The sequence below is a fragment of the Watersipora subatra genome, chromosome 1 (genome assembly GCF_963576615.1).
Source record: "Watersipora subatra chromosome 1, tzWatSuba1.1, whole genome shotgun sequence".
NCBI lineage: Eukaryota > Metazoa > Bryozoa > Gymnolaemata > Cheilostomatida > Watersiporidae > Watersipora > Watersipora subatra.
Window position 1 is genome coordinate 7,958,948 of NC_088708.1, and position 113,747 is coordinate 8,072,694.

At 38.1% G+C, this 113,747-nt stretch overlaps 4 protein-coding genes and 1 long non-coding RNA gene across 5 annotated transcripts in view; 1 reads left to right on the forward strand and 4 right to left on the reverse strand.

Annotated features, from left to right (window-relative positions):
* Positions 1–7,240: 7,240 nt before the first annotated feature.
* On the reverse strand, positions 7,241–17,650 carry LOC137394940 (putative inactive carboxylesterase 4). Its single transcript, XM_068081750.1, has 8 exons — positions 17,509–17,650; positions 17,177–17,305; positions 14,434–14,646; positions 13,917–14,101; positions 12,639–12,895; positions 10,067–10,144; positions 7,512–7,699; positions 7,241–7,299 (listed from the first exon to the last, which is right to left on the reverse strand). The coding sequence occupies exons 1-8, from the start codon at positions 17,648–17,650 to the stop codon at positions 7,241–7,243; spliced, it is 1,251 nt and encodes a 416-aa protein (XP_067937851.1).
* A 2,544-nt stretch (positions 17,651–20,194) lies between these two features.
* LOC137410074 (uncharacterized) lies at positions 20,195–22,268 on the forward strand. Its single transcript, XR_010980981.1, has 2 exons — positions 20,195–20,293; positions 21,293–22,268. It is a non-coding gene; the product is annotated as an uncharacterized lncRNA (long non-coding RNA).
* Positions 22,269–30,576: 8,308 nt separating this feature from the next.
* On the reverse strand, positions 30,577–57,745 carry LOC137395035 (uncharacterized). The gene is made up of 15 exons (XM_068081849.1): positions 57,720–57,745; positions 49,396–49,623; positions 49,072–49,256; positions 47,854–48,110; positions 43,232–43,309; positions 42,213–42,400; positions 41,268–41,316; positions 36,416–36,563; positions 36,226–36,348; positions 34,241–34,411; positions 33,219–33,321; positions 32,948–33,040; positions 31,408–31,635; positions 31,084–31,268; positions 30,577–30,834 (listed from the first exon to the last, which is right to left on the reverse strand). The coding sequence occupies exons 2-15, from the start codon at positions 49,586–49,588 to the stop codon at positions 30,577–30,579; spliced, it is 2,259 nt and encodes a 752-aa protein (XP_067937950.1). The 5' UTR covers positions 49,589–49,623; positions 57,720–57,745.
* Positions 57,746–59,290: 1,545 nt separating this feature from the next.
* LOC137404194 (acetylcholinesterase-like) lies at positions 59,291–89,099 on the reverse strand. Its single transcript, XM_068090360.1, has 17 exons — positions 88,954–89,099; positions 88,501–88,629; positions 87,837–88,064; positions 87,513–87,697; positions 86,324–86,580; positions 83,398–83,475; positions 75,776–75,963; positions 70,296–70,428; positions 68,226–68,238; positions 66,269–66,488; positions 65,942–66,126; positions 64,455–64,708; positions 61,883–62,133; positions 61,525–61,731; positions 60,827–60,953; positions 59,903–60,090; positions 59,291–59,523 (listed from the first exon to the last, which is right to left on the reverse strand). Exons 1-17 carry the CDS (start codon positions 89,093–89,095, stop codon positions 59,465–59,467), a joined length of 2,844 nt encoding a protein of 947 aa, XP_067946461.1. The 5' UTR covers positions 89,096–89,099; the 3' UTR covers positions 59,291–59,464.
* An 18,536-nt stretch (positions 89,100–107,635) lies between these two features.
* LOC137407600 (complement component 1 Q subcomponent-binding protein, mitochondrial-like) overlaps positions 107,636–113,747 on the reverse strand; it is a 24,260-nt gene continuing 18,148 nt past the window's right edge. The window contains exons 5-6 of the mRNA XM_068094082.1: positions 109,190–109,284; positions 107,636–108,337 (exon numbers count right to left, since the gene is read on the reverse strand). Coding sequence (XP_067950183.1) covers positions 108,185–108,337; positions 109,190–109,284 — 248 coding nt within the window. The 3' untranslated portion in view covers positions 107,636–108,184. The remainder of the gene's footprint in view (positions 108,338–109,189; positions 109,285–113,747) is intronic.

A 113,747-nucleotide genomic window follows, 5' to 3' on the forward strand; every position in this document is an offset into this window, starting at 1 on the left:
CAAAGACCGCAGTGGTCAATTTAGTGCAAAGGCAACTGAGACAACAATATTATGTAATATAATATATATATTATGTAATAATATACTATATGAATACAATAGACTCACACAAAGCAGCATAATAAGTTGGTTTAGCTAGCTGGCATAAACATGCTATTTACAACTTTACTATATCATGCAATATACAATTATTTAGCCATACCTACCAACCACTCTTCTACTCATTTAAAACACTTAATTTAAGCTAGCTAGTCATTTACCAAGTTGACCGTCTCTGTCTGTGATCACCTGCACCTGTTTGCTGACGAGGTGGTAATTGACCAGTGAGTGTTCTTACCTTTGTGGAGAAAGTGTTACGCCTTCAGCAAATCACAGTGAATAAAAACCAAACCAGCCAGCACAATTTATAGCCCATTTAACCGAAAAGGACAAAATACAATGTCGCTTTTAAATCGAAAGTTGTGAATGTAGCTTAGGAAACCATTAACCGAAATACTGCTGCAGTTTTTGACATCAACGAAAAGCAACATGACGGATGGAATCAAGTACCAATAAAAGGCTCAATATAAAACATTTCGTAGCACTGGTTTATGACAAACGCTTCGGGGTTTTACCGGAAAGCCCGTATCAAATATAAATGCTCGCAAATTTACAGTTTTGTTTCTGCTTGGACTAATCGTCTAGTCGTAATCTGATCACGTGGCCCATACTTCTTGCCAAACCGCACGAATAACTTCTGCAGCATTTTTCGACTATCACAGATGACCAACAAGCTCTTCATGTTTATCAGAGGATTATATGCAATCCTTCGAGCTAAGGTTAAAAAATTAAACAAATTTTTATGGTAGTTTTTGAGATATCAGTGCTCAGAGTGACAGCATTACAATGACGATGAGCTAGGCGCGTTAGGAGAATAGACATGATTGTTTTGAATGCGTGAAGTATACTTGGGAAAAAATTTCGACAAATGAGGTTGCATGAAAGTGTAAACAGAAACCATCGTGTTCATCGACGTCCCATTTGAGCCGTTTTAGAAAGAGATTCCGATCTATGGCGCTTTTGTGATGGCTGCGATGAACTGTTCGTTTTTGAGCTTTTAAGAGCTTGTAATCACATTTCCACATATTTTGCACCTACAACACTGCAGGGTGAGACTGAATCTTTTCTGAATTCTAAAACGGATCTTTTCGTACTAAATAACTGTAGGGGAGAGTGGGGTAGGTTGAGCCGGAGGACAGGTTGAGCCATAGTGATTTTTTTGAAAACCATTACACATTAAAAGTTGTGTTCTTTTCCAGAAGGTCAACACTCAATGTCAGCCATTTCAAAACCATTGGCAATTGCATCAGATGCATGGTAAATGAAATATTTCTAAAATAGTGGAAAACACCCTAAAAAGTAATTCTCGTCTACCATAATCAACCGACTGTATTTTTTTCCCATTTTTGTTTACAATCTTCTCATTAACATATATTTAGAAGCAGCATGTTTATGTTAATTGCTTCTTAAATTACCAACGACTTCCAAAGATATTTATTTATTTTGGCATTTGAATTCAACATGAGCATAAGGGGCAGGTTGAGCCAATTGGCTTGGGGGCAGGTTGAGCCAGGCTCAACCTGCCCCCAAACCAATTGGGAGATATACAATCTAGATGAAGTGGGCATTGCAACTGTCCAGGTGCTTGCTGAAGTGATTAGCTCTAAGGGTAAAAAACAGGTTGGAGCCGTTGCATCCCATGAGCGTGGCGAACTTTCTACTTTGTGCTGAGCAATAAGTGCAGGTGGAAATTACATACCACCTTTTTTCATATTTCCGAGTGTCTTCATGAGACTCTGCTACTGTTACTAATAATGATACGCTACAAACTACTTCCGCTCAAGAGTACACTCCTATTCAGGCTTCAGCTTCTAAGAGAAAAGTCATACACCAACAAATTATGCCTCTGCCTACCGCAGGACTCGGAAATCGATCTAGATGTAAAAGAAAAAAAGACAAGTTCTGCAATACTGACTGACACCTCAGAAAAAAATCAGACTAGAGGAGGGGTTCTGATAAACAGAAAATTAGGAAGAAACAAAATTCTATCAAAGGCGAGATCACAGAACAAAGGCATGAATCCACATCAGAAGAACTAGCAAAAAAGATGTTAGATACAGACAGTGACAGCATGGATGACGAGCTAGTTCATGATATAGCTACTCAACTGACAAAGGAAACACGAACTATAAACAGTCATGTACTAGTGAAATATGCCACCCAGAGAAAAACTCAAACCTACTATGTCGAGCTATTATCAGTGTAGAAAACAACCTGTACAAAATAAACTTTATGCGTAAAGCTAGTGGTAGTGCGGCCTTTTTTATCTACCCTGAAAAACAGGACATGGATGAGAACATTGTAAAAGAGAATATTGTTATGGACTTGGGTAATCCTATTAGAGTTGGTAGAACCAGTTGACTAGTGAGCAAGGTTATGTTTTCAGTAGATATTAGTTGCTTCAATGTTCAATAAATGACTGATTGCAAAGTTCCGAACAAACATTTGTCAAGTGATTACATAGCAATATTTTAGTCTAGTTCTAACACAAATTATATTTTAATCCTGTAACAATAGTTTTTATCAATATTTTAAAAATATTTACCAAAATAATATGTTAGTAATAAGCAACCTTGTTGTATTGACAGCATAAGGTTCTTCTCCAGGATCATTTAAAGTTTGCAGCTGTTTGGTTACATTTATATGAGTGGCTCGACCTGCCCCATAACAAATTATTGAATGGCTCTACCTGCCCCAAGTGTGGGGCAGGTAGAGCCAGGGGAAGACCTTTACTAAAATCATTGTAAAAACCAAAAGCATTATTTTACAGGTTTTTTCTTTGACGCACTGCTGCTAAACATTGTGGGGTACATTAATCTCAAATTTTTGTGAGAATAGTTTCAATAGTTTAAAAATTAACTTAAAAAATAGAAAATGTGGCTCAACCTCCCCCACCTTCCCCTAATGTGAATTTTGTTGCAAGTCAAACTTTAGTGAAATAATACGAAGAAAACTAAACATGCTTATGTCCTAAAATATTTCTGAACAGGAGCATCGTAACTCATGGACGCAAGGCTAAAATAGTGAACATGCGCATTGTGTATCCTGTATATGAAAACGTATCTGATCACTCTGCCGAATGAGCTCAGTAGTAGAGTGATTGAATAGGAAACTTGTCAATCCGAATTTGTTGAATTAGTTGAGAGTTCAAACCCATCAGAATGTGGAATTTCAATATCAAGATTTTAATAGCTATTTTTGTGTGAATGTGTGTTTGTTTTCATGAGAATGTGCGTTTGTGGGAATGCGTGTTCGTGGGAATTTGTGAACGCGGAAACTCGTTTGATTGTGTGAATGTGTGAAAGAGTGAATGCGTACCTGCCTAGGCTCTATGAATTTCCACAATTTTTTGCCGATTTCATCTCAAGTTCACACGCTTATTCTTTGTGCTTTTCAGAAGGTTACCACATATATTTGGTTTCAAAACTCTGTCTGGCTCCTAAGAATCACCATCTTAAACACCCTCCTGCAGGCTAAACATCCACCTGCAGGCTAAACACCCACCTTTATGCTAAACACCCACCTGCAGACTAAACACCCACATTCAGGCTAAACACCCACCTTCAAGCTAAACACCCGGCTTCAGGCTAAACACCTACCTTCAGGCTGAACAACCACCTTCAGGCTAAACACTCACCTTCAGGCTAAACAACCACCTTCAGGCTAAACAACCACCTTTAGGCTAAACACCCACCTTCAGGCTAAACAACTACCTTCAGGCAAAAGAACCACCTTCAGGCTAAACACCCACCTTCAGGCTAAACAACTACCTTCAGGCCAAACAACTACCTTCAGGCTAAACAACCACTTTTAGGCTAAACACCCACCTGCTGGCTAAACACCCACCTGCAGGCTAAACATCCACCTGCTGGCTAAACACCCATCTTCAAGCGAAACACCCACCTGCAGACTAAACACCCACATTCAGGCTAAACACCCATCTTCAAGCTAAACACCCACCTGCAGGCTAAACATCCAAATTCAGACTAAACACCCACCTGCAGACTAAACACCCACCTGCAGACTAAACACCCACCTGCAGGCTAAACACCCACCTGCAGACTAAACACCCACCTACAGGCTAAACATCCAACTTTAGACTAAGCACCCACCTTCAGGCTAAACACCCACCTGCAGACTAAACACCCACTTGCAGACTAAACATCCAACTTCAGGCTAAACACCCACCAGCAGACTAAACATCCAACTTCAGGCTAAACACCCACCTTCAGGCTAAACAACTACCTTCAGGCAAAACAACCACCTTCAGGCTAAACACCCACCTTCAGACTAAACAACTACCTTCAGGCTAAACAACTACCTTCAGGCTAAACAACCACTTTTAGGCTAAACACCCACCTGCTGGCTAAACACCCACCTACTGACTAAACATCTACCTACAGACTAAACACCTACCTGCTGACTAAACACCCACCTGCAGACTAAACACCCACCTGCAGACTAAACACCCACCTGCAGGCTAAACATCCACCTGCAGACTAAACACCCACCTACAGGCTAAACATCCAACTTCAGGCTAAACACCCACCTTCAGGCTAAACCCCCACCTGCAGACTAAACACCCACCTACAGGCTAAACATCCAACTTTAGACTAAGCACCCACCTTCAGGCTAAACACCCACCTGCAGACTAAACACCCACTTGCAGACTAAACATCCAACTTCAGGCTAAACACCCACCAGCAGACTAAACATCCAACTTCAGGCTAAACACCCACCTTCAGGCTAAACAACTACCTTCAGGCAAAACAACCACCTTCAGGCTAAACACCCACCTTCAGACTAAACAACTACCTTCAGGCTAAACAACTACCTTCAGGCTAAACAACCACTTTTAGGCTAAACACCCACCTGCTGGCTAAACACCCACCTACTGACTAAACATCTACCTACAGACTAAACACCTACCTGCTGACTAAACACCCACCTGCAGACTAAACACCCACCTGCAGACTAAACACCCACCTGCAGGCTAAACATCCACCTGCAGACTAAACACCCACCTACAGGCTAAACATCCAACTTCAGGCTAAACACCCACCTTCAGGCTAAACCCCCACCTGCAGACTAAACACCCACCTGCAGACTAAACATCCAACTTTAGACTAAACACCCACCTGCAGACTAAACATCCAACTTCAGGCTAAACACCCACCTTCAAGCTGAACAACTACCTTCAGGCTAAACAACCACTTTTAGGCTAAACACCCACCTGCTGGCTAAACACCCACCTACTGACTAAACATCTACCTACAGACTAAACACCCACTTGCTGACTAAACACCCACCTGCAGACTAAACACCCACCTGCAGACTAAACACCCACCTGCAGGCTAAACATCCACCTGCAGACTAAACACCCACCTACAGGCTAAACATCCAACTTCAGGCTAAACACCCACCTTCAGGCTAAACACCCACCTGCAGACTAAACACCCACCTGCAGGCTAAACACCCACCTACAGACTAAACACCCACCTGCAGACTAAACATCCAACTTCAGGCTAAACACCTACCTGCAGACTAAACATCCAACTTCAGGCTAAACACCCACCTTCAAGCTGAACAACTATCTTCAGGCTAAACAACCACTTTTAGGCTAAACATCCACCTGCTGGCTAAACACCCACCTACCGACTAAACATCTACCTACAGACTAAACACCCACCTGCTGACTAAACACCCACCTGCAGACTAAACACCCACCTTCAGGTTAAACACCCACCTACAGACTAAACACACACCTGCTGGCTAAGCACCCACCTGCAGACTAAACACCCACCTACAGACTAAACACTCACCTTCAGGCTAAACACCCACCTACAGACTAAACACTCACTTTCAGGTTAAACAACTACCTTCAGGCTAAACACCCACCTGCAGGCTAAACACCCACCTGCAGGCTAAACACCCACCTGCAGGCTAAACACCCTCATTCAGGCTAAACACCCACCTGCAGGCTAAACACCCATCTTCAGGCTAAACACCCACCTGCAGGCTAAACACCCATCTGCAGGCTAAACACCCACCTGCAGACTAAACACCCACCTGCTGGCTAAACACCCACCTGCAGGCTAAACACCCACCTGCAGACTAAACACCCACCTACTGGCTAAACACCCACCTACAGACTAAACACCCACCTGCAGACTAAACACCCACCTGCAGACTAAACACCCACCTGCAGGCTAAACACCCACCTGCAGGCTAAACATCCACCTGCAGGCTAAACACCCACCTACAGACTAAACACCCACCTGCAGGCTAAACACCCTCCTTCAGGCTAAACACCCACCTGCAGGCTAAACACCCATCTTCAGGCTAAACACCCACCTGCAGGCTAAACACCCACCTGCAGGCTAAACACCCACCTGCAGGCTAAACACCCTCCTTCAGGCTAAACACCCACCTGCAGGCTAAACACCCATCTTCAGGCTAAACACCCACCTGCAGGCTAAACACCCACCTGCAGGCTAAACACCCACCTGCAGACTAAACACCCACCTGCTGGCTAAGCACCCACCTGCAGGCTAAACACCCACCTGCAGACTAAACACCCACCTACTGGCTAAACACCCACCTACAGACTAAACACCCACCTGCAGACTAAACACCCACCTGCAGACTAAACACCCACCTGCAGGCTAAGCACCCGCCTGCAGACTAAACACCCACCTTCAGACTAAACACCCACCTACAGACTAATTTGTTACATTGTGATTAACATGACATTATGTTACATTATATAATATTGATCCTATTTCATTAGATTATGTTATAATATATTTTACTGTACTATGTTATACCATATTATATTAAAACATATTATGTTGTGCTATACTGTATTGCATCATATTCAGTTATCATGTATTATATTATAGTTGAAAAGCAAAGATGTGAACTTGCATGAAGTATGCTGGAAAAAACTGACCACCCGTTCTTACAGTGTTCTAGGTAAAAGATGAGATAGAAAGTTTCTAAAGTTGATTTTTATTGGAGAGTAATTTGAAGAGAAACTGTAATAATTTTAAACTAAAAAGCAGAATACAGTGTTAATAATTATATAGTCTATACTACACAACAAACTGTATCGTGAGTATAATAGTGTAATCCACTATGGTTAGCCCACCACAGCATTGGCAGGTCTGATGCTTGCTTGTGTGTCATCGCATTCGGTACCTATAACATAGAGTAGGAACTGTTAGGTGTATCGGTACCTATAACATAGAGTAGGAACTGTTAAGTATATCGCTACCTATAACATAGAGTAGGAACTGGTAGGTGTATCGGTACCTATAACATAGAGTAGGAACTGTTCAGTATATCGGTACCTATAACATAGAGTAGGAACTGCTAGGTTTATCAGTACCTATAACTGGAATAGTTCTCACCTTTATCTTCAGCCACCTGAGCCTGTCTAGCCTTGAAAACAGTGTTTATGAGACGTTCGAGTCTCTCTTTGTTAGGAGTTGTCATAACTTTGCTTTTTCTGCCTAATTCCATGAACTGGTTAGACTTGCTGTCAAACTCAGGCCACTCAGGGATGTTTGCTGGCAGACTCCCAGGTTTGTTTGGGTTCCTTTAATAGAAACACATCAAAGACTTAGTCAACATAATATTAGTTTAAATCTGTCAACCGATTTACACTCTATAACTCTATGTGATATATGTATTGACCATGATAATAAACTGCTCTTCTGTTCACAAGCAGCTCTGTTTAGTAATATTTTTGCTGTCTTTGAATTTAAGTGCTAACTACTCCTTCTGATTGCCAGTAGCAAACCAGTGCAAATGGCCTTAAGATGAGTTTATTAAATAGTGTGTAGCTTTGTATGAAATATCGGCATCTACATGTATATTCTAGTCTATTTAATTACCACATACAGAAGTGTGATAAACGGCATGTTTTGGATATGGCAGTTGTTTTCTCTATGTATTTTACAGGCTAGACAACTACTAAAATATATAAGCAATATCTGAGTTTACCCTAAAAATCTCCCTGGTATCAGTCAGTGTTGCTACAGGAGATGATGGCTAATGATGCATAACATTTGCTATCATCCATTTATTGTATACTTTTGTATACAAAGTTTGATTTCAGTCAGTAAGGTGATCTTAGCAGTTTATTTACTGCTACTAAATGTTGCATTTCTGTAATTGTCAATAATATTTGATTGTCATACTAGCGGAACACTCGGCGTGGCGTGTTTATTAAAAATCAGCTTACAAGCAGTGATAGCAGTTTCACACTTATAAACTTGGTTTATAAGCAATGCCACTTGCCATTAGTCTGGCACATTGCCAAGCTCTTACTAATACATAGAATGACGTTGCGCCGTACCAGAGAGCAGTAGCATATTTTCACCCACATAGCGACATGCATCGGCTAAAGAATCCATCAAGCTAGTGTGGCTTATTTGGTAAGAGATTGGACTGGTGAACGGGAGGCTCCGAGATCAAATGTTTTGCGATAAGGATTTTTCTTTCCAAGATTTAAATGGCTATAGCCGGACATATCGAAGGAATACAAACTTTGAGATTTATATATATACACTAGCTGTAATACCCGACGTTGCCTGGGTGCTAAAAAGTTATTGGACAAAAAATTGATTTGTATTTAACATATAACAACAATGCCATTCTAACTTTCAAACCACATATCATGAGACAAGTGTTTTGTAGTTGAGATAAATTAGAAAGGAAATAAAAACAACTGCAAAGGTTTACAAAGCTAGTCAAACAACTGTAACTTTTAAACCTCATATCATGAAAAAAAATGTTTTGCGAATGTCAAATAAATTAAAAAAAATAAAACTGCTATGAAAGGGTTTAAATGTAAACGTGAAATAATTAGCAAGTAATAGCTAAATAAAGTCTGTTTTGCTACGATTACAATAAAAGATGATTTGGTAATGATGCAATTAATATGAACTGAGAAAACAAAATAAAAATCCTAAATATGTTGAATTAATAATAACATTTCGAGCATAGAAGTGTGTGTGTAAAAAAGGTTACTGTTCCACCAGAAGCTATCCATCAAAACTTTGAATACGACGATACTAGCACCTCTTGATACTGGTACAAATGTAAAAATGGTTGTCGGACTCTTTTTGTCTAACCGAATAGTGAGAAAATGTAGAGGCCATTCCTAATCGAGATAATACAATTGTCCGCGTAAAAAGTTGTGAAAGGAAGAACCTTATGAAGAAGGAAGAGCCTTATGAAAGGCCGGAAATAAACTCATGAAAACGCATCGTATTTCATAGAGTTAATAGAACTCATAGAGTTTAAAATAATACGTCATTTAGCGTGTGCATACGCTATATGGTATATGATAATGTCATTGATCAATCGGCCTTTCGTAGCTCAGTGGTAGAGCTCGTGGTTAAAAAACTTGCAGACGCAATATCTGTGAGATCAAATCCATCGAAGTGCATGTCTCTTCCTATACCGGAAATATTTTATAATATCGGAAGAGTTATGCACACTTTCGAGAGTATTATTTGAGGTAGATAGTAAAGGTTACTTGTTTCACATACATTTACAAACAATTCATCATACGGCTACCTCAATTAGATAGAAATTATATTCTCAACGAACATACCTGAATTTCTTTTACGTATATCAATTGACATATTCTAAATCAGAACACCTACAGAAAGAATAATTTGATTGACTAGATTTGATTTGCTGCCGGAGTAACAAGTTTGATAGATAAAAAAGATGACTGCCATTTAAACTACAGTATTAAGTTGTTTTGGCGGATAATTAACTACCTATCAAAATTGGTCAGCATTTTTTGGTTTTGAAAGAAATGTATTCTGAATTGGCTTATAGTTGTTCCAACAAACTAAAGCAAGCATTTCTTACTCCTCAAACATAAAAATATTAGCAAATAGTGCCAAATACAGTATATGCAGTGAAAAACAGTTTTTATTCCACTTACCCAGTCTTGGCAAAGTTGGTCCACATCGTCATCATAGCATCAGTTAAAGGTTTGTCTTCTGCTGTCGTTCTATTCAAAGCTGAACTTGGACTCAATTCAGATCCAAAGTATTCTACAAATGGCTAAATGAATAAACTTTTTGATATCATGCCAACAATATAAAGTTACGACCAGCTGTAAAGATAAGAAAGAGTAGACAACTGAGCAAACTAACAAGTTAAACAGTGTGGCATGTTGTACTTGACGGTTGATACACGCTGACTTACAGTTTCAGTACTCTCTAATAGCTAATAGAAGAAAGGCTAATAAGGCATCTGGCAATATCATAAGAACCCTTACAGACTCTGTCTTAGAGATTCTTCAAAGTATATCGTTTCATGTTCTTATACTTTCCCAAAGTATACTGTTTCATGTTCCTATACCTTCCCACAGTATACCATTTTATGCTTCTATACCTTCCCAAAGTATATCGTTTCATGTTCCTATACCTTCCCAAAGTATATCGTTTCATGTTTCCATACCTTCCCAAAGTATATCGTTTCATGTTCCTATACCTTCCCAAAGTATATTGTTACATGTTCCTATCCTTCCCAAAGTATACCGTTTCATGTTCCTATACCTTCCCAAACTATACCGTTTTATGTTTCCATACCTTCCCAAAATATATCGTTTCATGTTCCTATACCTTCCCAAAGTATACCATTTTATGCTTCTATACCTTCCCAAAGCACATAATTTTATGTTTCTATATCTTTCTAAAGTATATCATTTTATGTTTTTATACCTTCTCAGAGTACAACATTTTATATCCCTGTACCTTCCCAAAGAAAATAGTTTTATATTCCTGTACCTTCCCAAATGCCATATTCTTGAGAATAGAAAAATCCAAAAACAAATGCGAGTTCCTCAGCATGGCGAGCTGAGACTTGAAGCCAAGATGGTAAGGTGAACGCCAATGAACTTTTTAGTGGTTGCACAAAGTAGTAGGCATACGTAGTCTTAGATCCAGAACTGTGGGCTCTAAGCTGTCGAAGAAAATCTCCGTTAAAATACAGTTCACCTGAAACAAAAGAAGAAAATCAGTGCAGACACACTAGCAGTGGCCTATACCATGGACTTTTTTTAATGCCACTGTAATGATGTACCTATTGCATAAGAATATCTAATCCCCCTCTCTGTATCATTAGGAGCAGTATCCAGTTCATACGTTCTGATGAAGAAGTCCTTGCAGAGATTTACTGCCAGCCTGTTATTAGTTGAGCAGATGAATTCCAATCCGATGTCAACATATTCCTCAGACATCCCATTTGCGATAGACTCCTGGGTGAGGTTGAGTGCTGTGGGTATGAGTGCGCTGTCCGCTCCTTCTTGTTTATTGAAACCACCCAACAGGTCAAACCTGGAAATAGAACTATATAAATAAAAATGTAGGCTATAGTTTTGTATAAAATAATAACAAAAGCTACTTTTTACTGCAAACTATAGAATGTTTCATTTTTTGTTTGAAATACAACATGGCTGTTAAAGGTTGGACCAGATGATCGGCAACAAAAACAGCTTTTACTGAGTTGCTGTGTTACAACCCATCAACAGGTTTACTATGTATCAATTTAAAAAATGCATTTAGAAAATGGTAAAAGGTTTGGATATACATAGACTGAAACGTTAAGTTGTCATCTAAAATAAGTAATGTATAAAGCAAAAATCAGAGATGTAGCGGCAGACACAAGATGTCAGTCTATGAATCTTTTTCTTAATAACTATAATGTTGCTTGCATGATGGTATATGGCAAGTAATGACAAATTTTAACAAATCTTAAAATAGCAAGCATTGAATACAAGATGGTCGTACATGACATTGACTTGGTACACAATCAGTTCTATTTTTTCTCTACACTTCACTGCAAGCGAATTCAAGCCAATCCTTGTTGGTGTATAAAAACTTTATTAAGGTTTAAACTTCTCTTAGATCTTCACACAAACCATGTAGAAGAACAAACTCGTAAAATTATACATAAACCTGCCAAAGGTGTCAACTAGGCGGTTAGAATGTCACGCAGTGATGGAGGTAGGAAAGTATCTATGATATAAAAACAAATATGAAAGTTAAGAGAATTAAGAATACTTGAATTGGGTGAACAACATTACACCATGTCTGCCTCCCTCTCCAACCGCAACAACATACTGCCGTTCTTTTCTAGGGAAGAAAATTCAATTATCATTTATGCGGCTTATGACCTGGCTAAGGAGCCACCTGCTAAGCATGTCAGTTAAGAAGTTGGAGTGTCATGTGGTCGTCTGGTCGCGCTATTTCACAACATACTATTATTAAGTTCTGAATTGTAAGCGAAAAAAATATGAGGCTTCAATCAAAGACTGGTGCATCAGAAGCACCAAAATATGTCTGGCGGTGCAACAGCAATCACTCAAAGAACAGACCTTTTAATAAATATAATTTTGTATTATAATAAAAGTTGGGGCACTACACAAATTGTCATATCTGTAGTTTACTAGGTGGCTTTTTAGCGTTAATAAATCTTTATAGAATTGCTTCAATGTGTCTCTGTTACATTACCTTCTAGATAGATTATAACCATCATTCATGACTTCTAGTGAGAAAAAGTCATTGTCAGGCATGGGATGCCAGAGATTGCTGTAAGCATTGTTAGCGGGAAGTACAGCGTAGACCTCCTTAACTGATAAACCAGAGAGGCAATCATAAACTGACTCAGAAGACTGGCAGTTTGTCTTTCTCTTTATACCCTCAACCACTTCCTTCCACTGTCTTTCTGATGTGTACCAGCCCCAGTCAGTGTAGAGAGACCCTGACTGAAGTATAGAATAAAAGGTACCAATTATGGTTATAACAGGCACCGCCCATAGTAATAACAGACACCGCCCTATTGGTAACTGGCACCGCTCATAATGATAACAAGCACCGCCCCTAGTAATAACAAGTACTTCCCATATTTATCATAAGCACCGCCCATAGCGCAAAACAAGCACCACCCATAGTGATAACACGCACTGCCAATAATGATAACAAGTACTACCTATAGTGTAAAACATGGTTGATAAGACAAACCTCATCAATTTTACATGTGACACCTGTAGTTGTTACAAATTACCAACTTTTCCATAAAGCTACATACATGTACATATAATTTCTAAGGTCTAATGAAGTGCTATTGGTTGAAAGTTTCCCTGTTAGGTGGAGGTATTGAGTTGATCATTTCAGCTGATTAACCACTCAGACAATTATAGGCCAATTTAAAAAAAAGGCAGTTATTTTTCCTTTTTACACTTATACCCACAATCAGTACCTTCCACCATTTTTCTGTGTACCGAATCAGCTCGAATCAGAGTATAGATGAACATGTGCAAGCAAAGAAGGATTCGCAAAAACAAACTAGAAGTATAGCCAGAACTGAATAGTTGTGCAGTGATAGTTGGTATCACTTGGCAGCATTAATCAGACACGGAATAAATCAGCGTTATTCCATAAAAAGAAAAATAAAATGGTGGAGTTGTTTCACCACTCTTTGAATTGATATTTGATTAAGTTGGTTGCTAAGCAGAATATATTCAGCGACCAGTATGACATCTAAGGTTATCTTACGCTTTGTGGAGATCAAGTAGAAGTGAACGTCAATTAGTCTTAAGAGCTCAGACTAATCAGCTATTATACAGTTATGTATATATTTAGAAGGAATATAGGGCTAAGGTCTGCACATCTATGGAATCTACAAATCTCTATAAAATCATTGAAATATCGGAGTAAAATCTTATATCTAGAAGGTAATATTTAAATCACTGGGTCACAGACTCTCAGATGACTTCACTCTTATACCTCCTGTATGCCTCTCTTGAAGAGACCATCATTGTGCTGCCCCATCAGCTGGGCAGAGACGCTGCCACTTCCAGCTGACTCTCCAAAGATGGTAACAAGATCTGGATCTCCTCCAAATCTTTGGATATTATTTTGAATCCAGACAAGAGCAGCTCTTTGATCCCACAATCCAAAGTTTCCTGTGCCTGAAATTTGACAAAAAGTTCCATTGGAACAGAAATTTCAAATATTTGTGTTTTTAGTCAATCTTTACTATACGAAAAGCGGTATCCATCTGCCTGAAGCTCACTGAAAGCCTTAGAAAAAAGTTACTTTACGCGGGACTTGAACTCATATATTTCATTTTGCAGACATGCATCCTAACCACTGCGCTTTCCAGCTCCACAGCCACCTTGCCCATTACAGAATAATTATGCACATACTTATTACAAAGGATGATCGCACACAGGGCTGCCAGCATACTAGTAACAATAATTAGTGAAATATCTAACATATTTTAGCTCTTGACTAGAATTACCTGGTCCTTCATATAAGAAACCAAAAGCATCAAGTCTGTAGTTTATAACCACTACTATGACATCTCCATGTTTGGCGAGACTGGCACCAAGGTAAAAGTCCTTGGATCCAAATAGATATCCTCCTCCATGGATAAACATCATAACCGGTTTCTTATTGGCTGGATCAACACCCCCAGGAACTGTTATATCCATGAAAAGACAATCCTCATCACCTTTTATCACCTCAGCTACAAAAGGAGGTTGTAGGAGTCGACGAGTTTGTACCATGTTGACTAGTCTGCTAGGATTACATCCTATAACGTTTGTGTTCCTTTTTTTTTCAAGTTGTCCTATCCTGATGGTATTAAGTTGTGCATAGGATTGTTGATACTTGCAAGTAGTAAGTGCTAAAGAATTCAAAAACAATGACTATCAACTTAACTATGCAATTGGGCTGAATTCAACTGCATGAACCGACAATAAATTTGAAGTTTCATAACTTCATAAAAAATTTGTATATCTAAGGTTTACAACTTGTAAGATGAAATTTATTCAAAAGCAATAAAAAGCCATTAGTAGTTACTACACGTGGTTGGCTAATCAATAATATTACCAAAAAAGCTCAGAGAGAGAAATTCTCTCAGCAGTTGATAAACAGAGCTCATAAATAGCTTTGTTATTTAGAACGAAAAAACTGATTGATGAGTGTAAAATCTATTAACTCTTAAACCTCTATGATTATCACTATTCTTCTGGGTTTACTTTTAATTTTAGTACTATGTGTGATAATAGTGAGAAACTCACCTATATATTCAAAGAATGATAAATAATAAATGTCTTTGGCAGACAATTTCTACAAAATTATAGCAACCGTTAAACTGAAATAATTGAAGCTATATTGCTCACTGACTCCTTTAAACTGCTAGTTTATAGCTAAAAGTTTGCCTAAAATTGTTTTAAGCTGTCCAATGCCTATTTGTAGGCTAGGAAACAGTTTCGTAAATTCATCAAAGAAGTAATCATTCAATATGGCAGTGAATAATATGTATAGACCTATAAGTAAATTTTATTAAAAACTGTAAAATTTATCTATTTTTAAACTGCTGTGAAAATATAGCTAAATTACCAACATAGCTTGTTAACTTGTCAACATAGCAACATGTTTCCTTTTGAAATAAAGTGCAGGAATCAAAGATAAAGTTTTGTGTAAAGATTAAACATAAATAACACAGAAACTTTTGTTTCATGTTGGTGATATTACATAAAAATATGACCTTAAATTAACATACAGCAACCATAACCAATTTGCTATTCCGCAATTGATTTATCAATTGCGAAATAGCAACTAGAACAAATTTGCTGTTTCGCAATTGATTTATCAATTGCAAAATAGCACACTCTTATGGTGTCATAATATCTTAGGCAATTATTAGTGCCTAAGATAAGCCACCATCTGCTACTTCCTCTGCATACAATCAACAAAGCACCACAATAGTGATGCTTTGTTGACTAGTGATGCCAAGTGATGACATAGTTTTTTTTTTGTTAAATAGTTACCTAGATAGATATAACAGAGAGAGAGAGACCAATGACTGTTCATCATTCTCACTGAACTCTAATTTTTTACAGCTGTTGATAATGTGAAGTGATAGTTTTATTGCGAATAAATGTCATGCTAGTCGTTGATTATAGAAATGGTCGAGTGGAAGAAGCATCACAGTAAGATGTGGGAGATGCCATTGTGCTAAGGCTTAGTACTACAGCAACTCTGTGCTAAGGCTCAGTACTACAGCAACTCTGTGCTAAGGCTTAGTACTACAGTAACTCTGTGCTAAGGCTTAGTACTACGGCAACTCTGTGCTAAGGCTCAGTACTACAGCAACTCTGTGCTAAGGCTCAGTACTACAGCAACTCTGTGCTAAGGCTTAGTACTACAGTAACTCTGTGCTAAGGCTTAGTACTACGGCAACTCTGTGCCAAGGCTTAGTACTACAGCAACTCTGTGTTAAGGCTTAGTACTACGGCAACTCTGTGCTAAGGCTTAGTACTACAGCAACTCTGTGCTAAGGCTTAGTACTACAGCAACTCTGTGCTAAGGCTCAGTACTACAGCAACTCTGTGCTAAGGCTTAGTACTACAGTAACTCTGTGCTAAGGCTTAGTACTACGGCAACTCTGTGCCAAGGCTTAGTACTACAGCAACTCTGTGTTAAGGCTTAGTACTACAACAACTCTGTGCTAAGGCTTAGTACTACAGCAACTCTGTGCTAAGGCTTAGTACTACAACAACTCTGTGCTAAGGCTTCTTCTAGTCGAGAGCCTAGCTTAATGACACGATACATGTACTATACTGTAGCATAGATAACATGGATGGAATTAACACACAAGTGTGAAATTCATCAGGTGATATTTTGTATGGCGCAAATGTGATCAACAGATAGTGAAAATGTCATTAATAACATTTTTTTGAATTCTGATTTGACCTATAGAACCCGGCCTTTTTTCCTGCAATCAGTGTCTGTAGCAGACAAAGCGTTAAACTTAATTCGTCCAACGACAAAATGTTTTGCAACATTAACGGAAAAACATTCAGTGCACAATCAAACACTACGGAAAACTTCGTAGGTGTAAACTTTCTACTATTAGTACTTTTATACTATTTTGTACTCATGTTTATATGAGCCTTTACAGAATATTCAGCAGCAGACTGAAGTCACTGACAGAGTTAGGAAACAAAACTTCGACAGAAAATCAAACCACTTACGGTTGGAATAGTCAAGTTGGATGCAGGAATTATTCACTGAGACGGCATCAATAGTTCCACTCCAAGGTTCTGGAGGGCTGGGTTTCCGAAACCTTCTTGGGCCAGAAGGTGGAGCAGCATATCTCACGCCTGTGAAATCAGCTGATGACTTCATTTGTCTTCTCATCAGTATTTAAACACTAAACATTCTTCTGTGCATTAATTGTTAGTTATAATAGTTAACATGGTGTAAAATATTGTTAAACAAAAGTGGTTAGAGAAAGTTGTAACAACCCATTATAAAACGAGCATATGTAGTAGTTACTAGTTAGTTACTACTATCTAGCACTCACCAAGAAACAAGTCTATTGTCTGACCATCATAGTCAAAACTTTTCCCTCGGAGTTTTCCCCCATGTTGAAGTGTAACCAGTGGGTCAGCAGTGATAAAACTGGAGAGAACCAGTGAGAAGAGAGCAAAGTAGGTGACCTCCATCTTATGGCTGATCATCTTCAGCAATGATTCAGCTCTTCTCTAACTTATCATTGAGCAAATCTTCTATATTTTCTTTCCTAAAATCAGTCGATGATAACAGTTGACCCTACACCTGGTAAGATATCACTTTATAGCGCTATGTTTTCATGAAACTGTGATAAGCTACTATGTTCAACAAGATATGGTTTAACTTTGTGTATGGCTGATCTGTGACGTATCTAGGAGAATTCAGTGTTTTGTTATATCTCTGAGTAGAATACCTAGTTCACACTAGCCTGTCTTGACAAGCTGTTGTTTTTGCGTAGTTGACAAAAAGTTGACCCCCCCAACCCCCCCCCCCCCTAGAATACCTAGTTCACACTAGCCTGTCTTGACAAGCTGTTGTTTTTGCGTAGTTGACAAAAAGTTGACCCCCCCCACCCCCCCCCCCCCCACGCTGAGATTAATCTGTCTTTGATCGCCCAACTATTCTTCTGTTCATCCTTTTCTACAAATTTAACTTTAGAGTCTGTCAACACGCTCAGAAGTCATTTAGCCAGTCACTATTTTCTTTTTTACTTCCTTCCTTGAATGCTTGGAAAAACTGGCAAGATGCTTATCAGTGTGGCAAGAGTCTGAGATTCCTTACCGCCTAATTTATGACATCATAGAGGTACCAACCTTTTCAACCCCTTTGAAGCGATGCATTCTTGAGTCACTAGCATACCGCTGTTGATGAGTCATTATACTACCTTTGGCTCATGTATCATGTATTAGGACCCTCAGTAGTAGATCTCAAACTAATGTATATTCTTGTTCTGATTGCAGTATGAAAATAAATACATACATATGAGTTTAGCTTTATACATTTTAATAAATTTGCTTTTTGGTATATTTATACAAATAGTAAAGCTGATTTTTATCATATATAACTTTCAAAAATACGTATATCAATAGTTTGCAGCATTAATTTTTTTACAATGACTTTATTCTGATTGATAGTATGTAGATAAACCCATCTAGCGATAGAACTTCTCTTTCCTATCTAGAATGACGAGATCAGGTTCACGGTTATAAATTGGCAACTGAATATTACTTTCTACTAATTCTAAAACTTACATGAAAAGATAATTTGAATTACAGGAGTATAATTGTACACAGTGACTCGCAGGTGCTCGAATGCACTTGCACTTCCAATCATACACAAAAATAATTGCAGGAAATTCCCTACACCACTATTTAATAAAGTTGTTATTAAAGTTCAAGCCAATGGCTGTCTATGTAATATCTTCCCATCTTTTCTGAAGTCCGTCTTTTGTTAAAATAGTCGCATATAAAAAAAATTCATAGTGCGTGTTAAAATGCAAAATATAGTATATGATGTGGTACATGGCAGCATTAACCTGCAACTGAGTATATATCACAAAGGTCTTTGAGATGTTGATCACTCCTCATTGTCTCAAACTACAGGTTGTGTGTGCCATCGGGATCTGTGACAAGGGTAATTCGGTCAAATATCTCAAGTGACTCTAGGGTAACATGGCATCAGGACCAGTTGATTTCTATGCTGTGGAGTGGATCATTTCTCCATAAGCTTTCTGTGATGCTGTTTAGTCTTCTTGCAACAAGCTGCAGAAGTTAGTAAAATATGGATATATCTTAGACACCTATGTCAGAAAAAGCCTTCACTCTTCATACTCAAATAAAATCTCAACAAAAATAGATCCGTGTGAACCGCAATTTAGCCTATTGAGTCGGCATTATAATGACATTGAATTATTAACATAATTGTAAAGAAACAAGGATAAGGAAATAATTATTTCCACAAGTAAATGAGAAATTACAATAATAGGGAATTGTCTTTTCATCTCACACAAAGAGCAAACTCTTCTCCCAGCTACGGTGAATTTTGACGATCGAAACCATAAAACTATTTCTTTTCGAGGTAAGATAACTCTAAAGTTTCAACAATCAGAGAAGGGATAACTCTAAAGTTTCAATAATCAGAGACAAGATTGTCGACAATTCAGCCGAGAACGTGACTTTTCGAACAATTTTGAACAAACATGCTGATACAAAAACAAGTTTTGGTGTTTTAATTGAATAAGCTAGATGCATTTTTAGAAAAAAACCTTAATATTTTGTTAATTGTCTGGGCTAGCATAATTAGAGAAATCCCAATCCCACCAATGGCGTTTAAAAATACATGTTGCAATTTCGATTTATAAAAAAGTCTGTAAAAAACAATAACACTTTCAAGGCTACGTTTCAAAAATATACGTAAGCATAGCACACAACGACAGCATCTCATAGTTTGTCAGTACATTACCTTGCCTTCAACCAAACAGCAAACCAATTTGTCGCCTTTTAGTCTAGAATTGTCGCCGGTTTGTCTGCCGTGTCGCCTTTCCGTCTGAAGTTGTCGCCTTTCGAACCGAAAGTGTCGCCTAAGTGTCTGTCGCCCTAATGACTGTCGCCTAAAAGTCCAGTTACCTTAATTTTTAGATTTCCAAACAAAGCAACTGAGAACTCTCGTTATTTACAATGGTATCGCAACCGCAGAAGAGTGAATAAGCCTGATCCTTGAGCACTTATCTGCAACAAACATTTCAATGATCTATGTTTTGACAGCAGGTTAAAACGTTCGACTGAAGCCATTTAAAGGTAATATTTTTCAATGTTGAATGATACTTTTCAATGATTGAATTTAAAACCATATTGTCAAGCACAGTGCTGCAAGGTTGCTCAACTTAAAGTAGCCATACATATTTGAAAGAAATTTAGAAACCTCAAACAGCACCCAAAACAGTGACAGCTGCCACAGCAATTGCCTATGAATATGTCTGCAGCTTAGCAGTTGTGTGATCTGTTCTCTGTGATTCTTCATCTTCGTTTCTGGGATTTAATGTCCAACGCATAAATTATGCTGTCCTTTTTATCAAATGTTAACTGTGTAAATGTTTTTTCATTTCCTAGTTGTTGTAATAAAACTACATAATACTCCTGCAAATCATAAATTCCAAATTGATAGCAATAACTTTCAATTTAGAACACAAAACATCTTTTTGGAACAAAAAAAATCAAAAAAATCGATTTAAATAAAAAAAATCAAATAAAACAATACAAATCGATCTTTTTGATTTAAAAAAAATCATCGATTTTTAACAACCCTGCCTACAACACAACAGGGTAAGACATGGTGAATCTTTTCATATCAAATAACGGTAATGTGAATTTTAGTTGCAAGTCAACCATTAAGCTTTATGCCTAAGATGGGTGTGAATGACTTCTAGTGAAAATTGCTACATTTTCATTTTACATAGCAATATGGTAGCATTTTGAGCTGTTTTATTTTCATTTATTTTATTAGTTGTATTGTTGTTTATTAAGGGTACTATGTTTATGTGAATAAGACATTCATTTTTGTTGATTTTATGTAATTGTTATAATTGATGCTTTTGTTTAGGCGGTTGGAATAATAATCCTACTGTTACTCAGTTTAAGGCTACCTTCACAAACTTATCATCAAATGTGGTGCAGAATCAGATGCTAGTAAGACAGGTAATGTTACTGCTCAAAACGAGATTCTCATCATACAGGCTACTCCAGAAGTTGATCAGTTTGTGGAACTCAATGATTTCAGATGTCAAATTTCTGTTATAGGTAACAGTATAGTCTATATAGCTGGCTACATTGTGCAAAAGCTAACTAAAGTGCTGTCGTGACATTGGCCGTCAGTCGCTGGTTACGGACTAAGTCAAATATCCAGTACCGACATCTCTATACTCTACTCAAGCTACAAAACAATGGAGGATTGGTGCTTCCATCAGACGATGTCATCAGGATCCTGCTAGTTGCAGATCAATACTTTCGTATTCATACAAAGCCAGATCCACTCCATTGTGTGGTGTATTTTATCAATAGTGTAAGGTCTAGTGATGTGTTATGCTTTGGGAAACACCTTACGTATATGGCAGATGGCATATCCAACCACTGCGTCATTGTCAAAAACCTTATTGAGTCGTTTTATGATCCCCGACAGCATCATTATGCTAAAATCCTACACTCAAACTGCAAGGTGCATCTTTGTGGCATACAATACTAAAGTAGTACTTTTTAAAGGCCAGTAACAATATAATCACTGTAATATTCATCTGCAGCTGTTGTTGTGCTGTTATTCCTAATCTAATTTAGTTCTAAGAAACTGATGCACCTTGGCTCAATATCCACTTTTATACAAATCTCCTTTTACACAGTTTCTGTAACGTGTATGTATAAGTTTAATCATCTGATTACACTAATTCCTGCATTTCCTTGTTTGCATTATTTTGATTATTCTCTATTACAACGGTTTTTAATTTCCGTTTAGTTGTTGCAGTAGTTCATTTCATCTTTTACAGATACTGTATTATACATATCATGCATTCATAAGCTATTATCACTTAAATCTTGAAAACAGTTTCTGTTTTGGCAGCATACCTCTGTGTTGTTTTTATCGAAATACTTCATGTGCTAAGTTTTTCCATATGCATTTATGCATATGTAATATAAATTTTAATATAATGGAACAGTTGTTATTTGCCTGAATATATCATTTGCTGGGTTTATGCATTTGTAATACAACAGTTTGTATGAGTAACATGGTCCACGGAAATCTATTATACATCTACTTATCATTTGATATATCCTACTCCATATGTTATAAATAGGTTTTCTTCTGTCAGGGCACTCTAAACGTTGTGTTGGAGTAGCTTTCTTTAACACCCAGCTGGAAAATAACTATTCAACATGTATATTTCTGTCATTTTTCACCCTTTGTTTACAAACGGAAACAGCATTCGATTAGCTCTTCAATATGGCGCACACGTTACGTTTTATTATCAACGTAAAAGTCACGTGATTGCCATTCCAGGGGTTTTAAGTTCAATGATTATAACGTTTAACCAGCGACCAGTCTCTGCGGTAAACTTTAGTAGAACTTGAGAACTTAGGTAACAACAGCGACTAAACATGTCGTTATTTGTGCGCTCAGTCAGTTTTATTTATATTTTTGTATCAGTCAGTTTTATTTGTTCTAATGGATTTTATTTTAAGTTTATTTTATTCTTAAGTTCTACTAAAGTTTATCACAAAAACTGGTCTTTGGTTAAACGTTGTAATCTTGTTTTTTTTCTACATAAATTTTTGCGTGAAATTCGTTATGATTACCAATGGAGCGACCGACATAACATCGCGGCCAAGCCGCGTAGACGGAAGAGAACAACTCCCTATAAGTGCAGCTGATGCATCGGGTGCAGTACGTCTTGTGACAAGCTGTTGTTGCTCGCCGCTCGACGGGGGACAACTACGCAAAAACAACAGCTTGTCAAGACAGGCTAAGTTCACACCAAACAAGTATTTGGACACGCGTGATCATTCAGTTTCAACTCCCTGAAATAATATATATTTGTTTAATTTAATTTACTTTGATAAATTTCAATGGTTTTTGTTTTCCTTCTGTAACTGGAAAAGAAGGTTTCATTAGTTTACTTTTTAAGTTAGCACAAACTAATGTTCGGAGGTGGAATGAAGAATGTATAGGCATGTTTCGCGTTTATTTTCATTACAGAGTATTTCATTAAGAAGTTGTATTGGTGAAGCAAATACAGTAAGAATATACAAAAACTATATATGTATATATATATACATTTAGCAAGTGTATATTGAACAAGGTTGATATTTTGTATAAAGCTCAGTGTTGATATGTAAGTTGCTAGCACAACTTACATCTGGTTAATTTCAGTAATAAATCAGGCTTGGGTGGTTTTGCACATTCTTGCAAACTGTCTAAACAATGAGCTCTTTAGGCTTGTAGGTATCCAGATACATCATGGGTTGCAGTAGGCATGACTTACCATAGATAAGAAATGGCTGTACAATGAGGATGCAGAAAAAACTAAACTAACAACTCCCAGATGCTTGGCAGCCATAAAATTAAAGCTGGAGTTGTTTTCCTATTGCGAGGCATACTACTGAAATTCTTGTTAAAGGTTGACTTACAACAAAATTCACATTACAGTTATTTGGTATCAAAAAATTTACCATGTCTTACTCTATTGTGTGGTAGGTGCAAAATATGTGGAAATGTGATTACAAGCTCTTAAAAGCTCAAAAACGAACAGAAAATCGCAGCCACACGAGACCGCCGTAGTTTGGATTCTCTTTCCAAAACGGCTCAAATGGGACGTAGTTGTTACAAGATGGTTTCTGTTTACACTTTCATGCAACCTCATTTGTTGAAAAATAATCACAAATATACTTGACGCACTCAATAAAACCATGTCTATTGCTCTTACCTGTCTATTTTATCGTCATTGTAATGCTGTCACTTTTAGCATTGATATCTTGTAACTTACCGTAAAAGTTCATTTAATTTTTTAACCTTAGCTCGAAGGCGTACATATCATTGTCTGATAATCATGATGAGCTTGTTGGTCACCTGTGATAATCAAAAAGTGCTGCAGAAATTATTTGCGAAATATTGGGTCACATGATCAGATTACGACTTGACGATTAGTTCAAGCCGCAACAAAGCTGTAAAGTAGCGAGCATCTATATTTGATACGGGGTCGTCGGTAAAACCCGAAGTGTTTGTCATAAACTAGTGCTACAATAAGTTTTATATTGAGCTTTGTATTGGCCTTTCAATTCACGTGAGAACATCGCGTGACAAAACAATAACCAAATGTAATGACTACGTCAGAGAAATAAACAGATTCCAATCTACGGCGGCTTTTTGTTTTTGAGCTGTTAAGAGCTTGTAATCACATTTCCAAACATTTGGCACCTACTACACAACAGAGTAAGACATGGTGAATCTTTTGATACCAAATAACTGTAATGTGAATTTTGTTGCAATTCAACCTTTAAGTTAATATGTCCCTAAAGAAAAAATATACTGTCCTAATAAATTTTAGTAAATAACTCTAATGATGCTATACTTGATTGGTAAACAAGAAATTTGTTTACAGGTTTCCTATAGCTCTCCAACGTTCTACCTACTAGATCTCATTGTTTGTAGCTCTCGATGCATTGACAGCTAGATCTCATCGTTCTAACTACCGATTAGTTTGTTCAGTATTGTTTGTTGCTAAAGAAGCATCGCTGACAATTTCGTGTCAATGTTTAGAATTTTGAGATCTTAATCATTTTCACTAAATATGTAAAGTTCATAAATTATTGAAAATTTTATTTCTTTATTCAACATTACATTATAGCGGTTGTTCAACTCAAACAAAAATAATATAGTATATATTATAACCACCAATCTAAACTTCATACATAACAACCAACAAGATGCTACAGAAAAATACAATGAATTGTTATCCTAACACAGCATCAGCAGGTCTCGTTAGTTCTTTCTTGTCGTTGCACTCTGGTCCTAAAAGAGAGTGATAAAATTATTTGCTCATACATATTACCAGTAGTTTTAGCAATTGCTAATTGGTGTGTTGCTCATACATATTAGCAGTTGTTTTAGCAATTGCTAATTGGTGTGTTGCTCATATATATTAGCAGTTGTTTAGCAATTGCTAATTGGTGTGTTGCTCATACATATTACCAGTTGTTTAGCAATTGCTAATTGGTGTGTTGCTCATACATATTACCAGTTGTTTAGCAATTGCTAATTGGTGTGTTACTTATATATATTAGCAGTTGTTTTAGCAATTGCTAATTGGTGTGTTACTCATACATATTAGCAGTTGTTTAGCAATTGTTAATTGGTGTGTTGCTCATACATATTACCAGTTGTTTAGCAATTGCTAATTGGTGTGTTACTTATATATATTAGCAGTTGTTTTAGCAATTGCTAATTGGTGTGTTACTCATACATATTAGCAGTTGTTTAGCAATTGTTAATTGGTGTGTTGCTCATACATATTACCAGTTGTTTAGCAGTTGCTAATTGGTGTGTTGCTCATACATATTAGCAGTTGTTTTAGCAATTGCTAATTGATGTGTTACTCATACATATTACCAGTTGTTTTAGCAAATGCTAATTGATGTGTTGCTCATACATATTAGCAGTTATTTTAACAATTGCTAATTGGTGTGTTACTCATACATCTTAGCAGTTGTTTTAATAATTGCTAGTTGATGTGTTGCTCATACATATTAGCAGTTGTTTTAGCAATTGCTAATTGATGTGTTACTCAAACCTCTATGCTACATATTACCAGTATTTTTATCTTGGACCAATTCAAGTGTTACCTGCTTTGAATAATTTCGCATGTAAAATGGCTAACCTTGGACTAGAAGGAATAGCTCTCACCTGTATCTTCAGCCACCTGAGCCTGTCTAGCTTTGAAAACAGTGTTTATGAGACGTTCGAGTCTCTCTTTGTTAGGAGTTGTCACAATTTTGTAATTGCGACTTAATTTCATGAACTGGTTAGACACGCTGTCAAACTCAGGCCACTCAGGGATGTTTTCTGGCAGACTCACAGGTTTGTTTGGGTTCCTTTGAAAAGGTAAATTCAATGGAACTAGATTTAATGTGTTGTCAAGCTGACCAATTTTGTGCATATATTTTATGATTGTAGTACAATACTCCAGTGTTAGCAATGAGTATCAGCAGCAAACTACATTCACAGTAAGATGCTAACGGTTGTTCGATTCATTTGCATACATATACTACCATATAATAATACTCTCAAACTTGCTTTCAACCCCAAAATACACTCTTGGTAGAAGCAACATTTTTAACAGCAAATGAAGACTTATTTTTATCACAGTAGTGCCATCAGCAGCAGTTTGCATTTGAAGGAATATTTTAACTCACTATTATATGATCAATGACTATTTGCGAGTTGCAAAAATCAGTTAATTCTTTTTAATGTAAATATAACCCAAAATGGTTGTTAGCAAATATAGGAAGTAAATAACGGTTTGTATTCAACTTACCCAGTTCTGGCAAAGTTGGTCCACATTGTCATCATTGCATTAGAGAGAGGTTGGTCTTCTGCTGTCGTTGAATTGAAAAAAGGAAAGAACGCTGCTGCTTCTTCTGTCAACTCTGGTCCAAAGTATTCTACAAGCAGCTGATACAATTTTACTTTGAGTTAGTTTATTGCACAGAGATGAACACTGAAAATGAGAAAAGTGAGAAAGAAGAGAGAGAAATAAAGAGGAAGGAAAGGTTAGGGAATGAGGGTTTGAGAAAGAGAGGAAGAGAGAGGACGAGAGAGAGAAAGAGGCAAAGAGATAAGTTGAAAGAGAGAGAACGATGGAAGAAAAGACAGGAGAGAAGAAAAATGATGGAAAGGGAGGATGAAGTGGAAGAGGAGAGGGAGACAGTGTTGAACTTTCACAACAAGGCGTCATCAACAAGTTAGTGTTGAGAAGTGACACAAACACGACACAAACAAGTCGCTGCTGCTGCCGCTGCTGCTGCCGCTGCTGTGGAATTGATGAGAAATATAAAAACTAACTGAGGCAAAATCCTTATAAAAGAGTTTTTGAAAATTCCTTTTGAATAAATAACTTTACAGTGTCGAACTTACAAAAACATTAAAAGATCTTGCCAAAATAATTATAACACATCATTTTTAAAAACACATTATGTTTCTGCACCTTCCCAGATGTTGTTGCGCAGAACCTCCATAAAACCAAAAACAGAGGGAAGTTCTTCTCCATGGTTGGCAGAGACTCTTAATGATGAATTCCTCAAAATTGAGAAAGAGTTCTGAAGCAGCTGATCAAAATAATAAGCATATGTAGCCTTTGGACCAATACTGTGAACTTGAAGTTGTCGAACTAAGTCTCCATTGAAGTAAAGCTCTCCTGAAGCAAATGACAACAGCTGTCAAATAACATGTAACAAATATATGCCACAAATTGTTTTGCCATCATTTTATTGAACATAAAAGCAAATCTATTGATAAAGGGTCAATAATCTAGAAAATTCATGTACAGAACTGATGGTGAGCTGGAGTACCTATTGCGTAAGTATATCTAATCCCCCTCTCTGTATCATTAGAAGCAGTATCCAGTTCATATGTTCTGATGAAGAAGTCCTTGCAGAGGTTAACTGACAGCCTGTTAATAGTTGAGCAGGTGAATTCTAATCCGATGTCAACATATTTCTCTGACATCCCATTTGCGATAGACTCCTGAGTAAGGTTGAGTGCTGTGGGTACAAGAAAACTTCCTCCCTCTTGTCCATTGAAGCCACCCAGCAGGTCAAACCTGGACACAGAGCTGTTATCATAGTTTATACAGAATATTCTCTTCTTTTGAAAAAATGATGATCAGCAAGTGTTGACAAATTTTACCAAAGAAAAGAAGACAACTGTATTTCAGCTGTGTCATAGACACATCATCATATTTTAATATGGAGCCTTGACACACCGAGACAACAACATATTAAAATAATTAAACTCGTGAGATGTTACATTTGCACTAGTAAATTACTTATTAGAGAATTAGTAATGAGGTAGAGGCAGCAAGTTTTATATGTTTGTTCAAGCTTACTCTTATCTTTATGTATTACTAGGTGAATACCTGGCACTGACTGGGTATGAAAAAGTTTTTTTACAGAAAATTCATTTTTGTTTAACACCAGCTGTACTACCCGCCGTTGCCCGGGTAATAAAAATTCTTTAAACAGAAAATTTTTTTATTTAACATGTATGTTAAATAAAATAGAAAATTAGTTATTTTAGTCCGAAAGTTGTGATGGTAAATACTGTATATATACAACATTTACCATCATAACTTTTAAACTTCATATCACAAGAAAAACGTTTTTTTTTGCAGTTTTTTTCTTTGTCAGTGAAGCGAAGGGAAGGGTGGAAGGGTGAAAGGGTGGAAAGTCAGTGAAGGGTACTTTGTCTGACCTAACCAAGAGAGAATGTAGAGGCAATTCCTACTTGAGTCCATGTAAACATTTTTTAGTTTTACAAGATCTAGCCATTGCCCTTTGCAATAACCGGAAATTAAGGTTGAGATTGTTCTGCTACAGTTGCATTGTAATGGAGCATTTGAAATTGAAAAGTTGGACAATTAAAAGTTATAAATAAACCAAAAATAATAATGAACTTTGAAATGGCTTTTAAAAAACTTCCAAAGAAGACCAAAAGCAAAAGGTAATATTAATTCACATTAAAACATACATATATAACATTTATCGCGATAAGAATATTGTAGTTTAGCTAACTAAGATAAGAACGGGTTAGCCTTGTGGTTAGCCTTGTGGTTAGCCTTGTGGTTAGCCTTGTGGTTAGGCTTGTGGTTAGTCTTGCGTTTAGCCTTGCGGTTAGCCTTGCGGTTAGCCTTGCGGTTAGCCTTGCGGTTAACCTTGCGGTTAGCCTTGCGGTTAGCCTTGCGGTTAGCCTTGCGGTTAGCCTTGCGGTTAGTCTTGCGGTTAGTCTTGCGGTTAGCCTTGCGGTTAGCCTTGTGGTTAGCCTTGTGGTTAGGTGCGGGTGTTTGCATACTTGCAATCATCGCGGGTTCAATATCAGTATGGTGAGAATTTTCATTGCAAGATATCAATGACTATAGCTAGACACAATGTGTCACATTGTCGAAAAACAAAAGACCAACAAAACACAAACATAGAAATTTATATATATACTAGCTGTACTACCCAACGTTGCCCAAGTAATAAAAAAGTCTTTGGTCAGAAAATTAATTTGTATTTAAAATATAACAACATTTGCCATTATAACTTTCAAACTACATGTCATGAGAGAAGTGTTTTTTGTAGTTGAAATAAATTAAGAGAGAAAATAAAAACAACTGTAAAGGTTTTCTAACTGAGTCAAACAACTTTTAAACTTCAACCTTCATATTATGAGGAAAATTTTTTCGTCCAGGTCAAATAAATTAAAAAAATAAAATGGCTATAAAAATGTCTGGATGTAAATATGAAATAATTAGCCAGTAATAGCTAAATTAAGTCGGTTTTGCCAAGATTACAATAAAAGATGATTCTGTAATGATACAATTAATACGAAATGAGAAAACAAAATAAAAATCTTAAATATGTAGAATTAATAATAATAATTCTTGCATAGAAGTGTGTGTATAAAAAGGTTACTGTTCCATCAAAAGCTATCCATCGAAACTTTGAATACGACGATGATGCGGAGACAGTATAAGTATCTGCGCGAGAAGAATTGGCCTTGACCCCAGATATAGTAATTGAACCTTACGAAAAATATTTCTTAACATTGGCATCGTAACGCCCGATCGCATCGGTAAGATAATCAGCTTACGCTATAGCTATAGCCGGAATGACAGATCCTCATATACACATACTTTGAGAAATATATATATAGATTTAAGATTTATTTATGCTAAGGTTTGCTGTACATACTTAAAGTTTTAATATATATTTTACTGTATTACTTCTTATGAATATTAAATGTCTAGAGTTAAAAGTACACTAACCCTGCAGAGTAGAATACAGTCTTCATCAATAGCCTCTCATGTACTAGTTAGATGCCATTAATGAATTTATTGTTGGAATTTTAAATGAGCATTTACTTCTAGTTACAACTTTTAAAATGAAATTTGATGAGCAAAAATCTGTCAATTACCATTTTTCAGCATTTTAAGAGATTGATGTTTCTTTTAAAGACAGTTATGTAAAAATAAATTGGTCAAAGACAGACCAGGATGAGAAACCAACGAGTTCCTTAACAACTGAGATAGAAGAGAATATCTTTTGTTCCCAAATCTTGAGTCAAGCGCTGAATCATTCAAATTTTGTTTAAAAATTGCTTGGATGAAGATTAGACGTGTTGCCATTCTAAAGACGATATTCAGTAAGCACTGCACGTCATTTGCTGCTAATCTGGTTTCATAACTGTCAGGTGTGGGTCCATCAGATCAGTTGATGTTTTCTGTACAGCAGTTACAAAATCATAAAATGTTTTCAGTGACCTCATATTGCAAAGTTTTTCATTACCTTCTGGATAGATTATAATCATCATTCATGACTTCAGATGAAAAGAAATCATCGTCAGGCATGGGATGCCAAAGATTGGTGTAAATGTTATTTGGGGGAAGTACAGCGTAGATGTCTTCAACTGATAAACCAGAGAGGCAATCATAGACTGACTCAGAAGAAAGACAGTTCCTCTTTCTCTTTATACCCTCAACCACTTCCTTCCACTGTCTCTCTGATGTGTACCAACCCCAATCATCATAGAGAGACCCTGACTGAAGTATACAATAAAAGGCACATTTTATAGGAATAACAGGCACCCATCCCTCATAAGGATAGCAAGCAATGCCCATAAAAATAACAGGCACACCCACCCCCTCTCCTCTTAGGGATAACAAGCAGTGCTGGCAGAAATAACAGTCATTGTAAGTAGTGTAGGCTTTACTTTAAAACATTTCAGAATGTAAAAAAGTTTGTTAAATTTTAGCAAAGCTAGAACTAAATGGTCTCATTAGGTCCGTCACCTCTTGTATGCCTCTCTTGAAGAGACCATCATTGTGCTGCCCCATCAGCTGGGCAGAGACGCTGCCACTTCCAGCTGACTGCCCAAAGATGGTAACAAGATCTGGGTCACCTCCAAATCTTTGGATATTGTCTTGAATCCAGACTAGAGCAGCCCTTTGATCCCACAATCCAAAGTTTCCTGTGCCTGAAAGTGTTAAGATGTTACCATCAATATTACTAGCTACTAGCACCCAAGCACCTATAGGTTCTAAAGCTGCTTGCTATATTTCACCTCAAGTATGTTCACTTAAGATGGTACGGGTTTAACTAAGAACTTTTATTACCTGGTCCTTCATATAAGAAACCAAGAGCATCAAGTCTGTAGTTAATGGTAACTACTATGACATCTCCATGTTTGGCGAGACTGGCACCAAGGTAAATGTTTTTGGATCCAGTTATGTAACCTCCTCCGTGAATAAAAATCATAACTGGTTTTTTATTGGTTGGATCAACACCCCCAGGGATTGTTATATCCATGAAAAGACAATCCTCATCACCAATCAACTCATCAGCTACAAATAGACAGATTGCTTTTCAAGAAACAAACAAGTGAAAATACTTTATGATTGAATATTATGAGGTTCATTGTAAAATGTGGCCCAAGGATACTAAGGAAGACGAAAGTGCTCAAATCAATGACAACCAGATATTGAAGAGATACAGGATGAGGTCAAATGCTGGGAGACAAAATTATGTCTGGTTTATTAGCGCTTTACCTCCTGCATGTAGAATGTTGTGTAAAAACTTTTTGGTGGCACCTGTGAGTCTTTTAATATTCTGTCAAGTCTCAAGTTTTTCCCCATTGTTTATCCACTGTCAGTGATTTCAGATTTCATACTGGAGTTGTTTGATAAGCTAGCACAAGTCTGAGAGTAGGAGTGATGAGAGAATGATACTATGTTGGTATTTAGAGACACTCGTGTTCAGTAGGAAAGTTGAACAAGGAAAGAAAAAAAAGGAATATAGCAATTCATACGCACGCTGTTAAAATCAGAAGCATTCATATCATCAACAAAATTCTATTTATGACAAATAAGCAGTTACGCACAATTTTGGTTTACATTTCTACAGAAATAATCGAAGGAAAGATTTAGAGTTTTTTTTCTTATATAAGTGCTTCAGTTAAATAGCTCCTTATGCATGTCTGTGTGAGATGGAGCCATTACTTATGCATGTCTGTGTGAGATAGAGCCATTACTTATGCATGTCTGTGTGAGATAGAGCCATTACTTATAATTTGCGCATGCTTTCTTCAAACCACGCAATGGTAACTATAATGAATTTGTACAGCAACATTTAAAATTTGAATTTTAAACAACACACTGAATTCATAAAATTATCCGATATAGTTTACTACACTTGATTTACAAAATTTTTTATGAGCTACCAGGACTGTTGGTATTAGCCTAATAACTATTATAAAAGGAGTTGTCTTTTCTATAAGATTGATTGTATAGCCTTCATCTAACTGTAAAGAATTACATTGAATTTCAATCATACTCCTCCAGCCAAATTTTCACTAGTCTATGCACAGCTATTAACAGCATAATATTATATATATTTTAAGATGGAGTATTGTGGCTAGTATGGCTGCTAGTAGTCCAGGTTAGCCTCCTATAATTCCTTAGTGGTACGCAGCCTATGAGTCCACTTCACTGCTGGATATACAATTTGTGGTGGCGAACGACAGCCAGGCTCAGGGTCAAGAAAGGCTATTACAAACGGCTGACCGTGCCAAGGCCAAGAAGACGGTTTAGGCCTTTCTAGCAGCTGCAGATTCAGATAGGTTCCTGACAGACCCAAGTAAAAAGAGACCAAGCCCACCCTCAAACTGGCCGGAAGTACAGCCAACTGGCTGGCTGGCCTTGCCCGCTAGTCTTGACAGCTGGCCTTGCCGGCTGGCCTTGCCTGCCGGCCCTGTAGCAGATTGGTAACAACCATATGCAGGCCAGCCTTTTGCTGGCTTGGTAACAGTTTGGTCTTTTGTATGTCTCGGTTCGGTTGCTGGTCAGTCTTCATCTCTGTCGACTCGGTAGCCGGCAGGTAGCTGGTAAGGCCAGCTGGCCTTACCGTCTACCTGGCCAGCTGGCCTTACCAACTGGCTTTACTGGTTGACCAGCAAGGACAGCCATGCTGATCACTGAGATGGCAGAGATGAAGACTGACCTGCTACTGAACCGGCTCCTTGGAGATTTGATCTACCATTGAGTCGGCCTTTTAAGCAAAGGGGAGGAGCCTACTAGCAGCAGTCTAAATAAGAGAGGCAAGACAGCGCACAGAGAAGACTTACTCCATGCAGCTGATTGCATGCAAATTCCGGACTGTATATATTATATATCTGCGAAAACATATATGGCCTTATATACTCAAAGTGGTGGGGTTTCTTGTTGAGTAGTGAAGGGTTGCAAAAGATCCTTTACACTAGTGGCAGCAGTGAAATCTCTTAAAGCCCAATTTCACAAGAACCAACGAACCTCTGAATAAACTATCCGAGACTGCTCTCGAGAATGATATCACTCGAGAGTGATATCAAGAAGAGAAACCTACAGAGTTTGAGTATCTTGAGATGAGATACCCTCCAGGTTAGGAAAGGTTAAGCTACCTTAAAAGTGGCAGCTCAAATCTATAGCTTTGAATGGTCTTTTTGTCTCTATCGTTCCATCTCAGGGTCCTTTTGAAGAAGTCGCAAAAATAAACACCAGGCGAGCTCGAAGCACAGTTAGGAATATGGATCGTCTAGCCGATGTACTGGAAAGGTTGAGATGATATCTCGAGACCCTAGCCCTTGCTCACCAGTTCAAGTCACCTCAGGACAGAGATGACAGGCTCGGGAGATGTAGATTATTTCATAAATCGTTTCTAAGGGTCATATGGCTGAAGGCATATAGCTGAACTGAGGCAACCAAGCCAATGCTTTTTCAAGAAGCTCTGAAGAAGAAGGTGGACAAGGCGAAATAAAACCTCAGTTTGGCCACACAAACTACCCTCCAAGATCATGCGGTTCGGGTAGAGCAGGTGGTTCGAGTGCTCTGCAGTAACCTATCAGACTCTTACCAGTCTAACATAGCAAAGGATGTGTTTTCCGGTATGCTAAACAACTTCAGCTAAACAACTTACTAGCCATGTCAACTCCCATGTTGACCAAGATGGGCTGCTGGTATTGAGTTCTGCCAGATCCGGTCTAGAAAACATCAATAGACTGCAGTTTAGTCTGTGAAAGAGGGGCCAGCCAAGACCGTCAGCCAGCTTAAACTTCTGGTGCAGCATGTGACAAAGCAGGTTCAGCAGCTGCAGGAGAAACAACACGTGCCTAAGAAAGCCAGCCAAACTCCTTTGGTGATAGGGCGGTGGGAGCCAGGGGCACATTCGGAAGGACTGCCCACATAAAAAATAACATCCGAACCGGAGAAATGTCCAAGGGCTGCAACAGCGGTGCCGACTACTGTTTGCGCTAAGGCCCATAACAATTCAAGCTATGGCACAAGGTGTTTCAATCAGCTGACCGGACACGCACAACTAGGCTCGACTCCAGTGAAAAAGGCTTCAATAAATAATGGGGAATATATACTCAGGATCTACTGCCATATTTACTCAGAATGCGGCAATCTTCTACTATATCCACGTATAATGGGAAAAGGATGCAAAGGTTTCTGCCATATCTACCCTTAGACTCCCATAGACCCAAAAAAGTCTAGGAGGTCTAGGGGCTGGCCTAAGATTGGCCAAGACCACCCTGAGATTTTGTGACAAAGTTTGAGTGAAGACTCGAGGTGACACTGGCAAGACGCTGACATAAATATAGGCCATGGGCTGGAGACCCGTGGCTACCAAGTACTGAGTATTTTTACAAGCAAAGAAGCTGACCAGAAAACACCTAGAGCAGAGAGGTCAGGAACTCCAGCAACTGCAAAATATCTGGCTATTTTCTCTAACCTTGCCGGATGGAGTGCTAAAAGCTAAAAATTCGCCACACCATTTGCTCAGATCGCATGCAGTCTGTCTACTAGCTGGACGATAGACCACCCTGTAGCAAACACATACCTTGGCCTACTCTAAGGTGGGCAAGACAACCAGTCACCTCCTCTGACCTGGTATTGGCCAGAATTAACAGTGACAGTAAAGATACTGGTCAAGAGTTGCGAGGTGTGCAAAACTGCGAAGCACGGTGACGAAGACAGCCGGAAGGAGGCAGTACACCGGACACACCTGGCAAAAGGTAGCAGTAGACTTGATAGGGTTACTGCCAATGACCTTAAAGGGTAATAAATGAATATAGGTGTTAACCCATCACTTCACCCGATGGAAGGAGGCTTGGACCCTCTCAGAAACCACGGCACCAGTTACTACTGGTGCCAAGGTAACTCCTTTCATACAATGTAACTTCTTGGATGAAAGAGTATTGTGTTACATACATGTAGGTCTGCCAGAACAAATCCACACGAATCAAGGCGCTCAGTTCAGGAGTCAACTAATGACTGAGTTGTACAAGTTCTGGCGTGTGGAAAAGTCGTCCACCATTCCATACCACCCTCAGGCTAATTTTGTAGTAGAGCGCAGTAATCGGCCACTGGGTGACTCACTCTGACTGTTGCTGCTCAACAGAAGCCAAGAGGAATAAGACGCGTTGCGATATCAGCTGATGAATACATACCAGGTTACACCACATCCAGCCACAGTGAAGGTGGCAAACATATTAATGCTCAAATGAGAGATGCACTTGCCAAACCAGCCGGAGTATCATCCTTCACCCATAGAATCTCAGAAACATATGAGTATGTGGTAAAGTTATTAAAAGGCTAGAAAAAGTACATACTACCCTCCGACAGCGCAAATGAAAATCAGACAGAAAGACAGAGAGGAGCTACTACTTCACATTCTTACAAACTGGGTATGGGTGGCCCATAAGCAAGATAGAGCCTTGGCCATTCAAGATTTACGAGGCTTGTGACTGGTTAGAAGAAGTGGAAAAGGCTGAACACTCTAAAACAGTGCGGATCTTTCAAATAAATATCAAGACTGAGTCGGCAGAGCAGCCAACTCCTAACACAAGTTACAGCAAAAAAGACTATTGTGAAAACCGAGCGCTTCATCATTCAGGATACCTGAAACCGGTCAAGGAAGCACTGAAGGGCTGGCCAAATACTTGTCGCTTCTGTGGCTTCATCATGAGCGTTCGGAGGAGCCGGCAACATGTGCTTTAACATTTCGCATGTCTTTGTGTGTTCCTGCAGGTGGCAACGTGTGTCAAGAGATTTGGTAATGTGACACTGGAGGCAAGCAGAAATGACAAACTTTCATGTGGTGTCGGTACGCATCCAGGTAGACCGAGCGACCGTTGTCAGATGGTAAAAGTGGCGCCAAAATAGAGCAGATTGATTGGTGGATGGAGATGATGTTTTGTCGCAGGGGGCCATCCTTTGCAGGAAGAAGAGTCGTCATGCTAGAATGGACAGCGAGAGTATCGTAAAAGGTAAATGCTTTCATTGTTTCTTATTGTACTCGATGTTAGGCCGTGAGTGGTCACACTTTAGATTTGTGTCTGGACTTGGTGCATTAGTTGGTATGGCTGGGAGGCATTTGATTTTTTATTCTAATCTCTATGTCTAAATCTATCGTATGCATGGGTGGGAGATCATCATTTTTTAATTTCTTTTAGTTTTTGATTCAATAAAGATTGATGCTAATCAGATGGACAGCCTTGAACATTGACTTGACAGTTATTGCAGTTTTAGTGTTCGTACTATTTTTTTTATAAACCCAAATGGAAAGGAAATACTAGCTAGGCAGCAGAATTAATGAGAATATTATTTATTCGAGACTCGAACTTAAAATTTTCATGTTTGTTTTGACTGTCAATGATAATTTCCAAGCCATATACTTTGTCAGTTGCATTATCTTTTTAATTGTAATAATTAATTCCTTATCACTAGGAGTTTTGTTTCCAGTCTGCACTTAACTAACCGCCTGAACTTAAATAAAATCTATCATTTTAACAATGTGCATTATTTCTTTGAAGCGCTCAAAAACAAAATTTTATAATATAGACATTGTTCAAAGCTTTTAGAATGACAATTACCGTACTGATATAGACATTGTTGCTTGAAAATTATACTCTTCGCTGTTCACTCTCCTCATGTTTGCAGACTGCTCTATATTTTATGTTTCTGTTTAGTTTATAGTTCGTACTCTAATTGATTTTTGTCATCATTGGTAGGTGAAGACACCAAGGATGCTGGTTTGGGTTTTTATCACCGATATCATCATCATTGAAATCAAATGAAGATGCAGATTTGGAAATTTTAACACCGACATCATTGAAATCTGATGTTCGGCAATGCTTTGATACACCACATTAGAAGTAGAAACCACGCTGCTTACTTCTTCCATGTTAGTTATTAATGAGCACGCAATTTACTTGTAGATAGATGTAGGATTGCAGTCGACGCTGTCGAGTTGAATGTTGTGTTATACACGGTATTGTAATTACATATATAAATAAAATGAATTGTGGTTCATTGCTGAAGACCCGGGTTTATTCTCAACAAACATAGTATGTGATTTTATGTGTGTCTGTGATTTTGTATTCTATGCTCGCTTTCTACACACTCGTCTAAAATAAAGAATACACAATATCCAACTTTAAAGTTTAGAGTTAGGTAGAATGAACCAACAGGTGGATTGTGCAATCCAAATGCCATCCCTTGTGCAAGGGGTGTGCTTAGCACACGGGACCCTGTACTCCAATAAAGTAGAGCTGGAGTTGCCTTCCTCCAACTAAGCTGGAGAGTGCTGCACAGCAATGGTAGGTGGAACAAAAATTCATGTGGTTTCTGTCTCATTTTGCGGTATTTGTTGGTGTGTAAACCAAGCCACATGTTTTTGGGAGTTGTTCTCTCAATGTTAGTATGCGGACAGTATAGGTTTAAACAGGTGCGGTCTCGGTGTACTGTTGGTGCCCAAAATTGCTCAGCCTTAGGTATATCCTATTGATTGACAAAGCCAAGTGGTTTCCATTCTTAAAAGCGCAAAAGTGGCTGTTGGAACTCTTTAGAAAACCTACTACGACTACCTCGTAATACGACTTTCTGAAACTGCAAGGAACTGGTAGTGAGGCCAGTCAGAAAGGACAGGCGCAAGTCACAAGAGGAGCGAAAGAAAAGGCTAGCCAATTCACCGAGTGGCAAGGAACCAACTCGACTCGGTAGCCAACAGAGGAGCCAGCGATGGTCGGATTGGCCACCTTAGTCAGCCTACCACCAATGCCGGGCCCCTATCAGGATCGGCTCGCCCGGATTCTGGGGTGTAAAACACCCGGCCAATTTTTATATGACTGGAAAGAAAAGAAAGCCTGGCAGTAGCTGGGAGGTTGCTGGCACTGGAGCAAACTGGTCAAGGTGACAGCTGACCTAGTCTGGACTAGGAGGGCTGGATGACAGGGATTATGTGGAACAAGAGGTTTTCCAACTAGAGCGCTGCCAGGTAGTACCAGCTTTGAGCTTAGCTAATCGCCATTTCAGGGCGATTAGCTAGGCTCTTGTGAGTTAAAAAACCTTACAACCCTAATGGGAGAGTGTGGCGGCGAACAATAGCCAAACGTAGGGCCAAGGAGACTAGCCAAGCTTGGCCTAGCAGCCAAGCTGCTAGAGACTCAAATCGGTCCTGCCTGACCGAGGTAAGAAGGGACCAAGCTGGCCCTCGACCCGGCCGGAAGAACAGCCGGTAAGGACGGCCGGGCCGACAACTGAGTCAGCAGAGGTGAAGACCGACCTGCCACCAAAATGGCAGACAAAACTACTCAGCTGGCAAATGCAATACCAACCAGCTACAGAGCCAGCAGATAAAAGGCCGAACTGCTACCAAGCCGATCCCTGGATGGACCAACTTACACCGTATCAAACTTTTCTGGAAAAGGGAGAGCCTGCCAGCAGCAATCCTATATAAAAAGCATAGACGAGCCAAGCGAGACAAAGGACAAGGAAAACTCATTCTATGCAGTAGATTGTATGCACCCTCTTGACTGTGTTTATTATATATTTGTGAAAATAAATACGTATTACTTTATATACCCAAAGTGGTGTGGTTTCTTGTGGAGTAGTAAAGGGTCACAGTGGATCTTTTACAACTTTAGATATGGCCTATCTGATTTTAATAAAAAATAGTCATTACCTACTATTAGAATAAAATATGGGCTTTGAGATGTGCCTGATAATAATGATATTATAAAACCTGAATTTTTACAAACTACAGTATCTAACACAAAATGATAAGGTTTCTATAGTAACAGACAACAAACAACAATTATTAATTTTAGGTTTATAAGGACTTAAAGCTAAAAACATAATAAATTTATTGCATAATAACTGACACTAATAAAAATTCAACAAAGACTGGCATCAGTGCACACCACTCACGTTTGAAAAAGTTCAATTGGATACAAGAATTTCTCCTTGAAACAACATCAATAGTTCCACTCCATGGCTCTGGTGGACTGGGTTTCTGAAACCTTCTTGAACCAGTTGGGGAAGCAGCATATCTCACACCTGTAAGTTTAGCATAGACATAAGTTGTCTTTCAACAACAGCAGGTTAAACTACTCAGCATGACCATGTTTTTCACCCCTTCCTTGTTCATTCATAACCTTAGTAAAATATAAGAAGATAGCAACTAGCATTATCAAACAAGTAAAAAGAAACTGTAATGGTTTTTACTTACCAAGAAACAAGTCAATAGTCTGACCATCATAGTCAAAACTTTTACCTCGGAGTTGTCTCCCATGTTGAAGTGTAACCAGTGGATCAGCAGTAATAAAACTAGAGAAAAGCAGAGAAAAGAGAGCAAGGTAAATGGCCTCCATCTGAAGGCTGATAATTCTCAGCAGTGATTCAGCTTTTCTCTAGCTTATCATTGAGTAAAGCTTCTATATTTTCCTTCCTAAAATCAGTCGATGATAACGGTTGACACTAGACTAGGTAAGATAACACTCCATAGCGCTATGTTTTCATGAAACTGTGATAAGCCACGATGTTCAACAAGATCTGGTTTAACTTTGTGTATGGCTGATCTGTGACGTATCTAGGAGAATTCAGTGTTTTGTTATATCTCTGAGTAGCATACCTAGTTCACATTCAAAAGAGTATCTAGATTCTAGACACATTTGATCTTTCATTTTCAACTCAGTTAAATAATATATTGTCCTTAATTACTAATCTATCTTTTGCTAATTTAGCTGGAACAAAAGTTTCCATCAGTTTGTTTTCTAAAGTAGCACAGACTAATGATATGTTTTTGTGTTCATCTTTATAGAGTATTTCGTCAGAAAGTTGTATTGGTGAAGCATACATGGTCAGAGTAGAGCAAAACTATATATCTTCAGTGAGTGTATTTTGAGGGAGCTTGAAACTTTATATAAAGCTCAGTGTTGATATGCTAGCACAACTTGCATTTAGTTAAATTCAGTAATACATGTAGATCAGGTTGAAGTGGTTTTGCAGACTCTTGCAAGCTGTCTAAACATAGAGCTCTTTAAGCCTGTAAGTAGCTAAATACATCAGGAATTGTAGTAGGGTAGGAGTGAAAGAAGAGATCGCTGCACAATGGGGCAGCAGTAAAAACTAAACTAACCGCTCAAAGGTTGCCACAAAAATAAAGTTGGTGTTATCTTCCTCCTGCGAAGGACTGATAACTACTGACATTTTGAAGCAAAATACTTTGGGAGTTTAAACGTCCTAATAAACTTTATTGGATAACTTTATTGATGCCATCTTGATTGGTAAACCAGCAATTGATTCATAGCATTTTTGAAAGCTCTCAAATATTCTACTTACTAGATATTATTGTCTCCTCTTACATGTAGGTCTCTAATGCTCTACCTGCTAAATCTCGTTGTTCTAACTACCGATTAGTTTGTTGTTCAAAGAGTATTGCTGACAATTTTGTGTCAATGTAATGATTTTTATACTTGTTACCAAATATGTGAAATTCACAGATTAATCAAATTTTTGTTTCTTTTTTCAACATTATATTATAGCGGTTGTTCATCTCAAAAAAGAATAATATTGTATATATATTATAACCACCAATCTTAACTTCATACATAACAAACAGTGAGATGCTCAAGAAAAACACAATGAATTTTTATCCTAACACAGCATCAGCAGGTCTCTTTAGTTCTTTCTTGTCATTGCACTCTGCTCCTAAAAGAGAGTAATATAATTATTTGCTCATACATATTAGCAGTTGTTGTAGCAATTGCTAATTGGTGTGTTACTCATACATATTAGCAGTTGTTTTAACAATTGCTAATTGGTGTGTTGCTCATACATATTAGCAGTTGTTTTAGCAATTGCTGATTGGTGTGTTATTCATACATATTAGCAGTTGTTTTAGCAATTGCTAGTTGGTGTGTTACTCATACATATTAGCAGTTGTTTTAGCAATTGCTAATTGGTGTGTTGCTCATACATATTAGCAGTTGTTGTAGCAATTGCTAATTGATGTGTTACTCATACATATTAGCAGTTGTTTTAGCAATTGCTAATTGGTGTGTTGCTCATACATATTAGCAGTTGTTTTAGCAATTGCTGATTGGTGTGTTATTCATACATATTAGCAGTTGTTTTAGTAATTGCTAATTGGTGTGTTGCTCATACATATTAGCAGTTGTTGTAGCAATTGCTAATTGATGTGTTACTCATACATATTAGCAGTTGTTTTAGCAATTGTTAATTGGTGTGTTGCTCATACATATTAGCAGTTGTTTAGCAATTGCTAATTTGTGTGTTGCTCATACATATTAGCAGTTGTTTTAGCAATTGCTAATTGATGTGTTACTCATACATATTAGCAGTTATTTTAGCAATTGCTAGTTGGTGTGTTACTCATACATATTAGCAGTTGTTTTAGCAATTGCTAATTGGTGTATTACTCATACATGTTAGCAGTTGTTTAACAAGTGCTAATTGGTATGTTGCTCAAACTTCTATGCTACATATTACCAGTATTTTTATCTTGGACCAATTCAAGTGTTACCTGCTTTAAGTAATTGCGCATGTAAAATGGCTAACTTTGGACTAGAAGGAATAGTTCTCACCTTTATCTTCAGCCACCTGAGCCTGTCTAGCTTTGAAAACAGTGTTTATGAGACGTTCGAGTCTCTCTTTGTTAGGAGTTGTCACAACTCTACTTTCCTTACTTAATTTCATGAACTTGTTAGACATGTTGTCAAACTCAGGCCACTCGGAGATGTTTGCTGGCAGACTCATAGGGTTGTTAGGGTTTCTTTAATAAAAACACATCAAAGAATTGGTCAACATAATATTGGTTTAAATCTGTCTACCGATTTACACTCTATAATGCTATGTGATACATGTATTGACCATGATAATAAACTGCTCTTCTGTTCACAGGCAGCTCTTTCTAGCAATATTGTTGCTGTCTTTGAATTTAAGTGCTAACTACTCCTTCTGATTGCCAGCAGCAAACCAGTTCAAATGGCTTCAAGATGAGTTTATTAAACAGTTTCTTTAAAAAAGCAATTACAATGGAACTAGATTTAATGAGTTGTCTGTGTATAATACTTCTGGTCAAACTGACTAATTACACACTTGTGTGCATATATTTTATTATTTTACTACAAACTTCCAGGGGTGCTAGCATAGTGAATCGGCAGCAAGCTATATTCAAAGCGAATGGCGCCAGTGACACAAACGAAGCTGTTTGCTTTGTTTGCGCCACTCGCATATTCTACCATGTAATAATAGACTTAAAATCACTTTCAACTACAAAATACAGTCTTGTTGGAAGCTACATTGTTAACAGCAAATTACAACTTATTTTTATCGCAATAGTGCCATTGGCATCAATGTACATTTGACGGAATATTCTAATTCATCATTATATGATTAATAATTCTTTGCGATCTGCAAACTCAGTAATTTATTTTAAATGTAAATATAACCCAAATGATTGTTACAAAAATATAACCCAAATGATTGTTACAATAATGTAAATATAACCCAAATGATTGTTACAATAATGTAAATATAACCCAAATGATTGTTACAATGGTAGCAAATATAGGAAGTGAATAACAGTTTGTATTCAACTTACCCAGTCTTGGCAAAGTTGGTCCACATTGTCATCATTGCATTAGAGAGCGGTTTATCTTCTGCTGTCGTTGAATTGAAAAAAGGAAAGTATACTGCTGCCTCTTCTGTCAGCCCTGGTCCGAAGTATTCTACAGGCAGCTGATACAATTTAACTTCGGGTTTGTGTATTGCACAGGATTGAATACTGAACAGAAAGTTGTGAATTTGGGTGCAAGGGTAGTGTGTGGGTGAAAGGGAAACGGGAGTGGGAAGGCAAAGGAGGAAAAACGGGAAAAAAGAGAGAATGAATGGGGGAGAGTAGGTTGGAGAAAGAGAAGGAGAAGAAAGAAGGAAGTAGAGAGGTAGAAAGGAAGAAAGAGGGACAAAGAGTAAATAAAATATATTGATGGAGAAAGGATGGTGGGAGAGATGGAAGGAGAGGAGAATGAGGAAGGAGAGAAAGGAAAGAGGACACAAAGGGAGAGAGCAGTGAACTTTCACAGAAGTGTAGAGAAGTGATTTATAGAACACAGACAAGGTGTTGCTGCAGAGTAAATGGAAAATACAGAATTGCCGTAACTGAAACAAACTCCTGACAGTTTCTGAAAATGTTTTTGACTCACTCTGTCAATTTAAAACCCACAAGAACATGAAAATATCTGAGCAAATGGTAAAAACACTTTATCATTTCTCCAAAAGCATCATGTTATGTTTCTTCACCTTCCCAAATGACTTTTAGAGAATCCATGGATCCAAAGACGAAGGGAAGTTCTTCTCCGTGACTGGCAGAGACTCTAAATGGTGAGCTTGTCAAAAATGTGAAAGAATTCTGAAGTGGCTGATCAAAGTAATAAGCATATGTAGCCTTTGGACCGATACTGTGAACTTGAAGTTGTCGAAGTAAGTCTCCATTGAAGTAAAGCTCTCCTGAAGCAAATGACAACAACTGTCAAGTAACATGTAACAAATATATGCCACAGATTGTTTTGACATCATTTTATAGGACATAAAAGCGACTTATTGATAAAGGGCCAATAATCTACCAAATTCGTGTACAGAATTGATGGTGAGCTGAAGTATCTATTGCGTAAGTATATCTAATCCCCCTCTCTGTATCATTAGGAGCAGTATCTAAAAGCGACTTATTGATAAAGGGCCAATAATCTACAAAATTCGTGTACAGAATTGTTGGTGAGCTGAAGTACCTATTGCGTAAGTATATCTAATCCCTCTCTCTGTATCATTAGAAGCAGTATCCAGTCCATATGTTCTGATGAAGAAGTCCTTGCAGAGATCAACTGACAGCCTGTTAATAGTTGAGCAGGTGAATTCTAATCCGATGTCAGCATATTTCTCTGACATCCCATACGCAGGATACTCCTGAGTGAGGTTGAGTGCTGTGGGTACGAGAAAACTTGCTCCCTCTTGTCCATTGAAGCCACCCAGCAGGTCAAACCTGCGCACAGAGTTGTTATCATAGTTTATACAGAACATTCTCTCCTTTTTAAAAAATGATGATCAGCAAATGTTGACAAATTTTACCACAGAAAAGAAGACAACTGTATTGCAGCTGTGTCATAGACACATCAGCATATTTTAATATGGAGCCTTGACACACCAAGACAACAACATATTAAAACACTTAAACTCGTGAGATGTTACATTTGCACTAGTAAATTACTTATTAGAGAATTAGTAATGAGGTAGAGGCAGCATGTTTGTTCAAGCTTACTCGTATCTTTATGTATTACTAGGTGAATACCCGGCACTGACTGGGTATGAAAAAGTTTTGTACAGAAAATTTACCTTTATTTAGCAAATATAACATTTACCACCATAACTTTTAAATTTCATATCATGTGTAAAGTGTTCTGTGCAGTTTAAATAAGTTAAGAAAAGGAAGTAACGCAGAAAGTAACACTACATCATAAAAATACTTGGTTGCTATTCTAACTTGATTTATAGGATTATAGCTATAACATTAACTCCTTGAATGTCTCTAGAAACTTGCCAGCCATTTAATTGATAGTTCTGTCATAATATATAGAGAATATCATAAAACTAGGTGAATGTCCGGTGTTGCACGAGTAATAAAAAGTCTTTAACCAGAAAATTCATTTTTATTTAACATATAACAACAGTTACCATCATAACCTTTAAACTTCATAACATAAGTAAAACTGTTTTGCGCAGTTCAAATAAATTAAGATAAAAACTAAAACAACTGTAAAGGTGTTTAAATGTGAAATAACTATTAAGTAATGGCTAGATAATGTATGATTAGTTACAATTGTTACAATGAGAAGTGAATTGATACTGATACAGTTAAAATAAACTGATAAAACAAAATGAACATAATTAATATGTTGAATTAATAACAACAAGGAGTAATAGAAGTATGTCTATAAAAAGGTTACTGTTGTCGCAGAAGCTATCCATCAAAGTTTTGATTACGACGATGTTGGTTACGATAATAGTCGATAGGCACAAACGAAAAAATTAAATCTCGACATTAAATACGTCAGTGAAGCATACGATGGTACTTTATCTGACCGAACAGAGAGAGAATGTAGAGGCAATTCCTACTAGTAAATGTGCGGGTAAACATTTTTTAGTTTTACAATTTTTAGCCATTGCCCTTTGCAATAACCGAAAGTTGTAGATTGAAATTGTGCCGTTAGAGTTACACTGCAACGAAACAATTGAAATTAAAATGGCGCGATTGAAAATTACAAATAAAAAAGAATAATGAGTTTTGAAATGGCTTTTCAAAAGTTTAAACAAAGACCAAAAGCAAAAGATGATATTAATTCATATTAAAACGTATATATTGTAAAAGTTTTGTGCCACCCTTACTTACTCCACCAGTATAAGACTCAATGCATAAGTTTATACAGGTATTTCTGTTTCGCTCATAAGAGTACAAGAGTTATCGAGCACATGAAATGAACAGGCCCAGAACAGATCTTCTCTCTAGCACAAATGTTCAAGCTTATATAGCCTCTTGTTCCACTAGGCTGGACTTGACTGGACTGGACTGGGCTCGGCTCGGCTCTGATCGGCTTAACTCTCTCCACGTCGTTATTCCGCATGGCCGAGCACAGCCCGACTCGGCTTAGCTCAGCCCTAGGCTCAACTCTTGGTGGATCACATTCCACAACAATATACGACTTTAATCCCCATAAGGATATTATAGTTGAGCTAACTAAGATAAGAACGGGTTAGCCTCGCGGTTAGCCTCGCGGTTAGCCTCGCGGTTAGCCTCGCGGTTAGCCTCGCGGTTAGCCTCGCGGTTAGCCTCGCGGTTAGCCTCGCGGTTAGCCTCGCGGTTAGCCTCGCGGTTAGCCTCGCGGTTAGCCTCGCGGTTAGCCTCGCGGTTAGCCTCGCGGTTAGCCTCGCGGTTAGCCTCGCGGTTAGCCTCGCGGTTAGCCTCGCGGTTAGCCTCGCGGTTAGCCTCGCGGTTAGCCTCGCGGTTAGCCTCGCGGTTAGCCTCGCGGTTAGCCTCGCGGTTAGCCTCGCGGTTAGCCTCGCGGTTAGCCTCGCGGTTAGCCTCGCGGTTAGCCTCGCGGTTAGCCTCGCGGTTAGCCTCGCGGTTAGCCTCGCGGTTAGCCTCGCGGTTAGCCTCGCGGTTAGCCTCGCGGTTAGCCTCGCGGTTAGCCTCGCGGTTAGCCTCGCGGTTAGCCTCGCGGTTAGCCTCGCGGTTAGCCTCGCGGTTAGCCTCGCGGTTAGCCTCGCGGTTAGCCTCGCGGTTAGCCTCGCGGTTAGCCTCGCGGTTAGCCTCGCGGTTAGCCTCGCGGTTAGCCTCGCGGTTAGCCTCGCGGTTAGCCTCGCGGTTAGCCTCGCGGTTAGCCTCGCTTAGGTGCGGGGTGTTTGCATACTTGCAATTGCAATCATCGCGAGTTCAATTTCAGTACAGTGCAGATTTTTCATTACTAGATTTTAATTGCTGCAGCTGGACACACTGATGAAAAACAAAAGACAAACATTGTGATTTATATATATAGATTTAAGATTTATTTATGCTGAGGTTTGCTGTACATACTTAAAGTTTTAATATATATTTTACTGTATTACTTCTTATGAATATTAAATATTTAGAGCTGAAAAGTACAATAAGAGTAGAATACAGTCTTCATCAATAGCATCTCATGTACTAGTTAGATGCCATTAATGAATTTATTGTTGGAATTTTAAATGAGCATTTACTTCTAGTTACAACTTTTAAAATGAAATTTGACGAGCAAAAACCTGTCAATTACAAACTTTTCAGCGTTTTTAAGATACTTATGTTTCTTTTAAAGACATTCATGCAAAAATATATTTGGTCAAAGACAGACCAGGGCGAGAAACCAAGGAGTTCCTTAACAACTGAGATAGAGGGGAAACCTATTGCTGCCAAACTTTGAGTTAAGCACTCGAGTCGAGCACTCAAGCATTAAATTTTGTTTAAAAATTGAATGAAGGTTAGATATGTTGTTAATGAATACTCTACATACGTGTAGACACAGTAAGTACTGCACTCTTTTATTGTTAATTAGGTTTCCGTGATTGTCAGGTGTAGATCTGTAACATCAATTGATGTTTTCCTTACAGCAGTTAATACTCATAAAATATTGCCCTTGACCTCATTGCAAAGTTTTCCATTACCTTCTGGATAGATTGTAACCATCATTCTTGACTTCAGGTGAAAAAAAGTCGTCATCAGGCATGGGATGCCAGACATTGTTGAAGAGGTTATTAGGTGGAAGTACAGCACAAATAGCCTTAGGTGATAACCCAGAGAGGCAATCATAAACTGACTCAGAAGAAGGACAGTTCCTTTTTCTCTTTATACCCTCAACCACTTCCTTCCACTGTCTCTCTGATGTGTACCAACCCCAATCATCATAGAGAGATCCTGACTGAAGTATACAATAAAAGGCCCATTCTATAGGAATAACTGGCAAACTACCCCCCCCCCCCTTCTTTTCATCGAGATAACAAGCACTGCCCACAAGGATAACAGGCATTCACCCCTCATAAGGATAGAAAGCACTGTCCATAAAAATAACAGGCACACCCACCCCCTCTCCTCTTAGGGATAACAAGCAGTGCTGGCAGAAATAACAGTCATTGTAAGTAGTGTAGGCTTTACTTTAAAACATTTCAGATTGAAAAAAAGTTTGTTAAATTTTAGCAAAGCCAGAACTAAATGATCTCATTAGGTCCGTCACCTCTTGTATGCCTCTCTTGAAGAGACCAGTCACCTCTTGTATGCCTCTCTTGAAGAGACCGTCACCTCTTGTATGCCTCTCTTGAAGAGACCAGTCACCTCTTGTATGCCTCTCTTGAAGAGACCGTCACCTCTTGTATGCCTCTCTTGAAGAGACCAGTCACCTCTTGTATGCCTCTCTTGAAGAGACCAGTCACCTCTTGTATGCCTCTCTTGAAGAGACCAGTCACCTCTTGTATGCCTCTCTTGAAGAGACCGTCACCTCTTGTATGCCTCTCTTGAAGAGACCAGTCACCTCTTGTATGCCTCTCTTGAAGAGACCAGTCACCTATTGTATGCCTCTCTTGAAGAGACCAGTCACCTCTTGTATGCCTCTCTTGAAGAGACCATCATTGTGCCGCCCCATCAGCTGCTCATTAGGTCCGTCACCTCCTGTAATGTGAATTTTGTTGCAAGTCAACCTATTATACAGCTATAAGCTATTATACAGTTATGTATATATTTAGAAGGAATATAGGGCTAAGGTCTGCACATCTATGAAATCTACAAATCTCTATAAAATCATTGAAATATCGGAGTAAAATCTTATATCTAGAAGGTAATATTTAAATCACTGGGTCACAGACTCTCAGATGACTTCACTCTTTTACCTCCTGTATGCCTCTCTTGAAGAGACCATCATTGTGCTGCCCCATCAGCTGGGCGGAGACGCTGCCACTTCCAGCTGACTCTCCAAAGATAGTAACAAGATCTGGGTCACCTCCAAATCTTTGGATATTGTCTTGAATCCAGACTAGAGCAGCCCTTTGATCCCACAATCCAAAGTTTCCTGTGCCTGAAAGTGTTAAGATGTTACCATCAATATTACTAGCTACTAGCACCCAAGCACCTATAGGTTCTAAAGCTGCTTGCTATATTTCACCTCAAGTATGTTCACTTAAGATGGTACGGGTTTAACTAAGAACTTTTATTACCTGGTCCTTCATATAAGAAACCAAGAGCATCAAGTCTGTAGTTAATGGTAACTACTATGACATCTCCATGTTTGGCGAGACTGGCACCAAGGTAAATGTTTTTGGATCCAGTTATGTAACCTCCTCCATGAATAAACATCATAACTGGTTTTTTATTGGTTGGATCAACACCCCCAGGGACTGTTATATCCATGAAAAGACAATCCTCATCACCAATCAACTCATCAGCTACAAATAGACAGATTGCTTTTCAAGAAACAAACAAGTGAAAATACTTTATGATGGAATAATATGAGGTTCATTGTAAAATGTGGCTCGCGGATTCTAAGGAAGAAGAGGGTGCTCAAATCAATGACAACCAGATAATGAAGAGATACAGGATGAGGTCAAATGCTGGGAGACAAAATTATGTCTAGTTTATCAATGCTCTACCTGTTACATGTGGGATGTAGCGTAAAAACTTTTTGGTGGCACCTGTGAGTCCTTTAATAAACTGTCAAATCTCAAGTTTTTCCCCAACGTTTATGTACAGTCAGTGGTTTCAGATTTCATGCTGGAGTTGTTTAGTAAGCTACCACAAGTCTGGGAGCAGGAGTGACAAGAGAATGATACTATGTTGGTATTTAGAGACACTCGTGTTCAGCAGGAAAGTTGAACAAGGAAAGAAAAAAAGGAATATAGCCATTCATACATACGCAGTTAAATTCAGAAGCATTCATATCAGCAACAAGTTTGCGAAAAATAAGCAGTTACACTCAATTTTGGTTTATATTCTACAGCGAGCTTTCCAAAAATAATCAAAGGCAAGATTTGAAGTTTTCTCTTCTTTGATATCTGCTTTAGATGAATAGCTCTTTATGCACGTATGTGTGAGATAGAGTCATCTATATACAGTATATATTTCTCAAAGTATGTATGTCCCTCCAGCTATAGATCTTAAAGTCTTGATATTAAAACTCTGCTTTCTGATGGATTTGAACTCACCACAAACGCACTGACAAGGTCCTTACCCGGACGGACACTCTACCACTGAGTCAGAACAACACAGTAATCAGTTACGTTATCATATACCAACTATCTCATGCGCTTGCTAATTATTTTAGTCTTGTGTCCACAAGTTACGATGCTTCTGCTCAGAAATATTTTTGGGACCTAAGTATATGCAACGCGATGCTTATTTGTCTTTTTTCGTTAGGGCTAATTTATTCCGCCCCACGATATCGACAATAATCTATCTTGAACCTAAAATTTGGCGATTTGTGTACTGATTATATACGTTATTAAAAATATACGTCGCTGAACTTGCCATGGTGAGTTATCCGTATCCGTTATATGGTATATCCGGTATCCGTTAAAATAAAAATGTTTCGCAATGATAAAACTAATGTTAAAAGTTTAAGGTTTACTAAAACACATACTAAAACTTCCTTCAAGTATGCGTTTAGTAAGCTAAATTCATTTAAGTTAGATTCAGCGTTTATGTTACACGTCTGTCTTGAAGGTAAAAACTCTCCACGTAGTACATTGTAATGTTATATTATCTTGGGCACATAGATCATAACCACAAAATTCTCTAAAGTCATTGTAGGTACCTAATGGTTATTAAGGTTAACATAGTATTTTAGCACTATTTTTAATGATGATTAGTACCTATAGCCTACGATATTAGCCTACGATATTAGCCTACTTGCCAAATTTTGCATGCCACACTGAAACGAACTGAAATCATATAATTGTATACCAAATAATTTTGGATTGTAATCGTAGCAAAATAGACTATATTTAGCCATTACTTGCTAATGATTTCACATTTACATTTAAACACCTTTACATTTATATTTGTCCTTCTAATTTGTTTCAACGAAACACTTCTTTCAAGTTATGGAATTTTAAATTTACAGTTTTTTGAAAACCTTGACAATTGTATTATTTATTTTTAATTTAGTTGTCCTGCACAAAACTTTTTCCTCATGGTATGAAGTTTGAAAGTTACAGTTGTTTGACAAAATTTGAAAACCTTTACAGTTGTTTTTATTTCCTCTCTTAATTTATTTCAACTACACAGAAGATTTCTCTCATGATATGTAGTTTGAAAGTTAAAATGGCAAATTTTGTTATATGTTAAATACAAATCAATCTTCTGTCCAAAGACTTTTTCATTACCCGGGCAACGCCGGGTAGTACAGCTATTTACATATGATTCGCGCATGCTTTCTTTAAGCCACGCTATTGTAACTATTATGATTTGTACAGTAACAGTTAAAATTTTGTTTTAAGCAACACACTGAATTCATAAAATTATCTTATATAGTTTACTACACTTGATTTACACAACCTTTTACAAGCTACCAAGACTGTTAGTATTGGTTTAATAATTACTATAAAAGGAGTTGTCTTTTCTACAAGGTTGTTTGTATAGCCTTCATCTAACTGTAAAGAATTACATTGAATCTCAATCATACTCCTCCAGCCAACTTTTCACTAGTCTATGCATAGCTGTTAACAACATAATATTATATACATTTTAAGATGGAGTATTGCGGCTAGTATTACCGCTAGTAGTCCAGAATAGCCTTATATAATTCCTTAGTGGTAGGCAGCTTATGAGTTTATTTCACTGCTGGATATACAAATGGTGGTGGCGAACGACAGCCGAGCTCAGGGTCAAAGAAGGCCATCACAAACAGCCAAAAGCGCCAAGGCCAAGAGTACGGCTCAGGCCCTTCCAGCAGCTAGAGACTCAGATAGGTTCTTGCCAGATCCAAGTAAAAAAGACCGAGCTGGCCTTCGAACTGGCCGGAAGTGCAGCCAACTGGCTGGCTGGCTTTGCCGGCTAGTCTTGACAGTTGGCCTTGCCTGCTGGCCCTGTAGCAGGTTGGCAACCCTGTGCAGGTCAGCCCTCTGCCGGCTTGATAACAGGTTGGTCTTTTATCTGTCGGTTCGGTAGCAGGTCAGTCTTCATCTCTGTCGACTCGGTAGCCGACAGGTAGCCAGTCAACCGGTAAAGCCAGTCGGTAAGGCCCGCTGGCCTTACCGACTGGCTTTACTGGTTGGCCAGAAAGGACAGCCAGGCTGACCACCGAGTTGGCAGAGATGAAGACTGACCTACTATCAAGCCGGCAGACAAAAAGCCGACGTACTACCGAGCTGGCTCCTGGGAGATTTGACATTGAATCGGCTTTCTTGGCAAAGGAGGAGCCTACTAGAAGCAGCCTAAATGAGAGAGTCAAGACAAAGCACGGAGAAGACTCATTCCATGCAGTTGATTGTATGCAAACTGTTGACTGTATTTATTATATATTTGTGAAAATATATATTGCCTTATATACTCAAAGCAGTGGGGCTCCTTGTTGAGTAGTGAAGGGTTGCAGCAGATCTTTTACACTAGTGGTAGCAGTGAAATCTTTTAGGTCCCCAACTTCACAAGAACAAATAAATCTCTGAAAGAACTGCTCGAGACTGCCCTAGTGGTATCAAGGAGAGAAACCTACGGAGTTTGAGGATCTTAAGACGAGCTACCCTCTGGACTAGAAAGAGTGTAGTTGCCTTAAAAGTGGCAGTTTACCTTCATAGCTAGGGTCCCTCAAGGGAAGTTGCAAAAAGAACCACTAGGCGTGCTCAAAGTGCAGATAGGAATATGGATTGTCTAGTGAATATACTAGGAAGGTTTAGGATACCCTGAGGTCCCACCCTTTGCTCACCAGTTCAAGTCACCTCAGAACACCGGCTCGGGAGATGTGGAGTATTTCATAAGTCATTTTTTAGAGGCAGCTGAGGCATATGGCTAGACTGATTCAGCCAAGCCGTAGCATCACCAAGAAGCGCTGAAGAAAGAGGCGAGGAAGGTGAAAGAGGAAGCTCAGTTTAGCCTCACAAACTACTCTCTAAGAGCATAGCCAATGGAGGATGGCTGCCATTTTATGGAGTCAAAAAGCTGCCAATATGACTCCGGAGTGTAAAGACTGTGGAGGTCTTCACGGTGAGCCACATCAGCAAGAATGACATCTTGAGATTGCCATTTTTAGTAGCTCACAAGTTTGCTATGGAATCTCAGCAGCTTCTGGTTTCTGTTGGTGGGCGACCGTTTACCTGCATAAACAGAATAAGCAGCCGGGACTGAAATGGTTAATTCGTGTCTGGTCACCACCCAAAGCTACAACCATTTGGGGCTGATAGAGGGTTATTCATGGGGTACCCCGCTAACTACAAGCTTCAACTGGGCCAAGCCAAAGACAAGCGTAGTCATGCGGTTTCTGAACCTCACAGACCAAACCACTAACCAAGCTGACACTATGGTCGGCACAGGTATGGAAGTAGAGGACAACCAAGTAAACAAAGAATCGCCTCCCTCCGGCTTGGGTTTCATGACTCAAGATGCAAAAGCACTAAAGCCATGAGTACCAACCTACCTGGAGTATCTGTTTTGAGCAGCGAAAAAAACTGCATAGAGCTGGGGCAAACTGAACAGTTGGCAAGGCTGCTAACATGCTACCAAGCCACGTTTAGTATGGGAGAAGAAAACATGTGCCCTGGAATTCTCCGGTGGTGTTGGTCTGAAGGAAGAATAGAAAGTGGCTGTTCTGTGTTGATTATCGTTAGCTAAGCATAGTTGCAAAGCAGAACGCCTACCTCCTTCCCCAGATATATGATAGTGTTGATGCTCTCTCTAGCAGCAAGTTCTTTAGCTGGTCAGTGGCTACTGACAAGTGCTTTTACATGCCGATGTTTTAAAAGTACTATTGTTTTTTAGGGCTGATGATGAAATTTGTGTCCTTTGGACTTACTTCCACACCAGCTACTTTTTAGAGGCTGATGGAGAAGGTGTTGCATGGTCTTCATTGGTGAACGCAGCTACTTTACTTGGATGGCATCATAGTCACTGAACCATATTATGACACACACACTTGCACTGATTAGAGGAAGTGTTTCAGTAGCTGAAGAGAGCTAAGCTCAAACTCAAACCAGTCAAGTGCAAGCTTTTACAGTCACAAGTGTGTGAGCTAGGCCATGTGGTAAGCAGAGAAGGGATGGCTACTGGCCCTGAGAAGACTAAGGTGGTCCAGAAATGGCAGACCCCTCAAGAGACTCAGAGAGCTGCAGGACTTCCTGTGTACACTAGGATATTACCATCAGTGCATTCAGAGCTTTGTTACTATGGCACAGCCTTGGCACAGGTTAAGAAAAAAAATGAAATGTGGAAATTGAGAAAGGAGCAGCTTTGGTGAGATGCATTTCCTCTGCACCTGTCTTGAGATACCTCAATCCTAGTCAGCCGTATATCAAAAACACAAAGGGGTCTAGGGAGCCAATGGAATTTTAGGGGGTCCAGGAAGGTCTAGGGGGTTTAGGCTCTAGCCTAAGACCAGCCTAGGCTACCCTGAGACCTTGTGACAAAGTTGGAGTGAAGACTTGAAGTGACATTGGCAAGAAGCTGGCACAAATACAGGCAGTAGGCTGGAGACCCTTGGCTATCAAGTACTGAGCATTTTTACAAGGAAAGGAGCTGACCAGAAAACAACTGGAGCTGAGAGGTCAGGAACTCCAGCAACTGCACAATATTTGGCCATTTCTTCGAATCCAGCTGGATGGAGTGCTAGAAGCCCAGACTTTGCCCCACCAGCTGTACGAGAGACCACCTTGTAGCAAACACACGCCTTGCTTTACTCTGGGGTGGGCAAGACAACCAGTCATTTCCTCTGACCTGGTATTGGCCAGGATTAACGGCGACAGTGAAGAGACTGGTCAAAAGTTGTGAGATGTACAAATTGCAAAGCACGGTGGGACAAAAACAGCCAGAAGCAGGCAGAGGCTGTACACCGGCCACACCTGGCAAAAGTAACAGTAGATTTGTTGGGGTCATTGCCAATGACCCTAAAGGGTAATAAATGAATATAGTTGTTAAGCCACCACTTTACCCGATGGAAGGAGACCTTGGCCCTTTCAAAAATCATGGTGCAAGTAGTACTAGATATGAAAGATGGATGAAAGAGCACCTTGGATGAAAGAGTATTCCGTTACATAGGTTTGCCAGAACAGATCCACATAAATCAAGGAGCTCAGTTCGAGAGTCAACTAATGACCGAGCTTTGCCAGCTCTGGCGTGTAGACAAGTCGCACGCCATCCCATACCACCCTCAGGCTAATTTTGTAGTAGGGCGTAATAATCAGCCACTGAGTGACTCATCTGAGTGTTGCTGCTCAACAGAAGCCAAGAGGAATAGGATGCTCCATCAGCTGATGAGGACATACCAGGTTACACAACATTCAGCCACAGTGGAGATGGCAAACATATTAATGCTCAGACAAGAAATGCGCTTGCCAAACCAGCTGGAGTATCATCCTTCACCCATGGAATCTCAGCCGACACATGAGTATGTGGTGAAGTTATTAAAAGGCTGGAAAAAGTACACACAATCCTCTGACAGCACAGATGGAAATCAGACAGAAGGGCAGAGCGGAGCTATTATTCCATATTCTTAAAGACTAGGTAGAGGTGGCTCTAAGCAAGAGAAAGCCTTGGCCATTCGAAATTCACGAGTGCTGTGACCTGTTGGAAGAGGTGGAAAAGACTGAACACTCTGAAACGACGCAGATCCCTCAAATAAATATGGAAACTGAATCGGCAGAGCAGCCAACTCCTAACATGAATGCCAGAGCCACCAGCAAAAAAGACTGTTGTGAAAACCGAGCGCTTCATCATGCAGAAGACCTGGAACTAGTCAAAGAAGCACTGAAGAGCTGGTCAGATACTTGTGGCTTCTGTGGTTTCATCGTGAGCATTCGGAGAAGCCGGCAACATGTGCTTTAACATTTCACATGTCTTTGTATGTTCCTGCAGGTGGCAACATGTGTCGAGAGACCAGGTGATGTGACACCAAGGAGGTGGGGGCCCACAGGGATGGCAAATACAGAAATGTGGTATATCCCATTGACAAAGCCAAGTGGTTTCCATTCTTTAAGGTGCAGAGGTGACTGATGAAACTCTCTAGGAAACCTACTATGGTTACCTTTAATTACGGCTTTCTGAAACTGCAAGGAGCTGGTGGTGAAGCCAGTTAGAAAAGGACAGGTGCAAGCCTCAAGAGAAGCGGAAGAAAAGGGTGGCCAATTCACCGAGTGGCAAGGACCCAACTCCACATTCTCCATTTACTCGGTAGCAACAGAGGAGCCAGCGATGGTCGGATCGGCTACCTTAGTCAGCCTGCCACCAATGCCGGGCCCTTCTCAAGACCGACTTGCCCGGATTCTGGGGTGTAAAACACCCGACCACTTGCTATATGACTGGTTAGAAAAGAGGGCCTGGTAGTTGCTGAGAGGTTGCACTGGAGCAAACTAGCCAAGGTGACAGCTGACCTAGTCTAGACTCAGAGGCCCAGATGAAAGGAAGAATGCGAGCAGGAGGTTCTTCGACTGGAGCGCTGCCAAGCAGTACCGACTCTGAGCCGAGCTAATCGCCATTTCTGAGTGTGAGTTAAAAGCCCTGCAGCTCTAATGGGAGAGTGTGGTGGCAAACGATAGCCGAGCGTAGAGCCAAGAAGGGCCAACATGGCCTGTCCGAGCTGCTAGAGACTCAAATCAATCTTGCCAAACCAAGGTAAGGAGGGACCAAACTGGCCCTCGAACCGGCTGGAAAAACAGCCGGTAAGGACAGCCAGGCTGACAGCCGAGCCGACAGAGATAAAGACCGACCTGCCACCAAAATGGCAGACAAAACTACTCAGCTGGCAGATGAAAGACCAGCCTGCTACGGGGCCAACAGATGAAAGACCGAACTGCTATCGAGCTGACCCCCAAAAGGACCAATCTACCACCGAGTCGACCTTCCTGGCCAAGGGAGAGCCTGCCAGCAGCAATCCTAAATAAAGAGCATAGATGAGCCAAGCAAGCCAAAGCACAAGGAAAACTCATTTTATGCAGTAGATTGTATGCACTCTTTTGACTGTATATATTATATATTTGTGAAAATAAATATTACTTTAAATACTCAAAGATTCTTTGCGGAGTAGTAAAGGGTCACAGCGAATCCTTTACAAATTTAGATATGACTTATCTGAATTCAATAAAAAATAGTCTCTAGTTACAATTAGAATAAAATATGGGCTTTGAGATGTGCCTGATAGTAATAACATAATAGAACCTGAACTCTTACAAACTACAGTATCTGACACGCAAAGGTAAGGGTTTCTATAGTAACAGACAACAGGCAGCAATTGTTAATGTTATGGTTTATAAGGACTTAGAGCTAAGAACTACATAAATTTATTGCATCATAACTGACACTAATAAAAACTCAACAAGGACTGGCATCATTGTACACCACTCACGCTTGATAAAGTTGTATTGGATGCAAGAATTGCTCCTTGAGACGGCATCGATAGTTCCACTCCATGGCTTTGGGGGGCTGGGTTTCTGGAATCTTCTTGAACCGGTTGGGGAAGCAGCATATCTCACACCTGTATGTTTAGCATTAACATAAGTTGTCTTTCAACAGCAGCCAGTTAAACTACTCAACATGACCATGTTGTTCACTCCTTCCTTGTTCACTCATAACCATAGCAAAATATAAGAAGATAGCCACTAGCATGTCATACAAGTTAAAAGAAACTGTAGTGTTTTTTACTTACCAAGAAACAAGTCTATAGTCTGACCACCATAGTCAAAAATTTTACCACGGAGTTGTCCCCCATGTTGAAGCGTAACCAGTGGATCAGCAGTAGTAAAACTAGAGATAGCCAAAGAAAAGAGAGCAAGATATATGACCTCCATCTTACAGCTGATCATCTTCAGCAATGATTCAGCTCTTCTCTAGCTTATCATTGAGTAAAGCTCCTATATTTTCCTTCGTGAACTCAGTCGATGATAACGGTTGACACTACACCTGGTAAGATAACACTCCATAGCGCTTTGTTTTCTTGAAACTGTGATAAGCCACGATGTTCAACAAGAGCCGGTTTAACTTTGTGTATGGCTGATCTGTGATGAAACTAGGAGAATTCAGTATTTTGTTATATCTCTGCGTAGTATACCTAGTTCACATTCAAACAGCAGTTGTCATACATCTGGACATGATCTTTCCTTTTCAACTCACAAAAATAACATATTTATATTTAGTTATTAATCTATCTTTTGCTAATGTAGCTGACATGAAAGGTTCCATCAGTTTGTTTTTTAAAGTGGCACAAACTAATGACGTTGTGTGTTCATCTCTATAGAGTATTTCGTCAGAAAGTTGTATTGGTGAAGCATACATAGTCAGAGTAGAGCAAAACTATATATCTTCAGTAAATGTATTTTGAGTGAGTATGAAACTTTATATAAAGCTCAGTGTTGATATGCAAGTTGCTAGCACAACTTGCATTTAGTTAAATTCAGTAATAGATCAGGTTGAAGTGGTTTTACACATTCTTGCAAACTGTCTAAACATAGAGCTCTTTAAGTCTGTAAGTAGCTAAATACTTCAAGGGTTGCAGTAGGGTAGGAGTTAAAGAAGAGACAGCCGCACACTGAGGCAGCAGTAAACATTAAACTAACCACTTAAAGATGCTTGGTAGCAACAAAATGAAAGTTTGAGTTATCTTCCTCCTGCCAAAGATTGATAACTAATGACATTTTACTGCAAATTCTTGTGGAGCTTGTACGTCCTGATAACCTATTGGATAACTCTATTGATGCCTGATTGATGTCTAACTTGATTGGTAAACCAGCAATTTATTCACAGTATTTTTAAAAGCTCTCAAATATTTTACTTACTAGATCTTATTGTCTCTTCTTACATGTAGGTCACCAATGTTCTACCTGTTAGATCTCATTGTTCTAACTACTGATTAGTTTGTTCAGTATTGTTTGTTGTTCCAAAAGTGTTGCTGATGATTCTGTGTCAATGTATAGATCTTTATATTTTTCACCAAATATGTGAAGTTCATAGATTATTCACAATCTTATTTCTTTTTCAACATTACATTGTAGTGGTTGTTTATCTGAATCAAAACTAATACTGTAGATACTACAACCACCAATCTAAACTTCATACATAACAACTAACAACATGCTCCAGAAAAACACTGAATTGTTATCCTAACACAGCATCAGCAGGTCTCTTTATTTCTTTCTTGTCATTGCAGTCGGTTCCTAAAAGAGAGTAATAAATGTATTTGCTCATACATATTACCAGTACTCTTGGCAATTGCTAATTGGTGTGTTACTCATACATATTAGCAGTTGTTTTAGCAACTGCTAAATGGTGTGTTGCTCATATATATTAGCAGCTGTTTAGCAATTGCTAATTGGTGTGTTGCTCATACATACTAGCAGTTGTTTAGCAGTTGCTAATTGGTGTGTTACTCATACATATTAGCAGTTGTTTTAGCAATTGCTAATTGGTATGTTTCTCAAACTTCTATACAACATATTACCAGTATTTTTATCTTGGACCAATTCAAGTGTTACCTGCTTTGAATAATTTCGCATGTAAAATGGCTATCTTTGGACTAGAAGGAATAGCTCTCACCTGTATCTTCAGCCACCTGAGCCTGTCTACCCTTGAAAACAGTGTTTATGAGACGTTCGAGTCTCTCTTTGTTAGGAGTTGTCACAACTCTACTTTCCTTACTTAATTTCATGAACTTGTTAGACATGTTGTCAAACTCAGGCCACTCGGAGACGTTTGCTGGCAGACTCATAGGCTTGTTAGGGTTCCTTTAATCAAAACACTTCAAATAATTGGTCAATATTGGTTTAAATCTGTCTACCGGTTTACGCTCTATAATCCTATGTGATACATGTATTGACCATGATAATAAACTGTTCTTCTGTTCGCAGGCAGCTCTGTCTAGCAATATTTTTGCTGTCTTTGAATTTAAGTGCTAACTACTCCTTCTGATTGTCAGCAGCAAACCAGTGCAAATGGCTTCAAGATGAGTTTATTAAACAGTTCCTTTAAAAAAGCAATTACCATGGAACTAGATTTAATGATTTGTCAGAATACAATACTTCTTGTCAAACTGACTAATTACACACTTGTGTGCATATATTCTATTATTTTACTACAAACTTCCAGGGGTGTTAGCACAGTGTATCTGCAGCAAACTATATTCAAAGCGAGTGGCGCCAGTGGCGCAAACAAAGCTGTTTGCGCCCCTCGTGCCGCCCGCATATTCTACCATGAAATAATAGACTTAAAGTCCCTTTCAATCACAAAATACAGTTTTGTTGGAAATTACATTGTTAACAGCAAATTACAACTTATTTTTATCACAATAGTGCCATTGGCACCAATGTACATTTGACGGAATGTTCTAATTCATCATTATATAATTAATAATTCTTTGCGATCTGCAAAATCAATAATTTATTTTTAATGTAAATATAACCCAAATGATTGTTACAATGGTAGCAAATATAGGAAGTGAATAACAGTTTGTATTCAACTTACCCAGTTCTGGCAAAGTTGGTCCACATTGTCATCATTGCATTAGAGAGCGGTTTATCTTCTGCTGTCGTTGAATTGAAAAAAGGAAAGTATACTGCTGCCTCTTCTGTCAGCCCTGGTCCGAAGTATTCTACAGGCAGCTGATACAATTTAACTTCGGGTTTGTGTATTGCACAGGATTGAACACTGAACAGAAAGTTTTGAATATGGATGCAAGGGTAGTGTGTGGGTAAAAGGGAAACGGGAGTGAGAAGGCAAAGGAGGGAAAACGGGAAAAAAGAGAGAAAGAATGGGGGAGAGTAGGTTGGAGAAAGAGAAGGAGAAGAAAGAAGGAAGTAGAGAGATAGAAAGGAAGAAAGAGGGACAAAGAGTAAATAAAATATATTGATGGAGAAAGGATGGTGGAAGAGAGGGAAGGAGAGGAGAATGAAAAAGGAGAGAAAGGAAGGAGGACACAAAGGAAGAGAGCAGTGAACTTTCACAGAAGTGTAGAGAAGTGATTTATAGAACACAGACAAGGTGTTGCTGCAGAGTAAATGGAAAATACAGAATTGCCAAAACTGAAACAAACTCCTGACAGTTTCTGAAAATGTTTTTGACTAACTCTGTCAATTTAAAACCCACAAGAACATGAAAATATCTGAGCAAATGGTAAAAGCACTTTATCATTTTTCCAAAAGCATCATGCTATGTTTCTGCACCTTCCCAGATGACTTTTAGAGAATCCATGAATCCAAAGACGAAGGGAAGTTCTTCTCCGTGGCTGGCAGAGACTCTAAATGGTGAGCTTGTCAAAAATGTGAAAGAATTCTGAAGTGGCTGATCAAAATAATAAGCATATGTAGCCTTTGGACCGATACTGTGAACTTGAAGTTGTCGAACTAAGTCTCCATTGAAATAAAGTTCTCCTGAAGCAAATGACAACAGCTGTCAAATAAACATGTAACAAATATATGCCACAGAATGTTTTCACATTTTATTGAACATAAAAGCAATTTATTGATAAAGGGTCAATAATCTACAAAATTCATGTACAGAATTGATGGTGAGCTGAAGTACCCATTGCGTAAGTATATCTAATCCCCCTCTCTGTATCATTAGCAGCAGTATCTAGTCCATATGTTCTGATGAAAAAGTCCTTGCAGAGATTTACTGACAGCCTGTTAATAGTTGAGCAGGTGAATTCTAATCCGATGTCAGCATATTTCTCTGACATCCCCTTTGCGATAGACTCCTGAGTGAGGTTGAGTGCTGTGGGTACAAGAAAACTTGCTCCCTCTTGTCCATTGAAGCCACCCAGCAGGTCAAACCTGGACACAGAGTTCCTATCATAGTTTATACAGAACATTCTCTTCTTTTTAAAAAATGATGATCAGCAAGTGTTGACAAATTTTACCAAAGAAAAGAAGACAACTGTATTGCAGCTGTGCCATAGACACATCATCATATTTTAATATGGAGCCTTGCCACACCTAGGCAACAACATATTAAAATAATTAAACTAGTGAGGTGTTACATTAGTAATGAGATAGAGGCAGCAAGTTTTATATGTTTGTTCAAGCTTTCTCTTATCTTTATGTATTACTAGGTGAATACCTGGCGTTACCTGAGTAATGAAAAAGTTTTTGTACAGAAAGTTTACCTTTATTTAGCAAATATAACATTTACACTTTATATCCTAAAAAAATGTTTTGAGCAGTTCAAATAAATTCAGAGAAAAACTAAAACAACTATAAAGGTGTTTAAGTGTGAAATAACTATCGAGTAATGGCTAGATGAAGTATGGTTTGTTACAATGATTACAATGAAAAGTGATTTGATACTTATACAACTAAAATGAACTGATAAAACAAAGTAAAAATCCCGATTATGTTTAATTAAAAATAAAAAAGTGCATAGAAGTGTGTCTATAAAAAGGTTACTGTTGTCGCAGAAGCTATCCATCAAAGCTTTGATTACAACGTTATTGGTTACGATAATAGTCGATAATGACAAACGAAAAAATTAAATCTCGACATTAAATAGGTCAGAGAAGCACATGATGGTACTTCGTCTGACCGAACAGAGAGAGAATGTAGAGGCAATTCCTACTAGTAAATGTGTGGTAAAACATTTTTTAGTTTTACAATTTTTAGCCATTGCCCTTTGTAATAACCGAAAGTTGGAGATTGAAATTGTGCCGTTAGAGTTGGACTATAATGAAACATTTGAAATTGAAATGGCGCGATTGAAAATTACAAATAAAAAAATTAATAATGAATTTTGAAGTGGCTTTTAAAAAAGTTAAAAAAAGACCAAAAGCAAAAGATGATATTAATTCATATTAAAACGTACATATTGTAAAAGTTTTGTGCCACCCTTACTTACTCCACCACTATAATACTCGATGCATAAGTTTGTACATGTATTTCTGCTTCGTTCATAAGAGTACAAGAGTAATCAAGCACATGCGATGAACAGGCCCAGAACAGATCTTCTCTCTAGCACAAACGTTCAAGCTTATATAGCCTCTTGTTCCACTTGGCTGGACTTGACTGAACTGGACTGGACTGGACTAGACTAGACTAGACTAGACTAGACTGGACTGGACTGGACTGGACTGGACTGGACTGGACTGGACTGGACTGGACTGGACTGGACTGGACTGGACTGGACTGGACTGGACTGGACTGGGCTCGGCTCAGCTCGGCTCGATTCTCTCCACCTCGTTATTCCGCATGGCCGAGCACAGCCCGACTCGGCTTAACTCAGCCCTAGGCTCAACTCTTGGTGGATCACATTCCACAACAATATACGATTTTAATCGCGACAAGGATATTGTTGTTGAGCTAACTAAGAGAAGAACGGCTTAGCCTTGTAGTTAGGCGCGGGTGTTTGCATACTTGCAATTGCAATCATCGTGAGTTCAATTTCAGAATGGTGAAAATTTTTCATTGCAAGATATTAATCGCTGTAGCTGGACACATGATGAACAACAAAAGACAAACATTGTAATTTGTATATATAGATTTAAGATTTATTTATGCCAAGGTTTGCTGTACATACTTAAAGTTTTAATATATATTTTACTTCTTATGAATATTAAATATTTAGAGCTGAAAAGTACAATAAGAGTAGAATACAGTCTTCATCAATAGCATCTCATGTACTAGTTAGATGCCATTAATGAATTTATCGTTGGAATTTTAAATAAGCATTTACTTCTAGTTACAACTTTTAAAATGAAATTTGATGAGCAAAAATCAGTCAATTACCATTTTTCAGCAGTTTTAAGATATTTATGTTCCTTTTAAAGACAATTATGTAAAAATAAATTGGTCAAAGACAGACCAGGGTGAGAAACCAACGAGTTCTGAGATAGAGGGGAACCCTTTTGCTCCCAAATTTTGAGTTAAGCACTCGAGTTGAGCACTCAAGCATTAAATTTTGTTTAAAAATTGGATGAAGGTTAGATATGTTGTTAATGAATATTCTACATACGTGTAGATACAGTAAGTACTGCACTCATTTATTGTTAATTAGGTTTTCGTGATTGCCAGGTGTAGATCCATAACATCAATTGATGTCTTCCTTACAGCAGTTAATACTCATAAAATATTGCCCTTGACCTCATTGCAAAGTTTTGCATTACCTTCTGGATAGATTATAACCATCATTCTTGACTTCAGGTGAAAAAAAGTCGTCATCAGGCATGGGATGCCAGACATTGTTGAAGAGGTTATTAGGTGGAAGTACAGCACAAATAGCCTTAGGTGATAACCCAGAGAGGCAATTGTAAACTGACTCAGAAGAAGGACAGTTCCTCTTTCTCTTTATACCCTCAACCACTTCCTTCCACTGTCTCTCTGATGTGTACCAACCCCAATCATCATAGAGAGACCCTGACTGAAGTATACAATAAAAGGCATATTCTATAGGAATAACAGGCAGACCAATCCTCCCCCACTTCTCTTCATCGGGATAACAAGCACTGCTCGCAGAAATAAAGAAATAACAGTCATTGTAAGTGGTGTAGGTTTACGCTAAAAGATTTCAGAGTCTAAAAAGTTTGTTAAAGGTTGACTTGCAACAAAATTCACTTTACCGTTATTTGATATGAAAAAATTCACCATGTCTTACTCTGTTGTGTTGTAGGTGCAAAATATGTGGAAAGGTGATTACAAGCTTTTAAAAGCTCAAAAACGAACAGAAAATCGCAGCCACACGAGACTGCCGTAGTTTGGATTCCCTTTCCAAAACGGCTCAAATGTGATGTAGTTGTGAGAGATGGCTTCTGTTTACACTTTCTTGCAACCTTAGTCATCGAAATATTTTCACAAATATACCTCACGCATTCAATAAAACTATGTCTATTGTTCTTACGCGTCTATTTTATCGTCATTGTAACGCTGTCACTTTTAGCACTGATATCTTATAACTTACCATAAAAAATCGTTAAACTTTTTAACCTTACCTAGAAAGAGTACATATCATTGTCTGATAATAAAGACGAGCTTGTTGGTCACCTGTGATAATCGAAAAGTGCTGCAAAAATTATTTGCGAAGTATTGGGTCACATGATCAGAGAACGACTTTACGATTGAATAATGCCGAAAGAAAACTGTAAAGTAGCGAGCATCTATATTTGATACGGGGTCTTCGGTAAAACCCGAAGTGTTTGTCATAAACTAGTACTACGATAAGTTTTATATTGAGCTTTTTATTGGCTATTCAATTCACGTGAGCACATACGTGACAAGACGATGACCAAATTACGAGGTTACGTCATCGAAATAAAGAGATTCTAATCTACGGCTACTTTTCGTTTTTGAGCTTTCAAGAGCTTGTAATCACATTTCCACATATGTGGCACTTACAACACACCGGAGTAAGACATGGTGAATCTTTTGATACCAAATAACTGTAATGTGAATTTTGTTGCAAGTCAACCTATTATACAGCTATAAGCTATTATACAGTTATGTATATATTTAGAAGGAATATAGGGCTAAGGTCTGCACATCTATGAAATCTACAAATCTCTATAAAATCATTGAAATATCGGAGTAAAATCTTATATCTAGAAGGTAATATTTAAATCACTGGGTCACAGACTCTCAGATGACTTCACTCTTTTACCTCCTGTATGCCTCTCTTGAAGAGACCATCATTGTGCTGCCCCATCAGCTGGGCAGAGACACTGCCACTTCCTGCTGACTCTCCAAAGATAGTAACAAGATCTGGATCTCCTCCGAATCTTTGGATATTATCTTGAATCCAGACAAGAGCGGCCCTTTGATCCCACAATCCAAAGTTTCCTGTGCCTGAAAGTGTTAAGATGTTATCATCACTATTACTAGCTATTAGCACCCAAGTACCAATAGGTTCTAAAGCTGTATTTCTCTATATTTCAACTCAAGTATGTTCACTTAAGATGGTACTGGTTTAACTAAGAACTTTTACTACCTGGTCCTTCATATAAGAAACCAAGAGCATCAAGTCTGTAGTTAATGGTAACTACTATGACATCTCCATGTTTGGCGAGACTGGCACCAAGGAAAATGTCCTTGGATCCAGATGTGTAACCTCCTCCATGAATAAACATCATAACTGGCTTCTTATTGGTTGGATCAACACCCCCAGGGACTGTTATATCCATGAAAAGACAATCCTCATCACCAATCAACTCGTCAGCTACAAATATGCAGACTGTATAAAAAAGCAAATGAAAATATTTGATGATTGAATAACATCAAGTTCATTTTGAAACGTGCCTCAAGAACAGTAAGGAAGACGACGGTGTTCAAATCAATGACAACCAGATAATGAAGAGATACAAGATAGGGCCTGGTACCAAGGGTCAAAAATATGTGTTTTTTTCAGTGCTTTCACATGTAGTAAGGTGTGTGAAAACCTTTTGGTGGTTTCTGTAACTTCTTTAATAATCTGTCAAGTCTCAAGTTTTTCCCCAATGTTTATGTACTGCCAGTGATTTCAGGTTTCATGCTGTAGTTGTTTAATAAGCTAGCATTAAACAACTACAGCATTCTTCTGCAGAAGAATGATACTATGTTGGTATTTAGGGACACTCGTGTTCAGTAGGAAAGTTGAACAAGGAAAGAAAAAGAGGAATACAACCATTCATATGCACGGGGGAGTGCACTTTACCATTAGATATACAATTTAGATAGATATGGCCTATCTGAATTCAATAAAACATAGTCTTTAGGTACACTTAGAATAAAATATGGGCTTTAAGAAATACCTGATAGTAATAATAATTACTATTATAATAATAATTATTTTTACAAAAATTATTATTATTGTAATAATAATAATTATTATAACAATGGTATAGTAATAATAATAATAATTATTATTATAAATATTATTCTAATGTGTTGGAGAAAGGTGTGGGATATCCCAAGTTAGAGGCCCTAGTCCGATACCAGCTTATCAACGGCTGAAGAGCTGAGAGAATCAACAAGGATAATAATAACTAGAAATTCCCCTGTCATACAGCCCACAACCAAAGTGATAATGGAAAAAATAAAGGGTAGTGCTGGTTGTTGAAAAAGTAGTTGTCAGCAGGAATTGACAGAGTATAGTGTAAATGAGAGTTGTTCGAGATGATATAAAATAAATTTGAGAGAGCACGACTCCAAAATGGTGCAACTAACAATTTATGGAGGTAAAGTAGGCTTGAAATCAGGTATATGAGTAATTGATTAGTGGTTGATATTATAGTTGGATTTGGCAGTGTAATATAAATGTATATAAATAAAGGTGAAAAAGTTCTATTTTAGAAGTGTAAGTATAGAAAAATGTTAGAAATGTTGTGAATGGAAAGTATATGGGGAATGTAAAGTTGTATATAAAGTAATAGAAATGGAATACTGGTATATGATATAGAATAATGTTGTAAATAGATTTATATGTAGGCCCTATATAAGTATATGTAAAGTATTTTGTATACGAACTAATAACAAAGGCAAGATATAATAAAGAAATATAGAAAAGGAGACATACAAAGTGTTTCGAAAAAGTTCATATAGAAAATAATAGAAAGAGTTTTGTTAGATAAGTTAGTATTAGACATACATGTATGTAGACAGTGGCAGCTAAACAGTACTCTTAGATACATGTGCATAAGTTTTTACTGTGGCTGTAAAAACGGATGGTTTTCAACACATTGAATTTGTGTTTATTGTTATACTATTCTCAGAATCTGTTTTTTTAATCCCTGTTTTTTTCAATTTAAAGTAAAAGGGATGTTGATAAGATAGATGCATGTGAGTACATTTTAAGTCTCATTTGTTAGTTAACACTTCTGTATACTTTCTGTTTGTAATACTTTCTTTTTGTTATTATTGTAGTTCCCTATGAGCGGACCTTTGATAGAATAGAACATTAAAATGCTAACAGCTACAAAACTACTCACAATCTAATTTTCATCCAAACCTTAACCAGAAATCATATCACAAACAATATTATCATCATTACCACCAGTATAGAAGCTCACCCTTTTGCGTTATTTTGTTTTATTACTTTAGGTGTGTTAGGTGTGAGACTTCATCCTCGTACAGTCTGAATAGCATCTTACTGAGCATTTCCAAATAAGGTTTTTATATATTATATATTAAAACTTAATGAAAGAATACAGTGAACATTTTGGATATAAGTGTTTTCAAACTTTCAAACTTCATCTCACATTTTATCCCCTAATCCGCCACATCATAAAGCGGACATGATTCCTGGATGAGACACAAACATGAGTCTTTTTAATGGTTAACACCAGACATTGTTAGTCAAACTCTACTAATTTATTCTGTAGCAATAGTTAGGATTACGACGCTTTTGGGATTTGTAAAAAGATATAAAAACACAGGCTGGCCAATTGTCCTACTTATATTTATTGATACAGCTTGATGATAAAACTGAGCCTCTTGATGGTTTGATGCCTGCATTTGTGCCAAGAGTTGTCTATATAGGTCACAGCTGATTTGATTTGATCAAGAATTATTGGTTTGATATAGTTACTTACTATTACAGCTGATGTGTTTCAAAAGTCACATGATGAAATGCGGAGGTGTAAGTGAGTTTTGGCATGTAAAAATTCTGTACCGGTTGTATACCAGCAGTGCTATTCATCACTGTATATAAATCTTTATTAGATCAGCCAAGCCAGAGGCGTTTTTCTAGCTTACCACCCAGAGTGAGAGTATACATGTAAGTTCACTCGATTCAATGGTACACACACAAAAAAACTGAGGTAATCTTTGTTCTTGGCGTTGAGAAAAAAGAGGATCAGTTCCCACAATTTACATAATCTGCAGCGACATTGCATTTTTCTATAAACAACTGCTCATCATGAAGTGAAGCTTGGAAGACAGAGTACCAAATTTCAACAAAACTACTTTCTTGTTTTGATCAGAGCCGTATAGTTTCACAGAGTTCCACTACCAACGGAAGCGTATATGGGAGCTCGCTCATTTCCAAACCAACAAGCCGCACCAACTATTTTTATATACCGTAAGTTATAATGGAGAGGCCGCAACAAAAATTAACAATGACAAAAATTACTCTCATTGGCAGTTGCTTTAAAGTTGATTGTTGTATCATACACCATTTGAAAGAGGACAAAATTCCCTACAAGAAACAATAATTTTTTTAAATGAAGTGAATACAAAAAAGTGAGATTTTGAGAGCAAGGTAAGAATAGTCCATTAGAGATCAGTATGTCGATCGGGTTTGTTTGGAAAAAAGCGTTTTTGTTTCCGGTTTGGGATGAGGGACTCTGAAGCAATATACGGCTCTGGTTTTGATGATGTCATATAACGCGGCACAATCGCGCTTTTTTGACTTCTCTCACAAGATAGTTTTAAGAGTTTTTGGGGTACTAATTTCCTCTCGCGCACGGCTTTATGGGCGTTTTGTTTGCTGGTCTTAATTTTGATTAAAAAGGCTTGTCAGGTTTTAATGGCGATTTTAGGCCAAATTAATTTTACTATTTATGTATCATCCGATCAAATGGGTAAGTTTTAGGATATTGTAGACAATTTTCATAGACTTGGTGACATATTTAAATAGGTGTATAGGTGTTATTATTATTATTATACTTAAACGACTCAAAAGGAAAATGGTTGCATTTTTTTATGGGATTTTGGTACAAGGGTTTGGGTATGGCTGATGGATGGATGCATTTCGGGAGTTGTGTGCACATATGCATTTTTCATAAAGCTCCCAAACACTCGCTTCGCTCGTGTTTGGTCGTGGAATAATAATAATAATATCTGACACTAAAAAGGTAAGGTTTCTATAGTAACAGACAACAGGCAACAATTATTAATGTTATGGCTTATACTGACTTGGAGATGAAAACATCACAGTGTAAATATTACCACTACCTTATAACAACTCTTTAACCTTGTTGGCAGCTTAACTCATTGACATAATAAATTTATTGGAGCATAGCTGACAATAATAACACCACTCACGCTTGATAACTTTGAATTGGATACAATAATTGCTCCTTGAGACGGCATCCATAGTTCCAGTCCACGGTTCTGGAGGACTGGGTTTCTGGAATCTTCTTGAACCAGTTGGAGAAGCAGCATATCTCACACCTGCAATTTAACATACAATTAAGTTGTTTTCTAACAGCAGCCAGTTAAAATACCTGGTAAAATACAAGTTGTTCACTCCTTCCTTGTTCATTCATATATAATCTTAGCAAAATATAACAGGATAGCAACTAGCATGTCATACAAGTAAAAAGAAACTGTAGTGTTCTTTACTTACCAAGAAACAAGTCAATAGTCTGACCATCATAGTCAAAACTTTTACCACGGAGTTGTCCCCCATGTTGAAGTGTAACCAGTGGATCAGCAGTAATAAAAGTGGAGAGAAGCAGAGAGGAGAGAGCAAGATAAATGACCTCCATCTTACGGCTGATCACCTTCAAATGTTGGCTTAGCTTATTGCTGTTAGAATTAGTTGCAGTTTCTTTAGCATATACTATATGGCAACAGAGTATACAAATCTATTGTATACATAGCAACAGACTATACATAGATTAGATAACAGTTACTCTGTTTCAAACCTGTATGATGTTATAATAGGGTTATGTTTGACTAGACAAAACACGTGTAACAGATAAGGAAGAAAGTTGGAGGATATTTAGGAACACAAGTATGAGTTAAGGAGTTGCTTGGTGTGCAACGGTTATACCACCTGCTTGCCTCGGTCTTGATTATCTAACGACTGGCACAATCTAGCAGTGCTCATCTAGTTTAAACTAATGGTTGCTCAATTTTTAGTTCTACTTGAATCCATATAAAAAGAGCTCATCCAATATGTGTGTAGTAACACGACTCCAGAGTAGTTGAAGAGACAAAAATTCTCTTTGCCTTCACGAGCAAAACATTTTCTTTGTGGTTTCGCATTAGCTTTAGAATAGTTTTTTATTTTGTCTATCTACATGTAATTCCATTTGCTGTTATGTTATAACAAAGGTGTTTATAGCCTTAGATCCTTCAGCAGGCTGAAACACCTCTGGCTTGTCTAACTTAGACTGAGGTCATAAAAGTAGAAGTGTAAAAAAAAGTTTGTTGATCAAATGTTACTGTTCTCAATGATTTCTTTAGTAGCAGCTTTTAAATAACGCTGCAATGTTGTTCAAAGCGTTTTGTAATCTTTTGTAACAGCCTTCTTTAGGACATTTTATACAGAAGTATGCATTAGTTCTATGCTGGTGTGCGCTACTGTTGCGAACCAGAATTTTGTATTATTTTGGAGTTACCTAAAAATTATATCAAAATACGATACTCGCCATTTAAAGAAGTACATTGTAGCAACCCCTTCAAAACTAAACTAACTGGTTTTGCTATAAATATTAAGCAATAGGGAGTAGTAGCCTTCTTATACTGTCTATCTCAGTATTTGACTTTGTAATTTTCAAGTGTAGCCTTAGGCCATGAGGTCTGTAGGATTAGCCAGATAAAATAAATGGAATTGAGAGTGATAGTATCTAGACCATGCGTTTCAAAGCCTTCTGTATACCATCATAAGGCATTTGAATTTAATTTATAAATAGTTGAAAGGAGGTGAAAGGCATTGATGTTAGTGAGGAACAATCAAGAAAGGTAAAAATAGTCAGGATACCAAAAGAAAACTTTATCAAGGAGAGGAGGGCACATGTTATTGTGTGCCATGCAGCAAGGCTAGATATGGACTGCAACATTCACAGCAGAAAGAGTTTACATTGAAGCCTGCATTCTTTTAATTAAAGGTTGACTTGCAACAAAATTCACATCACAGTTATTTGGTATCAAAAGATTCACCATGTCTTACTCTGTTGTACTGTAGGTGCCAAATATGTAGAAAGGTGATTACAAGCTCTTAAAAGCTCAAAAACGAAAAGCCGCCGTAGATTGGAATCTCTTTATTTTTCTGACGTATTCATTACAGTTTATTTATCGTCTTGTCACGTAAGTTCTCACGTGAATTGAAAGGCCAATAAAAAGCTCAATATAAATTTATCGTAGCACTAGTTTATGACAAACACTTCGGGTTTTACCAAAGACCCCGTATCAAAAATAGATGCTCGCTACTTTACAGTTTTGTTTCGGCATTATTCAATCGTCAAGTCGTAATCTGATCATGTGACCCAATACTTCGCAAATAATTTTTGCAGCACTTTTCGATTATCACAGGTGACCAACAGTCTCGTCATGATTATCAAACAATGATATGTACTCCTTCGAGCTAAGGTTAAAAAGTTTAACGATTTTTTACGGTAAGTTATAAGATATCAGTGCTAAAAGTGACAGCATTACAATGACGATAAAATAGACGCGTAAAAACAATAGACATAGTTTTATTGAATGTGTGAAGTATATTTGTGAAAATATTTCGACAATTTAGGTTGCATGAAAGTGTAAACAGAAACCATCATGTAACAACTACGACCCATTTGAGCCGTTTTGGAAAGCGAATCCAAACTACGGCGGTCTCGTGTGGTTGCGATTAAATGTTCGTTTATTTGCTTTTAAGAGCTTGTAATCACATTCCCATATATTTTGCACCTACAGTACAAAAGAGTAAGACATGGTGAATCTTATGTGATACCAAATAACTGTAATGTGAATTTTGTTGCAAGTCAACCATTAAGCTTGTCTGGATAAAATAGTCTTGAACAGTGTAACACTAGACGCTGTTCCAAGAAATATAAACTATTCATTTACACAGTGTAAATACCCACAGTGTGATTTTTGCATGTATATAGGCCAATAATTAAAGTTAATAAATAAGTAGGTGAAAAACTGTAGTTGGCACTTAGAAAGTTATCTTCTCTTGCTCTCTATGGACCTCAGCATTTTCACTTAAAATTTTGGGACCTTCTGTTCAGACCGTGGCCATCGCCAATCAGCAGTTTTACAGTGATGGCAGGCTACTTAGGCAAGAAACGCATCAGAACTTTGCAGATGAAGGTCTTATAATTCGATAGTTATGTATTATTATAAAACTGAGTCTGTCTGTTTGTCAGCTTTGGCCTGTTATGTTAAGGCTCAAGTTGTAACCTTGTCAGAAGTGACGTCCAATAGACTCACCTTCTAACTTTTTAGTTCTAACTGCATAGGAAGATGAGAGTGCAACATCTTCACATTATTTATAAAGCTGGTGCCTGTAATCACACTGTGTAGGCAACTGACTTAACTGAGCTGTCAGCAAAGGTCTTGCTGCTCCAGCAAGTCTCACTTTGTTACTGAGACCCTTTGTAAAATTTATCTTCAAACTGGAAACTGATGTCAACAATGGCAGCAATTTTTACAGCATTTTATAAATTATTTAATTTACAAACTCTTTAATAAGCAACATTTGGTAGCGATTTAGTGCGCATTGAATTTTATAGCAGCATATCTTGTATAAGTAGACATTCTAGAGAATATTAACACTGGTTTTGGAAACACATTTATGGCTACCTTGTAGATGGTAGGGTTGTAACCAATTTAGGAAAACAGTTATTTAATAATCTTGGAGGCAGAAACTTGATTACAATCCTCTGAAATTCCCGCACCATCCTGTTCAGCAACATAAACAGATTAAGTATTTCTGATCAATCATAGTTGATTTAGTTGGAGTTATCTTACTACTCTCAATTAATTTATGGATTAGCTAAATTTATTTAGTGACAGAATACTTCACACTCTTTGCTATAAACTCTATAGCAGAAAAATTTGTTCCTAGTTTTCCAAATGCGCTTACATTGACTTATATGCTCTACCTAGAAGCAACTTACTATAAACACTCATGGGTTGTTAACTAGAGGAATTATGGCTAGATAGTTACTCATTGTCAACTTATAAGTCCCGTGTTCCTGTGGAAATATAAAAAATGACTGTTGAAATGATTGTTGATCTCCACAGGCATCTATTAGATTGAAATAATGTTCATTTCTTAGCCTCGGTTCCTACAAAAGACAACATAAAAAACAACTAACTGCAAGCAAAATCATATAGTATACATGTAAACAACATCTCATAGTCTGTGTTCCCACAAGACTTGAAGCCTTTGATAATTGAAATATTAAACAGTACCTCTTTGAATAATTGAGGTTCAGCTCATACAGTTCACTTGGTGAGATTTTAGCTAAAGCATAAGATCGTTGAAGTAGAAACTAATTCAGGCAAGCATTGACCAATCTACTCAAAAACTGGAGAAGAGTCAGACAGGTGAACCAAGCAAGTGAACCCTGATACACACTAGCAAGCTGTCAGGCTAGCTTAACCTTTTCCCATGTTTCTGTACAAAAACTATTGAAAAATAACTGTGAATGAAAACTGGTCAATTGGCTGCTTTTAACAAGCTATGCTGTTGACAACAATAGAGGTCGTGTGAATACTCTTATTGGAGGAAATATAGGTAAGCAGCACATTAAAATTTTTAAAAAACGATATCACTTCAAGGTCTATTATAAATATTGTGCACATATCTAACATATTTTTTATATTGTGTACCCAATATCCATATCAATATCTATATTCGTGTATCCATATCCATATATCCAATATATGGCAATAAATGTATTACCAACGTATGTTTTTATATTTACATACATGTAAGCGGAAATGTTTGGTTTCTATGACGATCAAGATCTGCAAGGTTGATACAGAGTGACCTACTCTAATCAATAGAAGTATTGTTTAGAGTAACATTTTTCCCTAAATCAAATAAAGTTTCTTAGTTGCTAAACTTCATCTTATTAGTAGTATCACAAAAATGTCATCGTATCAAAGTATTAGGTGCAAAGAGAACACCCCAACTCCTGCAGACGTTATATTTAGGTTCAAAAGGTTACAATTGTCTGTCAGATTCAGCTTTCAGCATGTCAGGACAGATTCAGCTTTCAGCATGTCAGGACAGACCCTCAGAAGACTCCCTCTCTCTCTCCCTCTTTCTCCCTCTCTCTCCCTCTCTCTCTCTCTCTCTCTCGCTTCAACTCAAAGATAAATAAATTCTACAAAAATATACTCAGATTTTTACAAGAGTTAATTAGATAATTCTTGTAGAAACTTCTATGTTTGATTTAACTTAAAAAGGAAATTCATGACCGACATTACATAATTATCTTGTTTTGTTATGTTTTAAATACTCAAGAAGAATAGTTTAGAATTATAAAAGTTGAGTCTTTAATAAAAACAGACATAATCGATCATTATTTTTGTAGCTATTTTTTTCGAGGCAACACAACTGTAAGAATATTATCGTCGTTTCCCCCTTGTGTTGCAGTATTTGTACATTTCTTTACACTGATGCAATACACCTTACCAAAATAACTTTGTGATAATCGCTGTTGCGAACATTAATCCATATTTACCTCAACCCTTGCATATGCTCCACCAAGTAAATTAAAAAGTGGAAGCTCCTCATTAACCTTAAGATTATTTCTCTTCACTCAGAAACATCTCTTACCTTTATCCGCAAGCACCTGCATCTGTCTTGCTGCCATAACGGTGTTTGTCAACAGTTCAAGTCTCTCTTTTTGAGGAGTTGTCACAACTTTGTAATTGCGACCCAATTCCATGAACTGGTTAGACTTACGGTCAAACTCTGGCCACTCAGGGACACTTTCTGGGAGACTTACAGGCTTGCTGGGGTTTCTGTAATAAGCCATAAGATAATCTACTGTGTAATATAATAATAATAATAATAATGTAATCTAATGCTAGTATCTGGAGGGTTAACATTACATCAGCACTATGTACTCAAAGAGTAACAAGGTTTCACACTAAACATGAACACAACTTGAGATTTGTTGATTTAAACAAACTTGTACTCATAACATGACATATTATATAAAATATGAAAATTATAAAAATATTACAGTTTTCTGTAATAGTTTAAGTTTAGTGATTAACACTGTTAACTGAAAAGTGGCAGTTCAGAAACACTGATCAGGCTACAGAGCCACATGTCAGAACCATCATCGAGCCCTGTAGGTTTAGCCCTGCTACAGGCTGTCAGGATGTCTTAAGTTGCTCTGGTGCTAAGGAAGACAGTCCTGACAGGAAACCCAAGTCAGACAACGGAAGCACCAGCGCGCAATGAAACCTCAGTATCTTCTCAAGGAAAACCAATGAGATGTCTAATTCAAGTAATTAGAGAAGATGGTGACACGGGAACCTGCCTAGAAGAGAACCTTCTAAGATAATAGTAAAGTGGTTATGGTGAGCAAGTGGTTATGGTGAGCAAGTGGTTATGGTGAGCAAGTGGTCATGGTGAGCAAATGGTTCTGGTGAGCAAGTAGTTATGGTGAGCAAGTGGTCATGGTGAGCAAGTGGTTCTGGTGAGCAAGTGGTTATGGTGAGCAAGTGGTTCTGGTGAGCAAGTGGTTATGGTGAGCAAGTGGTTATGGTGAGCAAGTGGTTATGGTGAGCGAGTGGTCATGGTGAGCAAATGGTTCTGGTGAGCAAGTGGTTATGGTGAGCAAGTGGTCATGGTGAGCAAATGGTTCTGGTGAGCAAGTGGTTATGGTGAGCAAGTGGTTATGGTGAGCAAGTGGTTATGGTGAGCAAGTGGTTCTGGTGAGCAAGTGGTTCTGGTGAGCAAGTGGTTCTGGTGAGCAAATGGTTATGGTGAGCAAGTGGTTATGGTGAGCAAGTGGTTATGGTGAGCAAGTGGTTATGGTGAGCAAGTGGTTCTGGTGAGCAAGTGGTTATGGTGAGCAAGTGGTTCTGGTGAGCAAGTGGTTATGGTGAGCAAGTGGTTATGGTGAGCAAGTGGTTCTGGTGAGCAAGTGGTCATGGTGAGCAAGTGGTTCTGGTGAGTAAATGGTTATGGTGAGCAAGTGGTTCTGGTGAGCAAGTGGTTATGGTGAGCAAGTGGTTCTGGTGAGCAAGTGGTTCTGGTGAGCAAGTGGTTCTGGTGAGCAAATGGTTCTGGTGAGCAAATGGTTTTGGTGAGCAAATGGTTCTGGTGAGCAAGTGGTTATGGTGAGCAAGTGGTTATGGTGGGCAAGTGGTTATGGTGAGCAAGGGGTTCTGGTGAGCAAGTGGTTCGGGTGAGCAAGTGGTTCTGGTGAGCAAGTGGTTATGGTGAGCAAGTGGTTCTGGTGAGCAAGTGGTTATGGTGAGCAAGTGGTCATGGTGAGCAAGTGATTATGATGAGCAAGTGGTTATGGTGAGCAAGTGGTTCTGGTGAGCAAGTGGTTCTGGTGAGCAAGTGGTTCTGGTGAGCAAGTGGTTATGGTGAGCAAGTGGTTATGATGAGCAAGTGGTTATGGTGAGCAAGTGGTTATGGTGAGCAAGGGGTTCTGGTGAGCAAGTGGTTCTGGTGAGCAAGTGGTTATGATGAGCAAGGGGTTCTGGTGAGCAAGTGGTTCTGGTGAGCAAGTGGTTCTGGTGAGCAAGTGGTTATGGTGAGCAAGTGGTTATGATGAGCAAGTGGTTATGGTGAGCAAGTGGTTATGGTGAGCAAGGGGTTCTGGTGAGCAAGTGGTTCTGGTGAGCAAGTGGTTATGATGAGCAAGGGGTTCTGGTGAGCAAGTGGTTCTGGTGAGCAAATGGTTATGGTGAGCAAGTGGTTCTGGTGAGCAAATGGTTATGGTGAGCAAGTGGTTATGGTGAGCAAGTGGTTATGGTGAGCAAGTGGTTATGGTGAGCAAGTAGTTATGGTGAGCAAGTAGTTCTGGTGAGCAAGTGGTTCTGGTGAGCAAGTGGTTATGGTGAGCAAGTAGTTATGATGAACAAGTGGTTCTGGTGAGCAAATGGTTATGGTGAGCAAGTGGTTATGGTGAGCAAGTGGTTATGGTGAGCAAGTGGTTATGGTGAGCAAGTAGTTATGGTGAGCAAGTAGTTCTGGTGAGCAAATGGTTATGGTGAGCAAGTGGTTCTGGTGAGCAAGTGGTTATGATGAGCAAGTGGTTCTGGTGAGCAAGTGGTTATGGTGAGCAAGTGGTCATGGTGAGCAAGTGATTATGATGAGCAAGTGGTTATGGTGAGCAAGTGGTTATGGTGAGCAAGTGGTTATGGTGAGCAAGTGGTTATGGTGAGCAAGTGGTTATGGTGAGCAAGTGGTTATGGTGAGCAAGTAGTTCTGGTGAGCAAGTGGTTCTGGTGAGCAAGTGGTTATGGTGAGCAAGTGGTTATGGTGAGCAAGTGGTTATGGTGAGCAAGTAGTTATGGTGAGCAAGTGGTTCTAGTGAGCAAGTGGTTATGGTGAGCAAGGGGTTCTGGTGAGCAAATGGTTATGGTGAGCAAGTGGTTCTGGTGAGCAAGTGGTTATGGTGAGCAAGTAGTTATGGTGAGCAAGTAGTTCTGGTGAGCAAGTGGTTATGGTGAGCAAGTGGTCATGGTGAGCAAGTGATTATGATGAGCAAGTGGTTATGGTGAGCAAGTGGTTATGGTGAGCAAGTGGTTATGGTGAGCAAGTGGTTATGGTGAGCAAGTGGTTATGGTGAGCAAGTGGTTATGGTGAGCAAGTAGTTCTGGTGAGCAAGTGGTTCTGGTGAGCAAGTGGTTATGGTGAGCAAGTGGTTCTGGTGAGCAAGTGGTTATGGTGAGCAAGTGGTCATGGTGAGCAAGTGATTATGATGAGCAAGTGGTTATGGTGAGCAAGTGGTTCTGGTGAGCAAGTGGTTCTGGTGAGCAAGTGGTTATGGTGAGCAAGTGGTTATGATGAGCAAGTGGTTATGGTGAGCAAGTGGTTATGGTGAGCAAGGGGTTCTGGTGAGCAAATGGTTATGGTGAGCAAGTGGTTCTGGTGAGCAAGTGGTTATGGTGAGCAAGTGATTATGGTGAGCAAGTAGTTATGGTGAGCAAGTGGTTCTAGTGAGCAAATGGTTATGGTGAGCAAGTGGTTCTGGTGAGCAAGTGGTTATGGTGAGCAAGTAGTTATGATGAGCAAGTGGTTCTGGTGAGCAAATGGTTATGGTGAGCAAGTGGTTATGGTGAGCAAGTGGTTATGGTGAGCAAGTGGTTATGGTGAGCAAGTAGTTATGGTGAGCAAGTAGTTCTGGTGAGCAAGTGGTTCTGGTGAGCAAGTGGTTATGGTGAGCAAGTAGTTATGATGAGCAAGTGGTTCTGGTGAGCAAATGGTTATGGTGAGCAAGTGGTTATGGTGAGCAAGTGGTTATGGTGAGCAAGTGGTTATGGTGAGCAAGTAGTTCTGGTGAGCAAGTGGTTCTGGTGAGCAAGTGGTTATGGTGAGCAAGTAGTTATGATGAGCAAGTGGTTCTGGTGAGCAAATGGTTATGGTGAGCAAGTGGTTATGGTGAGCAAGTGGTTATGGTGAGCAAGTGGTTATGGTGAGCAAGTAGTTATGGTGAGCAAGTAGTTCTGGTGAGCAAGTGGTTCTGGTGAGCAAGTGGTTATGGTGAGCAAGTAGTTATGATGAGCAAGTGGTTCTGGTGAGCAAATGGTTATGGTGAGCAAGTGGTTATGGTGAGCAAGTGGTTATGGTGAGCAAGTGGTTATGGTGAGCAAGTAGTTATGGTGAGCAAGTGGTTATGGTGAGCAAGTGGTTCTGGTGAGCAAGTGGTTATGGTGAGCAAGTGGTTATGATGAGCAAGTGGTTATGGTGAGCAAGTGGTTATGGTGAGCAAGGGGTTCTGGTGAGCAAATGGTTATGGTGAGCAAGTGGTTCTGGTGAGCAAGTGGTTATGGTGAGCAAGTGGTTATGGTGAGCAAGTAGTTATGGTGAGCAAGTGGTTCTAGTGAGCAAATGGTTATGGTGAGCAAGTGGTTCTGGTGAGCAAGTGGTTATGGTGAGCAAGTAGTTATGATGAGCAAGTGGTTCTGGTGAGCAAATGGTTATGGTGAGCAAGTGGTTATGGTGAGCAAGTGGTTATGGTGAGCAAGTGGTTATGGTGAGCAAGTAGTTATGGTGAGCAAGTAGTTCTGGTGAGCAAGTGGTTCTGGTGAGCAAGTGGTTATGGTGAGCAAGTAGTTATGATGAGCAAGTGGTTCTGGTGAGCAAATGGTTATGGTGAGCAAGTGGTTATGGTGAGCAAGTGGTTATGGTGAGCAAGTGGTTATGGTGAGCAAGTAGTTCTGGTGAGCAAGTGGTTCTGGTGAGCAAGTGGTTATGGTGAGCAAGTAGTTATGATGAGCAAGTGGTTCTGGTGAGCAAATGGTTATGGTGAGCAAGTGGTTATGGTGAGCAAGTGGTTATGGTGAGCAAGTGGTTATGGTGAGCAAGTAGTTATGGTGAGCAAGTAGTTCTGGTGAGCAAGTGGTTCTGGTGAGCAAGTGGTTATGGTGAGCAAGTAGTTATGATGAGCAAGTGGTTCTGGTGAGCAAATGGTTATGGTGAGCAAGTGGTTATGGTGAGCAAGTGGTTATGGTGAGCAAGTGGTTATGGTGAGCAAGTAGTTATGGTGAGCAAGTAGTTCTGGTGAGCAAATGGTTATGGTGAGCAAGTGGTTCTGGTGAGCAAGTGGTTATGATGAGCAAGTGGTTCTGGTGAGCAAGTGGTTATGGTGAGCAAGTAGTTTTGGTGAGCAAGTGGTTCTGGTGAGTAAATGGTTATGGTGAGCAAGTGGTTCTGGTGAGCAAGTGGTTATAGTGAGCAAGTGGTTATGGTGAGCAAGTAGTTATGGTGAGCAAATGGTTCTGGTGAGCAAATGGTTATGGTGAACAAGTGGTTCTGGTGAGCAAGTGGTTATGGTGAGCAAGTGGTTATGGTGAGCAAGTGGTTCTGGTGAGCAAGTGGTTATGGTGAGCAAGTGGTTATGGTGAGCAAGTAGTTATGGTGAGCAAGTGGTTCTGGTGAGCAAATGGTTATGGTGAGCAAGTGGTTCTGGTGAGCAAGTGGTTATGGTGAGCAAGTGGTTATGGTGAGCAAGTGGTTATGGTGAGCAAGTGGTTATGGTGAGCAAGTGGTTCTGGTGAGCAAGTGGTTCTGGTGAGCAAGTGGTTATGGTGAGCAAGTGGTTCTGGTGAGCAAGTGGTTCTGGTGAGCAAATGGTTATGGTGAGCAAGTGGTTATGGTGAGCAAGTGGTTATGGTGAGCAAGTGGTTCTGGTGAGCAAGTGGTTATGGTGAGCAAGGGGTTCTGGTGAGCAAGGGGTTCTGGTGAGCAAGTGGTTCTGGTGAGCAAGTGGTTATGGTGAGCAAGTAGTTATGATGAGCAAGTGGTTCTGGTGAGCAAATGGTTATGGTGAGCAAGTGGTTATGGTGAGCAAGTGGTTATGGTGAGCAAGTGGTTATGGTGAGCAAGTAGTTATGGTGAGCAAGTAGTTCTGGTGAGCAAATGGTTATGGTGAGCAAGTGGTTCTGGTGAGCAAGTGGTTATGATGAGCAAGTGGTTCTGGTGAGCAAGTGGTTATGGTGAGCAAGTAGTTTTGGTGAGCAAGTGGTTCTGGTGAGTAAATGGTTATGGTGAGCAAGTGGTTCTGGTGAGCAAGTGGTTATGGTGAGCAAGTGGTTATGGTGAGCAAGTGGTTCTGGTGAGCAAGTGGTTATGGTGAGCAAGTGGTCATGGTGAGCAAGTGATTATGATGAGCAAGTGGTTATGGTGAGCAAGTGGTTCTGGTGAGCAAGTGGTTCTGGTGAGCAAGTGGTTATGGTGAGCAAGTGGTTATGATGAGCAAGTGGTTATGGTGAGCAAGTGGTTATGGTGAGCAAGGGGTTCTGGTGAGCAAATGGTTATGGTGAGCAAGTGGTTCTGGTGAGCAAGTGGTTATGGTGAGCAAGTGGTTATGGTGAGCAAGTAGTTATGGTGAGCAAGTGGTTCTAGTGAGCAAATGGTTATGGTGAGCAAGTGGTTCTGGTGAGCAAGTGGTTATGGTGAGCAAGTAGTTATGATGAGCAAGTGGTTCTGGTGAGCAAATGGTTATGGTGAGCAAGTGGTTATGGTGAGCAAGTGGTTATGGTGAGCAAGTGGTTATGGTGAGCAAGTAGTTATGGTGAGCAAGTAGTTCTGGTGAGCAAGTGGTTCTGGTGAGCAAGTGGTTATGGTGAGCAAGTAGTTATGATGAGCAAGTGGTTCTGGTGAGCAAATGGTTATGGTGAGCAAGTGGTTATGGTGAGCAAGTGGTTATGGTGAGCAAGTGGTTATGGTGAGCAAGTAGTTCTGGTGAGCAAGTGGTTCTGGTGAGCAAGTGGTTATGGTGAGCAAGTGGTTCTGGTGAGCAAGTGGTTATGGTGAGCAAGTGGTCATGGTGAGCAAGTGATTATGATGAGCAAGTGGTTATGGTGAGCAAGTGGTTCTGGTGAGCAAGTGGTTCTGGTGAGCAAGTGGTTATGGTGAGCAAGTGGTTATGATGAGCAAGTGGTTATGGTGAGCAAGTGGTTATGGTGAGCAAGGGGTTCTGGTGAGCAAATGGTTATGGTGAGCAAGTGGTTCTGGTGAGCAAGTGGTTATGGTGAGCAAGTGGTTATGGTGAGCAAGTAGTTATGGTGAGCAAGTGGTTCTAGTGAGCAAATGGTTATGGTGAGCAAGTGGTTCTGGTGAGCAAGTGGTTATGGTGAGCAAGTAGTTATGATGAGCAAGTGGTTCTGGTGAGCAAATGGTTATGGTGAGCAAGTGGTTATGGTGAGCAAGTGGTTATGGTGAGCAAGTGGTTATGGTGAGCAAGTAGTTATGGTGAGCAAGTAGTTCTGGTGAGCAAGTGGTTCTGGTGAGCAAGTGGTTCTGGTGAGCAAGTGGTTATGGTGAGCAAGTGGTTATGGTGAGCAAGTGGTTATGGTGAGCAAGTGGTTATGGTGAGCAAGTGGTTCTGGTGAGCAAGTGGTTCTGGTGAGCAAGTGGTTATGGTGAGCAAGTGGTTCTGGTGAGCAAGTGGTTCTGGTGAGCAAATGGTTATGGTGAGCAAGTGGTTATGGTGAGCAAGTGGTTATGGTGAGCAAGTGGTTCTGGTGAGCAAGTGGTTATGGTGAGCAAGGGGTTCTGGTGAGCAAGGGGTTCTGGTGAGCAAGTGGTTCTGGTGAGCAAGTGGTTCTGGTGAGCAAGTGGTTATGGTGAGCAAGTGGTTCTGGTGAGTAAGTGGTTATGATGAGCAAGTGGTTCTGGTGAGCAAGTGGTTCTGGTGAGCAAGTGGTTCTGGTGAGCAAGTGGTTCTGTTAAATAGAACGATCAAAGTGTGCATAACTAACCCAGACTTGGCAAAGTTAGTCCATATTGTCATCACAATGTCAACTAAAGGTTTATCTTCTGCAGTTGTTTTGTTGAAAAAAGGAGAAAATCCTGTTGCCTCTTTGGAAAGCTCAGAGCCAAAGTATTCTACAATAGACAGACTGTATAGAGTACATTAAGACCTGTACTAGGTTATGAAAGGTCACTATCTTCCCTTCCAGCTGACGGCTGACATAATAACAACTGTTTGTAAAGGGACCACTAAAAATCAATGCTGCAAAAATTAACACTTTTCAATACAGTCATGTCGACATGTCTGATTACCCAATGCCATGAGACTATTTCAGAACGAGACATTTGAGGAGCCATCTTGAGAATTGGAATCGTCTTCTTTACAAAATGATTGCTCAAATCAAAAACATTCATGCAACCTAAAATACTGCATATTTAGGTTTTTAAATTATTAATTAATAATATTCAAAACAACAAATATGTTAAGAATCTTTTAGCAAGTTATAATACAATTTTATTAGCCTAAACCTTTGTTTTTGTTCTTTTCAATTTGTCATTTATTTTTCTATGCTGCTAAATAAATCTTATAAATTTGTGAATGATGTAATGACTGCATGAACAACTATTTTTGTACTGTCATATTATGTGTACCTGTGACTCAGTTAATAAATTTTACTGTATATCTTTACATTACATAGTATCTAGGAGGCAGTTTTAATATATCTGAGAGGTATTATGATTGTACTACAAATGTTAGCTATTGAGACCATCACAGGCTTGGAAAGCTAGTGACCCTCGAGCCATCGAGGGGAAAATTTCTAATTACTCATTTTTCCATAGACAGCTATTTCAGACCTTGAGGTATTCTAATGTCTAAATCAATTCTAGCGATCAAAATCAATTACAGTAATTAAAAAGAGCTCGAAATAATTATTCAAAAGGTAGCAAATGGTGAATAGTAACAGCAATTTGAGTATTGACTTACGAAATATTTACTGAGAAATTGATTAAAAGGCCATTTTTACAAAAATGCAGTTTCAAAATCAATAGTAACCTACTGCACAATTTCTCATATATTTAAATAAACACTTTTAAGTATATAAATTTCTTATTGCCAGACAAATATACATCTTGTTGGCTAACATGCTTTTAAACAACTAAATTAAAATTAAATAAAACAATTAAAATTTGTCTAAATTTGACTGGGCTGGCAATAAATGTCTAATCACAATGAGTCACATTTCTACGATTATTTTATGCAAATGAACCATTTTTTTAGAAAAATGAACCATATTTTTTAGAACCATATTTTAGAAAAATGAGCCCGTTGTAGTCATACAAATACAGTATTGAGTTCATCGCTGGGTGGCAAACAGTATGGTTGAAAATAACTGAATAACTGGAATTATACTGAGACTAAAGCTGTAACCTCATTAATTTCAATCATTACCTGTACGCGATTTTTCATGCTATAAGACCTAATTCTCTCATACATTTTTTTTACATAAAAAACAGCTACAAAATATTAAATATTTTGATTTTTAAAGCATTCTACAATAAACCAGTTGATTTTGAACTAAGTGGTCCACAAAAAAGCTTCTTGAACAAATCGTCTGATCAATATGTTATCAATGTTACAGTATAGCTTACCATGGCGCTTGTCTCACCTTCCCGTATATTGTTCTCTTTGACGTAGATATACCCAAAGACAAAAGGAAGGTCATCTCCGTGAAATGCAGACTTCTTCAGCCAATCAAGTGCTATGGGGACGATTGACGCTGTACTCTGGAATGGCTCGACGAAATGGTAGGCATACGTAGCCCGAGTACTGCTACTGTGCTCCTCAAGTCCTCTCACGATGTCAGCATTGAAAGAAAATTCACCTGCAGCATGTAATCAAGCAGTCTGAATATTATAGACTCACAAGTGGCCATAACTTGTGTTAGGAATCGTCTTATCCTAAACAGCCTTGTCTTATGTTAGTTGTCAGCAACATGAACAACGACTCTCTTTTACTCTTCTCTTAACTGTGAAAAATCAAGAAAGTTGAAAAATTAAAAGATCATAAACATACTTCAAGACAATGTAAATAACAAAACAAATCTAATCTGCTGTCACATTAATTTTAAAAGTTTGAACACAGCCCATGTACCTAGTGCATAAGACAGCCTTAGACCGCGTTGCTTATCATCTGGAGCAGAGTCTAGCAGATAAGTTGTGATGAAAAAGTCTTTACAAAGGTTAAAGGAAACTTTATTGTTCTTCTGGCAGACCATGTCAAGCACAACATCAACATAACTTTCAGACAATCCGTTCTCGATAGACTCTTGTGTTTGCCCAACAAATGTCGGTACGATTGCCATGTATGCTCCTTCTTGTCCGTTGAAGCCGCTCAGCAAATCAAACCTACGGATGAGAGAAGGTTTGATGTTTAGAGCTACATAAACATTACAACCAGCTGCACAAGCTTGCTTTTGTGTGCACTGGACTTTGTACAGTAAATTCATTATTTTTTAAAATGTTGTATTATATGTATATATTACTTTATTGGAAATAATTTCATTTTAAACAGAAATTAGATAAAAACATAAGCTTCTTCTACTTCATCAAATTTGTGATTCAAATCAGTTGCTTTCTTTTCACACTGTTGTTTGTGGTAGACTTGATCATGCGTTCCCAAACACCTCTCTAAATATTTTTACAAATCTTTTAACCTCAAAGTGCGTTTGAAGTCTTTTTTATAAAAACTCACTACTTAACTTTAAAATAGATGCACAGTTTTTTAAACTATATGTTTAAAGTTAGCGTCAGACCAAAATGAGCGTTGCTCTGATTCCATCGTCAATCAATTGATGGAAGGAAAATATGGGCTAGCTATATATGGAGAACAAATTGAAGCAAAGTTTACGATATCCTGAACAAATGAAAATTCATTACCTTCTAGACAGAGCGTAATCCTCATTCATAACATCTGAAGAGAAGAAGTCATTGTCAGGCATCGGATGCCAGAAATTGTTGGCCATGTCATTAGAGGAAACTAAAGCGTAGATTTTCTCAAGTGATAAACCAGAGAGACAATCATAAACTGACTCGGAAGACTGGCAGTTCCCCTTTTCCTTTATACCCTCAACTATTTCCTTCCACTGTCTCTCTGATGTGTACCAGCCCCAGTCGGTGTAGAGAGACCCTGACTAAATGTTTGAGACAGAAGTGGATGTACATATATGTGCAGAGTGCTCTTGTTGTGTATGAAAGTTGTGGAGCAATTGTTGTGTATTTATATTAAGGTTCTGTGTACAAACAGACACCAATTAGACCTTAACAATAATAAAATTGTTCAATAACTAAAAATCAATGTTTCTATTCAGCCTCAACTCACTGTGACCCACATATATGAGTCACCTTTTTATGACTGAAACATTGTTCACCTAAAACCAGGTTAGTAACAGGCGCGTAGTCATGTTGACAGCTCTAAAGACAGATATGCTAGTCAAGTCAATGTAGTGTCTCAGGGTTAGAATACTTGTCATGCCTACAATTCCTAAACTGCTGTAATTAATGTGCCCGAATTTGGCTCACATTATAGTCATGACACAGATTTGCCTTGATGACTGGCTTAGTGGCCCCCAAAACTGAACTTTCTTTAAAAGTCGTTGGCCATTCCATAGTGATTTGTTCAAAGCTGACCACCCAGCCATCCCACAATTATATTTTCCATGCTAACATATTACTAATTTCAGAGCCAAGTTTTATGACTGACACATGCGTCTATTCATAGTCACAATTTCAAAGATATCATGTTAATCGATTTACAGTCACAGCTTCAAGCTTTGTTATTCAGATTCTTTTGGCAATTATATGACAGACCTTACCATATTTTTAAACTCAAAGTACTGGCCACTCTAGAGACATGTCTGCTTAAATCCAAGTACTCTGGAAAGCTTGCACTGCACCAGCTTTGTGCTACATAAAATTACAATGTATGCTCAAGTGTCTAAAACTAGACACCAAAAACTGTTTTAGTTTTGTAAAATTACATTGATTAAATGAAAAACAAATATATTTCTACATATACTTTCTGGATGAACCACAATGTCATTTATTCTGATGCAATATGTTGTACCTGTTGAATGCCTCTTTTGAAGAGACCATCATTATGTTGGCCTAATAGTTGTGCAGACACGCTGCCACCGCCTGCTGACTCTCCGAAGATAGTAACAAGATCTGGATCACCTCCAAATCTTTGGATATTATCTTGAATCCAGACTAGAGCAGCCCTTTGATCCCACAATCCAAAGTTTCCTGTGCCTGAAAGGTATGAAGATGTTACCACAATTCAAAAGAGGCTATTGCTATTCTGCTATTAATATTCAAGTGTTAAAATGTTCTTTTTAAGCTTTTTAAAACTTTTTAAGCAAGGAACGATTTAACAGAGACCTTGACGTACCTGGTCCATTAAATAAGAAGCCAAGAACATCAACCCTGTAGTTTATGGTAACTACTATGACATCTCCATGTTTGGCGAGACTGGCACCTATGTAGTTATCCTTGGAACCAAACATGTAACCTCCTCCGTGTATCCATACCATAACTGGCTTCTTATTGGTTGGATCAACGCCTCCAGGAACTGTTATGTCCATGAAAAGACAATCCTCATCACCAATCAACTCATCAGCTATAAAAGTAGATCGAGTTTCACAGTAACCTAGTGCATGTGAATCTACTATAGAGCTTACATGGGTAGTAGATCATAGTTTATCTATTATTTTACTACAATAAATTCTAAGGATCGAACACATTGTTGTGTCAATAGTTTACTTGGTTGAGGTGGTTAAAGAGGCTTTAACCAGAGTTTTCCAAGATGCTTGTCTTATAACAGAGTCTACCAGTCTTTTAACTGATGAAGGAGAAAATTCATTGTAATTGTGGATTTCTGTATTGTATAGAACTGCTGTTGTTTTTATGAATACAGAGTTAGTCGGTCTGTGGAGCAGATAAAAACTTTTAAGCAGGCCGTCTCGTAGACATACGTGTTCTTAAAAAATCATCTTCCTTGTTTTGACCATTATATTATAATGAATATATACTTCAAAGACGTTCTAGTCACATACGGTTAAGGAAGCCTTTTTGAACACAAACACTGCTAGCTGAAATAGCATCAATAGTTCCACTCCATGGCTTTGGAGGACTGGGCTTTCGAAACCTCTGAGAACCAGTTGGTGCAGCGGCGTACCTTACACCTATGAGACAAATGCGAATAGATGAGAATAATATTCATTAGTACAAAAGCAATCAAACACGCTTTATGACATCATTGAGGAAAGCCAATAAACTGCAACCATTAACACAAGCAGCTACAATCACAGAGCACCAAGAGAGTAGAATTTCAACTTACAGAAACACTGTCTATTGACAGATCATTAACCCAAAATAAACACAAGATGCTTTCCCATTGATATTAGAATACCATTCTATTAGTTTATAAGTGTGAGTAAATCATTGAATTAGCAAAAAATTTATAGCCTAAACAAAATAAGTATGTAGAGTTACCATCTAGTACTTACCAAGAAACAAGCCTATAGTCTGGCCATCATAGTCAAAACTTTTACCACGGAGTTGTCCCCCATGTTGAAGTGTAACCAGTAGATCAGCAGTAATAAAACTAGAGAAAAGCAGAGAAAAGAGGGCAAAGTAAGTGGCATCCATTTTATGGCTGATCACCTTTTACAGTGATTCAGCCTTCAACTTACCTAGTACTTCTCTAGCAAACTAGCCTTTTAAACTTCCAAATTAAAGACTATCGTTGGCCATGCCCACAGGCTATACCGGCTACTTGATATGTTGACCTAAGGGCTGTTTATACAACATGATAAGGCCCTACAGCATACACCCAGTACACTCCGCTCTTTCAAAGCTAGTGCTTGTTTAGCTAATCTCTCATCCGTCAAACTTTCAGCTAAACTAAAAACTAAATAATATAAATAAATGATACAACCTAGTCTTTCTCATTTACAAATAACCATGAGAAGTATAGTATGTCTATGAAAATTACAAAAAATAGAGCAAACACTACTACCTACTACACACAAGCTCCTACCTACTACACACGAGCTCCTACCTACTACACACGAGCTCCTACCTACTACACATAAGCTCCTACCTACTACACACGAGCTCCTACCTACTACACACGAGCTCCTACCTACTACACACGAGCTCCTACCTACTACACACGAGCTCCTACCTACTACACACGAGCTCCTACCTACTACACACGAGCTCCTACCTACTACACACGAGCTCCTACCTACTACACACGAGCTCCTACCTACTACACACGAGCTCCTACCTACTACACACGAGCTCCTACCTACTACACACAAGCTCCTACCGACTACATATTGTAGGTAATAGATTTCACCAACTAGTCTACTACCTTCTACCTCTTACCTACCACCTCCTATCTACTATCTAGTACCTACTGTGTACCTTACATTACCTACTAATTGCTGTGAACCACCTAATACAGCTGACAGGAAGCTTAGTGCCTTTTTAGAATTGATCAACCAATATATACAGTGGCTATACCAGCTGCTCACTTCACCTCTCGCTGCCTATTCATATGACTGATGCAAAGGTCATATGAAGAGGCAGACTCTTCAATTCAACAAACACTAGAGTTGTTTACCCTTGACAATAGTTGTGGTTAGCAGATAACTTGTACACCCAGTTTCTAATTATATTGGTAGCTGATCATAAGAGTTGAGCTAGAGTTGATATTTGGGCGACTAGACGTCATCTAATGTATTACTCCCAGGCCTTCTCTCTCCTCGTACTACAAATGCTGCCACCCTGAACTGTCTAAACCATGTAAGAGTTTCGTGATCACAATCTTATGATGCTTAGAGATGCTTTGAAGGTATTTCCTCTAATGAAAAAACACAGCCAGTTAGTATACTTCGTCTCCAGACTTCGCTAGCTAACATTTGAGTAACAAATATACATGTAGCATATATATATGCAGCATGGTGCTATATATAACATTTCTAAGTTGCGGTACAGAATTATAACAGCCTGATTAGCTGCCAACTGACAGAATTCAAACTAAATTGTATAGAAATAAGTGGAGGTTGTACCTTAAGTTCAGTGCATGTTTTCTACAAAGCAAAGATAATTTATGCTAATTCACTTTTACTACAACAAGAGCCATGTCCATCCGTAGCCATTGTTGTCAGTTGAAAAAATATTTGCATCGCACGGGATTCAAACTCATGACTTTCAACATGATAGACTAACACTTTAACGATTGCACCACTCAAATCCCTACTGCCATCTATTAAAACTTGTAGGTAGGGTCAATACACATGACAATCTTCCACGGCACACCGAACTGGCAAGGTACTAGCGTTATTTATTGTATAAATTGTTTCCTCACCCTGGTTAACCCATTTGGGTGGTAATTTCCTCTCTAACTCGGGTCTCCTACCAGAGACCTAGAAGTTTGAACACTCGCCTCAAGATTTTAGCTTTTTCTAATAGCGCACCTTTCTGCAACTCACCTGAGTTGATGCTGTTGGTATCTGGGCAAGCCACATTTTATGCGTCAGTGTTATTGAGCCCAGTGCCCCAATGACTACTGGAATGACAGTTGTTCTTACATCCCAGCATTTTTCAATCTCTTCTCCAAGAGGGAGGTATTTCTTTACTTTTTCTTTTTTTTGCTGGCTATATTGTAGTCATTGGGTACTGCTGTATCTATTATAGTAGCCCTCTTGTTCTCCTTGTCCACCCCCACTATATCTGGTTTGTTTGCTAGGACATGCTTGTCAGTCCGGATGTAGAAGTCCTAGAGGATCTTAGCGCGGTCATTTTCATTGACCTTACCAAGAGCTTTCCACCAGTGTTGTGGTTTATTAAGGCTATACTCATCACATAGACTTCCATACACAACACCTGCAACATGATTATGCCGCTCAGTGTATGCGCATCCTGCTAGCTGCTTGCATCCACTGATGATGTTTTGGATGGTCTCAGGTGCATCTTTGCACAGTCTGCATCTAGGATCGTCTCTAGGATCATAGAGACGATCATCATATTATATATAGTATATATACATGTATGTATGTATGTATATATATATATATATATATATATATATATATATATATATATATACATGTATATATACTATATATATATATATATATATATATATATATATATATATATATATATATATATATATATATATATATATATATATATATATATATATATATATATATATATACATGTATATATACTATATTTAGCAGTCACCAGTTACTCTACTACCTGAGTTACAGCACCTAATCCATAACTAAATGGATGAAAGAGTCATGCTATCCTCAGACAATCAAACCTAATTGAACAGACTGTCATTTTTATCTCTTGTAGGAGTTGTGCTGTTCAGCTCGCCCACACCGAAACAACTAACAAATTTTATATTTGAACATAGTGTATTTCCATCAGCAATAATACTTTAAAGTACCTTTTGCAGTTCTGCTGTTTTTGATAACCATTATTTTGTTTTCTATCCCTGTAAGTAATCATTTAATCTTAAAATTGGACTTGTCATAGTGTAAAGTGTCTTATACCAGAGGGAGATAAAAATACCTTATTTGCCTCGTAAATTTCTGAGAATATTCTAAATATAGCATTTCAAATTACCTATTTTTATTTTTGTTACGAAATTTACAAAAGCAACAGGTTTTTACTAATCAGCTACAAACCGTAAAACTGTTGGGGCCAAAAAGTTAGCATCTACCAGAATGTAAAGAAGATAGAATATCTAATGTATTATGAAGAGAAAGAATTACAGTTATAGCAGAGGAACTTATGCTACGCCCAAAGCAAAGAGGTTTAGCTTACTTCGGTCCGAGTTAGTTGAGTTTACTAGTCGGGTTTACTAGGCGAGGTATAACTGAGGCACTTCTTAGAAAAAAATCTGTTTAAACATATACGATTATGCTTAGAAAAATAATTTAATGAAACTCGATATGAACGCATCTTTAATTATACTTTAGATTGTATGTTGGTGACTGGTGAGGGCGCAGGGATGCACTAAGACTAACGTTTGTTGTTGTTGGCAACGATGAGCAAAAAGAACAGAAACCAAAAAGAAAACGGGTAAGACAGTAATCTTCAATGACCTAAATGAGGCGCTGGGCCAGCCATGTCATCATCAATTGAATCACCAGTCTTTTGTTTTCCTTCTTTCGAACAAACCGCTGGAGCCGGAGACTGATGTAGAGTAATGAAAGCTATAATTAATTTTAAGGTTTTTGCTTAAATAAAATGAACATATGATTACTGGCTCAAATGTTAAGTCTTTTAAAACTAGCTACTTTCTGCATCAAACTTTGAATTTATACGTGCATTGCATGCTGCCTTTTAGAGTCTGATTGTATTACAAAAGCAGAACAATTTGGTTAGCTAGGGTAAGCAATAGAATCGTTGTTCGAATTAAACCCTAGAGACATTATCACTGACCATAGAGACATAGAGACCTAGAGACCTAGAGACATAGATCACTGACCATAAAACCATAAAAATGTTTCAGTGTCTTGCTGCCGACTCAATGAGATGCCACATTCCTCCTCTGAAAACAATTAAAAATTTTCACGTGTGATATCAAAAAAAATTTTAAATGGTAAAGTTTTAGTAAGGAACGGAAAGCAAGAGTGTAAACTGCAGTCGCTACAGTATCAAATTATCTAGCTGAAGGAGGTAGGGACATCCACCACAGCACAACAGTTTTGAAGTGCTACAGACTATATATTTAGTTCTTCTAAAAATAGCCAATGTTACAATTGTTGAGAGATGCTCTCCTTAGACTTATACCCTTTGTACATTTGATATGGATGTATTATATTCCGGAAGTTTCCTATTCATTGTGTGTTATGAACGGTACAAGAGATAAAAAAAATCTGGTTGGAATACAAACTGAATCAAATCTAATATGATTGAATACGTACTCAGGAGATAGAGAGCAAACAGGCTCTCAGTTGAGGCACTAACGGCCTACAGAGCGAAACCACTATTACCATATCAAACAATCTGTTCCTATAGCAGCACCAAAGATTTTTTGAAGCAATTTTCTCAAATACTTCCCATAATAATAAATCAATCAGATCCTGCATACTTATGCTAAACTCTATGGTTATATGGCAATAAAAAAATCCTTTTAAAGTACATTATTGTGTGATGCTACGAATGAACAGCGCTAGGTATGCATTGGGGGTACATTGGTCACAAAAGATTCAGGAAAAGATAATAAGACATTGTCTAAACTTTATTACAGTTTGTTATGGACTAAACTCTTGTCACACAACAACATAATTTTTTTAACAAGGACAGCGCAAGTATATGCTGCGAGTTTTTATTGAAACTTTGTACTGAGTTTTCCAATGTCAAACTTTTAAATTGCATATTTATAAAATAATTTCAATGCAAAACACCTCAAAAGTGTACTTTAAGGTTTGAATAATATATTCTTACTGTATACTTAGATAATCATGGGCAGCACAATACGGTTGTAAAATCTTAAAGTGCTGATCAAGTGATTAAATTCACGAAAGTGTAGAGTTTGTTCAAACTCAATGTTACACGAATTATTCTAATGCTAATAATAATGTGGCTAATTATAATAGCGTATTATTGTTGCTTTTAATAGCATATTGTTGTTGTTTATTAGTGTAATAAATTATACTATAGTAAGCCATTTGTGAACTAAACTTGTCGGGATACCTAAAAATATGTGGATCTATTTAAATACAACTCTAACACACCAAATGCTTGGTTTGAGCACTGACCTGACTTGATCAAGTACATATACATCAAACAATATAAATTAAAAACAAAGCAAAAAAAATGGACCTTTTTTGCCTTTTTAAGCTTTGTAATAAGAATGGTGATAATAATAATAACAACAATAAAGCCACAGTTTATATTTCATTGTTCTGCATGTCATGGAAAACCATTAATTATGACTAAAAAGAGATTGCATTGCCTACTGATATTCTCACTCATTACTACTGATATTCCCACTCTTTAGTTCTAACATTTTCACTCACTACTACGAATATTTTAACTGACCACTACTGATATTCTCACTCACTACTACTGATACTCTCACTCACTACTAATACTAATACTCTTACTCACTACCACTAATATTCTCACTTACTAGTACTAATATTCTCACTCACTGCGACTGATATTCTCACTGACTGCTAGAGCTGATACTCTCACTCACTACTACTGATACTCTCACTCACTACTACTAATATTCTCACTCATTACTACTGATACTCTTACTCACTACCACTAATATTCTCACTTACTAGTACTAACATTCTCACTCACTACTTAGTTCTTAGTTCTTGATTTCAGCCAAGCAACTTGATTCTCCACTCATTTAAAAACTAATATAAATCTTTTGCACACTCAATATTTTTGCCAGATTTTATCTTCAATCAAGCATGTTCATTAATATTATTTCATATTAATGAAATTAGATGTCTTGGACAAGTGAGCCTAGCAAGAGACAAACAGTTAGAGCATATGAAAGAAAAAGCTAGCAGCGCTGTTGTATGACTCGTTTGTTGTGCAATTATTCGACACGTGCAGGAGATTCAGATGCATGCTTCGCAGTAGGTGGAAGCAGCGTCTCAAAATACTAAATTAAATTCTGCTGTCTCTTCCGGCAGCCCTCTAAGAGTCATGAATATTTTAATAATATGATATTGTAGCAGTATCAACACAATGAGTCTACCCGAGTGCAAGTGCTGTTATCTATTTTTAGACAGGGTCAAAGTTTGTTAACCCTTGATGATTAAGTTAGACAGAAATGACATAAGGCATAACAAGATCTATTGGGCAGTAATTAGCCTTTAATCTCTGCGGTATTTAGGCTCATACAAGATAATGAATGTGATTGTAAAAATGTATGAATGGAATGCGTAAAATGCTCGGAAAACATCTTTATGTTATTTCAGTTCCCATCACTGTCTCTGAAGCGATATCTGAGCCGATATAAATTTAAATTAAAAAAACCAGTTAGCCACGTAAAGCATAATCATAATTGCTGCGGCAAATCAGTTTTATGAGTGTTTCATCATAGTATTTAAATGCAAATAAGTAGCTTATTTGATGTTTTTATTATCTTCCATCCTCTTTACTCATTATTAACCCAATCAGTGGTGAGAAAAATGCATTAACCTCACTGTGAACATGGTCAGTTACCTATATAGCAATAAACATCAAAGATCGCTTGCCCTTCCTAATATCTGCTGTAACAATTTCCAAGAATTGAAACCTCAGGCTCTCCACCGCAAGTTTGGCACTCTAACCCATAAGCCACAGGATTCGTTGGCGTAGTTGTATTATTTCTACTAAGTATTATTTTGAGACAAGCTGTTGATATTCATTAATATAAAGAATTTAAATTGATTTGTATTTAATCAAGGCTTACAATACTTCCAAAAATGCTCTCAATGTGCATGGCGACTAGAGATCAGTAGACAGTTGTGTGCAAATCATAGAGTTATCTATCATAGAGTTATCTATTGGCAGGTTTGACATTATTGTAATTAAAGAGTCGCAGAAATGAGGTGACTTCAGCAGTGTGACTTTTCATCTTGATGAGCTGTAAGGTGACCATCAGACCGTTTCATTGTTTGAGTTAGAATTCAAATGCTGCATTCAGCAAACAAGAATTGCTAATCTGTCTTCTAAGGGCTAATAGCGTTGGTCTACGCAACAAACTGCCAAGCAAAAACTAGTTGAAATCTGCAGCCAGGCAGTAAAGTTTTCTGACAATAAAAAGCTCTCATTGGTTTCACACTTTTGGTGAATTATTGATTTTTGCATGTGGCGACGGCCTAATCTATACATATATATATATATATATATATATATATATATATATATATACCCATATTTCCGAGTTAGGAGTTGAATAAATATATACCAGTTAGGAGGTTTCGGAGTATAAGGGATTAGGAGTTAACGCAAATATATATGGGTAAGCCTCCTATATGGTCTAATTTATCTACATTGTAGATATGTATATATTTATTCACCTCCTAATTATTATATATTTTTATGGAAATTTTAGGAGAATATGGTATCATACAATATATATTCATCGCCTTATCATACTTTGTATATATGCATTCTAGAAAAACTGTCAAAACTTGGAGAATGTCTAGATGGTTGTTGTAAATGCATGTGGCGACGGCCTAATCTATACATATATATATATATATATATATATATATAAATTTATTCATGTAAAACCTTAGATAAAAAACAACTTCATTACTAACACACTACACTTGGAATATATATTCCAAGTGTAGTGTTTAACAACTTCATTTAACACACTACATTGGAATATATATATACATATATCTATATTTTTCAAAGTATGTCTGTTATCTGTTTGTCATTCTGGCTACAGCTATTATTAGAATAGCTGTAGTTGGACAACAATGCTGAGGCAATGTCATGGCCTACCACTATTAGAAGCCTATTAACTAGCTTACTGGAATTACTAGCTTGGCATTAGTAAGCTTACTAGCTTACTAGCTTACTTAGTTTATAAGCTGATTTTTAACACCCGGGCAACGCCGGTAGGCACAGCTAGTATATATATATATATATATATATATATATATATATATATATATATATATAGTTAGTATCTACTATATAGACGGCAATCGTTGTCTGTCTGATAGATTGATTGATTGATTGTCCGCCTTATAGAGCGGTCTTTCCTTCTATCGTCGTACAAATTTCGGTCGTACGAAGCGAACTGAATTAATATGTGTAGTAACGGTAAATAAATTATAGAGCGGTCTTTCTTTTTCCATTCGGTCGAACGAAGCCAACCGAATTAATATGAGTACTAATTATCGTAATTTCGTAATATGGACTATTAGCCGCTACTTTTCTCTGACGATTTGAGCCAAACGGCTTATATAAAGGTGTGGCGATTCTGTTGTTTTTCTTTCACCGCTCGAGCGCATTAACCGAAATCCCCGGTTAGCACGCTTTTTAAACGGCAAATTTTCTGCTGTGTTAAAAAACACCTTTCCTGAGTTCTGCGGCCTATACAAAGGTGTCTATAAAGCTATACAAATGTACTATTCATTAAATAAAATAAATTAACGAGTAGTTATTTACATGCAATTAATATTTACTGCCAACGTGTACCGAGAAGGTCACGTAAACGTTTGTTTCTTTGAGCCACTGGAAAAACGCGTTTCTCACCTACTAAATTTCCACATCAAAAAGGTAAGTGTTTCTTATACGATGTTGTATTGTCTATGAATTGCCACATCTCTACTACTTAATAACGTTGGATTTGCCGCTGTTCGTGATAGTGGGTCATGTTCATTTCCTTCAGCAGCCGAGTTACTAATTTTTTTCCAGCTACGAGTAGGCCTACTGTAACTTACTATTACAGAACTTTCACGAGTACTCCGAGGGTTGCGATACGCTATTGTGAAAAGAAAGAGAGCAGCTGCTATCGACTTACTGTCACCCTGCATCAGCCATGACCAGCTATACGTCAAAAGTAGGCACACGCCGAAAACTGTTTCTTCATACGCCCGACAGAAAAACCAAAAATGTTGTCTATCCGCATGTGTTGCGTTGAACTAAGGGAGAGAGAGAGAGGGAGAGAAAGAGAGAGGGAGAGAGAGGGAGAGAAAGGGAGAGAGAGAGAGGGAGAGCGAGGAGGAGAGGGGGGGGAGAGAGAGAGGGAGAGAAGGGGAGAGAGAGGGAGAGCGAGGAGAAGAGGGGGGGGGAGAGAGAGGGAGAGAGAGGGAGAGAGAGGGAGAGGGGGAAGAGGGAGGGAGAGGGAGAGAGGGAGGGAGAGAGGGGAAAGAGGGAGAGAAGGAGAGAGAGAGAGGGAGAGCGAGGAGGAGAGGGGGGGGAGAGAGAGAGGGAGAGAAAGGGAGAGAAAGAGGAAGGGAGAGAGAGAGGGGAGAGAGAGGGAGAGGGGAGAGACGGAGAGAGGGGAAAGAGGGAGAGAAGGGGAGAGAGAGGGAGAGCGAGGAGGAGAGAGGGAGAGAGAGGGAAAGAAAGAGGGAGAAGAGGGAGGGAGAGAGAGAGAGGGGAGAGAGGGAGAGGGGAGAGACGGAGAGATGGAGAGAGGGAGATGTAACTGCATATTTGGAGTTGTTTTACGGTATGAAAGCCAACTCTCAATAAACCTTATGCTGCCCGTGAATCTGCTCCTGTAGACGGGTAATGCAGCTAGTATATATATATATATATATTTAGCAATGAAAAATCTGCTTGGTAATGGGAATAAACTCGGTCACCTGATTCATTCAGAACACGTAACGCGGGTTCAACCCACCACTCCGCGCGACTATCTTGCCCAGCTAGGGCATAGTGCTCATACTTATTGCAGCTCTCAATCAAAGTGCGCGTGACTTCGCATCCATGCATCTGAATGCACCCAGTTTGACTGAGGGATGTGTGATCATTTTCTCCAACGTTTTAGCGACGCGATAGTCCAGTTTTTTAGTGACGATATTTTCTGTGAGCTGCATCCAGTTTTTAAAGGCTGTTTTTAAAACGTACACTTTACTTAGCTGGCTGAACAGATTGCAAGCCACAATCATTGATTATTGAACAAACCTTTGCCTATTTTCTTTATTTACAATTTTTATGTTATTTCTTTATTTGTTTCAATTAATGCTATTTTTTTATAATTAACTGTCTTTTATTAATTTTATTTAAAACATTATCGTTGGTATGCAAATGTTATATGGATAAAGTAAATTAACATGCAGAATTTCCTTTCAACAGACGAGAGTTGAGTTCATTACGGTATTTGTTTTGTGTTTTATCTTAAAGTTTTTCCTTCGGATTTAACAAATGCGTGATTCACATTCTCTCTCAACTTAGCCAGATAAAGTACATTGTTTACCTTATTTATTTACCTCCTGTATTTTATTACAGTACCTCATTTTTACATTTGCACCAGCATCGCTGCACTTCAAATTTGGTTGGATAGCTGCTACAGCAACTGTAATCTTTTTTATACACACACACTTCTATGTACTCGCTGTTAATATTAATTCATCAAATTCATGATTCTCATTTGGTTTTCTCAGTTAGTATTAATTGTATCAGTATCAAATATTTTTATCGAATTATCGTAGTAGAGCAGACTTTATATAGCCACTTTTAAATAATTATTTCAAATTTAACTTAAATTAACTTTAACTTTTAATTTAAATTTTATTTCACTGTAGTCTTATGTTTTCACTGTAGTCTTATGTTTTCACTGTAGTCTTATGTTTTCACTGTAGTCTTATGTTTTCACTGTAGTCTTATGTTTTCACTGTAGTCTTATGTTTTCACTGTAGTCTTATGTTTTCACTGTAGTCTTATGTTTTCACTGTAGTCTTATGTTTTCACTGTAGTCTTATGTTTTCACTGTAGTCTTATGTTTTCACTGTAGTCTTATGTTTTCACTGTAGTCTTATGTTTTCACTGTAGTCTTATGTTTTCACTGTAGTCTTATGTTTTCATTGTAGTCTTATGTTTTCACTGTAGTCTTATGTTTTCACTGTAGTCTTATGTTTTCCGGAATTTTTTGAGCTGCGCTAAACACATTTCTCATGATATGAAGTTTAGAGGATTTCCATTCTTATTTTCATATAATAAACTTTGTACAACACTCAAGTTCTTTAGATATTATAAATTGTATAAAATTTCCGTGGCCACCCTAAAAATGTGTTGCCTACCTTTACCATCATTTGTCTACCTCCTGGCGATGAGGAAATTACCAAAGTAGGTGTCAGCCAGCTCAAACACACTGGTGAAATGAACAAATAATCAAATATATAGACTAGCTGAATATACGGCATTGCACGAGTTATTAAAAAGTTTTTGCACAAAAAGTTTACTTTTAATCAACATAAACAACATCAGCCATTTTAACTTTTAAATGAAGGTGAGTAAATTTAAAACTTAGAATGATAAATTTGGTAATTAAATACAAATGAATTTTCTGTGCAAAAGCTTTTTTATTATCTGTGCAACGCCAGGTATTCAGTAGATGGCCTAAAAATTCCAGATATGGCGTGACAGAGAGGCAATCCTGAATCAGAGACCTTTGGCAAGCCTCCAAGAACTCTCACGACTGACTGCCCGTAAAGTATTCGCCGGAAGCTCTTCAAACTGTCCTTCACCTCAAGTACAGCATCTGCGCTGACATCCCTTTCGTCTGAGTTTGCTTCAACACTAATGAAGAGGAAAAAGATGAAATGATATTACAACATGCATCTTTCTGTGTTGCATCTAGCTCATATGCTGCATATTGTGCCGTCAGAAGCTTCATGGTGGTGAGAAGAGATTTTAAAATGTCCGGCTCACCAAAGACAATATTTATGGTTGCGCCACAGCAACACAGTAACATTTGTGGTAGCCATGGCAACTCTAACAGCTCAAGCCTGAATAATTTTAAGCGGTTAGGTGATGTCATAATAAATCTGATTTTGACCATTCAAATGGCAAGGCCAGCGCGATATGCTTACAATGATTACGAAACCATTTGTTCAAGGCCACAGACCACTCTAACAGGCATTAATCACTGGATGACATAGATGTACATATTACTTACAAGGGTGCTGCAATGAGCTAGCACCTTGCTGAACAGTAAATCAGTATAAAATATTGTTGAACTAGGCTGTTAATTAAATATAATATTTTGTTTCTATCATTTTCAAAAAGCTTTTAAAAAATAAAAAAAACTGCTTTTTATTTAGGTATAATCACAATAAAAGTCCTCCAGAATTGATTTTAAATTAGTAAGATACATTTAAACAGCATCCCTATCATTCCACCTGGTTCGTCTTTGTACTTGATCAAAAAAATTGCAACAGATGAGTTGCTTTTTAATTCTTAATCCTTAATTTTTAATTTTTAATTTTTAATCCTTAATTCTTTTTACTTTTTTTAATCAGTTGCTCTTTTTGTACCAGAAAATATGACAGAAGTAAAAGCTGGAAATATTCCAACAGTGTTGACTAAACTGGTTAAAATATGCAAATTTGTAGTAGAACTTCTACGTGTAACATAGTAGATGACATAGTGTAACACAGTGTAAGTGTAACACGGTGTAAGTGTAACACGGTGTAAGTGTAACACGGTGTAAGTGTAACACGGTGTAAGTGTAACACGGTGTAAGTGTAACACGGTGTAAGTGTAACACGGTGTAAGTGTAACACGGTGTAAGTGTAACACGGTGTAAGTGTAACACGGTGTAAGTGTAACACGGTGTAAGTGTAACACGGTGTAAGTGTAACACGGTGTAAGTGTAACACGGTGTAAGTGTAACACGGTGTAAGTGTAACACAGTTCAAGTGTAACACAGCATAAGTGTAACACAGCGTAAGTCTAACATAATGTAAGTGTAACACAGTGTAAATGTAATGTAGTAGGTGACCAGTTCCAAAGTCCAATAGGTATGTAGTACAACTAATAACTGCGGAGACAATATATTCTGTATATGTCTTGTAGGGCTATTTGACAGCAGGTAGAAAAAAGGTAACACATATTTTTAAAGTCATTTACTGGCAGACCTCTAATTTTTTGCCTGAAATTCATTTTGATGAAATTTTTCACAACAATTAAAAGAACATTTTGAAAGCGATTTAGAAAAGCATTAAAAACATGAACAGTTAAAACATTTTTGTATGGTTCCAATATTGTAAGCAACACAATTTAAATTCTGGCTATCGAGAAGTCAATAGATACAACATGTAATATTGACTGGAAGCATCTCTAAAAGCCCGGTGCAGACTGGACAAAGAATGATGTATGAAAGTCAGCCTGCAGAGCCTATCCAGCCACTGATTGGGCCATGCTGATTGGGGTCATAATTTTCATCCGGCTTTACATTCAAGACTGCATTAAAAACATGTGGCTGTCTGTCTTCGTTATAATTTGTCTATTTCAAGGCATAAGTGGTCCGATAAGGCAACAGATATTAATAGATTTCTTTGAATTGCCGGAGCACATGAAAAGTGCTAAATTAAATAAACATGGATGTAGAACAATAAGCCCTGACATCTTTGTGACACGAGACAATCCGAGGTCACATGCGTGAAATCATTCGCTGCACTCTAACGAAACTTAATTCAGTTTCACGCTTGTCCGGATAAACAAAAGAATGAAAGCTAGGTGAATAAGTGCTCATGCACATGTGGCACATGTAGCCATGCACACGCGCTTCTGGTTAGATAATAGTGCTCTTCAGGTAACGGCAATGACACCACAAAAAAGGCAAAAACACTCTAGTTGCATCAGGAAAGGTCAAAATAAAGTGCTACTCAGCAATGTATTATGTCATCAATCTCCATGTTTGAGAGCTAATGGAGATACCTTTTTACCACACTGATAATTTGGTGTAAAATTGTTGTAATCAACGACATAGTTTTATACTAAAACTAGGTGGATGCCCGGCGTTGTCTGGGTTTTAAAAATCAGCTTATAAACAATGAGAGGTAATGAGAGTTGCCTGCCACTCGCTATTAGCCTGGCACATTGCCAATGGACAATTTGAGTAAGCTTGCTAATAAGAGCTACCGCTTCTCATTACTTTATGCTATCACTTTGCGTCGTGACGGAAAGTGGTAACATATTTGCTCCAATATAGCGACATATATTGCCTAGTAAAGCTTAATTAGTATAGTGGTGGACTGGTGAACAGAAGGTTCCGAGATCAAATCTTCAGCGATACAGATTTTTTTCCAAGATTTTAATGATTATAGCTAGACAATGACAACGATGAACAAACACACTCATGATCAGCATTAAGAAATATATATATAGACGAGTATAGTAGATATTATTCTTACATTATGTCTGATAAATGAAAATTTTGAAGCTTTTTGTTTACACCATTTGATCAGATGTTGCTGTTAAGAGAATTGCGATAGGATCAGACATAGAATAAATAAGGATAAATATTGTAAGCTAATTAGTAGTCATCTCCTCTTTTTCATCGTTTTTCGTTTCCATGTATCAAACATTATATTATACCAGCTTACTGAAAAGTTTTTGAGTCACTTTTGACAGCAAGAACAAAAGTGAATGCAATTTTTGACCAGCCATTTGTTTTTGACTATTGCATAAAAATTCAGAGTTTGGGACATTAAAATGGCTTTATCCAAATAATTCTGAAGCAAAGCTGTTTGGCAGCCTATATACATCCAGCAGTTAGGCAGCAACTCAATTAAGTTAATAATAAAAGAGTATTCCTTGCAATTCTTATAGAACTACTCCCAATAAAACTTTCTTTTTTTAATTTGATTTAAATGACAGAAATGTTTGTTAGATACATTCATTCTCCATATGAACCCTGTTTTATTCATTCTGCCTAAATATCTAAAACTATGATCAAGTCATTGTTGACAGCAATTGACATTCATCTCAACCTTTGTTGACCTTGTGTGTCTTTACGCAAGAAATTCAAAAATAATATTTTATCTAATCATAACAAATAAATTAATAAAAACAAAAGTATATTCAACGAACACATTGTTATTCACTCTCTATGTCAGCTAAATGCTTTGTCTAAAAACAAACAAATTTTCTGCGAGGATAGTGATACCAACAGCAGTTGACACCAACAGCAGTTGATACCAGCAGCAGTTGATACCAGCAGCAGTTGATACCAGCAGCAGTTGATATTAAATTTAGCAGCCCTTAGGAAGCTATCAACATAAGAAGGGCTTTAGGAACAGTTCCACTTAGAAGAAACAAAGACATAAAGAAATGGTCTGTTGTGCTTTTTTACACAAAATCATACCTTCTTACTAACATTGCACAAAATAGTGGAGTGGCTACGAACACAAGCCTCATCTGTGCTCTGAATGTCTATATAATATGGGGGCTGTTTGTATATTTTCAATCCCAACCAGTCTCAAGAGATGAGACTAGCTCAAGCCGAATGCAAATGGTAAATATCCTTGGCATCAATCAATCTGCACTTTAAATCCTTGTAACAGCGCAGCCATTGTTCACAATCGGATCGCGAGATTATTAAACCAAATTATGGATATTGTTATAATTGTTAGACTTAGCTTTCTAAATCTGTTTTTGAGACATCTAGATTTGTACTTCTTGTCCGAATATGCGAAAATTACCTACCAATTCCAATCTTTTAGTGCTGTATATCATCACAGTATTTCCCTGTATATTTCTTACTATACTACATCAATAAAAATATTTATGAAGTAAAAATTACTTGACCGGTGATTTGATAGTTGTATAAAATTCATCGAAAATAAGATGCTTCATTGCAGTTGCAAATGTCCAGACTAACTAGATATTATTCTTTTTTATACCGAGAGCTGCCAGAGGCGAGAAAACTCTTCGAACAATAGTTACAACCAACCTCATTTTGCATCTGATTCTATGACAAAGGTTTAATGTATTCACAACAACAATTTAGATTATATCTATTCTAGAAAAACTGGAGGTAGTACTGTACCTCGCTGTGCATCCCAGAAGCTGTTACAAGCTGTGCTCGGCTGGATTCAAAAGAATCATTAACGGAAACTAATTTTTCTGTAATAAAGGGATGGCAAGTCATTAGATGGTCATGGCTGATGAACAGGCCGGTGAGCAGCCTTTTGGTGTAAAATCACATAAATTACAATACAACATGGTGAGTATACGATAAATTGCTCACCTCACAGATTGACTACAGCCCAATAATGTAGCACTATATGGCAATACAATAAATAATGTATTTTTTTACTGCCATATGTTAACCACATACACATATATTATTTGTCGCTAGATACAACCAAAATATGCGTACTTTCTAAAAACAACTTGCAGTATTAAAATCGACAAGGTAAGCATGGACCATGTTTTTGTTTATAACACATGCGATGATGTCATTAAATGACAGATTTTTTTATTTAGGTCATATTAGCAGCCAGCATTAATAATAAAGAAAATAGCACAGCAGGTGCTTGCAGTGCTAGCAGGTGCTTGCAGTGCTACTTGAACCCATACCAATACTTGTCAGTGATAAAAGTTTTCCAAGTTAATGACTTTATTATTTATGGTCCCACACTATAAAAAATTCACTATATACCAAGGCATATACACATAATATACATTACTTGTATCAATAGATATGTGACAAAATAAAACAATACCTAATATATAAATATTTGATTCATCCTGATAATAGTGTTATACATGCTGATACTAGTGTTATACATCTGTCACTATTTTAAGTTATATAGCTAATCTCATGGATTATGTAACCACTCAACCATTCAAATGTAACCACTGGTTATGTAACCACTGTAACCATTCAAATGTTTTTATTAAATGGTTTGATGATTTATAGATCAGGGGTGTATACTGTAATCATACAAATAACATTAAATAGTTCAAGTAAAATCATGCCCTATTATTCACACTTCTCATCACCTGTATATAAGTGAGAAAATTTTGTTATTAAATACCATTTGAGGCAGAGAGAACGAAGAAAGAGACTATCTGTTGTGAAAACTCAACAAAAATTTCAAATAACATAATGAACGGCTCAAATCTTTTGCTTGCTTTCTACTTTGTAGCGTTTTTGCAAGCGTTAAGTGTCAGCTCCTCTCCAACTGGCTCGGTAAGAACTATTATTATTTTAATATTAGATAAAACATCGACTAGGGTTTGAATTGCATAGAAAATGTTAACCAATCGATCAACACCAAAAGGTGATCAGTGTTACTGCATATATAATTGCATATTGGCAACTACTGCAGGTGTTTTTATCATGCCAACTGCATTTTAGAGCTGTTTAGCAGACTTCTGTTTGATGCGATGAGTTCATATAAGAACAGCAAAGGCTAACACCAGGTTATTTCATTTATTCTGGGAATTGTTAATTGGTTACAGTTACACAGTAGTCATAATGAACTGCGTCTCCATAAAACGTATCTACTACTATCAATGTATCTACGACTAAAAATTCAACGGCTAATTCAATATTGTTCAGTTGCACACTGCGAAAGAATGCATGTCTTTTGCACACGATATTGTACCTCTATTACAGTATTTTAATAAACAAACCATACTAGTAATCGTTTTTTATTCAAATTCCTGAGCTATTACCAACCAAATATGGAACTTTTTAATTTTAGCTAACCTAAAACAGCATTGTTTTATGTAACTTAATGACAAAAATAGTTAACTTCAGACAAGATCAGAAGTGACTGTTCCAACTCTGAGACTAACATTTGTCATTCCAAGAATTCAGCTCGTCAAGAGCATAACAGCATGATTATTGTATTATAAAGAAAGAGAATGAGTGGCAGTGCAACTGTTGTAAATCAGATGATTCACACGTTTATTTATGGAATAATTGATACTACCTGGGAGTGCAGATTAACATGCCTAGATTCCTATGAAATGACATCGGGGCTCGAGTGCAACATTTAAAGCCCTTTAATAGATAAATCGAAGCTAGCTTCTACAGGGCAGAGAGCAAACGCTAACAAAACTTAAAATTTTTGACAATTAACACGCAAACCATTTGTACAGCGACATCTAGATCTTCGGCAATACCGTCAAACCCTCCATAACAATTTAGAAATGGGACATGGGTTGTCAAACTTTAGTAGTCCTCTACAATTCTGTTTAAAATTTTTATGAAGCATTCATGTGTTTGTACTTCGCTTTGAATAAATCATTCTTTATTCTGAGCAGCGATTTCTTGGATTACGTAAAAAGGTTTAATTCAGTAATCTATTTGGCTGAAACGTAATTATAATTCATTTTGGCTTGATATTTTCAATTAACAGTTGCTACAAATCGCCGAGTTTTTTAGCTCTTGCCGGAAGAATAGGTCTAGCGATATGACTTGACATTATCACATTCTGTTGACATTCTATTACAATTGCTACCATGTGGTCACTGTTGCGACAGCCGCTGTTTCAAAACGATCGATATTGTGTAGTTGCTGCCCTGACAGTCAGTGTTTTTATTAGCAACTCAAAGGAGCCGAGCTGTATCTAATGTCCATCGTATATATATATATCACTCATTCTGATGCAGCTGTTGCTCATGCTCATTTTCATAAAAAAAACGCTTGTACAAGCTACATGTATAATAAATTAAATACATGTGCCACAGATACAAATAAAGATTAAAATATATCAGATGCGATTGTTCTTTATTACAGTTAGCAAAGAGATACATAACACAAGAGATGGCAATCAATTTCCTGAGCACGCCAGAGAGCTACCATAATCCACGTGAAGAAGGATGGGGAAAGAGAGTGCGCAGAAATGAGATACCAACAACACGTGAAGAATGCCTGGCACATTGCATCAAATGCTTTATAAGAGGCTATGTCTATACAATGGGTGATTGCATTGATCAGTGTTATGAAGGCAACGCACCCATTTGCCAATGACAATCTATTTCGAATGTCACATCCAACTACCTCATTTCCTGTCACTAAACGGCAAATCCTAGCTACTTATAACATAGCAACCTTGCATATATCTATTTGACAAAAAGCTTTTCAATTCAATACCTCATCCAACAAATAGCCACTTTTGCTCTATATCTTTTAACAAATACTATTCCAAAAGATGGTCAAATACCATCTGAGCCTTTCTATGCCAGAATTGTACAATCATATTTACACCGTAAGCAATAAAATACAAGATGATATAACCAAAGAAAAAATGTGCCCATTTACTCAGTATCCATGTATTTATGCATGGACTCTAGCATGCCGATGTACATGCGCCGCTCGTAATCTGTGCTCAAGTCGACAAGCTGCTCGCAGAAGCTGCTGTGATTCAGGCCTCGCTCTTCCAGCATCAGCATCAGCATGTCATACATGTTCTACAGCAGAAACACAATAGGAACCAATTATCTCTAACAAGAGACTTTGCAGCGTGGATTCAGTTGATAGAAAACCTGTCAGTAGGGTATTTATAAGTTCGTACACTTCCACTATTTTTATCTCCAGAATTAATTTGGCATTATTTACTGGCTCATTAAACCTTGAGAACTGTATGTATGAGGGGTGTATTTAGGCATACAATACACATCTGAGGTATGGAGTTGATATCAATGTCATCTCCAACATAATAAAGCAGTAACTATGTATGCATGTAGCTTACCATGCGCACTTGTGCACTTCACTCAAGCAGGTTAACCGCAATGGTAACCTTAGCCTATGTACCAATAAATAGTTTATATATGTCACATGCCCTTCGCCAGTCTAGAGAGGCCTTTAGATATAGACTAGTCCATGGATGGTCTCTCTGTACTATGCTAAAGCCTTTTTTGTACAAACTACAAATTCAGCAAATTAATTTGAATAGCTAATCTCAGTAACCTACCAATACATGGCCTATGTCTTAGCAAATGATCTCTTCCCAACCTATCAATACATGGCCTGTAGCTTAGCAATGCTCTCTTCCAAACTAATTAATACATAACCATGCATGACTTTCAGCAAGCAGCGACCTGCTGCACATAACACTTCTATGAAACATTCGTCTATGAGCCAGCCCAACAGAATACATGCTGCTTTTAAACAAACAGCCATCTGCAGCAGAGAATAGAGTGACATGGCCATTTGAGACTCTCTAGATGTCAGCATAAGAAATAGCAGCTACTCGCATAGCATGGGCTCAATAGCAGCAAACAATATCCACGATCTATAAACAGTCTGTCAATATAACTTACTGGATCCAACAATTCAGCGCTGACCGAGTAAGTATTGTCGTTCCACTCTCCGTCAACCATTGCTACCTCGTCAATAGTGAATGTGTCCGTCTCATCTACAAGAGAATACGAATGCCTACATATATATATATATATATCTATATATATATATTATATATACAGTCAAACATGGATAACTCAAACTTTACGGGACCAAGCGAAAGTGTTCGAGTTATCAGAGCGTTCAAGTTATCAGAACACTGTCACAAGTCCATGCATTTATTTATTAGTAGATACATATACAAACTATAATATAAATCAAAAGCATAAATGGCTTGTTTAAAATTAAATGCTTCTAATGTAAAGTTTAAAACTTTTTTATCAAAAGGCATAGATATTTTTTCATCACTTGAGATTGGTTTGTTGTTTGAGGTGATGTTATTGCCAGGACGTTTTTTAGATTAAAATTGGCAAAACTTGATCGTTGTTGAAATGCTCAGAAGAAGACATCTCTTTTAGCGTTTTAACCAAGATCAATTTTGCCAATTTTTCTTGAAGTTTATGCGAAGGTTACCTCACTTTTCCTTGCTTCCGAAGGGCCATCGCTAGGCGGATGTTTGGTAAAAATCAAATTTCACCAAACCATTAGAAAAGTCGTTGACAAAAATATTTTGCCGATGGTGGTAATAATGACGCCTATGAATTATGAAAAGTTGAGGTTTACCTCTATGGCTTGGAAAAAAGTGATTTTCTAAAGCGATAACAACCGTCTCAGTAGCCGTTGGGCAAAAAACTGTTCGAGTTAACAGAGTTGAGGTCGAGTTATCTAAAGCAATTTATCATTATGTGGGAACGGACCAAAGAAACCGTTCGAGTTAACCATGTGTTCGAGCTATCCGAGGGCGAGTTATCCATGTTTCACTGTATATAGATATGCTATGCTAGCTCAGCCTCTACCTGAAGATTTAGGCTGTGACATTGTTGCCTGGACTCCCATTTGATAAACTTGTTAATTAATGAGGCAATCATGGCCAAGCTTATGTGATGATAAGTCTCATTGGATGGACAATACGAATACACCAATCGTCATGGCAGCGAGAAAATAAAAAATCTATTATTACTCATGAGATTAGTCTTATTAATGCCCAAATACGATAGGCTGCAGGCGGAGTAGACAATCTAGCTCTAGAAATGAAGTTCCATTGGCACCCCCTATAAGTGGCGATTTCTGCAGTGATTTAGGCAATTTTTCGGTTATGGATTCGGTTATGGATAATTCAAAATCGAAGAGTTGCCACAGCTACCATTTTTACTTCTGTGAGAAATTTGATTAAAAAAATCATGTTTTAGGATTTATCGCCCATCAATAAGATGCCCTCCATAGAAGCATCAGATTTGCAATCTTTTCTTATAATTATATTTCAATGATTTAGGATGTCAGTGGTGAAGTAAAACTTTATCTTCTATCTATTTTCTAACATTCCATATCTTATGATTAATATATACCTGTGCATATATCTATACCCTTAATCCATTCCAACATTCTAATTAGTTATAACACTCCGCACTTTTTAGAGCTTAGAATGCTGTTAGCAGTAGGCCTGACCACTTACCAATTATATATACATGTATATGGTTTAAAAAGCTCTATTTTACAAAAAAATCAAAAGACTATAATTACATTCTCCAACCTGACATTATAAAGCATAGAAAATAGCAAGAAAGTTACAAGCGCTATGAACATGGTGATTGATAGTACTAACACTAATATACAGTCTTACAAAACTAGCTGGGTTACTTCAAAATATCGCACATATTTACTATTTGTTCAACATGTTGAGTTCTTAGTCATCCTCACTATTGGCGCCCTCTGCTACTGCTACTTCAGTTGTTTTGCAGTGCAAAGCTCTGTGTAAGGCTGCTTCACCTTGATACCGGCACATCTGTTTCCTTGGCAGCTAGATTTTTTACACCCAAATAGAACTGCTTGCAGAATATCAGGCGGGGAAATAATGCTGGTATGACACTTCACTGCATACTCATCATTTTCCTTATCCAGTATCTACCCATGCAAAGAAGAAAATGGTGCATTGGTAAGTTGTATTGTTGCCTCTTTCCATACAAGTAGCTGCTACATAAATGGCACGATGCACAAGTTCTTTCAGCGATTGATGGTAGGGAGGGACTGACTTGCACCAGACTTGGACACAAATAGCCGGTACTTTAGCCCGTTGATGTCTGTGCCATTCTCCTGGGTGCAATCTTCATGGCCATAGAGTCTGCATGCGCAAGTCTCACAGAAAGAATAAAGTTGTCCCCACACTAAAATGATTCTCCGATTCATTTCATTGTCTGCTGACAGTTGACATATGTATTGACGAGTTTCCTATGACTCATCTTTCTTTTGCCTGCAAAGGAAGAAACTACATCACAGTGCGAGAAAGTGTGCAAACCTATGGGAATTTTACATTGGAAGATTATCTCCGCGCTTATAAGCCCATTGCACTGACATCTAATAGCCACTTCTTGTCCCTCTGCCCAATAAAAAAATCAGAGTTGGCAATTAATATTCTTACAATGGACAACAGCCATGAGAGCAATGTCTGTGTCAAAAGGTTTGATTGCTGCCTGCGAATAGTCATCAGCGGCATGACATGCATGCAGCATGAGACGGCGTGTCTGCCTCCTCATAATTACAAGCTAAAGCAGGGGCTTCAATGGTTCAAAGGTTAATACTATGCCAGTAGCACGATCTCGTTGTAGTGCCGAATATTAATATATCATGCCTAGTTGTAGTCTTCCAGTGTGAAACCATGAATGCCAACATCACTTCCTGGTTGCTTCCAGACATTAGAGAGGATTTTCAGTTCATTAACTTCACAGCTTTGTTACTAAAATGAAGATTGCTTTGTAGACTCTTATCACCTTTTGCTTCGCTCACTCCCTTGATTTTCTTGTAATAGTTATCGATCACAAAATCCACACAAGATCACAAGCAGCCTTGTATTTCTAAGCGTGGACAATAAGCACATCAAGAACAGTATCAGCAAGTTATCCGGATGTTGAAAGAATAGCATTGGTATGCAGAGCTTAGACAATGATGGCCATCCACAATGATGGCCTAACATTCTCAATAGCTTGGAGTCACTGCATTTATGGTATCAGCAAGTTGTCCGAATGATATAGGAATAGCTTTGATCATGTCTGTCATAAATATGAACTGGTCTTCTGAGAAGGTTTCTAACTCAATTGTGCTCAGGCGAGCTAGACTGAAATATCCAAAAACCTCAGTTTGAGGCACAGCTCTCTCTCCTTTACCTTTACATAAAAAGTTTCAAGGTACCATAGATAAGTGTCGTACGATGATCTTAGTTTAGTTGATTCTGTCGAGGCAAATGTCGAGCATAATGCAGATACACTCATCATAACACTTGTTATGATAGGCCATCTCTAAGGCAACCCGTCTTGATCAAATTGTATGAGTGTATGTTTTTCCTGTTTGATGGTGGCAGCGTTCTTCAATCCAACTGCATAGATAGGCAGGTAGGTACACTGCTCGCAAAACTAGCAAGATGTTTACAGAATACCATACTTGACAGTGTCGGTAGGAGTTTAAATTAGCCGTTGGGTGATAGCTGCTTGCAAGGTGATGTGATGCCAATCGTTGGTACCGCACTAGTACAAGCTGAACTACAAAACAATGCACAGCACCACTTCTAAATTACTTGTCATAATTCAAGCAACTGAAGAAATCATGCCTCGAGTTAATTTACAGAACAGATAGACAGGCAACAGACTCAGTTTTGGCTACATGAAAGACAGTTTTGCAAGTAGTGGTTTTGTGTGATTAGTACCGCATTTTCTTTTCCCAAATCACACGTATGCATTCAAATGTAGGTCTTGATGCAGAGAAGTGGGCAGCAGAATTGGGTATTGTGATTTTCTTTGATGGCTCATCTTCATCTTGACAAGATGTATCATGAGTAGCAGGTTTCCGACTCTCTTCTTATGGCTAAATGAATGCCAGGACAACATTCACTAAGGAAATCAATATCACTTTTTTAAGCTGAATACAAGCACATTGATCAGTAGCCACCACTACTGTTTGTACAGATTACCAAGTCAGACAGCATTCCTATTAGTTTAACCCTTTCGCAGGCGAGTTTTTTGGGCTATTTGAGACTCTCTGAGCAAATTAATTTTTCACAAATCGATTTAAAAAAATCATTGATACACTATTATTTATGACACTGCATACGCGTATTATGTTTTTATGATACAGGTAAATACAAATAAACATGTTTCAAGTCAATTCTTCATATAACTGTTTCTCTAGCTATGGTATTTTTGGAAGCATTTGCCCCTGCAAAGGCCTACATCACAGTCTAGACACCATGCACTTATTCTTGTTCCTCCATAGCCTTGCCTTTGCCTATAGCCTTTGGAGGACGTCATGACAATAAAAGAAAGTTGTTGCACTCTGGGAAAACATTCAGAAAACAGAAACAAAAACAAGCTACAAACAAAATTCCCAATTTTATTTAAAGATATTTTTATTTCGGATTTTTCGTTCGTTTAG

What these genes read in the sequence shown, in the direction of transcription:
- LOC137395035 (XM_068081849.1), bottom strand. Translation starts at nt 49,588, where the DNA reads ATGGATATAACAGTCCCTGGGGGTGTTGATCCAACCAATAAAAAACCA. An exon ending in TACAATCTATCCAGAAGGTA is followed by an intron (nt 43,310 to 47,853) that starts ATGGAAAACTTT and finishes ATACTTTCCTTT; the next exon opens with TTTCAATTCAACGACAGCAG. An exon ending in TACTTCCGGCCAGTTTGAGG is followed by an intron (nt 31,636 to 32,947) that starts GTGGGCTTGGTC and finishes GTCTATTTGTAG; the next exon opens with CTGATGAGTTGATTGGTGAT.
- LOC137394940 (XM_068081750.1), bottom strand. Translation starts at nt 17,650, where the DNA reads ATGGAGGTCACCTACTTTGCTCTCTTCTCACTGGTTCTCTCCAGTTTT. An exon ending in TTTCTTATATGAAGGACCAG is followed by an intron (nt 14,102 to 14,433) that starts GTAATTCTAGTC and finishes GTCAAATTTCAG; the next exon opens with GCACAGGAAACTTTGGATTG. An exon ending in TATAATCTATCTAGAAGGTA is followed by an intron (nt 10,145 to 12,638) that starts ATGTAACAGAGA and finishes TCCAAGTTCAGC; the next exon opens with TTTGAATAGAACGACAGCAG.
- LOC137404194 (XM_068090360.1), bottom strand. Translation starts at nt 89,095, where the DNA reads ATGGATGCCACTTACTTTGCCCTCTTTTCTCTGCTTTTCTCTAGTTTT. An exon ending in TAGATATACTTACGCAATGG is followed by an intron (nt 61,732 to 61,882) that starts GTACTTCAGCTC and finishes CATTTGCTTCAG; the next exon opens with GAGAACTTTATTTCAATGGA. An exon ending in TCTAAAAGTCATCTGGGAAG is followed by an intron (nt 60,954 to 61,524) that starts GTGCAGAAACAT and finishes AGCTGCCTGTAG; the next exon opens with AATACTTCGGACCAGGGCTG.